The sequence below is a fragment of the Giraffa tippelskirchi genome, chromosome 2 (genome assembly GCF_054371585.1).
Source record: "Giraffa tippelskirchi isolate mGirTip1 chromosome 2, T2T-mGirTip1v1.2.pri, whole genome shotgun sequence".
Taxonomy (NCBI): Eukaryota; Metazoa; Chordata; class Mammalia; order Artiodactyla; family Giraffidae; genus Giraffa; species Giraffa tippelskirchi.
Genome location: NC_137276.1, coordinates 67,104,760 through 67,231,888, shown reverse-complemented (window position 1 = coordinate 67,231,888; position 127,129 = coordinate 67,104,760). Strand labels below are relative to the sequence as shown.

The window sequence follows — 127,129 nt, the reverse complement described above, 5'->3', positions numbered from 1 at the left end:
GAGGGGTCCCATAGGGTCTCCTAGATGGCCAAAGGGGTCCTTGATCAAGGCAAACCTTCAGAGGAAGGTCCCTGCTTACCCCAGAGGAGAATCAAGTGGCATGTATTAGAAAGAGTAATTCGATCTCTTGTTCTATGCGGCCCTCCAGCAAAAGTCATGCCATTCATGGTCAGGGCTGTCTGACTGCCCTTGGGGTGGGCACCCTAGCTCATTCACCCCATTTCCCCTCTCTAGGCAAAAGTGCCCCTTTGCCCCACCTTGGCAGCCCTGAAGGAGGCCTGTCTATTGGTGCTGGTCTGAGGCTATTCTTTCTGTCATGTTGGCCCACTGCGGAGGGGGCAACCCAGACATCTAGGCAACAAGAAGAGCTCGGACTAGAGGAGAGCGATTGTTCCCTGAGCCTTGGCTAGTGCGTGTTGACCGCTGGCTCCCAGCTGCCTTCTCACCGCTCCTTCTTGCCCCTGTTATTAGTGTAGTAATCAGCCAGATGGAGAAAAGGGGAGACCCACTGATTTAGAGCCCTTCTTCACTTCAGCAGACAGAGGCCATCTAAGCCTGAGCCAGAGTTCCTGCCGCTCAGGAGCTTGCAGTCTGGCAAGGGAATCAGAGCAAAGAACTCAGAGTAGGAAGAGATTAAAACCTTACAGCCAACATGGACTTACTGTATAGCACAGTGAACTCTACTCAATATTCTGTAATAACCTATATGGGAAAGCAATCTGAAAAAGAGTGAATAAATGTATATGTATAACTGAATCACTATGCTGTATACCTGAAACTAATACCACTTTGTAAATCAACTATACTATAATAAAAATTTTTTTTAATTAAAAAAAAAACTTTCAAAGGTTTGGAGGTGAAGTCTGATCTAAGTGAATGGAACAAATTGGAAACAACTAAGTTAATTTCAAATGATGCTTCCTGGGCTGTTGGTTGGTTGCTCAGTGGGGCTGAGGTGGTTTAAAGGAAATGAAAAGTAGAGGCACAGGCAAGAGCTGGAAAGAGGAGTCTGGGCTCACTTCCTGGGCTGCTCAACTCTTGCTGAGAAGACACCGTTTCCAGGCAGCCTGGATGCAAAAGCCTTTGGCCTACTTTCCATTCAGATTTCGGCAAAGGCAAGCACTCTGGTTCACCGTGGTTTGGTTCCTGTTAAGACCCTGAATATTTACTCTGAGTGAGGAGGAAGGTGTTGGATGAGAATAGGCTAGAGTGTTAGCTGCCCAGATCATGGCAGTGCCCCTGGGGCGCATGCCCCACCCTGCGGACATGTATACTGTGGACAGCAGTGACCAGTCAGTGGGAGCTGACAGTTTCATCGTGGGGGAACTTGACTTCTTGGCTCTGCAGTCAAAAGCAAGGATTTGTTAAACAAAAAGAATAGTAGTTGTGGGTGGCAGGCGTCGGTGGGGGCGGGGGTTGGGGATCAGAGAGCTCTGGGCTGATGTCTGAGTTGCAAGTGGGAGGTCACTGAGACAAGAGCCTGCATGAAACCCTGTCCAATGGCAAGGCCAGGAAATGGACCCAGGGATGCCCAGAGTCAGAGAACAGGGCCCTCAGACACAGCTTCATCCACATGGGGTCAGGGAATTATTTTAGTCCCTGGAGAAAATTACAGATGTTTCTTTCTAGGAGAATGCATGTGTACCACATAAATCTGCACAGCATTCAGAGGTTCTCAACCAAAAGGTGGAAACCCCTGTTTTCAGGAGAAAGACATAAAGCCAGAGGAGTGGAGTGACTGCCCCACAACCCATTGCACAGCTGGTGGCAGAGCCAGAACCCCAGGTCTGATGCCCTTTCCCTTTCCTACATTGTCTCCTTTGGAGGGTAACTGGGATGGAGGGAAGGCCACACATCTGGTTCCACACTACATCCAGGATGCTACTTGGTAAGAATACACACAGGATACTATGGGCACCAAAGGTGGCAGAGGCTTCTAGTTCCTCCAGTTCTCATCCTCTCTCCGAATTCTTGATTCTACCGCAAAGGACCAATAAGTTTTCTCCCTGAGGTATAATCTGGGGATATTATAAAGAGTCTTCTAGCCTCCTCTGTATTCAATACCTTCCTCCTCAAGCAGAGAAAGTTTTCAGAATTTTCACAAGAACCAAACCATGGTGACCCCACTGTGTTCTCCCTGCTGAAAACTAGAAGGAAAGTGGGCCAAAGGTTTTATGCCTAGGATGCCTGGAAGTAGTGTTTTCTCAGAATGAGCTGAGCAGCAGAGGGCAGACTCTTTTCCCCCACACCCCCACCAAGGCACAGGGGCTGCTGGTGACAAGAGGAGCCTGCTGCAAATAAATAGTGGATCACCCACAATCTCTCAACTGCCTCTACCTACAAACAAGGAGGAAAGGGGAGGTAATGTGCTTCTAGTGAGCTAATCCCTCCCAGGGTTGGGGCTGATCTCCAAAGGGTTCAAGAGTGATTCAGGCTGCAGGTATCTGAGACTTGCATTCAAGAATGCTGTGCCCAGAGGCCTTGGATTTTCTGAATCAATGTTCATTTCAATGTTTGTTTCAGATTTGTTATTTCCCTTCAGTTGTGTGTCATGGTTATTGATTCAGAAAACACGTCACTACAAAGACTGGGGCAAAGCCTTGTGTGTTTACTGTGGGCAGGGCTCAGCAGTCTACATAGGAGTCTGGATTTGAGAGTTCTGTCCCCAGCATTCACTCTCCAGGTTTTATTGGTTTCTGTTTAATATCAGTTCATTGTGGACCAATTCATTCCTCTTCTCTCTTTTCTTCTGTTTTGCCTAATTTTAGCCACTACCAAAGGGAAGTCAACTCTCTCTTCCTGTCACCAACCAATTAATTTTTTATTTCATGGTCAAATTGACCAATTTGGGGCAAAATACAGATTCATGTAGAGTCTATCTGATTCATGAAGAGTCTATCTTAGAGAATATTTAAACAGAGGACTCTAGATGAGACTGGTTTATAATTGGCATGTCTCTTAATTAATCTGGAGTCTTAGAAGAGTTAAGTTCTCTTTAAGTTTTCTTAAGTCATTAAGGATACCACTCCAACCACTCCCAACCCTGGATCTACATTTGCACAATTAATTTGCTCTATCTCAGGAGTTTACTAAGTAAAGGGGAATTTCAGGTCCACCCCTGCCAAAATGAGTAAGATTTCTCTGAGTCCAGAATTCTATTTGGGGGCTCCTTCTGTGCAAAATTCTCCTGGCTGTAAGAGCCTCTGAATTCAAAATAGACATGAAGCAGAAGCTGCCATGGCCTCTTTTCAATCTCCCAGCTACCTTGGTGAGACTTGTGTGTGTGTGTTAGTGTGTTAGTCACTCAGTCGTGTCCGACTCTGTGACCCCATGGACTGTAGCCCACCAGGCTCCTTTGTCCATGGGATTCTCCAGGCAAGAATACTGCAGGAATGATAATCTTCACACAGCTGCTGCCTCTCAAAATTGCCACAGAAAAAAAATGGAAAGCCACTTAAAAAAAAAAAAAAGTGTGTGTGTGTATGACTTTTACTTTTGAATTCTTGCTCATTGCAATAGAAAAATTCCATGACCACTTTTGATACAAATAAGCAGCTCATCCTCAATGAAGCCCACCTGAAGAAAAGACACTTTTCAATGGCAAACATGGTATTGTTCCTTGCATGCTTCTGAAGATTAAACTTGGGACATGCACTGCCGATCTGTGGTTTCCTTGGCAGGGCACCATTGAGTTGCAGGAATTTTTAACGTCCTCTGTTAATGTGTTAAAGCCAATCCAGGAAACTTCCTAGGAACAGAGCATGATTTAGGAGTTATAGCATTTCTCGGACTTATGGGCTAATGGTGCCTGGCAGTTTGAGAATTACACAATTTCTGTTCACATGCATTTTGTAAGAATTCACTGGACATAGTTAAATGAATACTTCTTGTTCATGTTGGCACTTGATAAAAATAGCAAAAGGAGCATCTATGAGGTTGGGAAAGAAAAACAGCCCAGACAGCAAATTCTGTTCCACTCAACCCCATGTACATGATAGTGATCAGAGGACATCTCTGACGGCTCATTTTCCTCCTGACATTTTTGTACTTCCTGTACTCAGCTGCCTCTGCTGTGCGTGCTGCCCCTGCAGGGCTCCAGGTCCTCTGGCAGCACTGCCATGATGAGACTGGTGGCAAGCATGGGCTGCTGGAGTCTCTCTGGCACAAACAAGGAACTTCTGCTGCTCACTATGGATCTACCACAGCTCTGAGAGGCCGCTCCCCCACCATACACATACATTTCATGGATGAGACAAGGAGGCTCAACAACCCGCCGAGGGCAGGTCACTGTAGGTGGAGGAGCAGAGCTCAGGACCAGGTCTGTCTGGCTCCAGAGCCTGCACTCTTATAGCCCTACCACCCACTCTATGACTCGGCCTCCCTTTGTTTTCCTCATCAAAATGTTTTTGAACAGTGCAGAAGTGAGAAAGCCTGGCTTCAGGAAGCCCACAATCTGGTTAAGGAGAAAAGATGAATAGATGACAAAGCATTTCCTTCTCTGTACTATGAGGAACCTGGTATCCAGGGATTCTAATTGGGGCACCAAACCAGATAAACTGACCTGCAGGACCCTGGAACACAGCACTGTGGGAATTCTGCTTAATTCTTGGCCAGAGCTGTGTGTATGGGCAGTGGTAGGGAAATGGAGTGGGTAACAACAGAGCAAGTTGGAGGGACCAGAGTTTGTACTCCAGAATGATGGGTAAAGTGTAGACAGTATAATAGCTGCTTCAGCAGCTGCTATTTCTTTGGGATTTACCAAGGCCAGGTTTTAAGTGCTTTACAGATTTTGATGCATTGAATCTACCTTATACTCTCAGAGTATGTGCTATTACCCTGTCCATTTTCCACATAAGAAAAGGAGGCATGGGGGTAGGGAACTTGCCCCAGTCCCTCGACTAGTATGTGGAGAGTAGGGATTTGAAACTGGGATGGCTGACTCCAACCCAACCTCTTCCTCACTACACAAAGAACAGAATAAGTTAAGACATACCCTCTCATAGACTTCACCGTGGTGCTTGTAAAAGCTGTAATTATTTTCTGTTTTCTCTACTGGACTATGTCTCTGAGAAAGCGGAGATTCTATCTATCTTGCTTTTAGAGGCACCATCAGTGCCTAGACTAGTGATTGGCACATAGAAGGAACTCAAAAGTTTTGAAGAAAGGATGAAATGCATTGGAAAGAAGATTCCTTTTCATGGGCACCCCCATTCATCCCCTGGGTCTGCCATTCAATAGCTGGGGAATATGAGCAAATCACCTCACTTCCTCCCCACCTCAGTTTCCTCACCAACAAAATGAAGACGTTGACAAAGGCGAAACTTTAGAAAACAGTCTGGCAGTTCCTCAAAAAGTTCAACATAGAGTTACCATATGACATAGTCTACTCCTGTGTTTATGCCCAAGAGAACTGAAAATACAGTTCATGTCTACACAAACATTTGTACATGAATACTCATAGTAGCATTACCATATTAGTGTCAAAATGTGGAAACAACTCAAATGTCCAACATTTGGATAAAGTATGAACAGCATTTGACTATAAAAGGGAAAGAAGTGCTGACATATGCTACAACATGGTTAAACTTCAAAATATGATTCTAAGAAACCAGTCAGAGAAGGCCACATATTATATGATTCCACTTATATGAAAATGTCCAGAATAGACAAATCCATAGAGGCAGAAAGTGATTGGCAGGGACTGGGTGGAAGGAGGAGTGGAGAGTGACTGCTAATGGATACGGGGTTTCTTTTTGGACTGATGCAAATGTTCTGGACTTAAATAGTGTGAGGAGACTAACAAACTACTGAATTTTAAAGGGTGAATATTATGGTCTCTGACTTACATCTCAAAAAAATAATGGAAGTGAAAACAGTATACTTAGTTCTGCATAAATTCAGGTGGGCTACTTATTTATGTTTTGTAGGAATGTGGCGGTCTGAGCATAAGTCTCAAAAATGAAGTTTTTGTTTGTTTTTGTCTTTGATCTAGTTCAGGTATTGATATTAAATAGGAAGGCAAGAAAGAGAGAGGTTTTACACTGGGTTCCCCAGGACTAGTATGTAGGGGATGGTGAAAGAGCACTTGGGCTGGGGACCAGCCAGCTCTAGAATTGCTCAGCCTAATTCTAGCTGCCCTTTGCCTCTATTTCCTCTGCTTCCATTATTTTACAAGACACTGTCATCTTGTGTCTGAACTACTGCAATTGCCTCTTAATTGTTTCAATCATTCCAGAAATATTTACTGAACACCTACTAGATTGGTTTTTCTTTCTTTCTTTTTTTTTTTTTTTGACCACACTGAGAAGCTTGTGGTATCTTGGGATCTTAAGATCCTAAGATTCCACCAGGGACTGAACCCAGGACTTTGGCAGTGAAAGCTCAGAGTCCTAACCACTGGCCCACATGGAATTCCCCTGAACACCTACTAGTGTTGCAGTATTCAGGTACTAGGGATCAGCAGTGAATAAAACATACAAAAATCCCTCCCCTAAAGCAGCTGGCATTTCAACAGAGACAGACAATAAACAAGTGAATATACACATCATTTGACGGATAGAAAGTGGTAAGTACTCTGAAGATAAATAAAACAGAGGATGGATAGGGGGAGTAGTGGGTTGAAGAGTTAGAGTTTTAAATTTGGAGGTGGGGAAGGCCTCATCAAGAGGATATCATCTGAGCAAAGACTGACAAAGAGGGAGTGAGCCATTCAGCTATCTGGGGGAAAGCGTCTGGGCAGGGGGAACAGCCAGTGTGAAGGACTCAAGGTAACAGTAGCCTGCAGTGGATGAAAGGCAAGGAGGCCAGCGGTGTGGCTGGGGGAAGGAAAGGAAGCAATAAGGTCAAAGAGGTAAATGAGGGAGGGAGGCACTATGGTCTGAAAGGCATCCATCCTTTCCTCTCTGTAAAACCTTCCAGTGGATTCTAGCTCCTCAGCTATAAGACTTTCAGACCCCAGTACCCCCTCACTGCTTTGCCAAGTTCTTTCCCATCTCAGGATCTTTTCCCTTGCTGTTCTCTCTGCCTGGAAAGCCCTTCTCCCATCTTCCCCTGGCTGGTTTGTTCTTATCATTCAGGTCTAAGCTCAAACATCACTTTTTCTGTGGACCCCATGTAAAGTACTCCCCCCACCCCCATACACATCCTTTATCCATTCCTGGTTTTATTCTCTTCTTGCTTCCTGATGACCTAAAATGATTTTGTTTTACATGTGAGTTGTCTGTTTTCTGCTCCAGAAAGGACACTCATGAGGTCAGGGTCTTCCTCAGACCTCTGAACAATACCTTGGTATCCCTGCTGCTCTGCTCAGTCGCTTCAGTCGTGTCCGACTCTGTGCGACCCCATAGACGGCAGCCCACCAGGCTCCGCCGTCCCTGGGATTCTCCAAGCAAGAATACTGGAGTGGGTTGCCATTTCCTTCTCCAGGTATCCCTGCAGCCTTCCTCAATAGTTATTTACTGAATGGATGGGACATTTGATGACCTCATCCTCCTGGAAATTCCTCTGATTAAAGGGGTGGCCTCTGCATGTCACCATAGCCCTGAAGCTTTCCTGAGGGGTTTATTACTGTCCTATCCAGACAGTCTTTGTCCTCGGGAAAGACTGATTTTTCCTCAGGTGGGGCCAGCATTCTTTCCCTCTATCTCTCTTAAGAACTGTGTTTTGTATCTTCCACATTCTGTGCTGTGCTTAGTTGCTCTGTTGTGTCTGACTCTTTGCTACCCCATGGACGGTAGCCTGCCAGGCTCCTCTGTCCATGGGGATTCTCCAGGCAAGCATACTGGAGTGGGTTGCCATGCCCTTCTCCAGAGGGTCTTCCCAACCCAGGGTTCGAACACAGGTCTCCTGCATTGCAGGCGGATTCTTTACCAGCTGAGCTACCAGGGAAACAGGAAGCTTCCACCTTCTATTCATCCTCAAACACTTCCAAAGTCATGCATGCTTTCCTCTTTCCAATCTCATTTTAGGTGGCCCGCTCTCTAAGAACTAAGGGACTTCTGAAATCATTGATATGTGAGATTTGAGACTGTATGGCCAAGAGAGTCTAGTGAATTCATGTTACAGTTGGGGAAACTGAGGTCTACAGTAAGGAAAGCATATGTCCAGGAGAAGTAATGGAAGAGTTCAGGTAGAAAACATCAGAATAGAAGGTTTAACTCTAAAATCCCTAAAATTATGTGAATAGTTTTATGGTTACAGTCATTTTTCCAAAAAGAGTGTTCATCAGTTGTCTTAGGGGGTTCCTGTAGTGGCCTTAGGAGTTTATATCAAGAGCATGGACTCCTTCAAGAAAATTATAACTGGACTCCTTGCGCTGTTATGGCACCATTCTACTAAGTACATACCAGTGCCAGCTCACAGTCGATGACCCAAAACTATTGAATGAGTGAATGAATGAGTGAATGGATAAGGAGTAAAATAGATTAATGGAGTGATAAGTGAAACTACCTTCTCCATTTAATCCCAGTGCTCTTTTTACCAAGTCACAAATGTAAGAAGTCAATCTGAGTCCTAAAAGGTCCGAGGACCTTGCATCCCTGCCCCTCCAGGATGGTCTCTGTGATGGCTGCAGGTGTGTGCTTTCAGAGGTGGGCAGGCCTTGAGAAGCAATCTCTGACCCTCCCTTGGGGCAGACTGTCAGCTGACCTGAAGGTGCTCCTATTGTACGCAAAAGACTCAAACTCTCCCTGTCTGACTTTGCCAGGCATCTAGAAACACAACCTCATGTTCAGCTCTGGCCCTTGGCAGTGCAGCTAGGGGCAATCACAGGGACTGGAGCCAGAGGGAGGTGAGTATCTTCTAGTTCAAACTCTCCTGCCTTTCCTGGGCACGGATTAGTGATTCTTCTAGGGGTGGTTGGGTTGGGACGCAATAAGTCTTATTAAAAGAAAATCACCAGACAGGTTCTTGTGTTTTAGACCTCAGTCATGTTGGCTTAGAGTTTGGGATCAGCTGAGAAGGTGGGCAATGTTGGGGGCTGCTCACTTGGAGACTATTGTCCCTGCCCTGAATCTGAGGACAAGTTGACTTGTGGTCTCTAAGACCTTCCTGCAACTGCTGTTCTGAGACAAACAGCAGCTATTGGGAAAGAGCAAAAGCCCTGGAGTCTGGAGGCTTGGATCTGAGTTTGACTACTTAGATGATGCATAAATCCAGTCTTTGGAGACACAACTGGCTTTAGACTCTGGCTCTCTCTTTGCCAGCATATAATGGGCAAGTTGCTTCTTTTCTGAGTCTCAGTTTCCTCATCTATAAGAGGAGAACCCTGGTTAATTTTGAACCCCACCATCCTGTAGGCTTCTTTCTTGGTATTTGAGGACACACTCAGGAAGAGGAAACATCGCCTGGTCCATTGGATTGTCCTGGGGCCGAGAGTGCTCTCAACTGCTCTTAGATCAGGCAGGACTCTTTCTCTGTTTAATGTTGGGTCTCCCACCTTGCTTGGGGCCTGGGAAAATGACAAGCTTACTTTGAGGAACATCCCCTCCTCCTTCCATCTCATTTTCTTCCCTTTCCCATTGTTCCCCACAGCATTATTATTATTATTATTTTGGCTACACTGAACAGGTTGTGGGATTGTAGTTCCCCCACCAGAGATCAAACCCTTGCCCCCTGCAGTGGAAGAGCAGTGTCCTAACCACTGGATCACCAGTGAAGTCCCTTCACAGCACTTTTTGAGGACTTTATTTACCAAATCTTTTTAGACAAGAAGGTGAAAAGGAGTTCTGTGCCAGTCACTCCTTTTAGTGGCTTCTCCAACCTCCTTGGTGACCCCAGGGAACAAAGGTAACAATTTCAGAGTAAAGGGCAAGCTGGTGGCAGAGCAGGAAGTAACTCTACGTCTCATGCTTGGATTCCATAAATATGGCTTGAGATTGATGATTGAGCAAATTAGCAATCACCAGGAAGCCACAGCACTCCCTTCTCACCTCTTGAGGTTGGGTGCAGGCCTGGAGTGAGGGGAACTGCAGGAGAGATGCAATGATACTAGAGTACGTCTCTCATACTCTACTTATTTCAGAGAAAGTTTTCTGGTATTTTAAATCTCCCAGGTGATTGCAATGTACAGTGAAGTTTGAGAACTAGAAGTAAGGGAGCTAACAAAACCACCTGATTGACATAAACAATGGGTAATATATGGAGGTGGAGAGTGGGGTCAACAGTGGATCAAGGAGCCAAGGAACCTGGCCCTAATCTCCCCAACGGGCTCAGCTCCTGACTGGCATGAGAAGGGACCTGGGCACAAATTCTGGTTAACATCAGAATCACTGGGGAGCTTATGAAAAAGAGTATAGGCTCCTAAGGCCTAATTCAGAAGGTCTGAGCCTGGTTCTGAAATGGTGTTGATTACCCCTGCCAAATTCCTTAGATGATTCCAATGTGCAGCCAAGTTTGGAAACCACTAGCTTTAGCTAGCGTGCACCAGAAATGCTGGAAGGTGTTTCTTAAATAGCAACTGTTGGGTCCACCACTTGAGTTTCTGATTCTGTAGATTTGGAATGAAAATGTCAGTTGCTCAGTCATGTTTGACTCTTTGCAACCCCATGGACTGTAGCCTGCCAGGCTCCTCTGTCCATGGGATTCTCCAAGCAAGAACACTGGAGTGGGCAGTCATTGCCTTCTCCAGGCTATCTTCCCAATCCAGGCATCAAGGCTGGGTCTCCTGCATTGCAGGCAGATTCTTTAGCATCTAAGCCACCAGGGAGATTTGGAAGAGGGCCCCAGAATTCATATTTCTAATAGGTTCCCAGTTGATGCTGATTTTGCTGGTCTGAACCGCACTTGCCACACACCAGACAAGGAGAGTCAACCTTGGTGGAGTTCTTACAACTCTTGATGCAGAGGTTGTACCAATTAAATGCATCTCTAGGTTGAGACCAGGCATCAGGATTTTCCTTCCAACAATGCATTATGAAAATTTTCAAACAGATAGTAAAATTGAAAGAACTTTGCAGTGAACAGCCACATACTCACCACCTAGACTCTGTCATGGCCATATGACTCTGCTTCCTTAATCACACATCTTCCCATCTACCGCACGCCCTTAACACGAGTGTTTCTTAATGCTCCAGTTACTCAATTTCAGCTGAGTTTGAGGGCCAGGTGCTAGTTATTTCTGGGCTCTTTCTCTGTAAGTCTTTTTCTGGCTATGCTCTGCAGAATCTCTGCCAAGAAAATAGACATGCATTTATTTAGCACCTACTGACCGTTGTGAGGCAGCTGCGATGGTCTGCTCAGAAGCGTGGACAAGAGGAGCTAGGTCGAGCCGGGGGCCAGGGGTGGTGGCGGCTGAGAGGAGCTAGGTCGGGCCGGGGGCCGGGGGTGGCAGCGGCCGAGAGGAGCTAGGCCGGGCCGGGGGCCAGGGGTGGCGGCCGAGAGGAGTTACCCCAGGCCCAAGGAGCAGCGGCTGCGTGGGCACAGGAGGGCCGAGAGGAGTTACTCCACATTCAAGGTCAGGAGGGGCCATTGTGAGTAGATACCCCTTGTCCAAGGTAAAGAGCAACGGCTGCACTTTGCTGGAGCAGCCGTGAAGAAATACCCACGTCCAAGGTAAGAGAAACCCAAGTAAGACGGTAGGTGTTGCAAGAGGGCATCAGAGGGCAGACACACTGATACTAAAATTACAGAAAACTAGCTTATCTGATCACACGGACCACAGCCTTGTCTATCTCAATGAAACTAAGCCATGCTGTGTGGGGCCACCCAAGACGGATGGGTCATGGTGGAGAGGTCTGACAGAATGTGGTTCACTGGAGAAGGGCATGGCAAACCACTTCAATATTCTTGCCTTGAGAACCCCATGAACAGTATGAAAAGGCAAAATGATAGGACACTGAAAGATGAACTCCCCAGGTCAGTAGGTGCCCAATATGCTCCTGGAGATCAGTGGAGAAATAACTCCAGAAAGAATGATGGGATGGAGCCAAAGCAAAACCAATACCCAGCTGTGGATGTGACTGGTGATAGAAGCAAAGTCCGATGCTGTAAAGAGCAATATTGCATAGGAACCTGGAATGTTAGGTCCATGAATCAAGGCAAATTGGAAGTGGTCAAACAGGAGATGGTGAGTGAACGTCGACATTCTAGGAATTAGCAAACTAAGATGGACTGGAATGGGTGAATTTAACTCAGATGACCATTATATCTACTACTGTGGGCAAGAATCCCTTAGAAGAAATGGAGTAGCCATCACGGTCAACAGAAGAGTCCAAAATGCAGTACTTGGATGCAATCTCAAAAACGACAGAATGATCTCTGTTCGTTTCCAAGGCAAACCATTCAATATCACGGTAATCCAAGTCTATGCCCCGACCAGTAAGGCCGAAGAAGCTGAAGTTGAACGGTTCTATGAAGACCTACAAGACCTTCTAGAACTAACACCCAAAAAAAATGTCCTTTTCATTATAGGGGACTGGAATGCAAAAGTAGGAAGTCAGGAAACACCTGGCGTAACAGGCAAATTTGGCCTTGGAGTTCAGAATGAAGCAAGGCAAAGGCTAATAGAGTTTTGCCAAGAGAATGCACTGGTCATAGCAAACACCCTCTTCCAACAACACAAGAGAAGACTCTACACGTGGACATCACCAGATGCTCAACACCGAAATCAGATTGATTATATTCTTTGCAGCCAAAGATGGAGAAGCTCTATACAGTCAGCAAAAACAAGACCAGGAGCAGAACTCCTTATTGCCAAATTCAGACTTAAATTGAAGAAAGTAGGGAAAACCACTAGTCCATTCAGGTATGACCTAGATCAAATCCCTTATGATTATACAGTAGAAGTGACAAATAGATTTAAGGGACTAGATCTGATAGACAGAGTGCCTGATGAACTATGGACAGAGGTTCGTGACATTGTACAGGAGACAGGGATCAAGACCATCCCCATGGAAAAGAAATGCAAAAAAGCAAAATGGCTGTCTGAGGAGGCCTTACAGATAGCTGGGAAGAGAAGAGAAATGAAAAGCAAAGGAGAAAGGGAAAGATATTCCCATCTGAATGCAGAGTTCCAAAGAATAGCAAGGAGAGATAAGACAGCCTTCCTCAGTGATCAATGCAAAGAAATAGAGGAAAACAACAGATTGGGAAAGACTAGAGATCTCTTCAAGAAAATTAGAGATACCAAGGGAACATTTCATGCAAAGGTGGGCTTGATAAAGGACAGAAATGGTATGGACCTGACAGAAGCAGAAGATATTAAGAAGAGGTGGCAAGAATACACAGAAGAACTGCACAAAAAAGATCTTCACGACCCAGATAATCACGATGTTGTGATCACTCACCTAGAGCCAGACATCCTGGAAAGTGAAGTCAAGTGGGCCTTAGGAAGCATCACTACGAACAAAGCTAGTGGAGATGATGGAATTCCAGTTGAGCTATTTCAAATCCTGAAAGATGATGCTGTGAAAGTGCTGCACTCGATATGCCAGCAAATTTGGAAAACTCAGCAGTGGCCACAGGACTGGAAAAGGTCAGTTTTCGTTCCAATCCCAAAGAAAGGCAATGACAAAGAATGCTCAAACTACCGCACATTGGACTCATCTCACAGGCTAGTAAAGTAATGCTCAAAATTCTCCAAGCCAGGCTTCAGCAATATGTGAACCATGAACTTCCAGATGTTCAAGCTGGTTTTAGAAAAGGCAGAGGAACCAGAGATCAAATTGCCAATATCCACTGGATCATTGAAAAGCAAGAGAGTTCCAGAAAAACATCTATTTCTGCTTTATTGACTATACCAAAGCCTTTGACGTGTGGATCACAATAAACTGTGGAAAATTCTGAAAGAGATGGGAATACCAGACCATCTGACCTGTCTCTTGAGAAGCCTGTATGCAGGTCAGGAAGCAACAGTTAGAACTGGACATGGAACAACAGACTGGTTCCAAATAGGAAAAGGAGTACGTCAAGGCTGTATATTGTCACCCTGCTTATTTAACTTCTATGCAGAGTACATCATGAGAAACGCTGGGCTGGAAGAAACACAAGCTGGAATCAAGATTGCTGGGAGAAATATCAATAACCTCAGATATGCAGATGACACCACCCATATGGCAGAAAGTGAAGAAGAACAAAAGAGCCTCTTGATGAAAGTGAAAGAGGAGAGTGAAAAAGTTGGCTTAAAGCTCAATGTTCAGAAAACTAAGATCATGGCATCTGGTCCCATCACTTCATGGCAAATACATGGGGAAACAGTGACAGATTTTTGGGGGGGAGGGCTCCAAAATCACTGCAGATGGTGATTGCAGCCATGAAATTAAAAGACGCTTACTCCTTGGAAGGAAGGTTATGGCCAACCTAGATAGCATATTTAAAAGCAGAGACATTACTTTGCCAACAAAAGTCCGTCTAGTCAAGGCTATGGTTTTCCAGTGGTCATGTATGGATGTGAGAGTTGGACGGTGAAGAAAGCTGAGTGCCGCAGAATTGATGCTTTTGAACTGTGGTGTTGGAGAAGACTCTTGAGAGTCCCTTGGACTGCACAGAGATCCAATCAATCCATCCTAAAGGAGATCAGTCCTGGGTGTTCATTGGAAGGACTGATGTTGAAACTGAAACTCCAATACTTTGGCCACCTCATGCGAAGAGTTGACTCACTGGAAAATACCCTAATGCTGGGAAGGATTGAGGGCAGGAGGAGAAGGGGAGGACAGAGGATGAGATGGTTGGATGGCATCACTGACTCAATGGACATGGGTTTGGGTAAACTCTGGCAGTTGGTGATGGACAGAGAGGCCTGACGTGCTGTAATTCATGGGGTCGCAAAGAGTCAGACACGATTGAGTCACTGAACTGAACTGAATTGAACTGAGTACCATTGGAGATACGTTTCCCTTGGGCTGAGTCTGGTGGGAGAATTCATTTTCTGAAATGTTTCAAAGCCAGAGAGATCCAGACCAAGAAAGCTAGTGAACTTAGTATATGGCCCTCTACTGGTGAGGAAGGTCCCATTGTTGTCCCATCACCAGGACCTGACTGGATCTGGATGTGACTTGCCTTGGGTCTCCTCTCTAGTGAAGACTGAGATGGGATGAAGCTTCCAGAGAGGGCTCGTTGGTCACTGATTACAGAGTACTGACCAAGCTGTCATTGTGAGATCTATGCCTACCCCCAAGCTCAAGACTTTGTAGGGGCAAGTAAACTCCCTTCCTGGAGAAGGAAATGGCAACCCACTCCAGTATTCTTGCCTTGAAAATTCCATGGACAGAGGAGCCTGGTGGGCTACAGTCCTTGGGGTCACAAAGGGTCAGCCATGACTGAGCAACTGAGCACCAACTCCCTTCACAATGTGTGATAAGTGCTCTGCCAAATCCCCCGATGTTTACCAAGTACTGGAGATAGACTCTGGGGCCAGCCTTGGAGGGGAAAATGATAAAGAGTTTCTGCTGTTCAGAAATTCCTAGAAAGGCAGAATCTGACCGGTAATCGTTCTTCCTCCCACATCACTGGCCACACAGCTGATCCTCTAGGGCCTCAGAGTCTAAGGAAGAGGGCAAAACCACAACTCTTAGGTTGTCTGAGGCCTAGAGTTTCCAGCTGGGCTGTGTACCTGTAGTGTTTCTTCTATATCAGTCTCTGGCAGTTGGGTTAGGATGGGGACCAGAGAAGAGGGTTTCACATGAGAGTCAATCTTGGTGGGGTAGAATACATGAACGTGAGTTCTTCTATTTCTAGAGAAAGAGTAGAGGGACTTTCCTGGTAGTCCAGTGGCTAAGTCTATTCTCCCAGTGCAGGGGGCCTGGGTTCAATCCCTGGTCAGGGAATTAAATTCTACATGCTGCAACTAATTAATTGAAGCACAGCCTGATTGATTAATTAATTTAAAGAATAAAGAGTGAAGGGATTCTCTAGTGATCAATCCAGTGGTTAGGACTCAGCACTTCCACTGCAGGAGACTCTGGTTTGATTTCTGGTCAGGGAACTAAGATCCTTCAAACTGCACAGTGAGGCCAAAAAAACCCCTCCAAAACCCCCCAAAACAGTGGAAAAGTCAAATAACAAGAAAATCCAAGCCTTAGGGCTCCTTTCTCACCCTCTGTTTAGAGTGAGAAGTGGAGAGAAGACCGGAAGGTCCAGAGAGAGGCCAGCCCATGCAGTAGCTCCACTGTGCCAGACATGGGCCTAAATTCTCTCTCCTGTGCGTGGGCAAGGCATCTGGGATTTCCTGGCTGGCAACAGGGTTAGGGAATTCATTCTGAAATAAAGGTGGGTTTTCCCTCAGTTGCCAATGAAATCAGAAGACTTGCCGTTTAGAAATACAACTTTGTGTGGAGGTAGTTTCAGATCTGCTGGTAACTGAAATTTGGGAGCTGGGACTTCCTCAAACACTTTACTTCAGTCATTCTGAAAATGTAGAATTCTTTTGGGCCCCTCAGACTTCAGTCCCTTTTGCTGGGGCTTTTAGCATGATTCACTCGGTATGTCTTCCAAGGTGTCTTTGCATTTTGCTAAAATGGTTTGCTTGTGTGCTTGGGGACTTTATGGATCAATGGAACCTTGGGCTCTGAGAGGACGGTGGCTGGTGACTCCTGGGCCCTGAAGCTCACAGCACAGGGCCTGGGTGGAAGAGATACTCCACAGGCAGTGCTGAGTCCATGAACACTGCACTGTTATCCACAATCCAAGAAAAAATAAGTGGAAGTCCAACAACAGGGGAATAGTTTGTAATTCTGGCACAGGAACCAGAATAGAGCAGTGTACAGCTTTTTGAAAGTGTAAATTATGAAAACTAAGAAGAAATATATAAAAATATAAATGGTGGAAAAGTATTCTCTGATAAGTATGTTGTGATTGCTTCTGCTATAGAACATGATGTGTATGCCATAGTTAGGAAATGAAAGGAAAGAAAAATGGAGATAGTTGTGCTAAGACAGTGAGATTATGTGCAGTGACTAGTCAAAGTTTTTCTTAAATTTTAATGGATGCATCATCATTATAATATAAAACCCAGACCTCTGTGGGAGTATTCTTTGGTAGGCATGACCTGGACTCAGGGGGCCAAAGTCCCTTATGTGTCTTGGTTAGATGGAACTCCTCCAGGCAGGGTCTGTGTTTTTCATGCGTCACTCTCATGGCCCTGTATCTCGCACATAGTAGGTGCTTGATAAACACTTGCTGAACTAGTGGATCAGTGGGCAGCTTATTCCAAAGGTTTAGGTCTGTTTTGAAGGTACCTAGAGGTATTTAGATTGGAGGAGGAAAAGACATGGGAAAAGAATCACTTCTGAACCACATACCACCCATCAAAGGAAAAGTTTAAGCACTGTCACCTCTTGTCTAGATTGCATGTAAGTTAGTTCTTTCTAGTTAAAGTGGTTTAGTAAAAGTATAACCAAATCATTTAATTTTTTTAACCTCTAAGGTTTTTTTTTTGTATATGAATAAGATCACAAAAAGGAGGGAAAAACCCCTGTCCACTTGGGACCCAATCTGAGTTCAGAGAACAGCGAGGTAAAAAAGGCTGGCCCTTAGGGAGGAGCCACTTCCTAACATCTCCTTTTGGCCCAGGACTCATAGCTGAGAACTTCAGGTCGACCTTCCTCATGTTCCAGAAGTTGGCCTCTGTGAAGCTGGGAGGCAGGCATTCACTGCTATCTTTCCCTTCCTGAGGTCCTGGTGTGTATAGGACCCCCACTCTGCCAGTCTTGTGGGGACCTTTGTGTCAGCACATGGTGGAGGACTTGGTTTGGGGACAAGGAACAAGTAGGGTGTTTTTGGTTTGGTTTGACATTTGCTAACTAGTAAAGGTCTTGCCCTGAATAATCCCTCACTAACCACCCTTTGGTTGAAATACCACCATTAATCCAGCCTTTAGGGTAGGGTTTTGAGGCTCCTGCTCAGGCACAGGTCTGGAAATGGAGTCTCTCTGAGACATTTCTCCAATGGAAAGAGGCCCAACTAGGTGACTCAACAATGGAGGAAATTAACCAGTGAATCAGGTTGATGGATGTTATATCTGGAAGCTATTCTTGATATGCCCCCAACAAGGGAGTCCAGAGCATGTTTATCTTTTCCAGAGAGTCCACCTGGACTACTAATATATCCAGCCAGTTGTTCACTCAACTAAGAAGACCCTGAAAGACTGGAATCAATTCAGTTCAGTCACTCACTTGTGTCCAACTCTTTGTGACCCCGTGAACTGCAGCATGGACAGAGGTTCGTGACATTGTACAGGAGACAGGGATCAAGACCATCCCCATGGAAAAGAAATGCAAAAAAGCAAAATGGCTGTCTGAGGAGGCCTTACAGATAGCTGGGAAGAGAAGAGAAGCGAAAAGAAAAGGAGAAAAGGAAAGATATTCCCATCTGAATGCCGAGTTCCAAAGAATAGCAAGGAGAGATAAGAAAGCCTTCCTCAGTGATCAAAGCAAAGAAATAGAGGAAAACAACAGATTGGGAAAGACTAGAGATCTCTTCAAGAAAATTAGAGATACCAAGGGAACATTTCATGCAAAGGTGGGCTTGATAAAGGACAGAGATGGTATGGACCTGACAGAAGCAGAAGATATTAAGAAGAGGTGGCAAGAATACACAGAAGAACTGCACAAAAAAGATCTTCACAACCCAGATAATCACGATGTTGTGATCACTCACCTAGAGCCAGACATCCTGGAATGTGAAGTCAAGTGGGCCTTAGAAAGCATCACTATGAACAAAGCTAATGGAGGTGATGGAATTCCAGTTGAGCTATTTCAAATCCTGAAAGATGATGCTGTGAAAGTGCTGCACTCGATATGCCAGCAAATTTGGAAAACTCAGCAGTGGCCACAGGACTGGAAAAGGTCAGTTTTCGTTCCAATCCCAAAGAAAGGCAATGACAAAGAATGCTCAAACTACCGCACAATTGCACTCATCTCACATGCTAGTAAAGTAATGCTCAAAATTCTCCAAGCCAGGCTTTAGCAATACGTGAACCGTGAACTTCCAGATGTTCAAGCTGGTTTTAGAAAAGGCAGAGGAACCAGAGATCAAATTGCCAGCATCCACTGGATCATCGAAAAAGCAAGAGAGTTCCAGAAAAACATCTATTTCTGCTTTATTGACTATACCAAAGCCTTTGACTGTGTGGATCACAATAAACTGTGGAAAATTCTGAAAGAGATGGGAATACCAGACCATCTGACCTGTCTCTTGAGAAGCCTGTATGCAGGTCAGGAAGCAACAGTTAGAACTGGACATGGAACAACAGACTGGTTCCAAATAGGAAAAGGAGTATGTCAAGGCTGTACATTGTCACCTGCTTATTTAACTTCTATGCAGAGTACATCATGAGAAACGCTGGGCTGGAAGAAACACAAGCTGGAATCAAGATTGCTGGGAGAAATATCAATAACCTCAGATATGCAGATGACACCACCCATATGGCAGAAAGTGAAGAAGAACAAAAGAGCCTCTTGATGAAAGTGAAAGAGGAGAGTGAAAAAGTTGGCTTAAAGCTCAATGTTCAGAAAACTAAGATCATGGCATCTGGTCCCATCACTTCATGGCAAATAGATGGGGAAACAGTGGAAACAGTGTCAGACTTTATTTTTGGGGGCTCCAAAATCACTGCAGATGGTGATTGCAGCCATGAAATTAAAAGACGCTTACTCCTTGGAAGGAAGGTTATGGCCAACCTAGCTGGCATATTTAAAAGCAGAGACATTACTTTGCCAACAAAAGTCCGTCTAGTCAAGGCTATGGTTTTTCCAGTGGTCATGTATGGATGTGAGAGTTGGACGGTGAAGAAAGCTGAGCGCTGCAGAATTGATGCTTTTGAACTGTGGTGTTGGAGAAGACTCTTGAGAGTCCCTTGGACTTCAAGGAGATCCAATCAATCCATCCTAAAAGAGATCAATCCTGGGTGTTCATTGGAAGGACTGATGTTGAAGCTGAAACTCCAATACTTTGGCCACCTCATGCGAAGAGTTGACTCATTGGAAAAGACCCTAATGCTGGGTAGGATTGGGGGCAGGAGGAGAAGGGGACAACAGAAGATGAGATGGTTGGATGGCATCACTGACTCGATGGACGTGGGTTTGGGTAGACTCCGGGAGTTGGTGATGGACAGAGAGGCCTGACGTGCTGCAATTCATGAGGTCGCAAAGAGTCGGACGCAACTGAGCAACTGAACTGAACTGAACTGAACTGCAGCATGCCAGGATTCCCTGTATATCACCAACTTCCAGAGCTTGTTCAAACTCACCATCGAGTTAGTGATGCCATCCAACCATCTCATCCTCTGCCATCCCCTTCTCCTCCCGCCTTCAATCTTTCCCAGCATCAGGGTCTTTTCCAGTGAGTCTGTTCTGTGCATCAGGTGGCCAAAGTATTGGAACTTCAGCTTCAGCATCAGTCTTTCCAATGATTATTCAGGACTGATTTCCTTTAGGATTGACTGGTTGGATCTCCTTTCTGTCCAAGGGACTCTCAAGAATCTTCTCTGACACCACAGTTAAAAAGCATCAACTCTTCAGCACTTAGCTTTCTTTATGATCCAACTCTCACATCCATACATGACTACTGGAAAAACCATAGCTTTGACTAGATGGACCTTTGTCAGTAAAGTAATGTCTCTGGTTTTTAATATACTGTCTAGGTTTGTCATAGCTTTTCTTCCAAGGAGCAAGCATCTTTTAATTTCATGGCTGCAGCCACCATCCACAGTGATTTTGGAGCACAGGAAAATAAAGTCTGCCCAACACAGTAAATGGCTGACTTCTTACCCATTGTTTTCCAAGCAGTATACTAAGTCCTCTATACATGATATTCTCAATCTTCCCAACAACACTGTGCGGTGGATAATATCACTACTTTACATGAACAAAAACCAAGGCTCAGAGATGTGATTTGCCCAGTATTATGCAGCTAAATATAGTGGTGCTAGTTGACAGTTAACAACCATTGAGCATTTACTACTAGAGGGCTTCCTGCTTCAACTCACTTAATTCTCATAACGTCTTTGTGAAGGAAGTAGTATTGCCCCATTTTTAACAAATGCGGAAACTGGAGTACATGCAAGTTAAAGGCTCCCCAAGGCATTCAGCTAGCAGATGTCAGAGCAGAGAAGTGAACATAGGCAGCTTGGTTCAACCATGCTCTGAATCCTCATCCTGTATACAGTATGCACTGGATCCAGCTGTGTCTGGTCTACAAAAATATCCTGAGAGCCTCCTCTCTGCTGGCTATAGAACCAGTCCCTGCCCTTACCAGCTTCCATGCTGGTGTCATGACAGGCCAGGGTGGGGAAAGGGTTGGGACAGCCAGGAATACGGCATCCAGGGGACACTGGACCTAAGCAGAGCAGGACCCTGCTTCCCATCTCCCCTTGCCTGCAGAAGGCATTAAAGGTGACACTAACCTCATCCTCTGTGGCTGCTCTGAGATAGTAACTATCCTCTTTAGGGTACTGAAACAAGGTTGGAGGTCTCTAGGGCATGCTTATCTCCAGGGCTTGGACCTCTGTGGGGTCTTGTCTCATACGCCCATCATTAGGTTTTCCCTATCTCTGCTTCACATACACACCGCAGAAGAGGAGATGCTGCAGATGGATCCTATCAGAGAAGCTCCTTCTAAGGAGGCTTTGAGGCCAGGATTAAGAGGCCTTAAATAGAAATTTCTGCCAGGGAGAAATTGTGCTTGATTGGGTGGCTCTGCCTTCGGAAGGTCTGGAGGGTGTGACTTGATGTGATTTGTGTTATAAAAAGCTGGCTCTGGCCACTGGGTGGTAATGGGATTAGTGGGGCCTGTGTCTGGGCTCTCTCTCCTCTAGGGTCAGCCCTCTGGGAGCCCACCTTAGCCTCGACTCTGGAGGCCTGCCCTGTGTTGGGGAGGTCCCCTCTGCTCTACACTTTTGGACCTTGGCCTCAGCTGATCAACTTCTATCCTCAGCTTCCTCACTAGTACCATCCTCAGTGGACTGTGACAGGATTAAATGTGTTGATATCTGAAAAGTGCTTAGAATAAAGCCTGCTCATTTTTTACAAGAGTGATGATTATTATAATTATATGTGGCTGCATGAACAAAGATGGACAGATGCCTCAGTCCATCCTGGCTCTTCCCCTTTACCAGCCAGCTTGAGCTGGTCAGGTCAACCTGGCAGAGTTGTGTGAAGATCAGATTTCACACCCAAACCCTGCCTGGCACCTAGTAGGCCCCTCCTCACCCATGATTTTAGAAAACAAGTTAACAATTTCTCAGGAAGCTTTTAAAAAAATGTTTTTAAAATTAATTTATTTATTATAATTGGAGGCTAATTACCTTACAATACTGTGGTGGTTTTTGCCATACATTGACATGAATCAGCCACGGGTGTACATGTGTCCCCCATCCCGAACCCCTCTGCCACCTCTCTCTTCATTCCATCCCTCTGGTTGTCCCAGTGCACCGGCTTTGAGTGCCCTGTTTCATGCATAGAACTTGGACTGTTTTATTTCACATATGGTAATATACATGTTTCAGTGCTATTCTCTCAAATCATCCCACCCTCGCCTTCTCCCACAGAGTCCAAAAGTCTTCTTTATATCTATGTCTCTTTTGCTGTCTCACACATAGGGTTGTCGTTACCATCTTTCTAAATTCCATATATATGCGTTAATATACTGTGTTGGTGTTTTTCTTTCTGACTTACTTCACTCTGTGTAATAGGCTCCAGTTTCATCCACCTCATTAGAACTGACTCAAATATGTTCCTTGTAATAGCTGAGTAATATCCCATTGTGTATATATACCACAATTTTCTTATCCATTTGTCTGCCGATGGACATCTAGGTTGCTTCCATGTCCTGGCTATTGCAAACAGTGCTGTGATGAACATTGGGGTACACGTGTCTCTTTCAATTCTGGTTTCCTCAGTGTGTATGCCCAGCAGTGGGATTGCTGGGTTGTATGGCAGTTCTATTTCCAGTTTTTTAAGGAATCTCCACACTGTTCTATTTCCAATTTTTTAAGGAATCTCCACACTGTTCTCCATGGTGGCTGACTAGTTTGCATTCCCACCAACAGTGTAAGAGGGTTTCCTTTTCTCCACACCCTCTCCAGCATTTATTGTTTGTAGACTTTCAGATAGCAGCCATTCTGACTGGCATGAGATGGTACCTTATTGTCATTTTGATTTGCATTTCTCTGATAATGAACTGAAGCTCCAATACTTTGGCCACCTCATGAGAAGAGTTGACTCATTGGAAAAGACCCTAATGCTGGGTAGGATTTGGGGCAGGAGAAGGGGACGGCAGAGGATGAGATGTTTGGATGGCATCACTGACTTGATGGACATGGGTTTGGGTAGACTCCGGGAGTTGGTGATGGACAGAGAGGCCTGGCATGCTGCAATTCATGGGGTTGCAAAGAGTCAGACACAACTGAGCGACTGAACTGAACTGAACTGATAATGAGTGATGTTGAGCATCTTTTCATGTGTTTGTTAGCCATCTGTATGTCTTCTTTGGAGAAATGTCTATTTAGTTCTTTGGCCCATTTTTTGATTGGGTCGTTTATTTTTCTGGAATTGAGCTGCAGGAGCTGCTTGTATATTTTTGAGATTAATTCTTTGTCAGTTGCTTCATTTGCTATTATTTTCTGACATTCCAAAGGCTGTATTTTCACCTTACTTATAGTTTCCTTCATTGCACAAAAGCTTCTAAGTTTAATTAGGTCCCATTTGTTTATTTTTTTCTTTTATTTCCATTACTCTGGGAGGTGGTTCATAGAGGATCTTTCTGTGATTAATGTCAGAGAGTGTTCTGCCTATATTTTCCTCTAGGAGTTTTATAGTTTCTGGTCTTACATTTAGATCTTTAATCCATTTTGAGTTTATTTTTGTGTATGGTGTTAGGAAGTGTTCTAGTTTCATTCTTTTACAAGTGGTTGACCAGTTTTCCCAGAACCACTTGTTAAAGAGGTTGTCTTTTATCCACTGTATATTTTTGCCTCCTTTGTAAACAAAGATAAGGTGTCCATAGGTACACGCATTTATCTCTGGGCTTTCTGTTTTGTTCCATCAACCTATATTTCTGTTTTTGTGCCAGTACCATACTGTCTTGATGACCGTAGCTTTGTAGTATAGTCTGAAGTCAGGCAGGTTGATTCCTCCAGGTCCATTCTTCTTTCTCAAGATTGCTTTGGCTATTTGAGGTTTTTTTGTGTTTCCATACAAATTGTGAAATTATTTGTTCTAGTTCTGTGAAAAATACCATTGGTAGCTTTATAGGGATTGCATTGAATCTATAGATTGCTTTGGATAGTATACTCATTTTCACTATATTGATTCTTCCTATCCAGGAATATATATATTTCTCCATCTATTTGTGTCATCTTTGATTTCTTTCATCAGTGTTTTATAGTTTTCTATGTATAGGTCTTTTGTTTCTTTAGGTAAATTTATTCCTGAGTATTTTACTCTTTTCATTGCAATGGTGAATGGGATTGTCAGGAAGCTTTTGCTCCTGCTTTTTTACCTTCTACAGTTCCCAATTGTCCACCCTTTCATTGCCTCTAACCCCCAAGTTTACCACCCTCCAGTTCCCAGATGTGGTGTGTCTCCTTGCAGCTTCTGTCTCCATTAAGATTACCCTGTGGTCCCTATTCCAGTTTTCCACCTCTACCTTTAAGGAGTACTAACTTCACCATGCCTGTATGGCAAGAGAGCCTGCTTACTGGGCACTGACTGAGAGCCTGCCTGATTTTGTTCCTTATTGCAAGGTGCCAGATCTTCACAGGAAGGTGAATGCGCTCATCTGATCCTTGGTGTTCCTTGGAGGTTGATGCAATTATCACCCCATTTAAAAGGTAGAAAAACTGAGGCACAACTCGTTAAACAACTTGCCCAGCATCATAGCTAGGATGTGTCAAGTTTAAACCCAAGCAGTCTCAGTCTAAGCCTTAGCTCTGCTCCCAACCACACCATTTTCTTGCCACAATATGACCCTAATGTTTAGAATCCAGAATTGGGAAAAGGAACATCAACTTTGTCCTATGAATGTAAGAGTTTTACTTGTTTGCTTTTTTTTTTTTTTAATGTTTTCTCTTTCTTTCTTTCTGGCTGCCTTGAACAGCATGTGATATCTTAATTCCCCAGTCAGGGATTGAACCTGTGCCCTCTGCAGTGGAAGGGCAGAGTCTTAACTGCTGGCCTGCCAGGGAGGTCCTTACTTTTTTTTTAATCAGAAGGTTTTTTTACTCCAGAGTTAGGCATCTTGAATTTCCCCTGATTATATTCTGCTGATATTTCTTCTCCTTCTAAGGCAAGTATTCTCTAAATCTCATTTGAATGCTCTTATAGTCAGAAATGGGCATTTTTCTCTTGCTCTGTCACCTGTAGGGATGGAAAATTGCCCATCAGCACGTTCTTTCTCATGCTTGAAAATAGTCTTATGATGTCTCAAAATTTCTCGGAGGAAGAAGGACCTGGCTTCTTTCCACTGGCCTGGTTTCCTGTCCCCTGCCCTGAGAACAGTATTTGGAGTTTACAGGCTCTCTCTTTCCACTGGTTATGTGCTAAACAATGACGGTCACACCCAGAGAGCACATTGGGTCTTCAGAGTTTTGTTTTAGATTGATTTGTTATTTTCATATTCCAGACAGGAAATAAAAGTGAAAAGAAGTAGTAAAAAAAAAAAAAAGTTATCCATAAGACCTCCTCTCCTGACATTTTTATGCAGATTAGAATTTACTTTGAACACAAGAGCTTGCCTATGTGCCAGGCACTGCACTTGTGGGCCTGTGGCAGGGACACAGTCCTTGCCCTGAGTTTCTCATTGGCTGAACTGGTGAGCATCGAGAACAGCTTTGAACAATTTTCATTTTACCCAGTGTTTACGGAGCACCTACTGTGACCACAGGTTCTTCTGCACCCTTGGGGAACATCAATGAACGAAAATCCCTGTTCTCATGGAGCTTATATTTTAGTGGAGAAGGAAGACAATTAGTTGATAAATAGAAAAAAAGAAAAGGAAGGGGGCTGGGAGGCTGCAGTATTGGATAGGAAGCATGAGAGCATCATCTGTCTCTTTGTGACCCCACGGACTGTAGTCCATCAGGTTCCTCTGTCAAGGGATTTTCCAGCAAGAATACTGGAGTGGATTGCCATTTCCTACTCCAGGGGATCTTCCTGATGCAGGGATCAAACCCTCATCTCCTGCATTGCAGAAAGATTCTTTACCACTGATCCACCAGGGATTCCCGGCTTCCCCGCTGGCTCAGAGTGAAAAATCTTCCTGCAGTGCAGGAGATGAGGGTCCAATCCATGGGTTGGGAAGATCCCCTGGAGTAGGAAATGACAACCCACTCCAGTATTCTTGGGTGTAAAATCCTACGGCCAGAGGACCCTGGGGGCCCCTAGTCCATGGGGTCGCAAAGAGTCAGACAAGACTTGGCGACTAAACCACCACCATCACCAGGGAAGCCCTTAGATGGGAAGCAGGGCCTTCTAAGAAGGTCAGATTTGAGTGAAGACTTGAAAAAGGTAGGGGATTTAGCTTTGACCAGCATTTCAGGCAGTGGAAATAGCTAAAGTCTCAAACAAAAAATCGAACACAAACATCAGGAAATGGCCACCCAAATGATAAGGAATCTGAGAAGAGGCCAGGGGAAGGAAGAAGGAGGCCACGCATGCCTATGCTAATTGCTCTGTGGCTGCCCTGCTGGCGGGGGATGACTTATCTGACCCAGGGAGCCAGGCCCTGCCCGAACCTCTGGGCCAAGCGAAATTAGCCTCTATCCAGGCTCTTACACAATAGGCCATGGCCTTGACTGCATCACATGCTCCCTGGGCCTCAGCTACCGGGTCTGTCAAAGAAGACAGGGAACATCTGGCCACTCCCTCCTACCCACCAATCCCCTGAGTGCACTTTATAATAATAATAGTAATAACAATAATAGTTACAATAATAATAACAAAGTTACAAATAAGATGGCAATTGCAGCATCTTTCCAGCAAGAGTAAGAAAATTATTCTTATTTTTGAGCCTTTTAAAAAGCAAAACTATCTAACTTCAGTGGTTTCTGAGGAAAACAAAGGCAAGAATATGGCTTTTGGTCAGGAGAAAAAAAACGAGGTGAAAGAGGCAAAAGGCTTCCTCTCACCAGCATTTAACTGTCATCCCTTTGTGGGAACTGAGCTCTGAGGGCCTCTGGGCTGCTCCCTGAGAATATTTCCTTAGCTGAGCTTGAGAACATTTGCAAGCAGCCAACTGTCAGTTTGGGAAAGTTTGGAAAGTATTATGTAAGGTGAAGAAAACGGTTTCTGACAAATTAAAAAAGATAAAAACCCAGCAAAACTTCCTAGCCTTTAGGCTGCAGAGTCCAGAAATGCAAAACTGGGTTCTCATAACCTAAGAGGAGTTTGAGAGCACCGTATTTTCAGGTGCTTGGGTTTGCCCAAACTCCAGGATTCAGAGCCCTGAGGGTAGGGGCTTTCACTATCCATGACAGACTGGAGTGTTTGATTTTTCAGTGCCAGGACGAAGTTGAGGTGGGCCTGCTGGGGAAACAAGACTAACAAAGAAAAGTCCCCCCAGAAAGTACACCCAGGAAGGAGAGCTTATGTGAGGCAAACAGGTACAAGTCAGCATCTGAAGTCTGACTGCCAAAAGTCAAATCTCACCTGCGTTTATACCTCTCTGTGCCTCAGTTTCCTTATCTGTATAATAGGTGTAAAAACGATGCTACTGCACAGTGCAGTTATGATGATCAAGTGAATTAAACAATGAAATCTAATTGTACATATGTCCTAATGAAAAAGTCACCAGTGGGTGTTTTTTCTTTGGGTTATATGGATTCCTCCTAACCAACGAGTGTTTTTCATTGAGAAGTACCTATTTAGGGTCATTTTCAGTGCAAGCACACTTGCAGGTCATGCATCTCTCTCTGTCTTTATTTTTTTTAACTTTTTTGTTACAGAAATATTTACTTTTCATTGAAGTATACTTGATTTATAATGTGTTCATTACTGCTGTACAGCAAAGTAATTCAGCTAAATATATATATTGTTTTTTAAAATATTCTTTTCCATTGTGGTTTATCACATGATATTGAATATAGTTCTCTGTGCCTCTCTTCTTTCTAACCAATATGTTTTTTAATCTTAAAAAAATCTTCTAAGCCAACATTGTCTAATAGAAACACAATGCAATTCACAAATGCAGGCCACCATATTTGATTTCAAATTTTCTGGTAGCCACATTTAAAAAAGTAAAATGAAACAGGTGAAATTAATTTTAATAATACATTTTAACCTAATATATCTAAAATAGTATTTCAACATATAATACGAGTACATAGAGAAATTATTAATGAGATTTTATATTCTTTTTTCTTACTATAGCTTTGAAATCCAATGTATACTTCACAAATACAGAACATCTCAATTGAGACTAGTCATATTTCAAGTACTTAATAGCCACATGTGGCTATCCTGATGGACAGTACAGTTCTAAATGACAGGAAGATGGTTCTGGGCAGGGAGCTTGGGTGGGTTAGTCATGCTGTGTCCTGACTTTGTCCCAATCACTGCTATGATAACCAGTATGGCCTCTGGGAAGAGGGGGTCTCCTGGTCATATGGAACAAGGAAGTTCTTGATGCAAGCCACACAAGTCCAACAGTGTGGTTTTGAACAGAGATTGATTGAGCAAGCTCTTGCTTGCCCCTAACGGTCTATCCCTCGCCACTAACCCCATCCTCTGCCTCTGCTTGTCTTGAGGATTAAAATCTAAAGTAAGTTTATTAATGTTATCATCCTCTATTAAAATGTAAATGTTGGAATAATACCTTCATTGAGTATTACCTGAGACTAAGGTAGTTGAGATAAAGATGAGAAGTAGAATGTCTTTTTGGGTTCTGTTTGGAAGCTCTGGGAAGTAGCATTATAGGAAAGCCAGCAGTGATAGGAAAGCCTTGCAGAGCTAATTCTGCAGTGTCCTACTCTTTAATGAGCCCTTCTAGTACAAGTCATTTAGCTCTAGTGGGAACCTCATTAACTAAAATGAGAATGAGAGCTATGAGAATGAGAGCAGACACTAACATTCTGAGCACCTCGGGTTCATATTTGTTTTAGGTGCATGAATCTGAATATAAAAACTATATCCCTCAAAATAGGAATTTTGCAAACTTGTCCTGCTCATCCATTCCTAGCAGCCCAGAAAGAGAGACCACCCCTTTCCCCATGGGGAAATGCTCTTTGATTCCATTCAAGGAGATTTCAGTTTGGTCTTTAGAGTAGGATGTGCCTTGGCAAAGGCTAATGTGATTTCTTTCTTCATCTGTCCCTTTCTTCATTCTGTTGTTTTAGGGTGAATTTGTACATCTTTCCTCCAATTCATTATTTGAAGAGGGTCTCATTTTCCTATTTCCGGGTTCTTGAAAAGAGTGAAAGAGACCTCACTTCCACCCCCAAGTCATGTCACTAAGTCATGTCTGACTCTTTTGAGACCCCATGGACTGTAACCCTCCAGGTTCCTCTGTCCATGGGATTTCCCAGGCAGGAATACTGGAGTGGGTTGCCATTTCCTTCTCCAGGGGATCTTCCTGACCCAGGGACGAACCCTGTGACTCCTGCATTGCAGGCAGATTCTTTACTGCTGAGCCACCAGGGAAGTCCCCACCCTCATGAGCTGGTAGTATTATCATCTCCGTGGATATTCTAAAATCTGAAAAGAAACTCTTCTTGTTTCATCTGCGATGATATTGGACCATCTACCTAACTCACAAATGTTCTTTCCCTTCAGCCTCCCTGACTGCTATTTTCCCTCAGTCTATGGTATTCCCGGGGCTTCCCAGGTGGCACTAGTGGTAAAGAACCTGCCTGACAATGCAGGAGACATAAAAGATGTGAGTTCAATCCCTGGGTTGGGGAGATCAGCTGGAGAAGGAAATGGCTACCCACTCCAGTATTCTTGCCTGGAGAATCCCATGGACAGAGGACCCTGGGGGTTATAGTCCATAGTGTCTCAAAGAGTTGGATATGGCTGAGACGACTTAGTGCATGGTATTCCCAGCTACATTGCTTTGAGGAAAATTACTTTTATCATGCAGCTCCTCAGTGCTGATCTCTGACTCAACTTCTTTAGTCTCACTTTGTCTCAAGGGAGGTTATCCAAAGAATGCTCGCCACTAAAAGTGTTTTTTTTAAAGTTAACTTTTGTCAACAATCAAAATATTTTTATTGCTTTCCTTGATTACTAAGATGATCCGTAATTTTATTCTACAAAATTTGGCATAGTCTACAAAGGATAAAGAAGAAACATTTGTCATCCTACTGTCTAGAAAACACTACTGTTAACTTTTTGGTAAGCAATAGTTATTTGAGACCATTATATTCTATACCAGTCAAAACTATATCCCTGGAATAATCAAGGTGTGAAGACAAGACTAGCACATACAACAAAATAGAAGTATTAAATACAGATTTCATTCATTTATCCATTCATTCATTATGGAAAAATACAGAAACATGATAACCTCATCTAGAAGTTCAATCTACTTGGGCATGTATGTTATCAAATAAAGGTTATTAAATGCAGAGCATAGTGTTGAGGTCAGAAGAGCAACTATTCCAGCAGTAGATTCTGTCTCTTTGGATGGAGGGTAGGCAGTTTCTTTTTATTCTTTAATGGGAATTAAAAGTTAAGGTTTCCCATGAGAAAAACCTTTACTATCTCAATGTAATAACTGTGACCAAATGGTGAAGCTTCTAAAAAGCATTTAACTAAGAGATTTTGTTCATTTTCATGTTTGTAACAAAAAAAACCTCCCCACCCCAACTCCTGCAAAAAAAAAAAAAAAAATGAACCTATAGTCTGGGAAAAAATAAGAACCAACTAAAGTGTAGTAACTTTATTGGCAAATGTGGTCAGCCTCAAGAGGATTGAAATCAACAGGCCGTTGAAGATCTGGTTTATGTTCTGTGGTTACAAATTAAGGGGCAAGAATTTCTCTCTTCCTTAGTGACTGATAACCTTAAATATAATTGCAGGTAAGTGAGTAGAACTTCAGTAACGGTGTATTTTGGGGAGTAGGAGTGAGGTTGGGTTGTGAAGCCTAGAAAATATTATCACTAAGTTTGGGAACTTGAATAGTTTGTTAGCTCAGAGCATTCAGGTGGTGAATTGATAGATTGGTGATAGAATTGACTGGAATCAAGTTAGTTCTGGAGACATGTTAGGTCTGGAGACACTTGTGGGGCCAGGTAGTGTCACAGGTTAAGGTGCAAAATAAAAGCCATAAGAGGATATAAGCAGGACCCCAGTGAGCAAGAAAGTGGTGTATGCTAGTTTGAATTACCAAAGGCAGGACATGACAGGGGTAATCTGGATGGATAAGGGATTTGTACTTTCCTGTAAGTGCCCTTTTGCCATTCCTCAGCTGCCCACTTTTTCATAGTAAGCATTTATTAATTTCTAACAAGGAAATATAATTTAATAAAGATATAAAAATAATTTAGATTAATATTGATAGATAGTATGTCTTGGGAAAACATAAGACTTAAGTCAAATAAAGATCTCCTTTCTTGATTCATTTTCAAAGGGTCTTATTCCCCCTAATCATTCCCACGCATCTGAAATATTTCCTAAGAGATTTGTTTCCCATATTTTTGATCCCTGTGAAAATATTCCCAATAAAAGTAACACATCCCCCTGTTCCTGGTTATTTATATCAATAATATTCAACAAGTTCCACTGCAACTTTTGGTTCTTCAAAGCCCTATAATTTTGGAATTGGAACATCATATTCTACTAGACTCTAGTATTTGAGAAGTTCTTTTATGCCTGTTTTTAAAAATAGAATTTATTTTTTAGAGCAGTTTTAGATTCATAGCAAAGTTGAGCAGAAGTTATGGAGATTTCCTACATACCCCCTGCCCCTTGTTTTTCTTCTTCTTTTTTAATTGGAGGATAATTGCTTTACAATGTTGTGTTAGTTTCTGCTGTACAACAACATGAATCAGCCATAAGTATACATATATCTCCTGCTTCTTGAGTCTTCCTCCCACCCCATCCCCCATCCCACTCCTCTAGGTCATCACAGAGCACCAAGCTGAGCTCCCTGTTTATACAGCAACTTCCCACTGGCTCTCTGTTTTACACATGGTGATGTATATATGCAGTGCTACTCTCAGTCAGTTCATCCCACCCTCTCCTTCCCCTTTTGTGTCCGTAAGTCCATTCTCTACATCTGCATCTCTGTTCCTAACCTGCAAATAGGCCCATCAGTACTATTTGTTTTTCTTCTTGTCAAGTTATAGACCAAACTATGGAGGGCAGGGGAGTCTTTCCCTCCCCTATTCCCAGCTCAAGATTGAAACACTCAAGTTCCCAAGCTTTTATGTACTTGGCAACACCTAGGGCAACTTCTGGAGTAGGATTGTGGAAACCTTCAACAAGGGGGCACCTGCTCCTGGGAAGCTGGATATGTGGCATCAGTGATGAGAAGGAAGGATCAAGGAAAAGAGCTGCTGGAGATGCCTGTGCCCTCTGCTAGGGCACTCATCCTGTGGGTGCCCATCCACAGATACTTGGTGAGTGGTCTGAGGACACAATGGTAGCTGCTCTTGTTGTACCAGAAGCATCCAGATACTTTTCTGTCTTAGCTATAGTCTCCCCATGCACTGAAGGGAGGGGAGGGGAGAATGAGAGTAGAACTGAAAGAATGGGAAATTCAAAGGATGACTGAGATCTAAGAATAAAACTGCGTTTTTTAAAGAAAAGAATTTTTTTTCTGCAAAGTTCTGTTTTTAGTCAGAAGATGTTTTCTTATTTATGTGGATTCCAAAAAGATAAAGACAACTTTTTAAAAGGTTGATATTTTAAAAGGTGTTTTATTATGGAAATTCTAAAAACATTTTACAGTCGGGAGACTAATATAATGAGCCTCCACTTTTCCCATTGCTCACCTTTAGCAATCATCAGCCCACTGCTATACCTCTCTTATCTCCTCTCCTCAAACTGGATTATTTAGAAACAAATCCCAGTCATTTTATCATTTTAAACAGGAATATTTCAGTACATACCTCTAAAAACCAAAAAGACTAAAAGGAAGACTTCTGATGATTACAAATCTTAATCTTGTTGTTTCCTCATTCTTCCTCTGTCAGTGGACTATGAAGTAGGAAACCTGAGTTCTGACCTGGTATTGACACTTGCCAGCTGTGTGACCAGCTACAAGTCACATAATTTTTCTGGACTTGTGCTTTTCCCATCTGAGTAGGTGAGGTAGGTCTAAGGTCTCTTCCAGTCCTAGAAATAAAAAGTTCACGGAAAAGTCATTCTTTTAGCCTCTAGAAACATAATACAGATTTGGTACAGTATCTATTTCCTGTTTTCTTGGGTGGTGGGAGTGCCCAGTTCAGAGTCAAGACCTTCTCAGTGAAGAGCCAAGAAAGTCCCAGGGGCTGCTGAGTGGCAGAATCTTTAAGTTGGAGTTTTTGAAAAGAACTGAGCCCTGGAGCTGTCCCTTGGAGCAGTTTTGTGCTGCCTTCAGTATCTCATCTGACAACCTCAACTTGTCTTAAAACAGCATCACTTTGTCGTAACAAGTGTTCTGCTGAGTCGTGACGCTGGGAAAGTTCAAGTGCTCCAAATAGACTCCCCTTTTCCAAAGGCCACCCAGGTACCACTAGCTAGTGAAAGATAGTGTTTATATTGCTCTGGAATGGGGTGGGGGGTAGTTACACTTTAAGACAACAAGGAACTCGTCCAGGATGACTCTTAAGGCATAAGGATACTCATTTTACAGGTTAATCGAGTAAAGTAGGTGCATTTAAAGTTGCCTAGTGAGGGGCTCAACTGGAATTCCATCACCTCCATTACCTTTGTTCGTAGTGATGCTTTCTAAGGCCCACTTGACTTCACATTCCAGGATGTCTGGCTCTAGGTGAGTGATCACACCATCATGATTATCTGGGTTGTGAAGATCTTTTTTGTACAGTTCTTCTGTGTATTCTTGCCACCTCTTCTTAATATCTTCTGCTTCTGTTAGGTCCATACCATTTCTGTCCTTTATCGAGCCTATCTTTGCATGAAATGTTCCTTTGGTATCTCCAATTTTCTTGAAGAGATCTCTAGTCTTTCCGAATCTGTTGTTTTCCTCTATTTCTTTGCATTGATCACTGAGGAAGGCTTTCTTATCTCTCCTTGCTATTCTTTGGAACTCTGCATTCAGATGGGAATATCTTTCCTTTTCTCCTTTGCTTTTCACTTCTCTTCTCTTCCCAGCTATCTGTAAGGCCTCCTTAGACAGCCATTTTGCTTTTTTGCATTTCTTTTCCATGGGGATTTTCTTGATCCCTGTCTCCTGTACAATGTCACGAATCTCTGTCCATAGTTCATCAGGCACTCTGTCTATCAGGTCTAGTCCCTTAAATCTATTTGTCACTTCCACTGTATACTCATAAGGGATTTGATCTAGGTCATACCTGAGTGGTCTAGTGGTTTTCCCTACTTTCTTCAATTTAAGTCTGAATTTGGCAATAAGCAGTTCATGATCCGAGCCACAGTTTGCTCCCGGTCTTGTTTTTGCTGACTGTATAGAGCTTCTCCATCTTTGGCTGCAAAGAATATAATAAATCTGATTTCAGTGTTGACCATCTGGTGATGTCCACGTGTAGAGTCTTCTCTTGTGTTGTTGGAATAGGGTGTTTGCCATTACCAGTGCTTTCTCTTGGCAAAACTCTATTAGCCTTTGCCCTGCTTCATTCTGTACTCCAAGGCCAAACTTGCCTGTTACGCAAATCCTCAAAGGTGATGCTGTGAAAGTGCTGCACTCGATACGCCAGCAAATTTGGAAAACTCAGCAGTGGCCACAGGACTGGAAGAGGTCAGTTTTCGTTCCAATCCCAAAGAAAGGCAATGCCAAAGAATGCTCAAACTACCGCACAATTGCACTCATCTCACATGCTAGTAAAGTAATGCTCAAAATTCTCCAAGCCAGGCTTCAGCAATACATGAACCGTGAACTTCCAGATGTTCAAGCTGGTTTTAGAAAAGGCAGAGGAACCAGAGATCAAATTGCCAATATCCGCTGGATCATCGAAAAAGCAGGAGAGTTCCAGAAAAACATATATTTCTGCTTTATTGACTATGACAAAGCCTTTGACTGTGTGGATCACAATAAACTGTGGAAAATTCTGAAAGAGATGGGAATACCAGACCATCTGACCTGTCTCTTGAGAAACCTGTATGCAGGTCAGGAAGCAACAGTTAGAACTGGACATGGAACAACAGACTGGTTCCAAATAGGAAAAGGAGTACGTCAAGGCTGTATATTGTCACCCTGCTTATTTAACTTCTATGCAGAGTTCATCATGAGAAACGCTGGGCTGGAAGAAACACAAGCTGGAATCAAGATTGCTGGGAGAAATATCAATAACCTTAGATATGCGGACGACACCACCCTTATGGCAGAAAGTGAAGAAGAACTAAAGAGCCTCTTGATGAAGGTGAAAGAGGAGAGTGAAAAAGTTGGCTTAAAGCTCAACGTTCAGAAAACTAAGATCATGGCATCTGGTCCCATCACTTCATGGGAAATAGATGGAGAAACAGTGGAAACAGTGTCAGACTTTATTTTTTTGGGCTCCAAAATCACTGCTGATGGTGATTGCAGCCATGAAATTAAAAGACGCTTACTCCTTGGAAGGAAGTTTATGGCCAACCTAGATAGCATATTTAAAAGCAGAGACATTACTTTGCCAACAAAAGTCCATCTAGTCAAGGCTATGGTTTTTCCATTGGTCATGTATGAATGTGAGAGTTGGACAGTGAAGAAAGCTGAGTGCCGAAGAATTGATGCTTTTGAACTGTGGTGTTGGAGAAGACTCTTGAGAGTCCCTTGGACTTCAAGGAGATGCAATCAATCCATCCTAAAAGAGATCAATCCTGGGTGTTCATTGGAAGGTCTGATGTTGAAGATGAAACTCCAATACTTTGGCCACCTCATGCGAAGAGTTGACTCATTGGAAAAGACCCTAATGCTAGGTAGGATTGGGGGCGGGAGGAGAAGGGGATGACAGAGGATGAGATGGTTGGATGGCATAACTGACTCGATGGACATGGGTTTGGGTAGACTCCGGGAGTTGGTGATGGACAGAGAGGCCTGGTGTACTGCTATTCATGGGATCGCAAAGAGTTGGACACGACTGAGCAACTGAACTGAACTGAACTGGTGAGGGGCTCCCCTGGTGGCTAAGTGGTAAAGAATCTGCCTGCTATTGCAAGAAACAACGGGTTCAAGGTTTATCGGGGAAGATGCCACATGCTGCAGGGCAGCCCGTGTGCTGCAACTACTGAAGCCCGCATGCCGAGAGCCTGTGCTCTGCAAGAGAAGCCACTGCAATGAGAAGCTTGTGTGCTGCAACGGAGAGTAGCCCCAGCTCACTGCAACGAGAGAAAAGCCCTCACAGCAACAAAGACCCAGCACAGTCAAAAATAAATAAATAAATAAACATTAAAAAATAGAACTCTATTGAAAAAAAAAAAAGGTTGCCTGGTGAATGAAGGATTAAATCTGGAATGAAATTTGTCTTTTGTAGAGGTTGAGGTTTAGGGAAAGATAGGGATCCATTTTTTGACTAATGAAGGACACTTTGGGCAAGAAGAACATACCCAACCCACAGGACCACTGCCAACACTACTCTCACAGTCATGAGCTCTCATGGGTGCCCCCTCATTGGTGTCCCACACCATCCTTAGAACTAGAATGTTGGGCACACAAGGAGTACGTGGCCCAGCATCTCTCAACTGGTAAGGGAGCTCAGATCCAGGACTTGTGGCTGCTGCAGGCTTGTGTCCTGTTCCTCCACAGCTTGAAGAGGACTAGGGAAATGAAGCTGGAGGAAGACTATTTGGAAAAAGAAACTTGGTTGTCAGTGTAGCAGAAACAGAGCAAATGCTAATGAATATTGTGAATACTTAAAAAAAAAATCACTAAAACCTAGAGAATAAAGAAAATACTCAAGTGGAAAAAGGCTCCAAAATTACCATTTTAAAGCACAAGCTCTAATCAGACCTGAGAACTTACTGAAAGGGGACTTATTTAAGCTATTGACAGGGATTATTGTTTTGGTGCCAGGGTTTTAAATTGGGGGATAGAATTAAAAGGGGCCAAAGATGAGAGTTGTTATTTCAATCTGCAACTTGTATTCCATGGTGGGGAACTCACTGGATTTGTGAGTCTGGGGGTTGATTACTGCACTTGGAGTTGTCCCTGGACACATTTCCAGCTGGTTCTGAGGAGGGTCAAAATGTGCATGCTTTGCAGCCTTTGTGGACTTGCACCACAGCTGCTCAGCGATTAGTCTGAGGCCCTTCCTTGGCAGGAAATGGTAAAGGAATCAGCAGGAAGCCAAGAACAACGGAAGGGAAACTCCTCCCTCCTGTCAAAGGACAGACCAGAAGGAGGATGAAAATGGAAAGTGGGCATTGCAGGGTTAGATGTGTTGAGATGGAGAGTGTGTGTTTCAACGGCAAGAGTGTGTGATAAACTGTTGTGTTTACTATGTGACTTTATTATGGAGCCTGTACCTTATGTTCCTCAGGCTTCAGTCAGCATACGATCCCCATGATATGGGGGAGATGCTGTTCCTTTATTTTGTTTTGTGTTTTCTGAGGTCCAGCAGCCCACTGACAGGACAACCTCCCCTTGTTTCTGATTTCTGGCTTATTTAAGGCCAGAGCACCTGAAAGTCAAGTTGAAAATTTTTACCAGGAGAAAAAAAAAAAGAGTATAAATGGAATTAAATAATAAGAAATGCTCGGTGTGAAGGAGCAGAGGACTGCAAAATCATTTTTGTGTTTTACCCAGTTCTTCATAACCAAAAATCCTCACTAGATTCTTGAGGCAGAGGGAGAGCTGGTGGTCCAGTGGGAGAAATTGAATCTGATAAGAAGAAACCAGTTATCTGAAATCCAACAACACTTTCTTGTAGATTAGAACTCAGTTTTGAAGTTTCACTTGTTATGCTTGGCTCTGTGAGTTATGCTACTCCTGATGAAAAATAAAATCAAGAATATCTAATGTTGAAGGGCCTCAGTGATCAAAAGGCAGCATCCAACTCCCTTATCTCATCAACTGTGCTGTGGGCTAGCAAACTTGTGTTTAGATTGTTACCTGAAGAAAGAAAAAACAAAGTGTTCTGAATGCTGATTCTACTGTTTCAGTGGGAAAAATTTTCTAACAGGCTAGTGGCAAACAACAAAACTTTTGAGAAAGCAGACCTGGGGAGAGTTCATTGCAGTTTCATAACGGGTATGAATAGTTATTTTGCTGCCTTTTTCTTTTTTTTCTAAATCTTTCTGGGGTTGATGTGGATTTGTTCAGGAAACTGTGACGTGTGTTCTGGGCAGGGTTTGAGGTTTTGGAACCTTTTCTAAAAGGGACAGAGAGCACCCGGCTACACTTCCCTGTTGTGAGGTTGGTGTGCGGGTGGTGGAGCTGAAGCAAGTTGGTCACCATGCAGGTGCTCCTCCAGTGCACTAGGCTTGTTCTGGCTCTTGCCTTCATCCTGATTTCATCTTCAGTTCAAGGTAAGACCCAGTAATCCTGTCACCTTGTAATCTTCTTGTATGCCCCAGGGTCCACACAAATGATTATATTCACTCTAAGGTATAGAATATAGTATATTATGGGAAAGTAGGCCAAGAAAAAAAAAAAAGAATTTGGGGTAGCTGAACTCCTTAGAGTGAAGTTGGTTAAGTTTGGTACCAAAAAAAAGTTAAACTCTGAGGCAGCTACGGCCTTGTAAGTTCTTAAAATGATTGAAATGTATTATTTTATTGTCAGGTGAAAATGGCTTACAAATTTTTAAAGCCTCAAGAAAGGAATAGAGAAAATGGTTTACCTCTAAGTGCCCACATCTATCCCAAGTTTTAATAATTAGTGATGTCATAATTATTTTGACACTGAGAAATACTATTTTTAAAATCAGAGTAAATTTGCTTGTATTTTCTCTCCTTTTTTAAACCTGGTTCTTAGTGAAAATTCAGTTATGTTTAGACATAGCTAATGAATACCCTCTCATATTTTAAAGAAAGGCCAAAGAATTTAAGTAATTGTGTCATTGCTCAGAGAAACGGCGTATTTGGAAAATTCTTGTTAGATCTATCATTTAGGATTGTTTAGTCAGAATGAAACAACTTAAAACCTCTAATGTCAAAGAAAATGAAAATGATCAGTTTGTAAGAAACACACAGTTTCTTCTCCTTTTGTAAATAAGGGATTATAGTCATGGCCTGATAAGTAAATGGGAGAATTTATAGTAGAAAAACACTAAGTTCTTCCAAATCATAAAGGAAATACTGAGTCATAGCGATGCACATATCCTAGATACGTTTCTTTGAAGTGACTTCTAGTTGTCTTGTTTTTACTTCTGGTGGAAATGCAATTGTACACATAACCTCAGATACATTCATTATATATTGGAAATTTATAAAATCACTTTTTTCTTGTTATGCAATTATTGAAGAAAACCCAGCAAATAATGTTGATGAAACTTTTCCATAAACCTATTTATTTTTTTAAAGGATAAAACATTGTTGATTGTAAGGAACAGGCTTTACTCCAATCTTTCAGGGAGAACCTTCAGCCAATGAAATAATTCCTTAATGTGTTCTGACAAGATCCAGGCAGTCAAGTCCATGTTTGTAGAACAGACCTGAGTGACCTGTGGTGTTGGGTCTACTCTGACCAGAGCTTGATGAATCTTTACATCTTCAAAATCCCCCAGAAATGCCACATTTCCCACTAAGATTCAATAGGGAAAACTAAAATTAAAACAAAAGTGTTCTTTATATAATAGGTATTTTCCAGAAAGTAGTGAAAAAACCATTATAAAATTTTATAAAGTACTAGTATTTATGTCAGAGAAGGCAATGGCAACCCACTCAAGTACTCTTGCCTGGAAAATTGCAGAGCACAGGCTCTCAGCATGCCGGCTTCAGTAGTTGCAGCACACGGGCTGCCCTGCGGCATGTGGCATCTTCCCCGATAAACCTTGAACCCGTTGTTTCTTGCAATAGCAGGCAGATTCTTTATCACTGAGCAACCAGGGGAGCCCCTCACCAGGCAACCTTAAATGCACCTACTTTACTCGATTAACCTGTAAAATGAGTATCCTTATGCCTTAAGAGTCATGCTGGAACAGTTCCTTGTTGTCTTAAAGTGATACTACCCCCCACCCCAGAGAAGGCAATGGCACCCCACTCCAGTACTCTTGCCTGGAAAATCCCATGGACGGAGGAGCCTGGTAGGCTGCAGTCAATGGTGTTGCCAAGAGTCAGACAAGACTGAGCGACTTCACTTTCCCTTTTCCCTTTCATGCACTGGAGAAGGAAATGGCAACCCACTCCAGTGTTCTTGCCTGAAGAATCCCAGGGACAGGGGAGCCTGGTGGGCTGCTGTCTATGGGGTCTCACAGAGTTGGACACGACTGAAGCAACTTAGCAGTAGCAGTATCTATGTCATCACTGGGTACGTTTTGCTCTGTGTTGGGAAGGGAACCAAAAATGAGAGAATGAATAGACTGAAAAACTAGGGAGTTTCCAAAGGAGAAGTGCAGTAGGTATTGGAATTAAAGGTTTGTGCCCACATTTGAATAAGAAGGGAAATAGACGCCTACCCACTGGCTGTGTGTGTGTGTGACATCAACTCAAGGCTGCAAACAGGTCTCTATTTCATAATATTCTATGTGATGCCAGATATGATTCTGTAGTACTCTTTCTCCACTTAAAAATAATTTTATTTCTTAACCCATTGATTTAACTGAATGATCAAATCCACTAGGCTTTTGGCTTGCTTTTACTGAAATGAAACATCTCAAGTTACTGTATTAATTTGCTAGGGCTGCCATAACAAAGTACCACAGGCTGGGTGGCTTAAACAACAGGAATTTATTTCCTTACAGTTCTGGAGACTAGAAGTCCAAGATCAAGGTGTCAGCTGGGTTAGTTTCATCCTAAAGCTTTTCTCCTCAGCTTGTAGATGGCCATCTTATCTCTGTCTTCACATGGTCCTTTGTGTGTTTCTGTGTCCTGGTCTCCTCTTCTTATAAGGACAACAGCCATACTGGATTAGAGCTCATCTGTGTAAACTGATTCAGTTCAGTTCAGTTCAGTTCAGTCGCTCAGTTGTGTCCGACTCTTTGCGACCCTATGAATCGCAGCACGCCAGGCCTCCCTGTCCATCACCAACTCCCGGAGTTTACCCAAAACTCATTATATCTTAGTTATCTCTTTTAGGTCCCTAACTCCAAATACAGTCCTATTCTGAGGTACTAGGGGTTAGCACTTCAATACATTGAGTTGGAGAGACACAATCACCCCACATCAGTGACTATAAGTGAAGCTGAAATAAAAACATGCTATAAAAGCCCATCTACCAAGTGCAAAGAGATGGAAGTTTGGCAAGGTGTGGGAGATCCTGGAGAGGACAGATGGCTAATCAATTTAATGTAGAGCTCCAGGAGATTACTGATGAGGCCTGTGAATCCCAAATTCTTTTATTAACTCTCTTTTTCAAAGATGCCCATAAAGAAGGAAAATGGAAAATCCATGAGCAGGTGTAGCTGGGGGGATCATTGCCAGACCCTACATCCACTCTACACTGCCTCTGAGATCACAATAATAATATTGATTCCACCAGTGTTCACTGCTGTTCAATTGCAAAGTGATTTTGCATCCATTCTCAGGTAAATGGTCATCACATTCCCTGTAACAGGAATTAATACCAATTTATAGAGAAGAAAACTGGATCTTACATTCATCATCTCATTTCCTCTTTACATCAACCTCTTGCAAAAAATGTATGAGACTTGCCCTAGGCCCATTACAACTAATTAATGGCAGAGCTGGTCACCTGATTTCAAGTTCAAATTAACTTTCTACTGCAATTTAGCTGTTTTCTAGGTACAGTAGAGATTGTCTTTATTTAAAACAACCTTGCTTTGACTACAGCTCTTACTACAAAACCCACTGAGTTGAGGAACAGAGAGGGAGAAATTGAAAGCAAACTTGGAACTTTTTATAGCTTGTCAAACCACACAAGGGTGAGGAATCTTGTGCAACTGATTGGCCAGTAGGAAGCAGCTCCAACTTAGATAGTGATGTCTGTTTGGATGCCAGTAAATAATGAATGAAAATGGTCTTTTTTCTCCCCTAACATGGCAATTTTAAAGTTTTTCTAACAAACCCACAGCAAGTCTCCATTAAGAATAGGAAATTAGTAAACTGTGATGACATTGGGGAAATATTGATACTACAGTATAAAAAGATACAGAGAGATTACTGGGGTAAGTTATTTGCCCAGTGTCAGAGGTTTATTTTTATAAATGGTAATGTTTATTCATAGGAAATGTTTTGCTAAAGTAGAACTAGTAGACTCTGTGTATGTGGGAAAGAGAGACAAAGACAAAGACACAGAGAGAAAGGACAGGGGTAGGCAGTGAGGGAAGTGATTCTGAATAAAAAACATTCTTCTTCCTTGAATCCACTACAGAATTAACCAGGAGATCTGTAAGTGGGACCTCTTAGGAAGATCATTTTTCTGTCCATAAGCATGTTTCCTCTTATTTTTTAAATTACGGTAATCACAAGACACTTCTCTCAAGTGAAAGAGAATCAAGATACTCCCACACATTGAGGGGACTGGAACTGTTGAATTTTCACATCCTGCCAACACTCTTGAATAAATATATCAGGAACTTGGTATCTGTAATTACGTTCTTTGTTTTAAAGCAGATTTAAGATCCCCAGTCTGTGTTAATCATTTTGTAATGTATAATAATGGAGTATCACTATGTTATGCATCTGAAACAAATATAGTGTTATAGGTCTGTTAGACTTAAAAAAGAAACCCACCTCATATTATTTTATTTATATAAGATGTCCAGTTTGGTAAAAAATACAGAGACAAAAAGATTGATTACTGGTTACTTAGGGATGAGACACATAAGATACAGGAGTTGGATAGCTAAAGGACAGAGGATTTCTCTGTGATGATAAAATTGTTCTAAATTTGTGGTGATAGTTGCACATATCTATGAATATACTAAAAAAAAACCCACTGAAATTTACATATTAGAAAAGTGAATTGTGTACCGGGTTAAATATGTTAAATATCAATAAAACTTTTTAAAATTAAAACAAATGAAGTAAAATCATCAGTCTCAAGTTGTTGTTGTTTAGTCACTAAGTCGTGTCTGATTCTTTGCGACCCCATGGACTGTAGTCTGCCAGGCTCCTCTGTCCATAGTATTTCCCAGGCAAGAATACTGGAGTGGGTAGTCATTTCCTTCTCCAGGGGATCTTCCTGACCCAGGGATCAAACCCATGTCTCCTGCATTGTAGGATTCTTTACTGCTGAGCCACCAGGGAAGCCTCAATCTCAAATTAGATAAACATTTTTTGGGGGAAGATGGAGTTCTACTTTTGATTTCTTATAAATTTTGTAACATCTTTATTGAGAAGAGTTCATATACCATACAATTCACCCATTTAAAGTGTACACCAATGGTTTTTTGTTATATTCACAGATATGTGCAACCATCACCATAGTCAATTTTAGAATATTTTCATTACCCAAAAAAGGAAACCCCTCTTGGGGACTTCCCTGTCAGTCCAGTGGTTAAGACTCCACACTTCCAGTGCAGAGGGTGTGGGTTCAATCCCTGGTCAGGGAACTAAGATCCCACGTGCTGTGCTGTGCAGCTAATAATAATAATAATAATAATAATAAAAGTTGGAAAGAAATGTCTTGCCTTAAAGAGAATTTTCACATTCTCTCTCTCAAAAAAAAAAAAACAACAAACTCGTTATAAATTTTAAAAGCTGAGATGCTAAACTCTAGAAAGAATTTGTATTTTAGTTTTCTAATTTATCAAAGTTGTGTTTTTTATGCTAGTGAAAAGATATGATCTTTTACTTGGATGCATCTTCATAAACTATTAGTTTTACTTTTCTGTTTAACTTCCTGTCTGTGCAAGCACTTTCTTGGTTTGATACTCAGCCATCAATGGCAGTAGAGGAGAATGTCTAGATCTGCTCTATTCAAAATGGTGGCCAGAAACCTCTTGTGGCTACTAAGCACTTGAAATGTGTGAAATGTGACAAGTCCAAACAGACCTGGTGTAAGCGCAAAATGCATGCCAGATTTAAAATCCTAGTATGAAAAAAAAGTGTAAAATATCCATTAATAACTTACATTGTTTATTGGATATATTGGTTTGAGCAAAATGTTTTAAAATTAAGGTCACTTATTTCTTTTTTACTTTTTAAAATATGACTGTCCTAATACTGAAAATTTCAGACATGTACGGATGGTTCCTCTTGTTTCTATTGGACTGCACTGGTCTAGATGGCATAGGGTGTGACGACATTGCCCTCTGCTGGAGCAGATGTTGAATTTTCACCCGACTTCGCACGATGAAGCTTTGAAGCAGCAATTCATTAGATGCCAAACTTCTTCAAGAAAGAATCAGAGAGGGAGAAAGAGCTAAAATGTATTAAATACCTACTATACATAAAGGCTTGTGCTAGATGTTTAAACTGGAACTCTTTGAAAGTGAAAGGTGCTCAGTCCTGTCCATTGAAAGATGGTAACGATAACCCTATATGCGAGACAGAATAAGAGACACAGATACATAGAACAATTTTATGGACTCTGAGGGAGAAGGTGAGGGTGGGACGTTCTGGGAGAATAGCATTGAAACATGTATATTATCATATGTGAAACAGAACACCATTCCATGTTCGATGCATGAGACAAGGGCTCAGGGCCGGGGCAATGGGATGACCCAGAGGGATGGGATGGGGAGGGAGGTGGGTGGGGGTCCAGGAAGGGGAACACATGTAAACCCATGGCTGATTCATGTCAATGTATGGCAAAAACTATTACAATATTGTAAAGTAATTAGCCCCCAACTAAAATAAATAAATTTATTAAAAAAAAAAAAAAAGAAAGTGAAAGGTGCTCAGTCCTGTCCGACTCTTTGTGACCCCATAGACGATACAGTCAGTCCACGGAATTCTTCAGGCTAGAATACTGGAGAGGGTAGCCTTTCCCTTCCCCAGGGGATCTTCCCAACCCAGGGATAAAACTCAGGTCTCCTGCACTGCAGGCAGTTTCTTTACCAGCTGAGCCACCAGGGAAGCCCAAGAATACTGGAGTGGGTAGCCTATCCCTTCTCCAGCGGATCTTTCCAACCCAGGAATCAAACCTGAGTCTCGTGCATTGCAGGTGGATTCTTTACCAGCTGAGCTACCAGGAACTCTTTGGGATACTATTATTCCCATTTCAAAGATGAGAAATTGAGAATCAGAGAGGTGCTAAATGGTGAAATAGGAATTTAAATTTGGTTTATCTCTATCAGAAATAGGTCAATAGGTCATTGTCATCCTCCTCTTTATCACAGAAACTAGCATTGAAAGAGCTCTGACCATGGTGCTAGGTACTATTCTAAGAACCTAATATTTGTATCTTATTATTAGATCTATTACTGTCCCCATTTTATGGATGAGGAAACTGAGGTACAGGGAGGTTACAGTTATATAGCTAGTAAAGGCCGGCCATTGTGATGTCATCTGGCAACCTTACCTTCAGCCTCTAAGCAGTGACAAAGCTAACCCATTCTGGATGACTAGTGTCTCAGACCAGAAATTTGTAAGCTATATTCAGGAACTATGGGGAAGAGTATGAGAGAGTAGTAGTCCTAAAAAAAAGAAAAAAATAAAAGCAAGACAGAAAGAAAGAAGGAAAACAATGGGAGAACATTTACTTTCTACATTAGAGTCTTTGCTTTGTTTACATTTTAAAAGAATATTGTTTATTACAGTAATTTAGAAAACAAAGCGAGAAAAAAAAAATCACCAGAGCCTGCCGCTATAGCTATTTCTGTGTATTTCTTCCCATCCCCCATATCTATATATGTAGTTGCATTAATAACTATTATGCATAGAATGGCATTCTGCTATTTTTAACTCATTTTTAATATAAATTTTCCTATGATGCTATGTAGTCGTTTCCATAACTACTACTTTTTTTTCCATTTGGTTAATATTCTCTCATATTAATGCCTCATAATTAATCTCAGCATTTTCTCTTGTTTTGATTAGTTACTTACTGTTTTCCCATTTTAAATAATACTAGGGTGAACAACATCTTGAATTCTTTATATATTCCCTCCATATATATGTATATCTTAATGAAACCTAACAAAGCTGTATTTATAAAATTAATCAGAAATATTAACTAGGACAAAGTTGAGTATAAATAGACATAATAGAGGTTCATAAGGAAAGGGAACATTTTGCAAAATTCTGTGGGTCTGTGGTCTTTTAAGAACAAAGTCCTTGGCCATCCCATTGAGATATAAAGTGAATCTGACCCTGGTAGAGGCTCCACTTTTCAACCTCTGATAGTTGAGAAGGGAAACAACTCCTGCATACTCTCTGAGAAATACTGATACTCAGAAGGAAAAAAAGAAAACTCTAAAATTTATAGTCTCTAGGGGTTTGGGTAATGAGATTAGGAGTAACTTTTTTTTTCTTTGTTTGCTACATTTTTCAAAGTTTTAAGGAATATCTAAATAGACTCTCCACTTTTAGGAGAGAGTACTATAAAAGGTAGAGAGCCCTCTAGACCCTGAGTTAAAGTCAGGAAACTTTTGACAAGTAGCTGTATGAGTCCATTTACATAAAATCTAGAAAATGCAAACTAATTTATAATGACAGAAAGCAGACTGATGATTGAGGTGGGGTTGGGGAGAGTCGGGAGAAGGGAGGGAGAAGGGCAGGGTCACAGAGAGGCGCAAGAAAACTCTGGGGGATGTTGGATTGTTGATTGTGGTGATGGTTCCATGGTGTATCCACTTGTTGAAACATTAAATTACACACTTTAAATATGCACAGCTTATTGAATGTCAAATCCACCTTAATAAAGCTGTTAAAAATAAAAATAATTAATTTTGAAAGATAATACATAAATATGACTCAAGAATCTAAAAGTTCAAAAGGATATGCAGTGGAAAGTCAGTGGTCTTCCTTCCACTCTCTTCTAGCCACCAATTCCCTCCACCAAGATGATCAATTTGTTGTGTATCTTTTCAGAGCTGTTCTGTATCTTTTCAGAGGTGTTCTGTGCATGTAAGATTGTATGTAAATAAATTCCAAAAAAACACAACACACACAAATGGTAACACACATGCATAATATTCTTTACTTTTTTTAACCTTGGAGGGAATTCCCTCGAAGTCCAATGGTTAAGACTTGATGCTTTAACTACTGAGGGCACGTTCAAATCTCTGTTTGGGGAACTAAGTTCTTGCAAGCCACATAGCATAGCCAAAAAATATATATATATGTGTGTGTATACACACACACACATACATATACATATATGTACTATGCACACACACACACTTGGAGATTATTATATATCAGTACCCAGAGAACTGCCACATTCTTTTAATAGCTGCATAGTATTATAGGCTGCACCTTAATTCATTAACATTTAATTTTATAGTCTTTGGTACTGCAAAAAATATTGCAATGATTATCCACAACACTGTTCTTCATTTTATTTTGTTTTCTTAAATATGTGTTATCAGTTGCATCTCAATCTGTACATAACAATAATGTACTGGGCTTTAAAACTCTTGCAGGAAGGGGGATCCCTTCCATGGCCTGAGAGTGGATTCTTGTCTAACACTCAGAAATAAATTGCCCAAGAAGATACATGTACTGAGAAAGCAAGAGACTTTATTGGGAAGGGACACCCGGGCAGAGAGCAGCAGGGTAGGGCACCCGGAGAACTGCTCTTCCATGTAATTTGCAGTCTCAGGTTTTATGGTAGTGGGGTTAGTTTTCAGGTTGTCTCTGGCTAGTTATTCTGACTCAGGGTCCTTCCTGGTAGTATACACATCACTCAGCCAAGATGGATTCTGGTGAGGAGGATTCTGGGAGGTTTGTAGGGCATATGGACTGTCATCTCCTCTTTCCTTTTGACCTTTCCCAAATGCTTCCAGGTGGTAGCTTGTTAGTCTGTATTCTTTGCCAGGGCCTCCTATTGTATGATAGATAACTCGTGCAAGTGGTTATGATTGTGCTTGGCCAGGACAAGGTAGCTTTAGTCAGTGGTGCCCCTAACAAAAGTTCCTTTTCTGCTTTTCAGGAGTTTTAGATGTGCTCCTTCATGTTAGGTGACTATTAGCTGTACTTGTGTGAATCAAGTATGTACTTGAGGTGTGGAGGAGATGATCCTTTGGTGGGGTAGTGAAGTATTTCTCACCACCAGGGCTCCATCCTTGCTAAACTGAGGAATGAAATTTATTTTGTAAATTAATAAGAGATCTCCTATATAACTTCTTAACATAGGATATGGAGCCTTTTATGTAGAAATTATAAGAGGCTGTGAAAGCCCAGCTTTGGTGAACAGAAGAGCCTTGACTTTTGAAATCTCTGACTAGATGTGAGGCCAAAGAAAGAGGCTAAGTTTTTAATCTGCTTTTCATTCTCAAGAATACCACATGGCCCCAGAGAACTAGGGTTCTGTAATATCTCAGGACTATTTGACACATTTCTTAACCTTTCTGAACTTAACTTGACTCATCTCTACCAGAAGAGGCAGACTTCGGGGTCAGATACAGGGTTGAATTCTGGGTGCTTAGTACCTGTGCAACCTCAGTTTTCCTTTGTATAAAATGGAAATAATAGTACAGAGACAATAATAGTTAATATTATTAGGTGTTTATCTACTGTGTGCCTGGCTCTATGTTAAGATCTTTACATGCATTTTCTCATTTAATTTTTGTGACCAGCTTATGAAAAAGAGACTGGCTTAGTACCTGAGTTTTCTGGTGGGGACTTAGGGGAGTGAAGGTTTCACAGGCCACCAGTAGCAGAGGCAGCTAACCGCCAAAGCCTATTCTAATGTTAAACTCTAGGCTACTTTGCAAAGGTGTAGTGTGAGAAGGATAAACTGTGTATAAAGGGCTAGGAAACAGTGGGTGCTCCTGTTATATTAATGGTCATAAAACCTGTCCACACCTTACCTACCAAATTTAGAATCTGTTTAATTAAAATTTTTTTAGGGAAAGAGTGATTAGAAGCTGTGTAAGAGCTACTTATTGACCATGAGGTTTCCTTGTCTGGGCAGGTTCTCCTGTGCAGAGAGCCAGGTACCAGTGGGTACGCTGCAATCCTGACAGTAATTCTGCAAACTGCATTGAAGAAAAGGGACCAGTGTTTGATCTACTTCCAGGTGAATCCAGCAGAATCCCACCTCCAAGGACTGACCCTTTCTCGTAAGTGGACTTTCTTGATTTTACTTTTGTCAGCCTCTGTTGAGATCTTGGCATGTAGGTAGAAGGGTTGCCCAGAGTGTTTTCTTCAGGCTCTTGCTTCCATGGTTCGGTTTTTACCGCACAGTCAGAGTAAAACTGTAGTGTATTTACTGGTATACGAGATGCACAAGAATACATGTCTTACACTTTCGCAAGGTCTTTTTTTGGTGGCAGAAACAAAAATTGAATACTTTTCACCAATAGGTATTGAAAATAGTTGAACATTATTTTATTAATGTAAATAGAGCACATTATATATTAAAATCCAGTAAGAGTCTATCACCTGAATGGATAAACAAAATGTGATATATCCATAAAGTATAATATTATTTGACCATAAGAAAGAAGTACTGATAAACGCTACAACATGGCTGAATCCAGAAAACATTACGCAAAGTGAAGGAAACCAGACATAAAAAGCCACATATTATATGGTTCCATTTAAATAAAGTGTACAGAAATAGGCAAAATCCACAGAGACAGAAAATAGAGTGGTTGTCAAGGGTTGTAGGGGAGGGAGAAATAAAGAGTGACTGCCATTAGGTACAGGATTTTTGAGGAGTGATAAAAATGTTCTGTTTAGATAGTAGTGATAAAAGAAGAGTAATTAGGGGAAGGAAGAATAAGTGGCCATGACGTATAAAAAAAGAAATCCATACCTCTTCTTGATCAAATAAAACCTGCCTTATACTTGCAAAAAGGATCCAATAGGAATTCATAAGTAACAAAAAATTGAATTGTATTAGAACCCATTATTTTACTGAATATCAAAGTTACATGTGGTAAAGATATATTATGAAAAGAATTATCATAAAAGTTTTAATATGCAGGATTAAATAGAAAATCACTCTCCTGGAACTTCCCTGGTGGTCCAGTAAGAATCCTCCTGCCAATGCAGGGGACATGGATTCAATCCCTAGTCCAGGAACTGAGATCCCACATGCCGCAGAGCAACTAAGCCGGTCAGCCACCACTACTGAGCCCATGTGCTCTAGAGCCTGTGGTTTGCAATAAAAGAAGCCACTGAAGTGATAAGCCTGCACACTGCAACTAGAGAATAGCCCAAGAAAGTAGTTTTCTGCTCACTGCCACTAGAGAAAGCCCACTCACAGCAACAAAGACCCAGCATAGCCAATAAATAAATCTTTTGTAAAAAATGAAGTGGATCAATTATGAAAATAGCCAAATCTGAGCATCTGAAGACCTCCTAGTCTACCTGATGCATAATCTCTGTAGTTCTGAGAAGCAAAGAATAATTTAAAATAAGGCGTGCGTGTGTGTACAGGTAACAATGGATAACTGAGGACTTACTGGTAGGTGAGTGAGAATTGGCTGCAGGTGTGTGTGTATAAAAGGCTGGTCAGTTCTGAGCAATGATGAAAAGGTTTTACTACAGACCTTTATAACTATAAATATTTCTACATTAGATCTGAGCTCTGAACTAAAGAAAAAAATTAATAAATAAAAAAAAATTACCCTTCTGAAAGCCTCATAAATCATTGTGCCCAAACCGGGTAAGCCTATTATTACTTTGGGGATACTGGCAACTCCCTTCATCACTGAAATTATATCATCACCATCCTCAAAATACAACTCTGCAACCCTGTGCTTCTGTTTTAATTCTCCAGCACAAAGTTTGAGCCTGATGTTACAACATCCTCCTTTATTTTAAGTCATGGATTTCAATACTAATTCATTTAATCTAAAATATTAGAGGAATAACCTAAATCCTCCAAAACAGCTATTTTATACTATTTCTTCCCTCCTCAAATCTCCATAATCTTCCAGACTCTTTGACATAAATTGTAGCAATATTTTTTTGGATCTCTGTCTTATGACAAAGGAAACAAAAGCAAAAGTAAGCAAATGGGACCTAACTAAACATAAAAGCTTTGCACAGCAAAGGAAACCATTGACAAAACAAAGAGATGATCTACTGATATGGGAGAAAATATTTACAAATGATATGACTGATAAGCGGTTAATATTTAAAATATACAAACAGATCACATGACTCAACATAATAAAACAAATAACCTGAAAAATGGGCAGAAAATCTGAATAGACATTTTCCCAAAGAAGAATGGGAAACATGCACATGAAAAGATGTTCAACATCACTAATCACCAGAGAAATGCAACTAAAACCCACAAAAAATATTACCTCACACCTGTCAGAATGGCTGTCATCGAAAAGACCACAATTAACAAATGTTGGTGAGGATGTAGGAAAAGAGGACTCCTGTACATTGTTAATGGGAATGTAAATTGGTGCAATCACTGTAGAAAACTCAGAAAACTAGAAATGGAGTTACCATATAATCCTGCAATTGCATTCTTGGATATTTATCCAAAGGAAATGAAAACACTAATTTGAAAAGATATATGTACCCCAATGTTCACAGCAGCATTATTTACAATAGCCAAGATGTGGAAGCAACCTAAGTGCCCATCAACAAGATGAATGGATGAAGAAGATATGATATACACACACACATACACAGACACACACACTGGAATACTACTCAGCCATAAAAAATATAAGAGATTTTTCCCATTTGTAACAACATGGATGGACTTGGAGGGTATTAGGCTTAGTGAAATAAATCAGAGAAAGACAAATACTGTATATTACTTATATGTGGAATCTAAAAAATTAAACAAATTCATGAATATAACAAAAAAGATATACAGATCTAGAGCATAAGCCAGTGGTTACCAATGGGGAGAGGGAAGTGGGGAGGGGCAAGGGATTTAGAGGTACAAAGTACTATGAATAAAATAATCTACAAAGATGTATTATACAACAGGGAATATAGTCAATATTTTATAATAGTTATAAATAGTACATAACCTTTAAATAGTTTTTAAAAAGATCTGTATAATCTTCCCTTTTCTCAGCCAGTAGCTTTCCTTCCTGCTCTGAAACTCCTGTCACTATGGATGCACAGTCTCTCCTTCTGTGTCAGTCTTGGACTCTTGCTCTCAGATGCATCTCTTCTCCTTCCCCATCCCTGCTCTGTATTGGGTGGAGGGATGAGGGCTGATCCCTGTGATCTGCATTTCTCACACTCCCAGATCTGTGGCTGAGCTTGGCCAATGGGATGCCTGGAAGGGAGACGGCTCAGCATGAGTGGCAGGGAGAGAGAAGTATGTTTCTTCTCATTCCTGCCTTGGTGGCACCTCTGGCAAGGCTAAGATCTCATACATGACTTCAGCTTCCACCAGTGCTCTTGGTCCCTGGGCTTAGGTAGTACCACTTCCTCTACTGTCCTTCGAGCCCAGGGAGAGAACTGTTTTTTCGCTGTTGCTCATCTCTGGAGTTCCTCACTGTTCCCTATTTGGCTTTCCTTCTTTTCTATCTCATGTGTAAGCAATTCCCTGTCTTAAATATTTAGATTAATTTTCCTGATTGGACTCTGACTGTGGCAGCTTCTAAGGCCACCTTCCTTGTGCTGGAAATCTTATCTCATGCACCTTCTGCAGGACTTTAATTCTGCAGTCCACCCTCTGAAGCCAGCATTAGTCTGCAGATGTTGTCTAGTATCACCTACGTTTAGGTAAAATATTCTCTTTGATTCTGCCTCCTCTCCAGCTGTTGCCCCTTCCTCTGCTTCCTGTCACCCCTCTCCTCTCCTCAACCCCTTCTGGTTCTACTTTCTACCCAGAGTGCTTGGTGGAAGCACTTAACTTTTTTTCTTTTTCTTTTTCTATTTTTTGGCTGCTTGGCATGTGGGATCCAAGTTACCCAACCAGATATCAAACCTGAGCTCTCAGCAGTGAAAGCTTGGAGTCCTAACCACTGGACCACCAGGGAATTCCCAATTTAAGTTCTTTTTTATTTTCCTTCACACTGGCAAAAGTTCTGAGGGAATTTAAAGCTTTGTAAACATTTAAACTGGGATTTCCTGGTGGCTCAGTCTGTAGAGAATCCACCTGCAATGCAGGAGACTTGGGTTTGATCCCTGGGTTGGGAAGATCCCCTGATGGAGAGCATGGCAACCCACTCCAGTATTCTTGCCTGGAGAATCCCCATGAACAGAAGAGCCTGGCGGACTACAGTCCACGGAGTCACAAAGAGTTGGACATGACTAAGCAACTGAGCACACACAAACTGAAATGTTAACATGTTGGTATATATAATTCTTGACTTGTTACGGAGAATTACCTAAGAGTGAGCTTTGTTGAAGTACTGTGAAGTTACTAGAAGTTTTGCAGAAATTTTAAATTAGGAAAAATATCATCTATATATTGAGTGGGAGAAAGTGTAAAATTGGGACCTTTTCTGTTAAAAAAAATAAAAGAAATTCCAAATATAGGATTGCCATGTTAGTGATAGCATTTTGTATCCATCTGCAATGAGCAGATGTGGAATTGATAAAGGCAGTGAGTTAGTTACGTTAAGTATATGCAGACATGGAAAGGCTGACTTATTTTTTTGTTTCAAAGCATTAAATAACTGGGAAACTTTTAACCTCTAATTTCAGCAACTGAGTCGCTACATTTACATTCTTACCTTAAAAAAATGTTTTATGATTATCTTTTTGTGTCTCAAACTTAAATGTTTTTTTTTCCCCCTTTTTTCTGTCTTACTTCAGAATGATGAATTCCAGGAATTTGGATGAAGTCTTCCCTCTTTCTGTGGACATCTCAGGATCAGGTTCTGGAGCAGAATCTGGAAGTGGCTTCCTAAATGAAATAGAACAGGAATACCAACCAGTAGAAGAAAATGATGCTTTTTATTACAACTTTAGATCTAGGGAGAGAAATTTGCCCTCATACAACCAGGACTTGGGGCAGGATGGACCTGAAGAGGATTTGACTATATAAAAGAGAGGGTTTCCCATCTTCACACCAGGCAATGTGTTTTGTATACCATGGCCAAATGATTAATTTGAGGACAAAAAGCTTTTTAGAAAATTTAAAACATCTGAAAAGGAAGTTTTATCATTTTTTTTTCTCATGGATTCTTAAAGCCTCCTTTATCTATCCTGTAGTCCTGGAAAATACCTGCATTTCTTATGTATCATATTCAACAACATCACTATGAAATTAGCTAGACTCTCCATATCTATAAAATTGCTTTAAAGAATAAATTATACTGTTTTTAAAAAATTTAGTTTGAGAAACAAATTGAGAGGCACTATTTCATATCTAAGTCTTCATGAGGCTGACTCTGATTATGAAATCTAGAGATGCCTCTTTTTTGTGAAAAAACACAGACGCAACATACCATGAATGTACAGAGGAGGTATTTAACATGTTTTACAGTATGAAGTTAACTGTTCTAATATCACCATCAAATTTGTTTGCGAGCTAGTGGACATTGTTTGCTTAGAAGTGTGATTGCTGCCACATTTTGAAACTTAACACCTAAATTAAAGCACAGTTGTGCTCTCAATACTTCATGCTGTGTTACCTTTTCCCCTGGATAGCTATGTATTTGCAAACAGTCTATTAAAGCAGAAGCATTATCAAAGAGTTATGCTGTCTGGGCTCTCTTTTGTTCATGAAAGGATTATTTTTGTTTAAACATTTCTAGATTCTCATCAACTGTAAAGTTACTTTACAGTGAGACAAAATTTTATAACTAGAATCAAGACCTATTAACTAGCAGATGAAGAAAACAATCATTATACAGAAAGAGGGTTATTCTTGTCCAAACACTTCCTCTTCTTGAAGGCTATAGTGTACCCATCCCTGTTCCCCCTAGTTTTGAAAAGTCTGTCATGGATCCTGCACCATCTAGATCCCCTCTTCAGAACTGATACCTTATTGAAATTAACCTCTGTGGAAGAGATGCACCTTGTCTAAGGCCACACCTCTTCCCACAGCAGCCTTCACCCAATGCCTGGCCCATGTGGGCATATGGATACCAGATTCCTCCCCTGAACTTGGAACAACTTGGCAGGGAAATCACAGATTCAGAGTTCCCTGAGGATTTGGCTGAGGCTTTGTTGGGACTGCTTTGTAGCTCAGTTTCCTCTTTTACTTAGTCTTGCTTTCTTGCATCCCCCCCTGAGAGAGCTCCCTTAGAAACTTTGTGCACACTAGTTTTCATATCAATATTTCTTCCATGGAGATTCCAATCTGCGAAAGTTGGTGCTAGGACGGGGAGAAAGCAGTTGCTAAAATGAGATTTTGGAGCTGGATTACCTATTGTCTTGGCTGGTAACAAGGACCCTATCCCTGGCTATAGATGCAGAAAACACACGAGAGAGCATTGCAATTATTCAAACTTGCACTGATGATGAACTGGGATGGTGTACCAGTGGAAGGAAGTGCACCAGGGTGCAGCATATGAAGCATCTGAGAAATATGGACAAGTAGTAATTATAAAGACGATGGCATTAGATAGCTCTCGCTGGAGGTAATTAGTGAAAGATCAAGGATAATTAATTAAAGACTAACTGAAAACCAATGGGTCTTCTCAGCAGCATATTAAGAAACTCTCTTCTGCAGTGGGAGGGCAGGAAAAGTTGAGGCCCAGGATATAATCAGAAGAATAGCAGAGTTCAAGCATGTTAAGATGCCAATCTAACCAAGTCTGTTACACAACATCAGGACCCTGATTTGGAAAGTACTGGACCTCAGAAATGAGGACATCTGGGTAGAAATGTATCTGGGTCTATACATTCAGAATTTGAATCCCTAAACCTCTTCAAACCCTTTGGTTTTATAGAATAGGCCCACTCCTTAAAAATTAATGCTTTCCTCTGGCTTGAAGATAGTTAAGAGGTCTCTGCCCTTTAAGACCATATGCACTCTCCCTCAAGGTCTGCCCCACCTCCCTGCCTAGCCAACAGATCCATAACTAAAGCTACAATATAAACCAACAGGAGAGTGTTGGGCCTGTTAAGGAAGAAAGGTGAAGGTTCTGCAGAACTTAATTGTTATGCACCTCAGAAACCAAGAGAGTGTCTATGAGACTTTACTCTATTGCTGTTTGGTCGCTAAGTCATGTCCGACTATTTTGTGATCCCACAGACTGTAGCCCATCAGGCTCCTCTGTCCATGGGATTTCCCAGGCAAGAATACTGGAGTGGGTTGCCATTTCCTTCTCAGGGGATCTTCCCAGCCCAGGGATTGAACTGCATTGGCAGGCGGATTCTTTATCTCTGAGCAACTAGGGAAGCCCAACTTAACTCCAAGAGTGCTAGATCAAGGGATGGAGACAAATCATAAAGTTGGATAAGGAAGTGTTCACCAATATGGAAGTGTTAGGGGAATCACTGACCAAAACTGCCCTACCCTGTTCAAGCACCTCAGTAACCACTTGTATGAGTTACAGGTGGTTAGCAACAGGAGGTCCAAGCAAGGAACATGGAACTGACAAGCTACCACCAATTGGAAGGATTTGGGAAAGGTCAAAAGGGAGAGGAGACACAAGTCAATATGTCTTACCAACCTCCCAGGATCCTTCTCACTAGAATGCATCTTGGCTGAGTCATGTGTGCAGCACCAGAAAGGACCCTGAGTCAGAATGATTGGCCAGAGACAACTCAGAAACTTAATCCATTACCATAAAACCTGAGACTGTGAACCACACGGCAGAACAGTTCTAGGATCCCTTACCCTGCTGTTCTCTGCCCAGGTGTCCCTTGCCAATAAAGTCTCTCACTTTGTCAGCATGTGTTCTCCTCAGATAATTCATTTCTGAGTGTTAGACAAGAGCCTACTCTCAGGCCCTGAAAGGGTCCCCATTCTTGCAACAGGAGTACTCATCCGGGAAACAGGATTATCATCCTGGTAAGAACCCTGAGAGAAAGTGTTGACATACTCTGGAATGGCCCTTAGAAGCCTGGAGAAAGTAAAAGCTCACCTTAAGTGGAAATGCTAGAACTACTATGGCAGACAGTGGAAAAGGGGTCAAAAAGTTTAAGGAAGTGAGCATACTAGAATGGACAGATTGTGTAAGCTCTAAAAAGCTACCAAATGCCTTGGTTTTGTAGGAAAGTCAAAGCAATGAAGAATATGCTGGCAAGAGGGACAGCATCTCTGAACTATGAGTGATAGCTCTCCCCTTACAGGGCAGAGTTGGTGGTAGAATGTTGTTACAGAATTGGGCTCACTAATAGCAGTGGGAATGATGGGCGTCCCAAAATAATAGAGGCCAGGTGAAGGTGTTCAGCCGTCGGAAGCCAGATGGTACAATTATCATAGTGAGCAAGGTCAGAATGGAAAGCAGGGAAGCCTGATGGGCAAATTTATAGAGTGGCATCTTCAGAGGTAAGATAGTTGGTAACGGTCTGCACCCAATTCCATTGCAGTAGGGGTAGAGTAGTGAGGTAGTGGGGAGGAATTTCCCCACACCAATAAGCAAGTTTCTGACATCAGCTAGGTTTCTTACAATTCAACTAAATTCTGACACTGTCTACTTGGAGTTAGCATCAGATTCCACAGGGTAAAGCTCAGTCCCATAAGACTTCTCTTCACCTCAGATGCCAATTGCAAACCTAGGTTGTTACCTATGCTTCTAACTAATTGGGTGTAAATTGGAGCTTCCATTGGCCCCCTCCTCAGGTTCAGCTAATTTGCTAAAGCAGCTTACAGAACTTGGAGAAACATTTTACTTACTCAATCACCAATTTATTATAAAAGCGTATAACTCAAGCTACATGAAGAGATACCCAAGATGAGTTCTCAAATAAAGGAGCTTCTGTCCTCGTGGAGTTTAGGGCCTGGTGTTTTGCTGAAAGTTTTAACTTTCAGGTTTGAAGGATTCATTAACAAAAGAAACCACTCATTTTACAGAAATAAACAATTTTAATATTAAAAAAAAATTTTAGCACTATCTTTTTAAATTTTTTAATTAATTTATTTTAATTGGAGGATAATTACAACATTGTGGTGGTTATTGCCATACATCGACATGAATAAGACACAGGTGCATAATTTCAATATTTAATAGTGAATTATCTAACTTACTTTCAACATAAGATCATTAAAAGCAAAGATAAATAGAAACAGCAGAGGAGAGTAACAGTACATACATCACCAAATTGGGCCAACACCCAGATTGAAATAGCACTGGGAAGTCCCAAGTAATAGCAAATTGGAGTCCCAACTGGAAAAAGGTCCTGGGTAGTGTGTCCCCGCCATGGGCAAGACTTCAAATTGCGCTTGGGGGGCTCTTGTTTATAATCTAGGGCCACAAACTGATATCATCATCAGTTTGAGAGCAAAAATGCAGCTCTGGTTTCACATTAATCTTTTTACAATGCTGTGTATCTGGTGAGTAATGAGATTTTTTCAGACCCTGGGGGATTGGCCAGATCTTCAGGGGCTTCCCTATCTTATCTATAGTGCTGCTTGGCTTACTGGTAACAACTGGTGCACTCACAAGCAGGCACGTGGTCAGGGCAGTGTCTAGGCAGGCCAGAAGCAAGATGAGAGGCTTGCTTTGCTTTCTTGTCTCTGAAGTCTGAACAAGACTTCCTCCATTTTAATTTCCCTAACACCTGGCACAGTGGCAAGCAGAAGGTTCTGGTTCCCCAGTCTGGAAGGTCTCTGAATCCTGTCCTTTAGATTTTCTGGAAGCCTTCATTACATAAGTATGATTAACTAAATAAATCATGTTGTTGTTGTTTGGTTGCTAAGTCATATCCAACTCTTGTGACCCCATGAACTGCAGCACGCTAGGCTTCTCTGTCCTTCATAGACTCCTGGAGTTTGCTCAAACTCATGTTCATTAAGTCAGTGATACCATCCAGCTGTCTCAGCCTCTGCCAACCCCCTCTCCTTCTGCCCTCAAACTTTCCCAGCATCAGAGTCTTTTCCAATGAGTTGGCTCTGCGCATCAAGTGGCCAAAGTATTGAACTTCAGCTTCGGCACTAGTCCTTCCAATGAATAATCAAGGTTTGATTTCCTCTACGACTGACTGGTTTGATCTCCATGCAGTCCGAAGGACTCACAAGAGTCTTTGCCAGCACCACAATTCAAAAGCATCAATTCTTCAGTGCTCAGCCTTCTTTATGGTCCAGCTCTCACATCCATACATGGAAAAACCAAAGCTTTGACTATACCAACTTTTGTCGGCAAAGTGACGTCTCTGCTTTTTAATATACTGTCTAGGTTTGTCATAGAGCAAGTGTCTTTTAATTTCATGGCAACAGTCACCATCTGCAGTGATTTCGGAGCCCAAGAAAATAAGTCTGTCACTGTTTCCACTTCTCCCCCATCTATTTGCCATGAAGTGATGGGACCAGATGCCATCATCTTAGTTTTTTGAATGTTGAATTTTAAGCCAGATCTTTCACTCTCCTCTTTCATCTTCATCAAGAGGCTCTTTAGTTCCTCTTTGCTTTCTGCCATTAGAGTGGTATCATGTGCATTATCTGAGGTTGTTGATATTTCTCCCAGCAATCTTGATTCCAGCTTGTGATTCATCCAGCCCGGCATGTCACATGATGTACTCTGCATATAAGTTAATAAGCAGGGTGACAATATATAGCCTTGATGTACTCCTTTCCCAAGTTTGAACCAATCTGTTGTTCCCTGTCTGGTTCTGTTGCTTCTTGACCTGCATATAGCCTTCTCAGGAGGCAGGTAAGGTGGCCTGGTATTCCCATCTCTTTAAGAATTTTCTAGTTTGCTGTGATCCACACAGTCAAAGGCTTTAGCATAGTAAAAGAAGCAGATGTTTTTCTGGAATTCTCTTGCTTTTTCTGTGATCTAATGGATGTTGGCAATTTGATCTCTGGTTCCTCTGCCTTTTCTAAATCCAGCTTGTACATCTGGAAGTTCTCAGTTCATGTACTGTTGAAGCCTAATTTGAAGGATTTTGAGCTTTACCTTGCTAGCATGTGAAATGAGTTCAATTGTACAGTAGTTTGAACATTCTTGGCACTGCCTTTCTTTGGGATTGGAATGAAAACTGACCTTTTCCAGTCCTGTGACCACTGCTGAGTTTTCCAAATTTGCTGACATATTGAGTGTAGCACTTTAACAGGATCATCTTTTAGGATTTTAAATAACTCAACTGGAATTCCATCACCTCCACTAGCTTTGTTCATGGTAATGCTTCCTAAGGTCCACTTGACTTCACACTCCAGAATGTCTGGCTCTAGGTGAGTGACCACACCATCATAGTTATCTGGGTCATTAAGACCTTTGTTGTATCTGTGTATTCCTGCCACCTCTTCTTAATCTCTTCTGTTACTGTTAGTTCTTTGCCATTTCTGTCCTTTATTGTGCCCATCTTTGTATGAAATGTTCCCTTGGTATCTCCAATTTTCTTGCAAAAAATTGTATTTCCTTTCATATTGCTTTCCTCTACTTCTTTGCATTGTTCATTTAAGAAGGCCTTCTTATCTATTCTTGCTGTTCTCTGGAATTCTGCATTTAGTTGGTTATATCTCTCCCTTTCTCCTTTGCCTTTGGTTTCTCTTCTTTTCTCAGTTACTTGTAAGGCCTCCTCAGACAGCCACTTTGCCTTCTTGCAATTCTTTTTCTATGGGATGGTTTTGGTCACTGCCTCCTGTACAATATTATGAACCTCCACCCATAGTTCTTTAGGCACTCTGTCTACCAGATCTAATCTCTCAAATCTATTGGTCACCTCCACTGTATAATCATAAAGGATTTGATTTAGGTCATACCTGAATGGTCTAGTGGTTTCCCCTACTTTATTCAATTTAAGCCTGAATTTTACAATAAAGAGCTCATGATCTGAGCCACAGTCAACTCCAGGTCTTGTTTTTGCTGACTATATAGAACTTCTCCATCTTCGGCTACAAAGAATATAACAATCTGATTTCAGCACTGACCATCTGGTGATGTCCATGTGTAGAATCATCTCTTGTGTTGTTGAAAGAAGGTCTTTGCTATGACCAGTGTGTTCTCTTGGCAAAACTGTTAGCCTTTGCCCTACTTCATTTTGTACTCCAAGGCCCAACTTGCCTGTTACTCCAGGTATCTCTTGACTTCCTACTTTTGCATTCCAATCCCCTGTGATGAAAAGGAAATCTTTATTCTTTGGTGTTAGTTCTAGAAGGTCTTGTTGGTCTTCATGGAATCATTCAACTTCAGCTTCTTCAGCATTAGTGGTTGAGGCACAGACTTGGATTACTGTGATGTTGAATGGTCTGTCTTGGAAATGAACTGAGATCACTCTCCGTTTTGAGATTGCATCCAAGTACTGCATTTCCAACTCTTTTGTCGGCTATGAGGGTTACTCTATTTCTTCTAAGGAATCTTTGCCCATAGTAGTAGATACACTGGTCATCTGAATTAAATTCACCCATTCTTGTCCACTTTAGTTCACTGATTCCTAAAATGTTGGTGTTCATTCTTGCCATCTCCTGCTTGACGATTGGTAATTGAACTTAATCTCCAGCCCCTCTACCATCTCCCTTTCCTGGAGGTCAGGAGGTAGAACACACAGAAGTCACTTGCATTTCTATATACTAACAATGAAAAATCAGAAAGAGAAATTAAGGAATCAATCCCATTCACCATTGCAACAAAAAGAATTAAATATCTAGGAATAAACTTACCTAAGGAGACAAAAGAACTGTACACAGAAAATTATAACACACTAATGAAAGAAATCAAAGATAAAATAAACAGATGGAGAGATAATCCATGTTCCTGGGCAGGAAGAATCAATATTGTGAAAATGACTATACTACCAAATGCAATCTACAGATTCAATGCAATCCCTATCAAATTACCAATGGCATTTTTCACAAAACTAGAACAAAAAAATTTCACAGTTCATATGGAAACACAAAAGACCCCAAATAGCCAAAGCAGTCTTAAGAAAGAAGAATGGAACTGGAGGAATCAACCTTTCTGACTTCAGATTATATTACAAAGCTACAGTCATCAAGAAAGTATGGCACTGGCACAAAAACAGAAATAGAGACCAATGGAACAAGATAGAAAGCCAAGAAATTAACTCATGCACCTATGGGTACCTTGTTTTTGACAAAGGAGGCAAGAATATACAATGGGGCAAAGACAGCCTCTTCAATAAATGGTGCTGGGAAAACTGGACAACTACATATAAAAGAATGAAATTAGAACACTTCCTAACACCATCACAAAGATAAACTCAAAATGGATTAAAGATCTAAATGTAAGACCAGAAACTATAAAACTCTTAGAGGAAAACATAGGCAGAACACTCATTGACATAAATCAAAGCAAGATCCTCTATAACCCACCTCCTAGAGTAATGGAAATTAAAAAAAAAAAAGTAAACAAGTGGGACCTGATTAAACTTAAAAGCTTTTGCACAGCAAAGGAAATTATAAGCAAGATGAAAAGACAACCCTCAGAATGGGAGAAAACAACAGCAAATGAAACAACTGACAAAGGATTAATTTCCAAAATATACAAGCAGCTCATACAACTCAATGTCAGAAAAACAATCCAATCAAAAAGTGGGAAAAATACCTAAGCAGACATTTCTCCAAAGAAGACATACAGATGGCTAACACATGAAAAGATGCTCAACATCATTATTAGAGAAACGCAAATCAAAACTACAATGAGATATCACCTCACAGCAGTCAGAATGGCCATCATCAAAAAGTCTCCAAACGATAAATGCTGGAGAGGGTGTGGAGAAAAGGAAGGCCCTTGCATTGTTGGTGAGAATGTAAATTGATACAGCCATTATGGAAGACAGTATGGAGATTCCTTAAAAAACTAGGAATAAAACCAGCATATGACCCATTGATCCCACTCCTAGGCATATACCCTGAGGAAACCGAAATTGAAAAAGACACATGTATCCCATTGTTCACTGCGGCACTATTTACAATAGCTGAAACATGTAAGCAAACTAGATGTCCATTGACAGATAAATGGATAAAGTTGTGGTACATATACACAATGGAATATTACTCAGCCATAAAAAGGAATGCATTTGAGACAGTTCTGATGAGGTGGATGAACCTAGAACCATTATACAGACTTAAGCGAGTCAGAAAGATAAAGATAAATATTGTATTCTAACACATATATACAGAATCTAGAAAAATGGTACTGAAGAATTTATTTACAGGGCAGCAGTGGAGAAACAGACATAAAGAATAGACTTATCTACACGGAGAGAGGGGAGGAGAGGGTGAGATGTATGGAAAGAGTAACATGGAAACTTCATTACCTTATGTAAAATAGACAGCCAACAGGAATTTGCTGTATGGCTGAGGAAACTCAAACAGGGGCTCTGTATCAATCTAGAGGGGTGGGATGGGGCAGGAGGTGTGAGGGAGGTTCAAAAGGGAGGGGATATATGTATACCTATGGCTGATTCATGTTGAGGTTTGACAGAAAACAACAAAATTCTGTAAAGCAATTATCCTTCAATAACAAAATAAATTAATAATAATAATAAAAAAGGATGGCAGCTGCTCTGCAGTGTCCATCAGGAGTAACACTGAAAACAGCTGTGAGAAGAAACATTCCCAATGAATAGAGCTTCAAGTGGTGTGCCTGGTTATTTACCCTGTGTAGAAAGAGAAGTAGTCCAAGGTTACAATATATATAGTTTCATGAGTAGTAGTAAGTGTTTTGGTAAGTTGGTAAGGGGCCTAGCGACTTAGCAACTGAACAACGACAACAACAAGGGGCCTAAAATAGAAAAGATTGGAAGATTGGGGACTAAGAATTCTGCAACAGCACATGAATGGATCAATGAGAGAAGATGCAAAGTGTGAAAATCTTTGTGTCAAATGTCAATCAGCAAACATCCAGTACAGAAGAGGCACTAAACAATCAGGTAAATAAAATGACTTGGGTGGGTATCAGTCAGTCTCTGTAATGGTCTACCCTAATGATAGCACAGTGAATTGATGGAGGAGTAGCCATAATGGCAGAGAGGTAGGCTATGCATGGGTTCCCACTGACCAGGGCAAATTTAGCTACTGATGTTGCCAAATACCCCATATGCTAGCAACAGAGCTCACTGCTGTGTTGCTGACATGGAGCTATTCTTCAAGGAGACTCTGGTGGCAGGTTGACTCCTTAGACCCCTTCCATTCTGGATATGCCAGAGATTTGTTTTAATAGGAATAGATATGTATTCTAGGTATGTATTTGTTTTTGCTACTCTTGGGGCCTTCAGCAGCATCAGTATCTAAGGGCTTACAGAATGTTTGATCCACCAACAGATTTCATGTATAACATTGTGTCAGACCAAAGGACCTACTCTACAGCAAAGAGACTTACCAGCAGTACATGAAAATAGGATCCACTGGTTCTAGATGCCACCAATATGATAGAATGATGGAAGGACCTACTGAAGGCACAGCTGAGGTACCACCTTGGATATGACATACTGAGTTTTGCACACCAACTGCCAGGATGCAATATACATGCTAAATCAATAACCTTTATGTTATCCTTAATATGTAGAGAATATATGGCTCTAGGAACTAAGGAGTGGAAGTAGGATAGGACAAACTTAACATCAAGTCTACTTGGGGAATTTGTGCTTCCGATTCCTGCAACTGTGTTTTGCAGATTTAGATGTTATAATACATTTGGGGAAATGTTTCTACCAGTTGACAGACACAGTAAGAATCCTATTGAACTTTAAGCTATGACTGTCATCACTCAGGCACTTTAAGCTCTTTTTGCCAAGGATTCAACAGTCAATATGAAGTAATCATCTAGGTGGAGGCAATGGACCTGATCATCAAGAGGAGAGAGGGCTGCTGCTACACAAGGGGGACAGGGAGGACTATCTTTGAAAGCCACTGAAATCTACTCAGGCTTCTCTTAGTACTTCCTTACCCAGTTTTGATGTAAATGGACAAATTTAGCAGTCGCGCCTGAGAAATGTATGGTAACCAGCAGCTCATATCCTCATGGTTAAAGGTATGCATCAATCCTCCAACGAAGCCATCTAGACCACTAGTGATGTAAGTAGCTAAGGATAAGAAAAACCTACACTGATAACAAAGGGGGAATTTGATGAGTATCAATTATATCTTGCTACCAGCTGCAGCACAAGCAGCTGCAGTTCATTCCACTGAACCTCCCCTCATAAGTTTTCCCCAAGAAAAGAACTCTCCAGTGTCCTTAAGAAGCTGCTTCCAGAATTGATATGAAGCAAACGGATCTGAGAGGCACAGGGTGGACTGTGCTGTACAGTGTTGCCCAGATTCCCCCTTTAGAATCAGAGAACTTATTCCCCCAGCTACAGAGAAGGCTGGCTGATAGCTACAAGTTATTAGATGCAGAAAGCCACATCATCCAAAGGCATACTCCTTTAGGACAGCTCACAGCCAAAGACTCATGTATGTGGCAGTATAAAGTTTCAGACTTCATGCTCCCCTTGAGGCAACTCTGAAGGGACAACTACTTCACAACTTTTTATGGTGTCATATGAAGCTTTGTTGTGATTCCATTGCAGCTTAGTTTATGCCTGTCTAACCCTGCTTCCTTCCAATCCTCCACAGGCATTGATCCTAAGGACAATCCCTGATAAATTTCTTCTATGGGTTTGCTTTTCATAGGATCCAACTCATAGGAATCATCTTTATAGCGTTTTACTTCTGATGACAGTTGTTAAGTTATACCTTGAATTTTCCATGAATAAATCTGTGATTTATTTAACAGGGACTTAGAGAGTTTTACGCCCAGTAGGATGTTACTGTCATGAGACGTATTTTGGGGCTCCCCAAAAACACAGCAGGAAAAAAAGGCATGTTTTACAAAATACACATACCATTTTTGCATTTTCTGGTTAAGTACAAGGTCTTACACATTTGGAAAGGGATAATCTAGGTTGATTTTTATTAAAAAATGACACTTTTTTTTGAGAAAGATCTTAAACTTGCCACAAAGAAAATGTAGAATATGTCTATGTTTAGGCAAGCAATTAGACTAATAAAAGAAGTATGAACTTTAGAATTTCAAAGTCCTGGCTTAAGTACCAATTTCACCCTTTACTTCACTCCTTTAAGGCAAATTAGTTAATTTTGCTAATTTGTCTAGGAAGGGCAATTGTGTGGCCTCTGAAATCAGATCACCTGGGCTCAATGCTGTCACTAAATTACATCAGATGAGTTAACTCAACCTCTGTGTACCTCAGTTTTCTCCTCTTTATTTATTTATTTTTTTTCCTAGCACTTGTCCCCCTCTGTCCCCATTCGGCTCCAGCCATACGCTGCTGGTCAATGGTCTGACCTTCCTGAGCTGAGCCATGGGGGTACAGGGGGTGCCCCCCTGCCAGAAGGCAGGGATTGCAACTCAGGAGCTACTTTTTCGGGCCCTTGAGACCTGCTCAGAAGCCAACTGGTGGGATGAACCTGGGTCACAGCCCGGTGTTTTCTCCTCTTTAAAATGAAGATAATGATAGTGACTACGTTACAGGTTTGTTGAAATTAAATAATGTATGTAAAATGCTTAGAACAATGTCATTGAGTGATCAATAATGTACAAGCTGTTATTATCTATCTGTACTACAGGTTAACAACATTTGCCCATAGGGTTGTGGCGAAGATTAAATGAGGTAATGTATGAGATTTGATTAGCTCAAAGCCCCTAAAAATTATAATCATGAATATGTGTTACAGCTACTTCGTAAGATTATTTTAAAGATTCCTGGCATAGCCAGGTATTGTGCTAGGCACTGAAGATACGAAGGGAAACAAAGACACACCAGACAGCTTTTGTCCTTTTTTTTTTTTTGGCTGCACCTTCAAGGCTTGTGGGATTTTAGTTCTCCTGAACCCCAGCCCTCAGGAATGAGAGCTCACAGTCCTAACCAGTGGATTGCCAGGGAATTTCCAAGACAGACTTTGACCTTGAGGTTAGAGTCTTAACAGGGATCAAGTGAGACTGAATATATGTTTGTCTTGCCTGGCACAAAAGAAGGTTAGATAGATAGAAGTAGCTGTTCTCAGACACATAGGGGAAATAGTATACAACCCATGTTCTTTCTCATTCTTACTCTTTTACCTTTTGAGTTTGTTTTTTTTAATCAATCATTTGCCATAATTATAGAGTATGAGGGAAGGGGAAGGGTTGGACTTTTTCCAGTTTGAACTTTCTGTACCCCTCTAATTCACAGTCACTTTTTCTCATATTATGCAATCAACAAAAACGTACTAAGGACCAAGATACTAAGAATAAACAGTTAAGATTACTCACAATGTAGTGGGGGAAATAAATAACTGTAATACATTACATTATGCTTTTTTTTTCAATTTTTAACAGTTATAAACAAAACGCTAAGGTAGCAAAGAGAAGGGAATGATTGATTTTGCTGAAGTTTGTGTCTCTGTTCCCTCAGCATGTAGTCTGTTTTACCATTCAAGTCATTGCTTAAAATATTATATAATTGATCTTTCATAATTCTGTCTTTTTAGGTTTATACTAACCCAGGGTTTCTCAGCCTTGGCATTATTGACATTTTGGACAGGATATTTCTTTGTTGTAGGAGTTTGTCCTGAGCATTGTTATGATGTTTAGCAGCATTTCTGATCTTAGTAGCACTCTCCCAGACTTGACAATTAAAAATGTCTCCAGACATTGCCAAATGTCCATTGAGGAGAATTATTCTCTCCTCTTGAGACTTCCCTGGTGGCTCAGATGGTAAAGCATTTGCCTACAATGTGGGAGACCTGGGTTCAATCCCTGGGTTGGGAAGATCTCCTGAAGAAGGAAATAGCAACCCACTCCAGTATTCTTGCCTGGAAAATCCCATGGACAGAGGATCCTGGCAGGCTACAGTCCATGGGGTTGCAAAGAGTCAGACACAACTGAGTGACTTCACTTTCTTTCTTTCTTGAGAATCACGGCAATAAATCAATAATTATTTGTGGACTGAAGTCTTATTAGTTATCTTCTCACCTTATAATGGAATAGTATCATTTATCATTTACCATTCGTCCATAGGAATCAGGAACTTTACTATCATGATCATTCAGCTACTTGATATATCATCTGATACAAAGGAAATTACATCAGAGATTTATGAAAAAATCTGCAATTTTAGATGTTTATATGTTGATTACTGGATGTTTTGTTTCTTTATCTTCACAAGGACAACATGCTATTAAAATGGGACTGTCAGAGAATAAAAAGAGTTCTTGAAAATTAAAGATATAGCATCTATTAGTTATCTATTGCTGTGTGATAAACTGCCTCAAAACTCAGTGGCTTAAAACAACAATAAACATGTATTATTTCAAAGAGAGTTGCTATTGTTGTTGTTGTTCAGTCACTAAGTCATGTCTGACTCTTTGCAACCCCATGGACTGTGACACACCAGGCTCTTCTGTCCTCCACTATCTCCTAGAGTTTGCTCAAATTCATTTCCATTGAGTCCATGATGCTATCTAACCATCTTGGTGAGATTGTCTTTCTGGCTTTGGAAAATAGGAAAGAAAAAGTAAGAAAATGACAAAATCAATTAGGAAACCCAATATGATGAATATAAGATTCAGGAAGAGAGGAGAGAAGAGAAGGGAGGAAACTAATAAAGAAATTTAACAAGATTGCAAGTTATAAAGTCAGCATGGAATATCTTCCTGTCTCTTACACACACATGCACACACACACAAGCATGGAAAAACTGGAAAATGAAAATTTAAAAATTCCATTTATAGTATTATAAAAATATTAATGCTTAGGGATAAATTTAACAAAACATATGTAAGATCTCTACACTGAAAACTACAAAGCACTGCTGAGAAAAATTAAAGACCTTCCTAAATAGAGGAATATACCATGTTCATGGATTGCAAAGCTCAGTATTGTTAAGAAGTCAATTTCCCTCAACTAAAGCTAAGTGTGAAAGTTGCTCAGTAGTGTCCAACTCTTTGCCACCCCATGGACTATACCTGCTAGGCTCCTCTGTCCATGGAATTCTTCAGGCCATAATACTGGAGTGGGTAGCCGTTCCCTTCTCTAGGGGATCTTCCCAACTCATGGATCAAATCCAGGTCTCCCACATTGCAGGTGGATTCTTTACCATCTGAGCCACCAGGGAAACTCAACTAGAGCTACAGATTTAATCAATTCCAACAAAAATCACAGCAGCCTTAAGAAAAATAAAAGTGAATTAACAATTCAAAAAGTTATATAGATGGGACTCCCCAGTGGTTCAGACAGTAAAGAATCTTCCTACAATTCAGGAGACCCAGGTTCAACCCTTGGGTCAGGAAGATCCCCTGGAGAAGAGAATGGCTAACCACTCCAGCATTCTTGCCTGGAGAACTCCATGGACAGAGGAGCCTGGTGGGCTACAGTCCATGGGATCACAAAAAGTCAGACACAACTGAGCAACTAACACACACACAAAGAACTTAGGACAACCAAAGCGTTCTTGAAAAAGAACTAATTTGGAATAACTACCCTTCCTCACTTCACAGGTTTACTATAAATCTATAGTAATCATGGCAATGTGGTATTGCAGAAAGACAGACAAATAGATCAATAAAACAGAAGTAAAAGTCCAGAAATAAATCCATAATCACATACTCAAAAAAGTTTTTTGGGAGGGTGCTGGGAGGCATGTAGTGAGATCTTAGTTCCCTGACCAGGGATTGAACCTGTGCCCCTTGCATTGGAAGCACCAAGTCTTAACCAATGGATTGCCAAGGAAGTCCCTGTAGTCAACAGATTTTTAACAAAGGCACCAAAGCAGTTTATGGGGAAAGGAAATTATTTTCAACAGGTGGTGCTGGAACCACGTGGACAAAAATAAGCTCTAAAATCTTAACTCTCATTATCTGCAAAGTTTAATTAAAAATGGATCACATAGCTAAATGTAAAAGCCAAAATTCTCATGTCATCCAAAAACATTATTAAGAAAATAAATAGTAAAGCCATAGACTGGGAGAAAATATTTGCAATTGATATATCTAATACAGAACTGGTAGCCAAAATATTTAATAACCTATAACTTGATGTCTTTTTAAGTCAATGCCAAAGAATGTTCACATTACCAGACAATTGCACTCATTTCACATGCTAGGAAGGTAATGCTCAAAATCCTTCAAGCTAGGCTTCAACAGTACGTTAACCAAGAACTTCTAGAAAAGGCAGAAGAACCAGAGAACAAATTGCAAACATTCCCTGGATCATAGAAAAAGCAACAGAATTCCAGAAAAACATCTACTTCTGCTTCATTGACCACACTGAAGTCTGACTGTGTGGATCACAACAAACTGTGGACAATTCTTCAAGAGATGGGAATACCAGACCACTTTACCTGTCTCCTCAGAAACCTGTATGCAGGTCAAGAAGCAATAGCTAGAACTGGACATGGAACAATGGACTGGTTCCAAATCGGGAAAGAAGTATGTCAAGGCTGTATATTGTCACCCCACTTATTTAACTTATATGCAGAGTACATCATGCAAAATGCCAAGCTGGATGAAGCACAAGCTGGAATCAAGACTGTTGGGAGAAATATCAACAACCTCAGATATGCAGATGATACTGTTCTAATGGCAGAAAATGAAGAGGAACTGAGAGCCTCTTGATGAAGGTGAAAGAGGAGAGTGAAAGAGCTGGCTTAAAACTTCAACATTCAAAAAACTAAGATCCTGGCATCTGGTCCCATCACTTCAATGGCAAATAGAAGGGGAAAAAAATGGAAACAGTGACAGACTTTATTTTCTTGGGTTCCCAAATCATTGAAAGTGGTGACTAAAGTCATGAAATTAAAAGATGCTTGCTCCTTGCAAGAAAAGCTACGAGAAAACTAGACAGCATATTAAAAAGCAGAGAAATCACTTTGCAGACGGCGGTTCATATAGTCAAACTATGGTTTTTCCAGTAGTCATGTATGGATGTGAGAGCTGGACCATAAAGAAGGCTGAGCACTGAAGAATTGATGCTTTCAAACTGTGGCACTGGAGACGACTCCTGAGAGTCCCTTGGACAGCAAGGAGATCAAACCAGTCAACTCTAAAGGAAATCAATCCCGAATATTCATTGGAAGGACTGATGCTGAAGCTGAAGCTCCAATACTTTGGCCACTGGATGGGCAGAACTGACTCATTGGAAAAGATCCTGATGCTGGGAAAAATTGAGGGCAGGAGGAGAAGGTGTTGACAGAGGATAAGATGGTTGGATGGCATCACTGACTCAATGGACATGACTTTGAGCAAATTCCAGGAGATAGTGAATGACAGGGAAGCCTAAGTCCATGCAGTCACAAAGATTCAGACATGACTAAGCAACTGAACAACAACAACAAAACCTATTTAATGGCAATTTCCCTTTCTCCTCCCTTCAGTCTCTGGTAACTGCTATCCTACTTTCTATTTCTATGAATTTCACTACTTTAGGTATCTCATAAAAGTAGAATCATACAGTATTTATCTTTTTGTGACTGGTTTATTTCACTTAGCATGACTTCAAGTTTCATCTATGTTGTAGCATATGACAGAATTTTCTTCCTTTTAAAGACTGATTAATATTAATCTGTCCATGAACCTTTGGACTGGTTCTATCTCTTGGCTATTATGAATGAACAGGAATGTTAATATATGCTGTGCACTTGTATGCAAATGCCCTATTCTCAATTCTTCTGGATATACATCCAGAACTGGTACTGCTAAATCATATGATAGTTCCATTCACACTTTTCCGAAGAATCTCCCTACTGTTTTCCATTTTGTAATCTCACCAATAGTGTACAAGGAGTCTCATTTCTTTACATCCTCATCTATATTTGTTCTTTTCTTTTTTTAATAGTAGCCATTCTAATGGCTGTGAGGTGGTATTTTGTGGTTCTGATGTGCATTTCTCTGATGATTAGTGATGTTGAGTATCTTTTTATGTGCCTGTTGAACATTAGTGTATCATCTTGGGGAAGTGTTTCGTGAAGTCCTTTGCCCATTGTTAAATCAGTTTATTTGATTTTTTGGTTACTGAGTTGCAGGAGTTCTTCAGATATTCTGGATGTCTTATCACACATATGATTGGCAAATATTTTCTCCATCCATAGGCTGCTTTTTCACTCTGCTATGTCACTTGATACACAAGAGGTTTTGTTTTGTTTTTTTTGACCATGCTGTATGGCATGCAGGGTCTTAGTTTTCCCTACCAGGGATCAAACCCGTGCCCCCTGCAGTGGAAGGGCAGTGTCCTAACCACTGGACCACCAGGGACGTCCCACATAAAAGTTCTTAAGTTTGATGTAGTCCCATTTGTCTGTATTTGCTTTTGTTGCCTGTGCTTTTTGTGTCATAAACAAGAAATCATTCATTGCCAAGTCCAAGGTCCTGAAGATTTTCCCCTATGTTTTCTCCTAAAAGTTTTAGTTTTAGGTCTTAGGTTTAGGTCCTTAATCCATTTTGAGTTAACTTTTATATATGATACAATGGTTCAAGTTCATTCTTTTGTGTGTGGATACCCAATTTTCCTGACACAATTTGTTGAACAGACTGTCCTTTTCCCACTGAGTCATCATTGCACTTTGTCAAAGATCATTTGACTATATACCTGAAGGCTTTTTTAAAATATAGTTTTCAGAGCAGGTTTAGATTTACAGCAAGCACAGAATTCTCATTCATCCCTTGTTCCTCCCCAACCCACATGCTAGATACGCTTTTAGCTTCCTGATGTAAATTTAGATTATAAAACTTTTTCAAATATATGCATGTAAAGCTACAGATCTTCCTCTAAACACCACTCACTGCATCCCATAAATTCTCTTAGGTCGTATTTTCATTATCTTCTAGTTCAAACCATTTTAAAATTCCCATCTAAGTGTTCTTTGACTTAGAGGTTTAGAATTACATTGCTTACCTTCCAAATATTTGTGGATTTTCTGGCTTTTTGTTATTTCTAGTTTCACTCTGTTGTGGTTAGAGACCATATTCTAATTTCTAGCCTCTTAAATTTGAGACTTGTTTAATGACCCTGCGTCACAAACATGATGTGGTTTTGTTACGATGGGAAAACCGGTGGGTTCAGACTGTCATTTTTTTTTTCCTGCTTTGGTTTGGTATAGAGCGCACTGTGGTAGCGCAACACTAAGTTGTTCTTATATCTTACAACAGTATTTCACTCAGGGGTATGTCCTCTAGACTTAACACTACAATGATTAGGATGCGGTTCAAGACAGGCGTACCTCAAGGCTGTATATTGTCACCCTGCTGCAGTCCACGGGGTCGCAGACTCAGACACTACTGAGCGACTGAACTGAAAGACAGTACTTTCGAGCAGCATCATCGGACTGTTTAGGAATGCTTTCTACCCGTCACGGAACGGCAGGGCGGTACAACTGCTCTGAGTCCGCCACAGCTCGAGATTGATACTTCACCGGCCATCTGTGTATCTCTCGAAGCAACGGATGTAGTACCCTCTTTTTCGGGGTTGGGGATTGTCTCGTCAGAGATGACAAAGCTAATAAGTTCTCAAAACTCAGAAGCTCTCTGAGGGAGAGCATATAAGTTAGGCAAAGCTCAAGAATGGTGGCAGAATGCCTCTTCCCGGAATTGAGAGAGCAAGTCTCCTGCGAGGTCTAACGAAACAGGGCCTCGGGTAACAGCTATCCTTCAACTCCGCGGCCCCACAACCCGTCCGCAGGGAGAGCCTCGCGCAAGAACCTTTTCTTTCTAACTTCTTTCCCAGCAGCTGCCATTTCCACCAAGAAGAGGAACTGGGTGTGGCAAAAAAGTCAGTCAGGGAGCCGCCTGTCACATGACTGGAGGGCGTGGAGGACTTGGGGAGCCTCGGTCCGCCCTGGCCCCGCCCCCTTGACGCCGTCGCAGTGACCCCGCCCCCTCCGCCGTGGGGTGGAGCACGAGGCCCCTCCTCCAAACGGCTCCCCTCGGAGGGCCAGTCTCGCCAGTAGGGCGGGGCGAGAGGCCCAGAGGGGGCCTGGTCTAGGGGAGGGCTGGAAAGGAAAGGACGGGTCACGTGCGGCCGGCGGCCTGAGGTCACGTGACGGGCGCCTGGGAGGAGGGAACTGGGGCTAGGAGTTCTCCCGAGGGAAGAGGCGTGAAGTGGGGGGGACGCGGCGGCGGAGGCGGCGGCAGCGCTGACAATGGTGAGTGCACGGCGGCCCGCGCGCTCGCCCGCAGCCTTTGTCCCGGAGCGCGCGGCGAGACGGCCAACGGCGGGCCCGATGTCGCGGGAGCGGCTCCTGGGAGCGGCAGGAGGGGGTAGGCGGGCAGGGCGGGGAGCCGGGTTAGGCCTGTCTGGCCGCCGCGGGGCTAGGGAAGAGCGGGCTGCGCCGCTTCTTCCCGGTCTCGGCGAGGCCCGAGTACCTGCGGGTGACGAGGCGTTCTCCTGGCTATTTCGGAGCCCCTGCCAGCGTTCTTCGATCGGCTGTGGGGGGCCGTGGCTGGGTACTCGGACCCCGCCTCTGCGGGCCCGCCGCCGCCTCCCCTTCCAAGGTAGCCAGACCTGCTCCTCCTGGGCAGCCTCGCTTCCTTTCAGATGGGGTGACCCACGAGTCCTCCAGTTCCGGAGTCGGGTCACTCTCTTCCAGTGTCGATCAGGAGCTTGATAAACTCCTTGAGTCTTTTTTTTTCTTAAACTAGCATATGGTGATACCCTGCGATTTCCTGACCCCAGGTTAGCCTTAACGTTGACACTTGTAGAATGAGAGAGAAAAAGAAAAGGACATTGGAGGTGAGGACGTTTTTAAAGTCAAAGGCAGTAGTTTCGTGCCCGCTGGTTTAAACGTTGGGTCTCATTTCCTTCACCAAGCCATTCTGGAAGCTTATCTCTTTGGGATGTTGAAATGGCCTAGGAAGCAGAGGAGGGAGGGAAATCAGTACTTTCACCACAATTAGTGGGAAGCACAAGCGTGAGCACGATGGCGTTTAGCTTTGTGTGTGTTGGCGATTTCCTCTAGATTGGATCTCATTTGACTTATGGTAGTATTCATTTACTTGGTTCACTTAGCATGCATATGTTGAGCGCCTACTGTGTACTTTCCTTTAATAGTACCTGGTTTCCCAGAGCTCACCCAGTTCCGTAATCTGCTTGAGACTTTTGGCTTAAAGACTAACCTAGGTTTATTTTTTGAAAAAGTTACATTTGATAAATACATTTTAAAGTCAGGAATCGAATTGTTTTAAATTTAAAAAAGAAAAGGAGCACAGAAATGTTCATTCTTAAACTTCGAGCCCTTTTCTTTCTTTTTCATCGGATATACTTAGGTGCTCCCAGGGGCTCTGAGCAAGACTGAATCAGCCCTTGCTCTCCTGTAACTTGTAGTCCAGAAGGAGATAAACATTTATTTGTGTGATTATTTGTTTAACGTGGAAACAAATAATAACAGCTGTGATAAGAAGGAAGTATTGGGGGACCTTGACTAGTCAGGGGGTTAGAGATGGCTTCTTTAATTGAATATAATTTGCAAAGAAAACGTAAAAGGCCCTCCTATTTTTTGCTTACATTTAAAATTACTACTTTTAATGCATTATTTTCATGAACAATTTTTATTTTCAAGTTACTCACGAAACAAATAGAGTTGTATAGCTTGAAAACACTGAAATAGGCACAAGTATAATAATATATGTATGAAAATTTGCTGTTTCATTGCTCCTGTATGCACTAAGTGAATAAATTTTGAGAGCCTCTCTTCTGCCTCACCTTGAGTTGCATTTCTTTACATCCAAAGGATGTAGTGAAATTTCTTCGGTGAGGGCTATAAAGTTCGTCTTTTAACATCCACTTGTAATTTTGCTAGATAGTAATGCTCAATGTTGGGTTACAAATTACGTGAAAAATCTTAGATTAAAGTCAGTGATGTGAAGTTTAGGATACGATTAGAAAACTGTGAAAATAATTGTTCTGATATTTAATTAGTCATATATACTGCCCTGTAGTTATTTAAAGGCTACCTAAGAGTGTTAATTTGTATAATTTCTAGTATTGCTCCTGAAAATCCCATATTTTGAATGCACACTTGAAGATATCATTTCTAAAAGATCTTGGCAGTCTTTCTCTTAAGATTTCAGAAGTGCCTTTTGTAATTTCAGCAGAAGTGTATGTTAATAGATCCTAACCTTTACGGCTTTTATTCCTTTGCCTTGTAGTCTTCACCATTCTGACAATTCTGTATTTTTCTCTCTTTATATAAATCAGAAGTATTATCATTTGACTGTGAATAATTTTTAAGAGATTTAAATTTAGTAACTTTTTGTTTGAAATGACAGGATGTGCAAGAAGATGCACATCTTGAAGTAAAAACTTTTTTTGTTTAATTTTTGGCCACACAAGGTGGCTTGTGGGATCTTAGATCCCTGACCAGGGATGGATCAAACCTGTGTCCTTGGCAGTGAAAGCGCTGATTCCTAACCACTATTTATGAAATTCTTCATGCATGCAGAAAATGATTGAGGACAACAGATAGTTTTTACATATGTTTAATGCCTAACAATTTTTAAGTTTTACATACGGTGTCAAAACAAGACTTACTGTTTACAATTACTAATTGTTGTTAGTTAATTGTGAAGTTTATGTACTTTTAAATCTGTTTTATACCATTTTAATTAGTGGCAACTTTGATATTTTATTTTTGATTATTGATCTTTTAATATCAACTTTCAAATCCCAGTTCAGTTGTATGTGTTAAGCATTATGTATGTGGGAAAAAGTGACCATAATATTTCGTTTCATTTGTAAAACAATTCTTAGTTTTCTGTAGCTATAATTCATTCCATTGCCCACTGTATGAATATAGATAAAAATGTATCCATTTTCTCATTGATAAATATTTGGATTATTTCCTAATTGGGCCTGTTGTGAACAATGATGTAATGAACGTTCTTATATTGGTCTCTAAAGTAGCTGTTCCAATTTATACTGCCACCAGCACATTGAAGGATATGATTGGGTTTATTTATTTATTTTTTTCTGTTGCACTGCACAGCATTCCAAATCTTAGTTCCCAAACCACGGATTGAACCTGTGCCGGCGCAATGAAAGCGTGACGTCCTAACCACTGGGCCTCCAAGGAAGCCCCCAGATTTGTGTTTTTAAGAGACAACTGTGTAAATTGTAAAAAAGACTAGAAAACTAGTTTTTATAGCTGGCAAAAATAATCCACAACTATATCTGACATTGGAATAACCAATGGATTCTGTATTATTTCCAGCTAATGTGTTTTGCCATTCATAAGCAATTGATCTTTGTCTCTTTTACTTTTGTCATATTCAGGATTTACAGAACAAGGCTTATACACTTTCTTTAGAAAAATTAACAAATTTAGTTACTCTCCTCCAGTAGAGCCAGTTTTATTTCAACGGTTTGCACAATGTAACATATCCTGTTCTGACTTATATAGCAGTAGGTTTTCCATAAGCAGTACATTGTAATAATTCATGAGTAATTGGGATTGTATGAGTTTGATCATAGCAGTATAATGAAAGAACCTCAAACATGTATAACTAAAGGTAACTTTTCAAATCCAGATATTAAGATTAATTTTTTAGATTTTTGGTATATGTTAGTATTTGATTATTTATAGTGGTTACTTGTGGAAATGATGGAAATTATAGTGTGTTTTAATTTGTTTAGTTTTGGGGGGCTTTTTATTTTATTGTGGTAGAAAACAAATTTATCTGCAATAAATTTTTAAGGGTCCAGTGCAGCATTAGCTATATGCATATTTACGAAATTTATTTAGTTTTGATGCAGTATTTAATATGAATTCTTACTTCATCCTGAATTCATAGGTTAACTTTAGGTTATAGGTAATCAAGTTTGAATTTTAAACTGTAGTGACTGACAAAACAATTGTGAGAATTTTTCTTTTATTTTAGAGTTTTCTTGGAGGATTTTTTGGTCCCATTTGTGAGATCGACGTTGTCCTTAATGATGGGGAAACCAGGAAAATGGCGGAAATGAAAACTGAAGATGGCAAAGTAGAAAAGCACTATCTTTTCTATGATGGAGAATCTGTTTCAGGAAAGGTAAATATTTTGTTTGGAGAATTATCCAGTTGTAGAAGATTAGAATTAGTCGTGAAAGTGGCTTGTGCTGTATCTAAATTTGAATGATTTTATTAGAGATGGAAAATGTTTTTCAGAAGGTCAGCTAAAAGCTTTGATTCAACAGAACACTTGCAGGAAAGATTTCTTTAACTGGAATGGTTACTGGGCAGAGTCTAAACTGTGTGCAGAATTTTGTGTTTGTGACCATGTGAATCTGTTTAACTTCAGACAGTTTCTACAGTGGGGCTGTGATCCACTCAGAGTTTGTTTCTCCTTTAATTGAGTTATGGAGATTGGGGATAATTCTCTAGTACAGCTTTCTAAAAAGTTTTTTTCTCATTCTTTGTAGGTTATCAGTCTGTACTACTGTCATTGTGTCTATTGATCTCATTTCTCGATACTCTGTAGAGGATTTAAGCACATTTAGAATGTGTCCATGCATGGTCAGATACATTTGTGACACCTTCTGTGGTTTAACTTTTTTCCCCTTTTCCTTACCAGGGATGATTATTATAGTTTATGGAATACGATTACTACTAATTAATTTGTGATACTGAAGAATGGTAATATCCTAGATAAAATCAAATCATAAAATGTTTGAAATAATTTCTCTAAATATAAAAGATTAAAAAAATACTGAGTTTTTCTCTCCTGCTTGTTAAGGTAATACATACACATGGTAAACAGTTTGGGAAATAAAATAATTATCTATAGTCCCATCATATGGAAATAACTCACTATTAAAATTTGAATGTGTTTCTTCCTAGTCTCTCTGCATTAGTTAATGTTTATGTGTATGTAATATATTAAGTATACTTTTTCCCTACTGTTGGATATTTAACTAGTTTCTGTTTTTCAAATTGCTTGTAGTATATCCCCATATCTTTAGTAATACAGACATTTTAGACATAAGTTTTTCTTCAGATTTCTGTAGGATAAGATTATTTCCTTAGAATGAATTCCTAAGAGTGGCTGGACATGAATATTTGACATAAATATTCGAAGGGTATCGATACATGTTAACCTGGAAAATTTGCATGAAATCTCACGTTCAGGTAATACCTTGTTTCATTCAGGGTAGAGTTGAATATGATCACTTTTTAACTTTTGCTATTTCTATGGGCAAAAATGATACTATTCTTTGATAGCATTCTTTAGTTACTAGATAAGTTGAACTTAGGTTTACTAGCCATTTTACTGCATCGTCTATTCTGGTCCTTTGCCACTTATTGGTGTCTCAGTGTTACATCTGAAATAAATGTTTTGCTTTTCTACTTTACTCTTCCTTTAAAATGATGGGGAGAAAGAGAAGAAATCTGAAAGAGAGTGACAAAATCATCAAAAGGATGGAACACATCAACATCAGACAAGTAAAGGAAATAGTGCTTGATCTATGGAAAAGATGAGTTGTTAATATGGTGGGATTAGAAGGAGTAGAGATACCAATCTAGTTTTTCTAGGGAGAGACTGAACCTAAGATTTTCAAAATTTATAGACATAACACCACCAAAAACAAGTTTTACCACACTAGTCTAGGCTTTGTAAAATGTCTGAATATAATTAAAAGATCATTGGGCTAGGGTTGGAAGATCTAGCCTTGGACTTTACCACTGTCTTGATAGGTAGCTCTGGGCAGTCATTTAACTTTCTGTAAGTTGAGGTTGGGCTAAATCATTGGTTTCCAAACTTTGTTATGCATTGTAGGAAGAATACTTCATGTATTAGAAAAAAAAATCTTAGAGACTGGAAGACCTGACATCCTACCCAAAGCAAGAATATTCCTGACATGTGAGCTGTTTATGTATACCTTTTTTTCCAGGTTTTTTCTAAAAGGAGTTTTAGATTTACATAAAATTGAGAGGGAGGTATAGAGATTTCCCATTATCCACATCAGCCCCTAGAATGGTACATTTTTGATCAAGGATGAACTTTGACACATTATAGTCACCCAAAGTTTGTAGTTTACCTGAAGGTTCACTTGTGGTGATGTATATTCTATGGGTTTGGACAAATGTATAGTGTATAATATATAATAATATATATATATATATACACATATATATGTATAATATATAATACTAATAATATACTCTACAAATGTTGTGTTTCCTTTTTGTTAGTGCTTTTTGTATCTTATTTAAGACATCTTTGCCTACCTTATGGGCATGAAGATATTCTCCTGTTCCTCCTATAATTTTAAGTAGTTTTATATTTCACATTTAGATTCTCTGTTTTTTGAAATTGATTTTGTCTTTATGACATAAGAGTCAAGGCTACTTATTTTTTTTTCCCATATGGATATCTAATTGACCCAGGACATTTATTGAAAAAGCCATCCTTTCCACCACTGCATTGTAGCATCACCTTTGTCATTAACCAGAGGTTGTATGAGTCTGTTTCAGCCTCTCTGTTCTGTTCCATTGTTTTATTTGTGATACATACTTTCATTTCTTTTTTTAAAAAAATAGCTTTATTGAATTATAATTCACATATAATAAATTTACCCTACTGAGTATATACAGTTAAGAGATTTTCACTACTTTTGCAGAGTTGTACAGCTGTCATCACTAGCTAATTCCATGTTTTCATCACCCCAGAAGAAACACCATAACATTAGCAGTCATTCACTTGGCGCCATATGCTAAATGTTTGTGTCCTCATAAGATTCATGTGTTAAAACCTAATCCCTAGTATGATGTACTTGTAGGTGGGATGGGGCCGAGGGGACAGGGAGAAGGGGAGGCTTTAGGAAATGATTAGGTCATGAGGGCTGTGCCCTCATGAATGGGATTAGTGTCCTCAGAGAAATCTTGTGTGCACCTTCTGACATGTGAGGACATACTGAAAAGGCAGCCATCTGTGAACTAGAAAGCAAACTCTCCCGGACACCAAATCTGCTGGTGCTTTGATCTTGAACTTCATAGCTTCCAGAACTGTTAGCAGTAAATTTATGTTGTTTTTAAGCCACCTAGTCTGTGGTTTTTTTGTTACAGCAGCCTGAGTGAACTAAGACACCTAGCATCCACTAAATCTAGAGAAGTACTTTCTTTCTCTATGGATTTGGCCTATTCTGGACATTTCATATAAATACAGTCATACAACATGTGGCCTTTTGTGTTTGGCTCCTTTCACTTAGCATGATGTCTTCAACGTTTATTATTTTTAAGAAAATTTTTGGTCAAAAATATAATAAAATTTGCTATTTTAACCATTTTTAATGTATATAATTCAGTAGCATTAATCACATTTATAATGTTGTACAATCACCACCACTATTTTGAAATTTTTTCATCATCCCGAACAGAAACTTTGTACTCATTAAGCAATAGCTGTCCTTTTCCCTTTTCTCCCAGTCCATGGATACCTCTAGGCTACCATTTTTCCCTGTAAATTTGCCTATTCTGGGCTTCTTCTATTTCATATAAGTGATTATACAAGATCTGTCTTTTTGTGTCTGCCTCATTTTATGTAGCATAATGTATTCAAAGTTCTTCCATGTTGTAGCATTTATCAAAGCACGATTCTTTTTTATGGCTGAATGGTGTTTTAGTATATATCTTTCTAGTATGTGGACATACATTTCTTCATCCTTCAGTTGAGGACATTTCAGTTGAGTATACTTGGGTTTCTATTTATTGACTATTAAGAACATTTCTGTACATTTTTGTATACGTTTTTGTGTAACTGTGTTTTCATTTCTCTGGAGTGTAGTCTTAGGAATGGAATTGCTGGGTCATGTATTAACTTTTAGGGGAACTTCCAGACTTTTCCAGAGTAGCTGTGCCATTTTATATTCTCTCCAGCAATGTATGAGAGTTCCAGTTTCTTCACATTCTTGGCAATACTTATTATTGTCTGTATTATTATTTTGTGGGTGAAAAGTGGTCATATGGTTTTGATTTGCATTTCCTTTAATGGTGAATAATATTGAGCATCTTTTCATGTGCTTATTGCTGTTTGTATATCATCTCTGGAGAAAAGTCTGTTCATATCATTTGACCATTTTTAATTGGGTTATTTGTCTTTTGATCATTGAGTTGTAAGAATTCTCTATGTATTCTAGATACAAGTCCTTTTTCAGTAATATTTTGCAGACATTTTCTCTACTTCTGTGAGTTGTCTTTTCACTTTCTTGATGGTATCTTGAAGTCTTGAAGCACTAGTTTTTTGTTTGATGATCTCCAATTTATCTTTTTTTAAAATTTCACTTCTCATGATTTTGGTATCATGTGAGAAACAGTTTCCCATCCAAGATAATGAAGATTTACACCCGTGTTTTCTTCTAAGAATTTAGTAACTGTAGCTCTTACATTTTACAGTTTGAATTAATATTTGTGTATGATGTGAGGTAGGGATCCAATTTCTTTGTTTTGTATGTTGAGATTGAGTTGTTCTACTACCGTTTGTTGAAAAGAATATTCTTTCCCCATTGAATTGTCTTGGGACTCCTGTAGCACATACTTTTTAAAGTTAAACTTAATTGCTGTTAGTCAAAAAAAAAAGCTGCAAAGAAGGAAACAAAATTACCCATAGAATTTTTCTTTTCTGTAGTTTAAAAAATATAATTGGCATTATACTTGTGTACAATTTGACCATGCTTCCTACATGTAACATATCATGCACATCTTCCCACATCATTAAAAATTCTTTGACATTATTATTTTTATACTTTAGTTATACTCCATCATGTGATGTACTCCAATTTAATTATTTACTTCTTTTTCTGACATATTAATTTGGAAGGTGAATAACTTAACTCATCCTGGTTATAGATGCAGAAGATATAGAAGCATGAATATTTTAATTACATAGTTTATAAACAGAAGTATTTGAACCTCTTTTTATTGGTTCTCGATTTCTATTGAGAAGCATTGTTTGAAAGAACAGCTTTTAAGAGTCACATTACCAATATTTTTTACAGTAAAGAACAAACCTGGGAGTATGTTTTTTTTGTATTTAAGCTAATCCTTAAATGGTTGAAATTTTGTTTTTAATATCTGTGTACTTTGTATTTTGTCAAATTAAAATGTGTAATATTAAGGTTTCCATTTAGCAGATATAAATTTAGGGATTTTAGATTATATACTTAATTTCAAAAGTATGTAAGATAAATCATACTCAAAATTTAAATCTTTAGACATTCTATTTTTAGGATGAGTAGCAGACTCAGGGCAATAACTGTTGCTTTTAATATCAAAAATTATAACAATATATGGTTGGTTATAAAAAGCTGAAAGTGATCTTTTAGGTCAGTTCTTAGAATTATTAATAACCTTTATATTAAAATGCTATTATAGAATTGTTTAACTATTTGACTGGAAAACGTATTTGAATAGTTGAAAGTTTTCCCTTTTATTGATTCTTTGTAGTTCTCCAGCTCTAAAGAAAGATTCCTTCCTAACAAAGCAGATGCTTTAAATGTACATATAAGTAATAAGTTCATTAGTGATTGTATAGGAGTAAGTTTTACCTTCTCTGGAGCTATAACGTCATCATAATCTAGATATGTGGTGGTTTCTCAGACTTCAGAAATGAACACCTGAAGTATTTATATATTATATTCATCTGGAAGGAATCTGCTAGTAGGCCCACAAAGGATTGTTAACATCTCTTACAATTTCATGTTTTGGCAGGTAAACCTAGCCTTTAAGCAACCTGGAAAGAGGCTAGAGCACCAAGGAATTAGAATTGAATTTGTAGGTCAAATTGGTGAGTTTTAAAATAGTATTACTTTTTTTGTTGTTAACTGAGTTTGAAGAGAGTTTGATTTGGCAGTTAAATAATTGAATTAGAGCTTAGCTTTATGGAAAGAAGGAATTGATTTTGCATAATAAAAAGATTTATTTTATAAACATTAAATAATCATGTTTCTTTTAATTCTATTCAATGATATTTGACTCATACTGCCTTTACTTGTGATGAAGTCTGATTATTAAAAGTGAAAGGAGTTATGTAAGCTACCAGCCTTGAAAAATAATTCAAGTAAATTAGTTGACTCCCTGAAATTTCCATCTGCCTGCGTTTTTCACCAACTTTATTCACAATTAGCAGTGTCACCTTCATCCTTCACTTGCTAATTACTCATGCCATTTGTCTTCTAACTTAGTTTATACCTGTAGCCAGACTCACCTGTCAACAGAAAATTCCATGTGAAAAGGAAAATTGTAATTTCTTCTTGACTTAGATCAACTTGTGTATGTTTCCATACATATATTTCTTGCTTTAGCGGGAATTAAACTATATAAATCTTTGGGTACTGCAGATGCAGAAAGAGAAAAGAAAATAGATCCTAGCTTTCTAAGTTTTACTGTTTTGAAAGTATCAAAATTGGAATGGGTAGATGTTTGTTTACATATCTATTTTGGATGAGATTATACTTAAGGGGCAAATTACGGTAATTAACTGATAGTTGATTTTAGTCTTTTACATAGTATAGTTTTATCATGGTAATATATTTGCCTAACTAAAGCAAAACAACAAAACATTTTTTGTCTTGAAGGGAGGATGTTCAAATAATTGCTGGAAATGTATCAATTTAAACAGCTTCATATTGGGCAAACCCTAACTACACTAAAGGAATGAATTCTTTCATTACAGAAATTTTCATTTTGCTATGCCACTTGAATTTTTTTATGCCTATGTGGAGCAAAATAGGATAATGGAATTCAGATCAAAGCTCTGGTATTTAAAGTGAAGGCAAATCCAAGTGATTCTTTTGATAAAAATTATGTGCTTTGGAAGTAGAAGTTTGGGTTTTGATGAGATGGATATCAAACATAATTGGTCTTTCACTTTTTAAAATTTCTTAGAGCTTTTCAATGACAAGAGTAATACTCATGAATTTGTAAACCTAGTGAAAGAACTAGCCTTACCTGGAGAACTGACTCAGAGCAGAAGTTATGATTTTGAATTTATGCAAGTTGAAAAGCCATATGAATCTTACATCGGTGCCAATGTCCGCTTAAGGTATGAATTGATTTTGTCTACAGTTTATGATACACAAACCAGAAGGTAATGACTACTGTTGAATGTCTTGAACTTCTAATTATAATTTTGGAATGGAAGACGTAAGATTTTGAAAATTCTGTCAAATATATATATATATATATATTTTTGTGGCTAATGCAGATCTGATGTAATAAGATCCTTCTATCAGATTTGTATGTGTGCACGCTCAGTCATGTGCCACTCTTTGCGACCCCATGGATTGTAGCTGGCCGGCTCCTCTGTCCGTGGAACTTTCTAGGCAGGAATACCAGAGTGGGTTGCCATTTCCTACTCTAGGGGATCCTCCTGACCCAGGGATCAAACCTGCATCTCTTGGGTCTCCTGCATTGGCAGGCGGATTCTTTACCACTGTGCCACCGGGGAAGCCCTCTATAGGATTCAGAGAATCCTATTATGAGAAGTTTTAGTCATATACTTCCCTTGTATGTACCTCAGTTTCTTAGATACTTCATTTGTCTTGTAAATGGAATTACCCTCTAAATCCATTAGTTTCTCAGTGAATCTCATTTAGTCTATGGTTAAGAAGTGATGTAGAAAAAAAAAAAGAATCAATCTAGAGAGATGTCCTCAAATAAGCTTGATGGTAGTACTCCAAATTGATCTAAAAAGTATGTCCACTATTCTTAAAATTGAACTTTGTATTTTTTCCATGGTGAAGGCATTTATTTAAAAATTAAAACTTCTTCATGAAGTAAATGGAGTAAATTGATCCCTAAGGAATTTCAGGAAGGAGAAAGCTAATGTTTGCTTATTTAAAACACTGAGATATCTCACAGGAGATTTAACTTGTCCTCTCCATTAACTTTTGTAGGTATTTTCTTAAAGTGACAATAGTAAGAAGACTGACAGACTTGGTAAAAGAATATGATCTTATTGTTCACCAGCTTGCTACCTATCCTGATGTCAACAACTCTATTAAGATGGAAGTGGGCATTGAAGATTGTCTACACATTGAATTTGAATATAATAAATCAAAGTAGGTACCTTTTACAAACAGATAAATGGTCAGGGAAAATTAAGAAATAAACCTTTTATGTCTTTATAAATTAGTCAAAGAAAGGATAGAATCAACATTAATCTGATGTTAACAGACCATCAGAATCACCGAACTGAAAGAAACTTTAGTAGGAATTTGGTTTTGTTTTAGTAGGAATTTGACTTGGTGCAGATGTCTTTCATATTCTATTCCTGGTAAGACTCCGCTTGGCCATTTTTTAATAGAGGATCTCACCATCTCAGAAGGCAGCTAATCCTGTAAATCTGTGAAAGTTTATCTTACTGTCTTGGCATTGTTTTAGCTGGTCATCTCTTTAAAAATAAGCAAAAATGCTCTTTTTTCTGACTACATGAACAGTACCTTTTTATTATTAAAAAAACTGACAATGTAGAAAAGTCAAGGGAAATAAAAATACCACGTATTTTCAGCTTTGCCACTTAACCACTATTAATATCTTCTGTTAATATCTTGTATAGCTTTCCATGGGAGGGGGTTTATGTATTTATATATGTTGTGTTTTTTCAGAAATGGGCTCATTTTATTTATTAATGTCTTTTTAAACCTTCACCAAAGTGTATATCTAAAAATATTAATGATTTCTTAACGTGTTCACATATTGTCAGTATTCATTTCCTTAAATGACTTATAAAAGTTTGTTCATGTCAGTATCCAAACAAGATTTGTTCAAATCCAGTGGATCCAAACACACTAATCAAAAAATATTTGGTTTTTTGATACTTAAATCTGTTTTATGTTTTCCCTTTTATTTATTTTTTCATTAAAGTTTGTTTGTTGAAGAAATGAATGTTCATTCTTTTATCCTCTTCCTGTGCACTCTTCTGGTATATGAATTTTTAAAAAACATACCCATTTATTGTTGACTGTGCTGGCTCTTTGTTGCTGCGGGTGGGGTCTCCTCTCTAGTTGAGGTGTGAGGGCTTCTCATTGCAGTGGATTCTCTTGTTGTGGAGCACGGGCTTTATGGTGAGCACGCTTCAGTAGTTGGGACTCAGCAGGCTCAGTTGCCTCATAGCATGTGAGATGTTCCCAGACCAGGGATCAAACCTGTGTCCTGTGGATTGCAAGGTGGATTCTTAACCACTGGACCACCAGGGAAGCCCTACATGATTTTTTTTTTTTTTTTACTCCACCACTGAGTAAAACCAAAACTTTTGATGTGAAGGCCAACTTCAGGGTGGAACTTCCCTACATGATTTTTATTGCTTGTCATGTCCCAGTTTATATCACTGAAATTGTGATACACATGTGTTCAGAGTCTTAAATTATATTGTTGATAAAATTATTAGTTTAGGACCTAAAACTTGTCACTGGAAGTCTCCTTTCAGAGAGACATAATTGCATTAGTCAACTCTTGGGATATTATTTTGAGATTCAAACCTGAGAGAAGATTTAAAAAAAAAAAAGCCCTCTAGGAATTACAGAAGTTCCCAGGTTTATTACCACATTATTTCAAGATTCTTGGGAAAAGTCTTTGATTATTAGGTATTACAGCAACAAACTCAATCTATGGAGTCTCTTTGTGACCAGGTGATTTTTTAACTGCACTAGTCTAGCACTTGGAGTAATACACTAACCACATGTATAAAGTTTTTAATGTTCGGAACATCTTCATATACCAAACATTTTCAGGCATAAAAATCTTAATTTTCCTCGCTTAAGTTCTTTAGAAATGAAATTGACCTCTAAGTAGGTGACTAACAATTACTCTGGCTAATTTTTCCCTCTGAGGTTTATTGATGATCAAGTAAAAGGTTTTTTTCCTAATTTTTATAATAAAATGATGAGTACTCTTTTGGAAAAAAGGAACATTAAATACATGAATAGTCAGAATGGTATTCTTAAATAGTAATTATCCTACAGATATCTAATAAACCTTTTCAGGACATATTTCACTCTTTGTTTTGTAAACTGATATTTAGTAAGTGACTAATATTCTTTCCCTAAAGGTATCATTTAAAGGATGTGATTGTTGGAAAAATTTACTTCTTATTAGTAAGAATAAAAATCCAACATATGGAGTTACAACTGATTAAAAAAGAGATCACAGGAATTGGTAAGTTAAAGGGTACTTGAATTGAAGTTCATTTTAGTTGAAATTTTAAAATCTTAAAATACTGTTTAAACTTAATGTCCACCTTGGATACTAACTTTGATACTTAATATTGCTGGCAGTGAGTTACTCATTTATGTTTTTAAAAATTTTGTTTTTGAGTAGATAATTTACATGATTCAAAAATAAAATGTGAATGATTACACAGTAAAAAGTGTCCTATTTATGTATTCCAGCTACTCATAGGTGATACAGGTTTTAAAATCATTTAAACGTTTATTCATACACATGCAAGTGCCTCTTTATTACACCCTTCCTTTTAGTCAAGTGGTTATGTATAGTGCATACTTTAGAGACACTTTAGTTAATATCATTTCACATATGTTGGTTTATATGCAAAATAAAATCTTAGAAGTGGAATTGCTGTTTCTAAGGGTATATTCATTTGTAATTTTGATTAATATTATCAGTTTGTCCTCTTTATGGACTATACCAATTTGCATTACTACTAGCAATGAATGTAGGAAGGTGCCTTTTTTTCCATGTGTTCTCATAAGCACAATGTTATAAAACTTTCAGCTGATCTCATGGGAGTAGGGAAAAGGTTTTGCATTGTAGTTTTGATTAATTTTTCTCATTCTGAGTGAGGGTGAGCATCTTTTCACGTATATAAAAGCCATTTGTATTTCTTATAAACTGCCTATCCATATCATTTGCCCCATCTCTACTGGATTATCAGTCTTTTCCTTTTGATGTGTAGAAACTCTTTATATATTAGAGAAATCAATCCCACTTTCTGTATTAAGAGCAGCAAAATTTCCCCAGTTTGTCTTGCTTATGGTAGTTTTTACTATGTAGAAGTTCTTGACGTTTGTGTAAGTCACGTTTGTCAGTTTTTCCTTTTACGGATTCTGGGTTTTGTACCACAGTGAGAAAGGCCTTTTTTACATTGAGGTTCTAAAAAATAATTTTCTGTGCTTGATTCTACTAAAGCAATACATTATAGTTTAGGAATTTTGTTTAAAGTTTTAATTCATTTGGAATTTGTCCTGATGTAAGCAAGAAACAGCTATGGATCCAGCTTTACTTTTCTCCAGATAGCTGACGAGTTACCCCAAATCATTTATTGGTTCATAACTGCTTTTTAATTTTTCTTTTTTGGCTGCACTATGGGGCTTCTGAGATCTCAGTTCCTTGACCAGGGATCAGACCCATGCCCCCTGCAGTGGAAGTGGAAAGTGTTAACCACTGGATTGCCAAGGAATTGCCTGTTTTTTTCCTCTAGTTTTAATTAGTATATAGATTTAATTTGTTCCCTTTAACTTTCCTGGTTTTCTGCTAAAAAGAATTTTAGGCACCACTGTTTAAGAATTTATAATTGATAATCATAAACATCTTTAATTTCTTAATCTCCATTTTTTACCTGCTAAAGTGATTTAAAGATATTAAAACCAAACTTCAGTTTCCCATTTATTGTTTTAAAAAATTATTTAACCATTTTTTATAGTTATAAAAATTATGTTTGGGTGTTCTAGAAAATTTTAAATAAGAAATAATTTGTACTCATAATCCAGAACAGAGCTTAGTCTTTGCATGTTATATACTTAACAACACTGGGATCATTACTGTATGTTTTGGTGTACTTTTTAAACTTGTATCATTGACTCTTCAAAAGAACTATATGTCAATTAAGTATTCACTTTGATATTTTATCTCTGTTAAAGTTAACAAGAGAAGACATTTTGGGTGTTACAGAGAAAACTAGCATGTCAGTGCACTGCTGTGCCTTTCTAGTTCCTATTTTAGCAGATGTTAGAAATGATGGAAGGAAGTCTGTAAAGATTATTTCTGAGCTATATACAGTTGACCCATGAATAAAATGAGGTTTGAAATGCATGGGCCCACTTACAGTGGATTTTGTTTAGTAGTAGATTTTACGCTACTATATGATCTGCAGTTGGTTGAATCTGCATAGGAAGGAACTGTGGATAGGGAGGAGTGGAGGATACAGAGTAGGGACTATAAATTACATGCAGATTTTCATGTATGTACAGTGAAGCACTTCAGCCTCTGCAGTTTTTCAGGCGTCTACTGAATTACCTTTGAGAAGAAGGGAGTGAGACCTCAGTTGGGGTGGTAAATAAGTGTAGATCAAGAAATAGAAAAGAATGATCAACATTTCCACACAAGGGGGAAAGTCAGTTAGGACTAAAATAATGTAGTCAGAAAATAGGAAGAAGGTGTAAGCCTGGAAGTTATATTCTAGCAATATTTAAATTAATATCATTTACATTATTGCCCTAGGACCCAGTACCACAACAGAAACAGAAACAATTGCTAAATATGAAATAATGGATGGTGCACCAGTAAAAGGTAATAAACTTTTCTTTGACTTCTTTTGCGTTATAGGTAGTGCAGATAGCAGTGTTCATGGCAGTTTAACTTGAAAGTATTTATTCAGTGTGAATATGTGAATTCTTAAAATGATTTTTTACAATGATTTTTAAGATCATCTTTGTATAAATACTGAGGAGACTGTAGTAGTACTTTCTGGTTTGAAATAAGGTTTAATTGTTTACCTGGCTTAAATTTAGAATTTAGAAAAGACATTTATGTGTATCTGTTGCCTAGTTCTGAATTTATATTTTGTCTTCTGTTACAAGAGTTTCTCTCTGTAAATCTTTTTTTATTCATGCTGAACATAAGGTACAGTATAGCTGAGCATTCATTCTGTGGGATTTTGGAGTTATATATAGCCCCCAAGAAAATAAGCAGCTCCCTTACTAAATAATTTTCAGTATCTAAGATAATGAAGCCAGTATTTATCATTTTAAATTTATGTCTTTGGCTTTTTCTTACTCTGTTAGTAATTACTTCAAAAAGTAGTTAACCATTTATTGAGTGCCGACTGTTGATGAGGCATTGTATTCTCAAGCACTCTGAAGTTCCCTTCCATATACACTTTGAGTTAGGTAGTGGTAGCCCTTATTTTATCCCTGAAGCTGAGATGTAGAGGTTAAAAACTTGTTAGGGTAGGCAGAACTACCTCTACCCACTTAGATTTTCAGCTAGAATTCTTTAACAAAAGGTTAATAAGAGAAAAACAGTTTATTAATGCATGCAGTGCACATCACGCAGGAGAAACCTCAACAAAAAAGTAACTCAGTGCAGGGACTTATCATTTCAGCTTATATAGCATCTTCAAAAGAACAGTAAATTTGGAGAGAGAGAACTAGGCAAAGGAAAGCAGCTTAGGCTTCCAAGAGTGCAGACTATGGTAAGGTAAATATGTGGGAGAAAACTAGTGGAGTAGGCTTGTTTGCAGATTCCTCTGGTGCCATCCCTGGGCTGAAGAGAGGCTGTCCCCAGTAAAAGAATTTATATCCTGCCTTTAGGCAGAATAGGGGAATTCTTTTGTGCTTTCACTGCTGCTTAATTGCCTTCAGCTCAGAAATAATTTTAATGTCAAAGAGGCACAGTTTTTGGTGACATATTGTGGTTTCCTTCAAGAGCTAATCATTGCAGAGTTGGCGTTTGAGCCTGGGCCTTTCTGACTTTGAGACTCATGCCTGTGTACCTGTGTGTTATGCAACATTACTTAGTAAAATTCCAGCAGCCACAATTTTTTTTGTAAAGAAACTGGTTGTATATCCTTTTTTCCCACCTCTGGTTACAGCTTAGTTTTATTTGGTAAACAAAGGATAGTACACCCCCAAGGCATGAGGGTGGGCTGACCCCTGAAGGAGTGGCCCCAACCCATCTGGTTCCCTCTTTTTGTACTTTTTGTCTCCTCCCTCCAGCCTGCCCTATATAAATTAGGGCTAGCACCCATCATTGATCAGGAACAGGGCATGTTTGTTTCGCCTGAGGTTTCTCCTTTGTTCCCTTTCTGTGCCCTCGGTTGTGTATCTTTAAGGAAATAGATACACATAAGAAAAGTATTACATAAAAAGAATTCAAAACAATATGCTGATAGTTACTCTTAGGAAAAGAGAAGCCATCAAGTCACTAAAAATAGCAATCTAATTAGTAATAAGTACTCAAGAATTTATACACATGATGAGAAATGGCAAAATTCATGAAAGCAGAAAGTAACAAAAGTGCTAGGTTAGAACTTAACTGCTGGCACTGTTTTAAGCTTTTACATATATTAGTCCATATAGCCCTTACAAATTCTTTATAAGATGGATATACTTGACTGGAGTTAGAATTCAAATCCAGGCATTTGACTTTAGAGCTGGTGGTTCTCAACTAGGTGCACTTTTACTCCCTCCTCCCCATGGGAAATTTGGCAATATCTGGAGACATATTTGGTTGTCATATTTGGGGACTGTTAACTGGCATCTTGTGGGTAGAGACCAGGAATGCCCTGAACTTCCTACAGTGTATATGACCTTACCCACAACATAGAATTATTGGGCCTAAAATGTCAGTAGTGTCAAGACTAAGAAACTCAGGTCTAAAGTTTTTGTTATGCTCCCATCTCAGGAGGAACTGAAGCGTTAGTGTCTTTATAATGCTTAGTTTTAGGTGTTATGTAACTGTATTTGGTCATCCTTTAGAACTAAATAGAAATTGATTTTCTTTCAGGTGAATCAATTCCAATAAGACTATTTTTAGCAGGATATGACCCAACTCCAACAATGAGAGATGTGAACAAAAAATTTTCAGTAAGGTACTTTTTGAATCTAGTCCTTGTTGATGAAGAAGACAGAAGGTACTTCAAGCAGCAGGTATGCTGCCACCTACATGGTATTTTGTTTTGTGGTGGTTCTAAAAGCACCTGGGAAGCACTCAAACTTTTCTAAGCTTTATTGTACTGAGCAAGTGGGGGTTTCTAAGTAAGTGAAAACACTGAAAGTGTGACACAGAAGTAAGGCATGAATGGATCTCTGTTGTGATCAGTCTCCTCCCAGTCATTCTGCAGGGCTCCAGGATGGGCTATAATTTGGCAGGGCTTTTATTTTTTTTTTCTCTTGAAACTTGTTTTTTATAAAAATAATATCTGCTATTTGTTTTTTTAAAAAATCAGGCAAAAAACAATGAAATAAAGGTCAACAGAAATTCTACCACCATTGTGATAGTTTTCCAGACAAATTTGTATATTTGTTTTTAGATCATATTATGCATGTTGATCTTGAATTTGCTTTTTCATTCAATAGTGTCTTGAATAGATTTCCTTTACCAACAAGTAAAGATTTCCTTTCATTTTTCATGACTGCATCCACTTGATGGATTTCAGGTTTCCATTTTTCCCTAATTAAACAATCCTCTTATAAATGTCTTTGAGATGACCCAGATCTATTACTTTTTAAATATGTTTAAAACTTGTTCTCATTCGAAAATCAGTTAAAAGCTTTTGGTGAATTTTGAGTAAAGCCTGTGATTAGAATGGTCTTCTTTGTTCTGTATCAGAGTAATAAATATTTGAATGTCAGTTGAGTGCTCAAAGCTAAATTGGAAATATTCTGGGGGGAAAAAAGAAAGCATTCTGTGCTGAGGACTGTGAAGAATATGAAAGCTACCTTTTTAAGCATGGTTTTTCCTCACAATTCTCACATTGCACATATGTGGAAAAAGAAAAATTTATAAATTTTTCTTATAAAGAAAAAATTATAAGAAAAAATTATATAAATTATAAAATTAAATAAATTATATAAATTAAATAAATATAATTAATTAAATATAATTAAATAAATTATATAAATTAAAATTATATAAAAGAAAAAATATATAATTAACAGAAAACTTAAATAATGGTTTGACAGCAATTTGGGAGAGAGAAAACTTATTCTGCTAATGTTGCCATAATGCTATATAGTTAAACATAAGTGATTTATAACTTCAAATTAGATTATGTGAAATTTACAATTTTCAAATCAATTACATATTATGACCCTATTGAGTAGTATATGCCTCCCATGGTCATTCATTTTAGATGTTTAAATTCTGCTATGTTGGTTAAAAAACAAACAGCCTTCCATGACTTCATGAAGCAAGTAATCTTAAGAATTTAGAAGATAGACCTCCCTGGTGGCTCAGTGATAAAGAATCTGCCTGCTGGTGCAGTGTTTGGTCCCTGGTCCAGGAAGATCCCACATGCCGAGGAGCAACTAAGCCTGTGTGCCACAACTATTGAGCCTGTGCTCTAGAGCCCGCGTGCCGCAACTACTGAAGCCCACATGCTCTATAGCCTATGCTTCGCAACATTAGAAGTCACCACAGTGAGAAGCCTCATTGTATACAGCAACTAGAAAGGGCTTCCCTCCTTAGTTGCCTTAGTTGGTAAAGACTGCCTGCAACACAGGAGACCAGGGTTCGATCCCTGGGTCAGGAAGATCCCCTGGAGAAGGAAATGGCAACCCACTCCAGTATTCTTGCCTGGAGAAAATCGCATGGACAGAGGAGCCTGGCAGGCTACAGTATATGGGGTCACAAGAGTCGGACACAATTTAGCGACTACACCACCACCACCTGCTCACTGAAACTTGAGAAAAAGCTTGTGCAGCAACAAAGACCAAGCACAGCCAAAAAAAATTAAAATTATTAGTTTTAAAAAAGAGTTTAGAAGAGATCTCAGGATGTATTGGTTAGGGTAAGACAGGCAGAGGAATCAAAATTTGAAGACTCTAAAGGGAAGGATGGAGGGAAAGTTTAATTTGAAGTGCGTTAGAGGCAGAGAGTAACCCAGTTTGGCTGGCTGGGTACTGGGACCTTGGTAGGGAAGAGTGATGTTAGTAAATTGGATAAAGGTTGTGGAGGACCTTGAACACTGGGTTGAAGATTTATCCTGGAGGAACTGAGAGCTACTGAAGAGTCACCCAAGCAATGTTTTAGACTAGTCTGGCAATGATAGGTAGGACAGGTTAAAAAAGGGTTTCAGGCAAGGGAAGGAGAGTCATCTATCAGGAAGCTAAAATATTTAGTGAAAAGGGATTGAATTTGGATAAGGACAGGGGAAACAGATTTTAGGAATTCTTTAAAGCAGTAGTAGCTAGAACTTTGTGTCAGTTTGGATTCATAGTGGTGGTTTACATAGGTGTTGGTTGGGGGAGCAGAGTTGGCAGAAGGGGAGACCCATTATTAGAATTGGAAGAAAGTAGGTCCATCAGGAAAAGAGGAGAGCTTTTGTAGGGAAGACATTAGTTTTGTTATGGTTAAAATTGAAGTGCATTATTTCTGTGGTGAAAATTTAAGGCATAATAGAGAATGTTAATTTGAGGATATTAATTTGTTATCATGCATGTTTTCTAGGAGATAATTTTGTGGCGAAAAGCTCCTGAAAAACTGAGGAAACAGAGAACAAACTTTCACCAGCGATTTGAATCACCAGAATCACAGGCATCTGCTGAGCAGCCTGAAATGTGAACTGAATGGGAGAAAAACAGAAAGAAAAAACCTCCTATATCCGTTGAGATTTAGGTTTGGCAGGTTAAAGATGGTTGCAGTGTGTAGGGCAGGGAAAAGGCCAAAACTCCATTTATGATAGTCTTCCTTTATCTTATAGTGCTGAATTTATTTTACGACATAACTGTTCTTCGTGTATATACATTTAAAAAAGTGCTTTCTTTGAAACACTGGAACTTTCTTAAGTTTTCTTAAACTGCCATTTTTTGGTTTTTTGTTTTTTTAACTGCACACTTTGAGTTGATAATAAGCACTCAGATATACATCAGCATAAACATAAAGATTTTCAAGTGAGTAGGTTGGTATTTGTACTTGTGCTTTTTTTCTGCATAATGTTGGTTATAAATTCTTTTCTTCTCCTTTCTCATGCTAATGATTACCTCTTACTCGCTCTACATGCAAAAAAATTTGTGTTCAAATAAAATTAGAAAACCTGAGTGGCCCTTACAGCCTGCAAAGATTTAAAACATGGCATCTCAATATTTTTGAAAACTACATTTATGTTTTTCTATATGTGTTTGAGAAGTGCATACGAGTGTTTCACTGTAGGTGCCTCTGAGTCTACCATTCCATGGCTTCCTGACTTTTGTTCTCTTTGAAATCTTCTGTGGTATATTAAATTTTTCCCCTAAGGGATTATGTAGCATGTCATTACAGCTTATTTTTTGGGGGGGACCATATTAAGTAACCATTTTGCTACTGCTATCCAACAGGTACCACTGTATGTTTTCTGCAGTGTGGAGTGGATTCTATGTTGGCAGTTTAGAATTTGTTAAAACTATATGATTGTTCCATAATACTTTGAAAAAAGTTTTTTTGATTTAAGGAATCTTTTTAGCACATGTACGCAAATATAAACTTTCTTGCAAATATTCTCTTTTCAGGAGAAAATTTGAGGTTGAGGGCACTCAGAACTGGTGAAGCATGTAGTTATCCAGATCTGGACAATTTCACATTTGTTAAATCAGAACCTTGACTAGTTCGAACTCAAATTTAAACTTGTTTGTCCACTATGTTTAAATTTTTTTAACATTAAGTTCAAGCATTGTTCAAAGCCTCTAAAAAAGAAGGTTGCAGTCATCTGTTTTTAAGCTATGCATGGGGTCTGATCTCAGATACACTAAATACGGGGCGTAGGAACTAAAACCTGATGTATGAAACTACTTTCACTTATGGTTCATTGGTTTTTGTACCAATATTTTTTTATACACTTCAGTGCAAGTTTTGTCAGTTAACTTTACTTTATGAGTAAACTAAGTAACCCAAATTACATTTCTTTAAGCCTGTTTTACTACTGTGGCTCTTTGAAAAATGGTCAGTAACCAACTTCTTAACTGGCAAAAAGTTCATGTGCTGGAGCACTGGTTATAAATGTGGATATCTGTGAATGATAATGTTTTCCTTCATGTAAGTGCCTGTTCAGAGTTTCAAAATTTTAAAATGCCAAATACTTTCATGGTCACTTGCATGTAGTAATCTGGAAAATATTCAAAGAAAAATTGAAAACCAATTAATTGTATTTAACCAGCCTCAAATTGTGCAAACATGATGTATAATAAAGAATTTGAAACAGATATTAAGCTTGCTATTTGAATGATTAAAATATTTATATTCTGAAATCTCTTCTCATTGTCATATTTATCTTTGAAGACAAAATTGCTCACTAGTTTAAGAAGCTATAATTGTGATGATTAGAAGTTTTTACAAATATCAATTTCAATTTTAAATATCTATATAATTACTTTTAACCAGGTGGCTTAAAACACTGTCATAAATAGGATGCTTATTCAGCTTGCTTGAGACTTCGTGCATAACCAATTTGAAAAATAAAAATTTGAACAGTATTTGGTGAACTGTAAAAAAGTTAACCAGTTAATTAGAAATGAACTGAAAAAATTTTGTGTCTATTAGAGTACAATATCTAATGCAGTGGTTCTCAACCCTGGCTGCATGTTCAAATCACTTTTAGTTTTTAAAAATAATCATGCCAGATCCTATCCAGGCCAATAAAATCAGAATTTCAGGGGCTCGGACATCAGCGTTTAAAAACTACCCAGAATTGAGAACCACTGTTCAAACCATTTAATTAGTTATTTCTCTGAGTGGTGAAGTTTTCATTGTTTTGAATTGCTAGGGAGGAAAAACTTCTCTCTGCTCTCTTTTGTGTTTGAGAGCCTACTATTAAACTGATAGATTAGCAAAAGAAAAGGATTCTAATTGAGTTAGAGGACAGGACGTTGACAAAAATGTGACAGGGGTGGTTAGAATTTAGGGGTGGTTTACCATCTTGCTAGGGGGATGGGGGTGAAGGACACTTAAAACTGACTTAGTAGGGGAAGCTGTGGGGAGAAAAGAGCACTAATGGGAAAGCAGATGACTTTCAGGAAAGATAAAGGGTCCTTAGGAGAACAGGTGGTACATATGAGCATTCTGTAACCAAAGTCTGTTTAAATGTTAGGCCAGTTTCTCACGGTGATGAGTTAATCCTACCAGTTTGCTCCCTGTGAGGGGATTTATGGCAGTGGAGTTCTGGGAGGCTCTGTATTTAGGCAGACAGGATTTCAGGAACTCCAATGCGTTCTATTAAACAGTTTATGCCACAGTGGTGTATTCTGGATCCCTTCAATGTGGATCAAGTAGTTGGAATATTCTAATTACCCTGTGAGTCAGCAAAGTCTTTAATTCCTTTTATATTCAGCTGAATCTGAACATACATAAAGGCCCTCTCCAGCAGGTTTATACATGCCTGGATTGAAATGTAACATTTTACAGTTTCAAATCAGATAAAGGCAGAGTGAGGACAATGCACCCTTAAACATTGTTTTTTAGGCTTGAGGTCTTCTGTGAGTGTAATTCTTGTCACTCCCCTGTTCAAAATCTTTTAGTGACTCAATTGCAGGAAAAATTCTAATTCTCTATTACAATACACCTTCAGCTCCAGTTATGCCGCACTCCTTGGAGAATATGTTCCCTTATGCTGGCCCTTCAGTTAAGACCCTCCAGGCCATTTTTGTCTGACAACCATCTCCATCTCTTAAGTCAAAGTGTTAACATGTCCCTCCATAGTGCTGACAAGTCATGCCAGGCACATCTCCAAGACTGTTTACCCCACTTTTAGAAGACTTTTTAATTGTATGGACTTAGTATGGCTCTTGGGGGTTCATCCCGTTTTGCTTTGCTATACTTGGTGCTTATCTCATAATACACATTAAAATATCTGAGAAAATGGATGATGCTTATTTTCCCAGAGAGTGATTATAAAATTAAAGTGGCCTCCTTTAGAAAGAAAAAATTGTCTACATGTAGTAACATGGTAAGAACTGTTAATGCAACTTAGAATTGTTAGAATAAAGGAAATAGACTAGATTCTAGGAGTCTTATCAGGTCCTGGAGAGAAAGCAAGACAGCATGTGGACACTCAAGTTCTATAAATGCATTTGATAGTTGGCTACCTTCCTAAGATAGGGAAACTGGACCAGATAAGCTCTGAGACTTCTTAATGATTCTAAGGGATAAACAATTTGGTATCTAGATCATGATAACCTGACATTAGAAAAATGCCAGAAATGTCAAAGTATAGAATTTGTAGGGAGATGTGAGAGGGAGAAATCTAGAATGCATTTTTGTGAAACCTCATAAATCAGGTTTTGTTAACAGCAAAGGCAAAGAAGAGAGAACTTGCTTATTTTATTCCCTACTACAAGAGAGATCTTTATTTCTCCCACTTCCTTTCCCTGTCCCACATTTATTTGTTTTCACACACACATTCAGTATTTTCCTGAGTATTTCTTTAGTGCTATTTTATTGGCCCTACCCTGAAGGAACTATAACCCAGAGCACCAGTTCTCAAAGTGTGGTCCCCAAACCATCAGGATCAATATCACCTGAAAACATAAATTTCAATCTTGGGCACTACCCCAAACATTCTGAATCAGAAACTCCAGAAGTAGGGCCCTAACAGTTTTAACAAAATTTCCAGATGGCTCTTATGCACCCTGAAGCTTGAGAACTACTACTGAAGAGACACAATTGTGATACAATTTTAGTGCTGTGACAGCAGTTGCACCTGGCACCCTATGAGGTATGGACTTGAGAAATGATGACATAACTAACAAATGGCCTGTAGTTTTGACATGAATCGTTCTTTGATCTCTCATTAGCATATATTATATAATAATTAGCTTATATATTATATAATAAATATTTGCATTACTTAACGTTAACCCTTCATATGACCAAAACCAGATCAGAAACTCTCTGAGGCAAGAGGCTGTCTACTTGAATCCCTGATGTTTAAAAAGTATCTAGTGAATCAAAGGCACATTACATTGTTACTGAAATCCTACTTGACACTATTACAGGTCACATGACATATTCCTTCAAGCTGCAAGACCTTGATGTTTTAAGTAGAATAAAGAGATATGGAAAATCCAACGGCCTACCTTGAATTTAATATGTTTCAACTTCATATGAAACAGTATCCAACTAATGCAAAAGAAACTGAACTTTGGCCTGAGTACGGGGACATATTTTTGCTATGCGGTTATAACACAGCAGCATATGATGTACACACACTGCTCCCATAAAAGTATAAAACTTTACACGCATGTCATGCAAAGGGTTTACCTAAGAACTCATAGAATTCCTTAGCAACGGTCCTGAGGCTAGATCAAGTTATGTTCTCTAACGCCACTCTATCCGGAAACTAAAGTTAATTATCCAAGGAACTTAAGGGAAATGCTCTGCAGAGTTTCCAATCCGCAAGGAACGCTGGCGCTACATCCCAGGTACCCGCATCTCCGCCGGTGGCACCCACACAGCTCACAGCTCTGCCCACGTGCTTTGAACACTTGCCCGTTCAGGGGCAGCTCGTTAACATCACGTGACACACTTCACAGGCCCCCGCCTCTCATCTGTGACATCCCCAAAGGTGCCTGATTATTTTCTTTAAAGAAAGCTGTCCCCAATCTCCGATAAAAGAGAGCAAGGACTTACAGGAACGTATCTTTTCTGATTTTCACTTCGAAGTTTTTACTCCCCTTTATGAGCAATTTTCCGGCTCTGCTTTTTCCTTATTGATCGGGCCTCTTTTTGGGCAGCTCCCCTGCTCTGGGTCTTTGCGGGCTTCAGGCACTGGCGGTTTGCGTCACTGTCGGTGGCCGCGCGTCACTGTCCGCCGCCGCGTCCCCAGGCTGCTCCGCCTTCTTTGGAGCTTGCAGTCTCGATGTCCTTACCCCGGTGTTCCCTGTTGTGGGCTCGGCTCCCCGCGGGGCGCCAGGCTGGCCACCGGGCAGCCGTCTGCTCTGCCCTTCGCGCCCACACCGGGCCCTTTCCTGGGGCTCTGGGGCGCGTTCCTGCTATTGCCTGCGCCTCTTCCTCTGCCTCCGGAGGCTCCAAAGCTCCGAACACGTCCTTGTTCGTGCCGCTGACTGTGAAACCTCAGGGTCCCAGCGCAGATGGCGACGTCGGGGCTGAGCTAACCCGCCCTCTGGACAAGAGTGAGTGCAGGAGCTGGAGAGGGCGGCGAGGGTGGTGGTGCAGGGCTGAGACGCTTCTCCGAGGAAGCTGCTTTCCCATCCTCTGGAGACCCAGGTCCCTTCGAACTTTGTCATTGTGCCTGTCAGTCCCTGCCTCCCTTGCTGGTTTTGAGCCCCTCAAGGCTTGGGATTGTGTCTGATTGATCCTTTGATGTGCTGCCCTTGAGCTGGCCTTCTCCCTTTCACTGTTCCCCTGGGAACGGTCTAAGCCCCCTTGTGACGCGAGGAGTCATCTTTTTTGAGCCGTTGGGTGCACGACTGACTTTCTAGTATAGTCTTTCCTTCCCCCCGCTGCTTATAACTATTGCTCCCAGAAGGGACAAGGGAGTGGGGTGGTGAAAAGCCAGAGGAAGACTTCTTTCAGGACTTTTTGTCATTGACTGGGTACCTGTGCAAACCAGACACTGTTAGGCTGTATGGTGGTTGCCAAGAGGAACCAGACTCAGATCCAGATCTCTTCCACTCCAGAAACTTACAACCTTGTGGGAGGAAGGACCGATGAATGACCAACTATACTACATGGTAGAACACGATAATGGTGAGCTTACCGAAGGTGGAAGGTACCCTGATCATCCAGGGGTCCAGAGAGAAAGCACTCGCTTAACATCAGCAAATGGCAAGATCTAATCCTGTGGCTCCCCTGCAAAAAATTGCGTAATGTTTTTCCATTGTCCCCAGTTTCAAAGGGTTCTCACTCCCTGCCTGATCTGGCCTGGGTAACTCTTGGAGAAGCTTTGTTGCATACCACTGTCCTCCTTTCAGCCAGATTGATGAAATGGGCACTTGTGCTCCAGGGCTTATTACCTATGCTACTCCCCGTGCCTAGAATATCTCTGTGGTTCCTTCTTTTTCTAAAAAATAACATTGGCTAACACTGAGTGTTAGAGACAGGTACTGTTTTAAACATGTGACCCATTTAATCTTCCTAAAAGCCCTTATGAAGTACAGTTTTTATCCTTGACAAATCTTATTGAATGCCTACTATGTGCTACTTTCCAAGCACTCTTCTAGTCACACAGCAGGTGCCTATGTGTGTGTATATATATATATATATGAAAGTTGCATACAATAATTAATATATACATATATATAAAGTATACACATTTTTCTGGTTGATTGTAACACACATATAAGTATATGTATATATCATATATATACACATATATAGGTAAATGTATATATCATTTTTTTTCTGGTTGATCATAATACAATTAGCCAAGTAAGGGTAGACTGACTATAAGTAGAAAATGTTGCACATTTGTGATAGTCATATATCACTTAACTGGCACAATTTACAGTTTCCTTACCTTTTGTCCATTTCCCAAATGCTAAAATATAAATAATATTTTCTCTGCCTATATCTCTGGATTGTGAAAATCATGATAACATGTTTGGCAAAGCACTTTGGAAAGTGTTGAAGGGATGCATAAGTGTAAACTAGTATCACTTGTACTAAACATTTGCTATTTAAAAAATGAAATTACTCTGCAGTAGAATCTGATGTGTGGAAGCTGGGAAAACTGTTTCCCTAGGAGGCCAGATAGTCTACCCCAACTATATAACATAGGTTGATGTGAGGATTTAACAAAATAAGTATTTTTAGGTTACTGTATAAATAAATGTTCTAAGCCTCTCTTTTTTTTAGGTTGTTAATGCAATCTCAGCTTGATTAATTTAAAATATTTTCACCTGTAAAATTAGTGATTGATAGTGGCATTTCAGCAGGCATCTAATTCAATTTCCTTTGCAGCATATTAACTTCTCTGCTGTCACCCTTGAAATATAGTCATCTAAGCCTTTATTGAGTACTTTCAGTGACACAGAGCTGATACTTTTGTCAGGCAGCCCCTATTCTTATTTTAATTATTAGGAAGTTCTTACATAAATTCCACTGAAATCTGTTTCCCGCACTTCCCACTGACTTTAGTTATGCCACCTAGAATGAAATACATGTAATTTGTTCTCCCTAAAATCATCTTCAAACTAAAGGTCATCCGTGGCTCCTTTAGTCATTCACATAAAAGCATGATGATCTGGCCCTTGCAGTATTGGTTATCTTTCAGCTAAAAGATACCTTTTATCTGCTCACTATGAGATGTGCAGAATGATTGTGAGTAAACCAAACAGAATATGGGTATCTAACAGTGGCCCGGTGGAGGATAGGGTGATGCCAGTCCTATGGCACCTTGCTTAGTCTTCTTCAGTATAACAAGAATATTGATTGCATTGTTTGACTTTATATTTTTCTTGACACTATTAAACCATAGAGAGTTTGTGATCAACTAACCCACCTTCAAGTTCTTGCAACACTCAGTAGACCACTGCCTTGAGTGTTACGACTTCAAATTTCTTTTGCTTTGGGGGTATTTCTCTACCTAGAAGACAAATGTTAAACGTATGTTCAGTTTTGTTGTCTTTCTTCCAGATGCGGTAAAGAAGATCTTAGACAAATTTTACAAGAGGAAAGAAATTCAGAAACTGAGTGCTGATTATGGACTCGATGGTAAGGCTAATACCATTTCCATTAGAGATACCTTGTTGCTGCTTAGATTACAGCCTTTTCATTATTGTGTGGGACCTTGTGTGGCCTGGACATAAGTTCATAGTTGTAATATGGAGAATGTCCCTGACTTTTGCCTCTGTCCAGGCAGGAGATCATCAGGATGCAATTGGTGAACCAGACACATGGCAAAGGAGCTGTGTGTTCAGCTTTCCTTCATGTTGTCCTAGAATTTCAGTTTTAGCCCAGATCATAACAAACCAGCTGTACTACAAGAAAGGAAAAAGACACTTTGATGAGTTAAGTGTGATGTGTATGTGTACTTTTTAAAATGAGAAAATGAAAATGAAATGAAAACTAAGTCCTGCCTGTTTTGATTTTGTGTTTCCCACAGCTCGTCTCTTCCACCAAGCTTTCATAAGCTTTCGAAATTATATCATGCAGTCTCATTCTCTGGATGTGGACATTCACATTATTTTGAATGATATTTGCTTCAGCGCAGGCAAGTGTTTAGAGACTTTTTAAAATCCTTTGAACATCCTTGCTATTTCTTTTTTTTTTCCTCCAGTTAGCTTATTTGCTTTGGAATAAGCCCTGTTAACATCCTCTGTAAATAATTCAGTGCTTTCATAGGAGGCCTTCTAGGTCTTTTTGCTTTATAGTAGGCCTGGGTTGGTTATTAAGTCACCCATGTGTCTTAGACTGGAGGAAGACTGGGACCTCGATCTGTCACCATCTGCTCTTCACTAGTATCGGCCTCGGTGAAATGAACTCTCACACAAGGTAGAATTAATGCATAACAGATTCCATCTGTTTTTGCCACTGACTTCTTTCTCCCTCATACTTTGACAGATCTCTTGCTATAAAAGAAAAAAATGTAGAAATATCATTATTTTATTCCCATGGGCAGTTTGACTTTGGTTATGTTATTATGTATTTGACTATTAGACCATTGCCCTGGGCCAGGCACTGAGGTAGAACCGGGACACAAAGCAAAATGGAACTCAGCCCACCCTTATCAAAGCCATAAGGTGTGGAAACTTCTTGCTGAGAAGTCAATTCACTTTCATGTTTTGTTTCTCAGTGGTATCTGTAGTTTAAAAAATACTTGCATCTGGGTCCTGTATTTTGCTTCAGTAACCATGGAGCCTTCTTGCTAATGTATATTCCCAGGTTTTTTGTTTTGTTTTGTTTTTTGCCATCCATGATCCTACTTTCCCAGCCAGGAATAGACCCGAGGGCACTGGCAGTGTGAGCACTGAGTCCTAACCACTGGACAGTCAGGGAGTTACCCCCAGGTTCTTTGTTTTTAATTTAACTTTCATCAGTGCTGATCTTTACCTGTTGCATTGAAGAAGTGGAACATGGTTGTTGACAGCCAGTTTTCTGCTTTCCTAGAAAATACAAGTGAAATAAGGAAGAAAACATAAGGCAAAGCAGGATCTCAGGAAAGGATATCATTCCTTGTTCTAGGGTTTACCTTTTTATCCTGACAACGTCCCCTTAACTTAGCTCACTAAGAATAAAGCTTTCATTAAGTTCAGTTGTGAATAACATTTAGATTGCACATATTAATGCAATGTTTTATTTTCCAGCTCATGTGGATGACTTATTTCCATTTTTCTTGAGACATGCAAAACAAATATTTCCTATGTTGGAGTGTAAGGATGATCTACGTAAAATCAGTGACCTAAGAATACCACCTAACTGGTTAGTTTCTTTATTGTGGATTTGAAATTTTCGGTTTCTGATCTTGGGAGATTAGTGATCACTATATATTTTGTTATTGTGTACTAGATGATAAATCAAGTAGTTTAGGTTGTTTTGTTTTCTCTAGAAAAATACACAATTATATTGGCAGGCAGTTAGCGGGTATCTCCTCCTAAATCCTAATCAAGCTTGGTATAAGGTTTTATTAGGGCAGATCTAGAGTAGGTCTTTAGGTTGTCCTTACAATGCAAGTGTGACCTTTCTGGTGTCTCAACTGAATATGCTGTTAATAAGTTCATCTCCTAGCGCTTTGCCATTTCTTTGAGACTTTCCACTTAAACTCTTAGCAAGCTGTCCTCTGCTAGGCCCTGCATGTGTTCAGCCCAGCCGTTGGCCAAGGACCCAGGGAACCCCCACACAGACTTCAAGGCTCTCTCTCTATTGCACTTTTCTTCTCTTCCACACTCAGGCCTTCAGATTCTAGCTGCTTCAGCAGCTTTAATCTTGATCTCTACTGCTCAGCTCAGTGGGACTATTTTAACTTGCTTGGATTCCACCTCCATGTGCCCTCTTGGGGTCCAGTAGGGCTCATCTCAAGTGTTTCTTTCTTTTGGAGCTTATAGTCCTGCACCGCCTCTTGTCCATGTCCCCAGGGAGCTGCTATATATATTTTGTCCAGTTTTGTAGCTGTTTATCGTAATAGGTCAAGTCCAGTACCATTCACCATGGCCAGAAGCAGAAGATTCAGTCGTTTTATTGTGTATGCTAAAAGTCAGAAGCCTGGGAATATTTACTTCCAGGGCATATGTAGAGAATGTGAAAATAATGTGAACATGTCTCTGGAGCTGATAGCAGTTTAAATTTATTTTAAGTAACTCTTGGGGAAAAGGAATTTGTACATTGGCAAGAATATCCAAGAAATTGATTTGCATTTGGGTTTTTCTGTCCTCTAGTTAGTAAATGCCATTCTTGGGAAGCAGTCATTTTGGTGTGGACATGAAACTCATCATTTAATTTAGTTTTTCAAAGATGCTGCTAGTTTGTGAATGTTAAGAGGATGTTTCATTGGAAGTTTTTTCAGTTAATACCTTTTCCAGGATTTGGAGGTTAATGCAATTAAGCTGTTTATCTACTCATGTTTTAGGTACCCAGAAACTAGAGCCATACATCGGAAGATAATATTCCATTCAGGTCCTACAAACAGTGGAAAGACTTATCATGCAATCCAGAAATACTTGTCAGCAAAATCTGGAGTGTATTGTGGCCCTTTAAAATTACTGGCACATGAGATCTTCGAAAAGACTAATGCTGCTGTTAGTATATTACCAAATATTCTCTTTTTCTTGCTAATTTGGGGGAAAGTAGAGTAAAGCGGGTGGAGGCAGAGGGTGTGTGTAGTAGTAATTTACTTTTAACAAAAAGTGCCATATTTCATTGCATTTAACTTAAGGCCATCAATTGTAAGATGTACTATTATTTTATGCAAAACTGAGAAAGAAGCTGATGCTGCCAACTGAATTCTGATGTGCCACCCATTGTTAAGAGATAGCCTGTGAAAAAATAAGTGTATTAGAATGAAGGAAATACAATATTATAGACTATTTCACATATACAGAGAAATGAAGGAGTAACATTCAAATAACTTGACTCCACTACCCAGCTCCCATCAGATTCTAACATTTTGCCATACTTACTTGTTTTTTTAACTTTTTTTTTTAGGAAATAAAATATTGGGGAATTTCCTGGTGGTCCTGTGGTTAGGACTTCATGCTTTCACTGCCATGGGCCTGGGTTCAATCCCTGGTTAGAACTAAGATCCCGCAAGCTGTGTGGCATGACCAGAAAAAAAAAAAGCAGGAAATAAAATATTACTGATATAGATGAAACTCCCTCTGAACCCCTGCTTTACCCCCTCAGAGTTACCCACTGCTCTGTTGTATTCAATTTACCTTTTTTTTTTTTACAATTAAATCTTTGATGTGATTGCTAGAACAAATGATAAAAACTGAAGCCAGCTTTCCAACCTGAAAAGGACTAAATGCTCTGTGGTCTGAGGCATCATGTCAGAAAACGGGCCACATTTTGGTTCATTGCTTTATTATGACTTTATAACGAGAGATTAACCTGTTTGGTAGGTAGTTTGCATCATGTTCTGGATAATTTGTATAATTTACATATATAATGCCTTATTTATAAATACTTAGAAGTATTTCTGCAAAACAAAGACTTTCTTTTACAAACTTCAGGATATTCATGTAAAGCAGGACATTTAATATTGATAGAATGCCATTATTTAATCCACTGTCCATACTCAAATTTTGCCAGTTGTTCAGTAACACCACCACTACTCCGCTTTCCCTCCCCCTGTGCCCCCGCCACCTCCAGCGTTCTGTTCACGGTCTCCTGCTGTATTTTATTGTCATGTCTCCAGTTTCTCCATTAATCTGGGACAATTCCTCAGTCTTGGTCTTTCATAACTTTTACAGTTTGAAAGATTACAGGTCAGTCGTGTTGTAAGCTGTCACTCAGTTTGGATATGTCTGATGTTTCCTCATTAGTTTCAGGTTGTTAGGGGGACCAGCTGTTCCAGTTTGCCTGGACTTTCCCAGATTTATTACCAAATGGTCTTTGACCTGAGTTATCCCTCAGTTCTGAGTGCATTGGGGTAGTTGGCTACTCACATATATACCATAGCACTGATATCGGTCCTTCTCAAAGAAATATATTAGGAGGTCTTTGTATTCTTAAATTAATTCATAATGTTTTTCTTGAACATAGAAACAATTTCATTTTAATAAACTAAAATAGTACAGGAGCTATTGACATAATATAAAGTTTATTTATTTATTTATTTAGTTGTGCCATTGCCTTAGTTCGGAAGGCTCTTGTTGCAGAGCATGAGCTCTAGGCTCATGGGCTTCTTTAGTTGCAGCACTCAGACTCAGCAGCTGGGGCTCACGGGCCCTAGATCACCAGCTCAGTTGCTCCATGGCATGTGGAATCTCTTGGACCAGGGATCGAACCTTTGTCCCCTGCATTGGCAGGCAGATTCCCATCCAGCGCACCACCAAGAAAGTTCAGTACAAAGTTTAAAAAATAAAAGTGCTTCAATTTCTCATGCTTTTGTTACCTGAGAATTTAGCTGATTTGAGATGTTCTAAGTTTACATAGGTTATATGAAAGTGGCTTTTATTTTTTATTAAAAATTTTTTTAGAGGATTTGGAATATTTGCTTCAAGTATTAGACAAATAAATTTGACGTAATAGAAGGAAGTGAAAAGAAAAATAAGTGCAAGTGTTAATCACTCAGTCGTGTCCAACTCTTGGTGACCCCGTGGACTGTAGCCTGCCAGGCTCCTCTGTCCTTGGAATTCTCCAGGCAACAATACTGGAGTGGGTAGCCATTCCCTTCTCTAGAGGATCTTTCTGACCTACTCTATTAAATACTCTATATTTAATAGAAGGAATACTTTATTAAACATCCAAATCTTCTTTTTGCTGTTGTTTTCAAGGTGGAGATAATTCCAGTTTTCTTTTTGTCATCCTAGGGGGTGCCATGTGACTTGGTAACAGGTGAAGAGCGTGTTACAGTAGACCCAGATGGTAAACAGGCTGCCCATGTTGCTTGTACTGTTGAGATGTGCAGTGTTACAACTCCTTGTATGTATATACTATTTTAAAACCTTATGGTTCAGTATTTTTTTTATTTTAAAATACAGATGAACATGTGGAATGTGTTTTTTTATTGTGAAAAAATTTGTAATTGAGTATTTAACTGCTACTTAAAAATGCCAAACTTTGCATCATGTTTGCTTTTGAATTTTCTTTCCCTTTTTCTCTTAAAAGAACTGAAATGTTAACACATACGAATTTTCCTTTGTATCACTCCACAGTTCAATTCCTCTCCCCTCGGTGATCTAGTTGCTGTCAAATATTTGGTGTATACCTTTCCTGTCTTTTTCTGGCGTCACTATTATATATTACCTATCAATACTATAGTTTCTGTGTTTTAAAATGTTTACATGACAATCATATTGTATTATTGCTCCACAACTTGCTTTTTTTCTACACATGTATTTAGATCTAGTCTTGTTTACATGTATATGTATCATAAATATATATATATATATCGCATATATTCATTTAAACTGTTACATAGTATTCCATATTATGACTAAATTTATTTATTCCTTATTCTTCTATTAAATAGTATTTAAGTTGTTTTAAACTTTTTCACTATTATATATAGTACCACAATGAACTTCTGTATAAGTACGGTAGTTTTGAAAACATTTAAAATGAAAATTAGGAGAAGGCAATGGCACCCCACTCCAGTACTCTTGCCTGGGAAACCCCATGGACAGAAGAGCCTGGTAGGCTGCAGCCCATGGAGTCGCGGAGAGTCGGACACGACTGAGCGACTTCACTTTCACTTTTCACTGTCATGCACTGGAGGAGGAAATGGCAACCCACTCCAGTATTCTTGCCTGGAGAATCCCAGGGACGGGGGAGCCTGGAGGGCTGCCGTCTATGGGGTCGCACAGAGTCGGACACGACTGACGCGACTAAGCAGCAGCAGCAGCAACTTAACTGTGCAATCCTAACACGACGCTGTGAGGAAACTGAGGCACACCCAGGGAGGATAAGCACTTTCCCCAAGGTTGCACAGCCAGAAAACAGAGCAGCTGAGATTCAAGCCCGGGCTGCCTGGCCAGAGAGGTACAATCTTTTGGCTCCTACTGATAAGTCGATGGTAACCAGCTCTGCACTGCACTCCGTTCAGAGGTAGCAGGCTCGCAAATAAAACAGGATTCTAACTTCAAAAAAAAAAATAAAATAAAATAAAAAATAAAAAATAAATAAAAAATAAAATGAAAATTAACTTTTTCCTTACTATATAGACAATCAGTCCTTCATTATAGAAAATGTAAAAATAAATGCAAAGAGAAGAAAAAAATATTAATCTTCCAGTTCCATCCATCCAGAATCAATAAATATTAACCCTGTGGTGTATATTTTCTAAGTTGTGTTCATTTGCATATACTTACATGTGCATTGTGGGTGTGTATATTAAAATGGGGATTATACATTATGTACTGTTCAGTAGCTTGCTTTTTTCATTTTAACAATCTTTCTGAGTAAATGGATAGTTTTTAAAAATCAATTTATTCTAAAAGTAATACATTATAAATACTAAAATAGCACATATAAATCAAAATTCCCTCTTCTGCCCCCTCTTTTCTAATCTAATTTGTATACACTCAGATATGCTAAATAATTTTTAATCTGATTGTTTTTCAGTATAAAATTAGCTTTCTTTTGTTTCCTCAGTGTCATTGTGGGCATATTAAATTTTTCTTTAAAACATATTCCTCTCAAATCTTTGGTACTTTGGGAAGAGAACTAAAATATAATTTATGTGACTTAGAAAGAATAAAATAATATGGTTGGAAGCATTTTGGCATTAGAAAATAAAATGAGGCTTTTTTTTTTTTTACTGTAGTAATGAACTTTAAAACCCCAAAGAATGAGCAGAGTTGTAGCTCAGGGAGTTACGCTTTCCACTTCTCATAACACCCATCTGGGTTCCTAAGGTGCTTCGTTTACAGCAGGGTTATCTATTCCTTGGTCCTGGGAGCTGCTTTCACTGCTGTGTGGACGTATTCTTACTAGGCAGATTCTGCAGGTTTCTTCTGAGATTGCAAAAAATAGGACAATCGAATGTGCTCAGTTTGGGAGGCAGTGGAGTAGAGATGGTCTGGGTTTGAATTTTATGTTTTCAAATGTTACACTTTGGTCAGTGATTTAACTTCCCTGGGTCTCAGTTTATTCTTCTTTAAAATGTAAATGTAGGGGAAGTCCCAGGTAGTCCAGTGGTTAGGACACCACACTTTCACTGCTGAGGGTATGGGTTCAATTCTTGTTGAAGGAACTAAGATCCTGCAAGCCGAATGGTGCTGCCAAAATTTTTTTTAATTAATTAATCATTTATTTGGCTGCATTGGATCTTAATTGTGGCACCCGGGGTCTTTGAGCTTTAGTGTGGCATGTGGACTGTTAGGTGCAGCATGTGGGATCTAGTTTCCTGCCCAAGGATTGAACTCGAGCCCCCTGCTTTGGGAGCACAGAGTTTTAGCCACTGGACCACCAGGGAAGTTGCCCACCCCCCCCCAATTTTTTTTTAAATTAAAAATACAAGTATGAGATTTTTAAAAAAAGGAAATGTAAGTAATGATGATACTAACTTAGTTGGTGTATTGTGAGGATTAAATGAGTTGTAGTTGTAAAGCACTTAGAACAAGCCTGCCAGCAAAGAAGCGCATAGTAAGTAATGATGATGATTATGGTGGTGTTGAAAGCTTGAATTTTGATATTGTGATTCGTTTATAATACTATTGAAGTAGATTGTCTTGCTCATGATGACTTTCTATTTTAAGATGAAGTGGCCGTGATTGATGAAATTCAAATGATTAAAGATCCAGCCAGAGGATGGGCCTGGACCAGGGCACTACTAGGTTGGTGGTTAATACTGTAAAATCTGTGCTTTGTGACATCTGCACTGGGATGCATTTATCTGCTTGGCATTGGCAAATAGAGCCAGCTAGATCCTGTCTTGACATAAATGAAACAAAAAAGTCAGCTAGGTGTGAGTTTTAATTTTCTAAATATTTTAATTATAGGTCCATTTTTTTCTATTATAAAAGAATAATCATTTAATAAAAGTGTTCAAATCTTAGCATATTTATACAGCCATTATTAACATTTTGGTATTTCATGACAATCTTTTTTCTCATTTATATGGTGTTTTGTGAATATATAAATTTTGTATCTTGCTTTTTTTTTCCAGTGCTTTTTTCATAGACTTTTTTTTCATACCACATATTAATGTTGTATATTATCCGTTGAAGAGCTGTGCTGTAGTCTTCCCTCAGTATCTGTGGAATATTGGTTCCTGGACCTCTGCAGATGCTCAAATCCCTTCCAGGTGGATGGGTTCTGCATCCATGAATTCAACCAGTGGTGGACTGAATATTTTCAATCCATTGGTTGAATCTGCAAATGTGAAACCTGTGGATGTGGAAGACCAGTTGTAATTTGTCCCAAAGAGTTGAACATTTTTCCCTATTATTAGTGATGCAGTAAAAAAATCTTTGAGCCATACCTTTTTATTTATTATTTCTTTAAGATAGTCTCCTGGAAGTGGACTTCTTGAAGTCCACGGACATGTATGAACATTTCTCCTGCTTGATCTTTGGAGTGAATTTTTTGATCAGCATGTTGTAGGGCAAGTGTTTTCAAATTTAAAAACAAATAGAGGAACTCTTTCTTTAAACCAAGAGTGTACACTAAAGCCTGTAATATAAAATAGATGAAAGTGTATATGCTAAGTGGTAAGGGTCTTGGAGTTACTTCTACCCACCAGCCCCCACTCCCCAACCCCGAGTAACCTCAGTGATTCCATGGAGCCTGATTTGAAAAGAAAAGTATAGGACTAATGTTCAGTACTAACCATCAAAATGCGAGATTCTAGTTCAGACTGGCTTCCCCATCTAGTAGACTCAAAACTTAGGCTGCAGTATTTTAAAAACTCCAAGATTTATAAAAATGGTGATAATTTTTGCCCACTAGAAGATTTTTGTTTTCAGGGTTGAATCACAGAGATCGCATTTATGAAAACACTTGTTAAAGTTGTAAAGCAGTAGGTAAGCAAAGTATTTTGGGTATGTGAACTATTACATATTTACTTTTGTATCTTTAAAATTAAAAAAATCCCAATTTTGCATTTAACAGGACTCTGTGCTGAAGAAATCCATGTGTGTGGAGAATCTGCTGCAATTGACCTGGTTACCGAGCTTATGTGCACAACTGGGGAGGATGTGGAGGTACTCAGTTACATGCCTTGTTCCCAAGGTGGCATAGCAAATAGCCAGAGTACCCAGGCAGTGGCTTCAGAGGCCCAAGATGGTGGCACATCTTTCAGAACTTGAAAGATTAGCTTCGTTTCCCTGTAGTTTACTAGATCGTGCATAGTTGGTTGAACTTCATGATCTAAAGTTCTGACCGAGTGGCTCTCACACCCTAAGTCTTCAAAGGTCCAAGCAGATTCCTTACCTTTTCTTGACAGAACCTTTTGGAATTTGAACAGATCTCTTTAGAATTAAATAAATCTGGAATGTCAGAAATTTGAGGCTCAGCAGAAGTTTGTAATTTTCAAAGTCTCAAATGTCAGATACTGGGGACTCGGATACATATCTAATTGCTAGAGATAGTTTGTATCCTTTTTACACATTCCTAGAATAGGAATTAACTCACTTCTTCTTACTCCTACTTTTTGCTTTCTTTACCAGACTTCTATAATAAAATTAAATCTTTAAAAACTGGTCCATTACTTTAGTTTTGTACTCAGCTTTCAAGGAGAGAGAGTGGAGTAGAGTGGAAGAAATTCTGGGTTTTAGTCTTGTTTTTGCTGTTAATTCACGTTGTGTTTTTAGGCAAATCACAGAAGGCTACAACTGGAAAAATCTTCATCAGACCTGATCTTTTTTTTTTGGCTTGATCATTTATTAGACTCTATTTTGCTTTTTCATAAAATGGAAGTAACAGTTAATAACCCTTCTGAACTTATTAGCAAGTTCCTATACAAATCAAATATATATGAAAGTGCTTTGAAAATTTATGAAATCCTCTGTAACATTTTACTAATTTAGAAATACCAGTGAGAACTGTAGGTAACACTTACAATATCAAAATAAATGCTTTTCTGTATTTTCTCTTGAAAATGTTGGAACTTGTCTAACTTTAGCAGTTTTTAGCTACTCGACTGCTTTGTGAGTTTTTCACAACGCTTAGTCGTAAGAAGTTCCATTGGGTATGCTGTTTTACAGTATCATATCCTTTATTGTAGGTTCGAACCTATAAAAGGCTTACCCCCATTTCTGTGCTGGATCGCGCGCTAGAATCTTTAGACAACCTTCGGCCTGGGGACTGCATTGTCTGTTTTAGCAAGAATGATATTTATTCTGTGAGTCGACAGATTGAAATTCGGGGATTGGAATCAGCTGTTATATATGGCAGTCTCCCTCCTGGTAATTATTGACTTTCCTCATGATAGGATATGAAGTGTCTTGTTTTTGCCATTTATTTTGAGATATGTATAGAAAACACAGTAAGATACTGAATTAAGTTGCTTGGTGTATAATTTGTTATAGGTCATAAAAAGTACATACTTCTCTAGTCATCTTTATGGTGATAGAAGTATTTTGATTATCTATAGCTTTTGTTAATCGCTGCTATTAGTAGACTGTATTTTAAATGTTGAGCTGATGATTTTCTTACAGAAATGTCATTAAAATATGATCTTGGTAATATTCTTAAAATATTACCAGAAATCTGTTAAAAGTGTCCTCAGAAATGATATAGCTAGTGTGGTAGGGGATTATGTTGCTCTTTGTGAGGTTATTTAGAGGAATAGCAATAAAAGGATAAGTGATTATTCGAGAATAAAAAAAATAAGTTTGAAACAGTGAGAGTTTTATCCATAAAAACGGAGAGCAAGAGGTGAGGGTTTCCAAGACCCTACAAGATACTACTTAGTGTGATGTAGTAAAAGAGAACATTAATTTAACGTAAACTGTTTTTATTTCAGGGACCAAACTTGCTCAAGCAAAAAAGTTTAATGATCCTGATGATCCATGCAAAATCCTGGTTGCTACAGATGCAATTGGCATGGGACTTAATTTGTAAGTAATTTGTTATTAATAATCGTGGATATTCAGTGGGTTAGATAGAAATTTAAACACTTCTCAATGGCATTAGAATGACCAAACTCTTTGGCTTAGGTGAATGGGTATTGTAGTATAGATCCTAGATTTATCTTGCTCACACCTGAAGGAATAGAATTAAAACATCACATAACACTTGGACTTTTGAGTGCTGCTCCCTAACACTGCTAACCTATTATGTTCAGTTCAATTCAGTTCAGTCGCCCAGTCGTGTCCAACTCTTTGCGACCCCATGGACTGCAGCACGCTAGGCCTCCCTGTCCATCACCAACTCCCGGAGTTTACTCAAACTCATGTCCATTGAGTCGGTGATGCCATCCAACCACCTCATCCTCTGTCGTCCCTTTCTCCTCCCACCTTCAATCTTTCCCAGCATCAGGGTCTTTTCCAATGAGTTAGTTCTTCACATCAGGTGGCCAAAGTATTGGAGTTTCAGCTTCAGCGTCAGTCCTTCCAATGAATATTTAGGACTGATTTCCTTTAGGATGGACTGGTTGGATCTCCTTGCTGTCCAAGTGACTCTCAAGAGTCTTCTCCAACACCACAGTTCAAAAGCATCAGTTCTTTGGTGCTTAGCTTTCCTAATAGTCCAACTCTCACATCCATACATGCCTACTGGAAAAACCATAGCTTTGACTAGATGGACCTTTATTGGCAAAATGATGTCTCTGCTTTTAATATGCTGTCTAGTTCAGTCATAACTTTTCTTCCTAGGAGCAAGCGTCTTTTAATTTCATGGCTGCAATCACCATCTGCAGTGATTTTGGAGCCCCCCAAAATAAAAGATGTCACTGTTTCCATTGTTTCCCCATCTATTTGCCATGAAGTGATGGGACCAGATGCCATGATCTTAGTTTTCTGAATGTTGAGTTTTAAGCCAACTTTTTCACTCTCCTCCTTCACTTTGATCAAGAGGCTCTTTAGTTCTTCGCTTTCTGCCATAAGTGTGGTGTCATCTCTATATCTGAGGTTATTGATATTTCTCCCAGCAGTCTTGATTCCAGCTTGTACTTCATCCAGCCCGGCATTTCTCATGATGTACTCTGCATATAAGTTAAATAAGCAGGGTGAGAATATACAGCCTTGACATACTCCTTTCCCAATTTGGAACCAGTCTGTTGTTCCATGTCCAGTTCTAACTGCAGTTCTAACTTCTTGACCTGCATATAGATTTCTCAGGAGGCAAGTCAGGTGGTCTGGTATTCCCATCTCTTTCAGAATTTTCCAGTTTGTTGTGATCCACACAGTCAAAGGCTTTGGCGTAGTCAGTAAAGCAGAAGTAGATGTTTTTTTGGAACTCACTTGCTTTTTCAGTGATCCAGTGGATGTTGGCAATTTGATCTCTGGTTCCTCTGCCTTTTCTAAATCCAGCTTGAACATCTGGAAGTTCACAGTTCATGTAATGTTGAAGCCTGGCTTGGAGAATTTTGAGTATTACTTTACTAGCGTGTGAGATGAGTGCAATTGTGTGGTAGTCTGAACATTCTTTGGCTTTGCCTTTCTTTGGGATTGGGATGAAATCTGACCTTTTCCAGTCCTGTGGCCACTGCTGAGTTTTCCAGATTTGCTGGCATATTGAGTGCAGCACTTGCACAGCATCGTCTTTTAGGATTTGAAATAGCTCAACTGGAATTCCATCACCTCCACTAGCTTTGTTCGTAGTGATGCTTCCTAAGGCCCACTTGACTTCACCTTCCAGGATGTCTGGCTCTAGGTTGATGGTCACACCATCATGATTATCTGGGTTGTGAAGATCTTTTTTGTATAGTTCTTCTGTGTATTCTTGCCACCTCTTCTTAATATCTTCTTAATATCTTAATACCTATTATGTTACCTCAGTTTGTTTTCAGTGTCTCAGTTGGCAAGTGTGTGTGCCTGTTAGGCATGTGGGGCCAGCCATTATCTTTAGGGGTTAACAATGTTAAGCCTAAATATTCCTCTGTGGGGAATGAAAGCAGCTATACCTTTATGAATGAACTATTCAAAGCCATTAGGACATGGAAGCAACCTAGATGTCCATCAGCAGACGAATGGATAAGGAAGCTGTGGTACATATACACAATGGAATATTACTCAGCCATTAAAAAAATACATTTGAATCGGTTCTACTGAGATGGATGAAACTGGAGCCCATTATACAGAGTGAAGTAAGCCAGAAAGAAAAACAACAATACAGTATACTAATGCATATATATGGAATTTGAAAGATGGTAACGATAACCCTATATGCGAGACAGAATAAGAGACACAGATGCATGGAACAATTTTATGGACTCTGAGGGAGAAGGTGAGGGTGGGACGTTCTGGGAGAATAGCATTGAAACATGTATATTATCATATGTGAAACAGAACACCATTCCATGTTCGATGCATGTGACAAGGGCTCAGGGCCGGGGCAATGGGATGATCCAGAAGGATGGGATGTGGAGGGAGGTGGGTGGGGGGTCCAGGAAGGGGAACACATGTAAACCCATGGCTGATTCATGTCAATGTATGGCAAAAACTATTACAATATTGTAAAGTAATTAGCCCCCAACTAAAATAAATAAATTTATAAAAAAAAAAAAAAAAAAGAGCTAGCATTTAAAAGTAGCCTAAGAAGACCTTGTGTGGTTTATTTGTAAAAAGAGTTATTTTCTAGAGCCTTACTGAAGTATAATTTACGTATTATACTTTTCACCTACTTTAAATGAATAATTTGATGGTTTTTGTAAATTAACAGAGTTGTTAAAAAATGCTATTTTAAGGGAAGAAAAATAATTACTGACAAACCCCTTTACCTTAGTTTGTAAACAGTGGGCAATATTGCAAGTAGGTCTAACTAGAATTAAAGTGAGCCTTTCTACAATGAACCACATGATGCACGACTTTTCAGACAGCAGTTCATGAGATCATCTTTATTTCTATTTCAGGAGCATAAGAAGAATTATTTTTTACTCCCTTATGAAGCCAAGTATCAATGAAAAGGGAGAGAAAGAAATAGAACCAATCACTACCTCTCAAGCCTTGCAGATTGCTGGCAGAGCTGGTAGGTTCAGTTCAAAATTTAAAGATGGAGAGGTTACAACAATGAATCGAGAAGACCTCAGTTTATTAAAGGAAATTTTGAATAGGCCTGTGGATCCTATAAAGGTAAGGTTTAATTAACATAGTAATTAATTACCTCTTCTCTGGAAGGACAGTCCGTCCTTCCTTCACTCCCTTTCCAGACTTTCACCTCAGATACCTGGAAACAAATAAGCCAAAGAAAATTTTGTGCCATGAAAATCATGTCAAGAAAACCCTGCTTTGGAACTTCCCTGGTGGTCCAGTGGCTAAGACTCCGCACTCCCAGTCCAGGGGACCTGGGTTCGATCCCTGGTCAGGGAACTAGATCCCACATGCCACAATTAAGAGATCCCACGTGGTAACTAAGACCCGGTGCAACCAAATAAATAAAAATATTTAAAATGAAAGAAAACCCTGCTTTACTGCTTTGGAGAGGCCTAATAGAGAGCCCCTGTTTAGAGAATGGTATGCAAGTGAAAGATCCAGATTTTACAAATGTAGCAATAATGTAACAAGTTTAGTAAACCTGATTTTACTTTAATTCTTCCTGTAATTTAACAGGTGGGGATTGGGGCATGGTTGCTTCAGGTGGGCACATAGCTTTGTCAGCAGACTGAAAATTTCCAGAAACTTGACAGTAGAAGAAACCTTTGCATGTTGGGTAAAAACAGCATTAAGCTATACAGCTTTGAACCATTAAGGACAAGGTTAAATTTTGGTTAGTGCAGTTAATGAGGCAGAAGTGTATGTATTTTAAACAAACAGTTACAATTTAAAGTTTGCCTAGAAAATTCACTTAATAAGGCTCATCTTACTTTTAGGGATCTGAGGTAAAAGGGTATATAAATGAGATAACACAAGGGAAAGTTCCTGGAAGAAAGCTGTTCCTGGAATCATTTCTATAGTTTTTGTTAAGAGTATAGCTGTGGAACTTCCATGGTGGTTTGATGGCTAAGACTCAATGTGGTGGGCTCAGATTCGATCCCAGGTCAGGGAGCTACATCCCATGTGCTGCCACTAAGACCTGATGTGGCCAAATAAATATGTATTTTTTTAAATGTTTAAAAAAAAGAGTGCAGCTGATAATGGACCTCCCCATCTCCCTCCTGGGTACCTCCTTTCTTGCGTTTATTCTCTTCCTCCCTCCCACGATTCATCTCTCTCCTCTTTTCCTCTTTCTTTTCCCATTCTCTTTTTTTCTTTCTAGTACTTAACTGTGGGCAATTCTTGACATTGTAAATATTCAGGTAAAGAGATAACTGGCCTCCAGTTTAGACATTTTCTCTTCTGTATATGTATGTCAATTTTATTGCCCTGGTTAAAGTGATTCGGTTTTCCTTTTTTGTTTTGTTCAGTGGAGAGAATTGAGACCTTGGAAAGTACTTGTGTATGCTATCAGATCACCATAGATTTTAGGAATATAAGTAAAATATAAGCAAAAGATTAATTACTCAGTGGGTGTACTTGGTTAGTTTTACTGAATTATCGCATCAGCTTTCCTAGTTGGTAATAAATGGCAAAATATGATGCTTGTCTCTGTTTTACTCAAATTCTTGTCCCTTAACTCATTTGGCAAGGGCCTAACCTAAACATAGGACTTTATCTTGAAATAACTTAAGAAAACTTACGCTTAAAAAAAAATAAGCTTATGGTTGTTTTTTCTTCTACTCAAGGCAGCTGGTCTTCATCCAACTGCTGAACAGATTGAAATGTTTGCCTACCATCTCCCTGATACAACCCTTTCTAATCTCATTGTAAGTAGAAACTCCTAAATCTCTTTTCTAAAAAAGTCAGTATGTGATTTCTCTGGTGGGCCAGTGGTTAAAACTCGGTGCTCCCAATGCAGGGGGCGTGAGTTCAGTCCTTTGTTGGGAAAAATAAAAAAAAATTAAAAGGTGGTATGTCAGACAATTACTGGTTAACCTTGTGAACATAAATGGATAATCTGTTTTTGTGAAGTTGCTATTCATGAAGTTTATCTTGAAAGTGGAAACTTTCTCTCAGAAGTTTTATGGCTTTTATCCTGAGGAATTTTCTGAGTATTTCAGGTTGAGAAGGCTGGTAAGGACGTCTGTTAGCTTGAGGAGGCAATGAATTAAGCAAGCCTTTCTAGACATCTGTTAATGTATTAAAGTGATTGTCTTTTATACTTTGAGTACTTTATTCATGCCCAACTAGGTAGTCCAGTAATTTAATGTATTTCCCCCCCCCAGGATATTTTTGTAGACTTTTCACAAGTTGATGGACAGTATTTTGTCTGCAATATGGATGATTTTAAATTTTCTGCAGAGTTGATTCAGCATATTCCGTTAAGTCTCCGAGTGAGGTATGTTTTTTGCACAGCCCCTATCAACAAGAAGCAGCCTTTTGTCTGTTCTTCATTGCTGCAGGTAAGCCTTTATCGTTTTGATATTTTGAGTTGTTTCGAGTTGATGCATTTTTCCCCAAACAATATTTTGTTAATTGGAATAAAGAAATAAGAGAGTGTACCCTTTAATATGAAATACTGTGTAAGAACTTAAATAAAAAATGACTCTTTTGTTCTTTTAGATAATTTTTTTGGGGAAAGAGAATTCTTGCTTTGTGTTTGGTTTTATGTGGTAGCCTTTTTGCAGAAGCTAAAATAAAAATAATTAAACATAATATTTTGAGAGAAAGGAGTCTTTGCCTGATGGTAGATACACTTTTTCCTTGTTGGTGTTGGGGAATGTATTCTGGAAGGGAAGGGGCTTAGGAGTCAGTAGTGGCAATAGTATTCAGTTCTCTTAACCGTCAGGGATGGCTGTTAGTGTGAATTTGGTGCCAAGGTTCCAGCCCCTTTTCTTTTAACTCATTTGGGTAGAGAGACAAATCTCTGATTTCTGATCACAAGAGTCACCCAAACAAGGGGCCGGGCAAAGGCAGTAAAAGCTAAACTTCCAGTCTCTTGCCATGTTCTCTCCTGTCTCTGGGCCATTGCTCTCCCTGTTGCCTCTGCATGCTCTCCCTTCCCCACTATGCCCAGAAGTCGTCTCTTGAAATGTTTTCCTGATTCATTGTTGTCATTTCACTGCCATCTTTTTTATAGCTGTTAACATTCTGCGTATTAGCTTTGTTTGGATCAAATCTATTTCTAAGTTTATGTTTTAAATTATTTTAAAATTTTATAAATAATACACGAGTACTTTTTTGCACAAAATTAAAACGTTAGAGAAGGCTAAATTGGGCTGCCACCCTGACATAACTGCTATTATCAGCTTTGCTACAATAGCTGATATCAGCTATTATCCTTGCAGACCTTTTCTGTCGCATTTGCCTACATACCCATAGGAGTAGAAATTCTAGTTTTTGTTGGGTGGGTGTGTTCTCCCATAAATGCCATAATGAATTAGTCTGCAGCTTGTCTTTTTCCTTTAATATGTCTTAGAGATGTTCCATGTCCAACCTAGGAAATATGTTTCTTAGAGCTGGTGTTTGTGAGAGAGCTAACTAGCATAAGATTGAAGTTTATGGAACAAAGTCTTAAACTTAAAAGACCCAAGGACTTCCTTGGATGTCTGGTGGTTAAGACTCTGCTGCCAGTATAGGGGGTGTGGGTTTGATCCCTGGTTGGGGAACTGATCTCACATGCTGTGCAGTGCTGCCAGAATATTAAAAACATAACAAAGAACTGACCTGGATGGAACTGGAACCCATGGGCCTGACTCCATTTAAACCATCCTTCAAACTACTCTCTAATAAAATAGCAGCATGTTACTAAGGAGTAAGGAGTCTGGAAGCCAATAGTTGCTTATGTGTTGTGTTTACAGGTTAACATGTGAAATCTGGAGATTTTTCTTTTTCCTTGATCTCCATTATTACTGAATAAAAGAGCTCAGTATGCCCCTTAGGAATTAGTTTAGGAACTGTTCCCTGGAGCTCCTTTAGGGCTGGCTGTTGGATGGGTCTCTCTCCCTCTCTGTCTCTGAGCAGCTCCATACTCACATACTGGGCTTCCGCTAGTTGTTTGTGGCCTAAAATGTTAAACCACTGCTTTTGTAAGGGAACTGTGTTTGGCATGTTCTGCTTATTAGCAAGTTAATGTGGTCACGTTTCCATTCTTCATGGCCATCTTACTTGGCATTTATTAAACAGCAGAATGAACCAGACTGAAACTAATAAAATTGTAACATTATTTAACCACAGTTATTTGAAAACTACCCTGCATTTCTAAAGTTTTGACATTGCTTAGGTTAAATATTTAGAGATAATTTTCCCTAATTAGGAAATGAACCTTTCAAAATCACCTTATCCTTGAAGTTAAAGATTTTAAACGTATGCTTGCTAGTTTTTGCATGGTTTTATTATCTCCTGTAGATATTGTGATGCATAATAGCATCTAGTGTTGTTTGGGAGGCAGCATGATTTGAGTGTCTTGGGGTTCAAGAAGGTGTGGTGATATGGTATTGAAGAAGCTGAATCACAGTGGTGACTTGGCCAAACTATAACTGTACAGCTAGTGAAGAGGCAGAGTCTCTTTACTAGTTTGATTGACTCATTCATGGCCAGCCTTGCACCAAGTCACCTTAAAGAGTTTCTTTTTCTTTTTTTCTTTATTTTTCTCTCCATGCCATGTGGCATAGGGGAACTTAGTTTCCCAACCAGGGATCGAACCCAACCCCCTTGCTGTGGAACCACGGAATCTGAACCACTGGACCGCCAGGGAAATCCCTCAAAGACTTTTTAATATAATAAGGGATGGTATTGACAAAATACAAGCTCCTATTTAAGGCTATAGGACTATTACATGAAGGGACAGAAGTCTCTGGGTACTGTCTGCCTGGAACTTGGAACTTAGAACATAAAATGTTCATAAATGTTAACAGGCAGTCCCTGGAAAGTTAGTTCATAGGCATTTTATTGCCCTGGTTTTGGAAAAAGAAGGAAATCATTCCTTTCAAAAACAAACAAAAAAAACCCCCCAAACTTTAAAGAGCATGAAATATTCTTTAAAATATAGAAAAGTGTAAAGAAGGAGAGAAACCAGCCTGCCTATTGAGATAACAGCCACAGTTAACATTTTGTTCTGCGGTCTTTTTTGGGGGGTCACAGACCAAAGTGAATTCTGATTCTTTTGCCAAATTCATTTCTTCTGTCTCTCTCAGTTTGCCAGACAGTATAGCAGGAATGAGCCCCTAACCTTCTCATGGTTACGCCGATATATTAAATGGCCATTACTTCCACCTAAGAATATTAAAGACCTCATGGATCTTGAAGCTGTCCACGATGTCTTGGATCTTTATCTGTGGCTAAGGTACCAAATTTTTCCATTATGTGCTCCCATTTTACTAAGTAATAGGGCAAATCAAAAGTTTTTATGATGGTCTTTTACCCTTTCAAATTAGACACATTCTTGCAAGGTGTTTTATTGTCCATTTAGGCAGTTGAACCTGGTTTATACCCATTCCAAAAATGACTTAAGAGTTCTTATGATTCTAGTTAAGATAAGTAGGTGAGAAACTCTACTAGATCCTTGCTATGCAAATAGTAGTCCCTGGACCAAAAACATCAGTATTGATTGGGAACTTGTTAAAAATAGAGAATATTGGGCCCACTCCAGCTTTAATAAAATTCTACATTTTAATAAAATTTCAAGGTGATTCACGTGTGTATCATGATTTAAGAGGGACTGCTGTAGATCAGTGATTCCCAAAGGAGGGGCATGTCCCACTAGGGGAGCATATCAGAATCACTTAAGATAGGAGTACTGAGCAACTGTCATAACAACATATTCCTTAGGTGTGCTGGGGGCAGAAATAAAGGTTGAACAAAGGCATTGGACACAGTTTGCAAAAACAGAATATTTGGAATTAATCAGCGTCAAGATTTAGTCACTTCGTTGACAGCAGTCCGGCAACTGCCCTAAGAACTCTTCCTATCATGTAATGTGTTTTTTTTCTTTCCAGCTACCGGTTTTTAGATATGTTTCCAGATGCCAGCCTGGTTCGAGATCTCCAAAAACAACTAGATGGCATTATCCAAGATGGTGTACACAACATCACCAAACTGATTAAAATTTCAGAGACACATAAACTGCTGAATTTGCAGAACTTGTCAGCAGAGAGCCAGTCCCGTTTGTCAGGTGCAATAAAGAGCCAAAGCAGAAGGAATCGGGGCACCAAAGCTTTAGGGAGTAAAGCTGCTGAGCCACTCGGCCCTGATGCAGAAGAGAAATCCCTTGCTTCCAGGTTGGTGCAGCAAGGACTTCTCACTGCAGACATGCTGAAACAGCTGGAAAGAGAGTGGATGACACAACAAACCGAGCAGGGCAAAGGAATACTAGAACCCGGGACTTCCTTAAAAGGGACAAGAAGAAAGAAGAAAGAACCGGATTCAGATTAGTTTTATTTCTATTTTTACAAATAAAAATATTTTAAGCTCCTTTTACCTTTATATGCATTTACTGCCTGCTCTGGTATTGTGGCTATCTTTTACTGTGTTTTTTGGCTAAGAAAAATGAACTCTTAAAGATAACTAAACTATTTGTTTCATGTCTTAGAGGTTTATTCAAAACTTTATTTAATGGCCATTTGTAGTATAGCACTAAGACAATGCATTCTGAGGAACTCTGCATGGGGATAAAATCAGCATGGTGAATTGTTTTGACCAGTTTCCCTACACCTTTGTGAGGATGTCACAGGTGGAATTCTTTGGCAAACATTGCTGTCTGTTGTACCCACATACCAGAGGCTCTTCTGTGTCCTGGAAATACATAATAAATGAAACAGATAATATCCATGCCCTCGTGGAGATTATATTTGGTATGGTGACAGATAAGAGTAAGTTAACAAATAAACAATGTCAGCTCTATGAGGGCAAATATTGTTGTCTGTATAGTTCACAGCTATATGTATGGTTCCTAGAATAGAGGAGAAGCACAAATGAATGTGAAATTTGTAGGTGTGATTTCAGAGATAAATGCTAGAAAGTAGTAGAATAAGGAAAGAAAATGGTAGTAGTTGGTGGGCTATTTCACGTGGAATGAGGGGTCTTCTCATGTCCAAAGGCCAGTCTGATGCATAGTGGCCTTCGCTTGTCCAGTAGTGTTTTAAGCTTTGGTTGGAGACACAGCTAATAGGAGCTTAAAGACATAGGCTTTGGGGTTGGACAGATCGTGGTTTAGCTTCTGTCATCACTACCAGCTCAGTGACCTTGCCCTCTCTATGGCTTGATCCCTACATTCAAAAAAGATGGATAGTAATGCCTACTTAGAGTTGTTTGGGAGGTTAAATGGCATCTCATGACATTTAAGTCCTGGTATACAGGAAATGTTTCATAAAGGAACCTGAAAGTTTGAGTTCATTCTGGGCTGTGAATTGAGTTCTTAGGTCATTGGAAGAACTTATTTCTTGAGCAGCTGCTAAGTTGAGGCTGATTACAGCCTGGGGATTAAAGTGATTTGGTTGCATTTGGGTCAAGGAATAGCCAAGTTTACAGTTAGTCATCTCTCTCTGACTTTTCCTTCTATAGTTCAGAGTTCAGATGGTATTTAATTGAGATAGCAATCTTTATTCTTCTAACCTTTGCCTTCGTAGAAATAAAGGCTGAGCAAGTGGCACTGACTATCTTTCTCTCTTACTTGTGTATAATCAGTAGTGAAATGCCTGGAAGGGCATATTTCTTTTAATATTTTGTGTTTGAGCAACTTTAACTTATAGAACTTGCTTTCCACTGTGACTTACATCGTAGCAGACATAGCCATTCTTGCCCAGGTGGTGTCAAGAAATACCTGTGAACTGAATTGGATAATGGATTCGGTTTCATATTTAAGTGAGGATATACATCACTTGGGCTTCCCAGGTGTTGCTAGTGGTAGAGAACCTGCCTGCCAATGCAGAAGACATAAGAGACGTGGGTTCGATCCTTGGGTCGGGAAGATCCCATGGAGGAGGGCATGGCAACCCACTGCAGTATTGCTTGGAGAATCCCATGGACAGAGGAGCCTGGAGGACTACAGTCCATGGGGTCGCAAAGAGTCAGACACGACTGCACACGCATGCACGCGTACATCACTTAAGAATGTTATTAATTCTCCCACTTTCTCCAGTTTGGAAGCCAGAATTGTTAAGTCAGAGAAGATGCTTTAGGCAAGACACTTGCAAACTCAGGCAAGTTAGTGAAGCCTCAGATAAGAGGGGTTGGGGGGCAGTGGTGCTGTAAGCTGCTTGAACATTGAGCTAAAGTATATTTATAAGTACTAGTGATAGTTTACTTTTCATCTTTCCTGTCTGTGGGGGAGGAAGAGCTCTGTGGTTAGGCAGAATAAGATTAAAGAAAGGTGAAATCAGATGAAACAAGGAAAAATATAATTGGAGTGGTCCTAATTAATTCTCTGCAGTGTGTTTAAAATTGTCACTGTGAAAACAAATCTTCCTTCTCTGCTACAAGTTGGCCATGTCACTTTCTTTGTGGCCTTATGGGCAAGCTAAGTTCAAGGCATACTTTTCACTAAGGTCATGTTTTCAGTCTTTCCAAAACACAACTTTTTTTTGTTCTTGAAGTTTTCTAACAGGTTTTGAAACACTTGTCTGAAAACCCTCCTTGGACTATTGTGGATTCAGCTCAACATCAGCACTGAATATGGACTGAGGCTTAGATACTGACTTCAGTTCTATCTGTATAGATCTAGGTAACTTAGTAAAATGTGGTTAACACATAACTGGTTAACAATAATAACCAATGACTTGTAATGCATTGTACATTGTGTTTATGGACAACTGTGAATCTACAAAATGGAACTGAGTCTTTTGAACAATGACTTCTTGTGAATCACAAAGCTATCATCAGGAACCACCGAAGATTCTTAACACCTCGAAATTGGGAGTCTGTAATGATGTAGTCATTCTTTGTCCAATTTGAAACAAACCTGTGAGGATATAATGA

The 127,129-nt window shown here is 39.6% G+C and overlaps 3 protein-coding genes, 2 long non-coding RNA genes and 2 other non-coding genes across 27 annotated transcripts; 6 read left to right on the top strand and 1 right to left on the bottom strand.

Annotated features, from left to right (window-relative positions):
* The first annotated feature begins 38,358 nt into the window (after positions 1–38,358).
* SRGN (serglycin) lies at positions 38,359–54,772 on the top strand. Its single transcript, XM_081568569.1, has 3 exons — positions 38,359–38,489; positions 49,108–49,255; positions 53,892–54,772. The coding sequence occupies exons 1-3, from the start codon at positions 38,417–38,419 to the stop codon at positions 54,121–54,123; spliced, it is 453 nt and encodes a 150-aa protein (XP_081424695.1). The 5' UTR covers positions 38,359–38,416; the 3' UTR covers positions 54,124–54,772.
* LOC145540058 (small nucleolar RNA U2-19) lies at positions 50,459–50,538 on the top strand. The gene has a single exon (XR_014078183.1). It is a non-coding gene; the product is annotated as a small nucleolar RNA U2-19 (small nucleolar RNA).
* Positions 50,663–50,732, top strand: LOC145540057 (small nucleolar RNA U2-30). Its single transcript, XR_014078182.1, has one exon. It is a non-coding gene; the product is annotated as a small nucleolar RNA U2-30 (small nucleolar RNA).
* An 11,582-nt stretch (positions 54,773–66,354) lies between the features above and the next one.
* LOC145537776 (uncharacterized) lies at positions 66,355–73,990 on the top strand. Its single transcript, XR_014076422.1, has 2 exons — positions 66,355–67,995; positions 71,421–73,990. It is a non-coding gene; the product is annotated as an uncharacterized LOC145537776 (long non-coding RNA).
* A 163-nt stretch (positions 73,991–74,153) lies between these two features.
* Positions 74,154–97,270, top strand: VPS26A (VPS26 retromer complex component A). Of its 14 annotated transcripts, none has more exons than XM_081568525.1 (10): positions 74,189–74,382; positions 74,764–74,854; positions 77,998–78,147; positions 83,802–83,877; positions 84,978–85,134; positions 85,988–86,152; positions 88,141–88,247; positions 90,549–90,617; positions 92,835–92,977; positions 95,499–97,270. In XM_081568525.1, exons 2-10 carry the CDS (start codon positions 74,825–74,827, stop codon positions 95,610–95,612), a joined length of 1,011 nt encoding a protein of 336 aa, XP_081424651.1. In that variant the 5' UTR covers positions 74,189–74,382; positions 74,764–74,824; the 3' UTR covers positions 95,613–97,270. The 14 variants fall into 14 exon arrangements, with proteins under 14 accessions (XP_081424658.1, XP_081424687.1, XP_081424688.1 ...); XM_081568559.1 differs by having other exon boundaries at positions 74,375–74,616; positions 74,764–74,797; XM_081568518.1 differs by having other exon boundaries at positions 74,375–74,616.
* Positions 86,917–101,326, bottom strand: LOC145537768 (uncharacterized). The gene is made up of 2 exons (XR_014076420.1): positions 100,647–101,326; positions 86,917–87,245 (listed from the first exon to the last, which is right to left on the bottom strand). It is a non-coding gene; the product is annotated as an uncharacterized LOC145537768 (long non-coding RNA).
* Positions 100,851–124,639, top strand: SUPV3L1 (Suv3 like RNA helicase). Of its 8 annotated transcripts, none has more exons than XM_081568445.1 (15): positions 100,851–101,149; positions 103,614–103,691; positions 104,083–104,190; positions 105,284–105,398; positions 106,543–106,711; positions 108,947–109,001; positions 111,836–111,913; positions 113,190–113,281; positions 114,304–114,484; positions 115,045–115,138; positions 118,093–118,312; positions 119,902–119,982; positions 120,442–120,618; positions 123,352–123,500; positions 124,153–124,639. In XM_081568445.1, the coding sequence occupies exons 1-15, from the start codon at positions 100,876–100,878 to the stop codon at positions 124,586–124,588; spliced, it is 2,307 nt and encodes a 768-aa protein (XP_081424571.1). In that variant the 5' UTR covers positions 100,851–100,875; the 3' UTR covers positions 124,589–124,639. The 8 variants fall into 8 exon arrangements, with proteins under 8 accessions (XP_081424571.1, XP_081424560.1, XP_081424622.1 ...); XM_081568434.1 differs by having other exon boundaries at positions 108,947–109,058; XM_081568496.1 differs by having other exon boundaries at positions 106,543–106,715.
* Positions 124,640–127,129: the final 2,490 nt, after the last annotated feature.

Coding starts and splice junctions, on each gene's coding strand:
- VPS26A (XM_081568525.1), top strand. CDS start 74,825: ATGAGAGAGAAAAAGAAAAGGACATTGGAG. Junction 78,148..83,801: donor GAGAATCTGTTTCAGGAAAG/GTAAATATTTTG, acceptor ATGTTTTGGCAG/GTAAACCTAGCCTTTAAGCA. Junction 88,248..90,548: donor AAAAGAGATCACAGGAATTG/GTAAGTTAAAGG, acceptor TTATTGCCCTAG/GACCCAGTACCACAACAGAA.
- SUPV3L1 (XM_081568434.1), top strand. CDS start 100,876: ATGTCCTTACCCCGGTGTTCCCTGTTGTGGGCTCGGCTCCCCGCGGGG. Junction 103,692..104,082: donor TGCTGATTATGGACTCGATG/GTAAGGCTAATA, acceptor TGTTTCCCACAG/CTCGTCTCTTCCACCAAGCT. Junction 119,983..120,441: donor CAACCCTTTCTAATCTCATT/GTAAGTAGAAAC, acceptor TCCCCCCCCCAG/GATATTTTTGTAGACTTTTC.
- SRGN (XM_081568569.1), top strand. CDS start 38,417: ATGCAGGTGCTCCTCCAGTGCACTAGGCTTGTTCTGGCTCTTGCCTTC. Junction 38,490..49,107: donor GATTTCATCTTCAGTTCAAG/GTAAGACCCAGT, acceptor TTGTCTGGGCAG/GTTCTCCTGTGCAGAGAGCC. Junction 49,256..53,891: donor CCAAGGACTGACCCTTTCTC/GTAAGTGGACTT, acceptor GTCTTACTTCAG/AATGATGAATTCCAGGAATT.